Source organism: Saccostrea cucullata, unplaced genomic scaffold, assembly GCF_032062105.1.
Source record: "Saccostrea cucullata isolate Sc308-1 unplaced genomic scaffold, CSIRO_AGI_Scuc_v1 ctg676, whole genome shotgun sequence".
Classification (NCBI taxonomy): Eukaryota; Metazoa; Mollusca; class Bivalvia; order Ostreida; family Ostreidae; genus Saccostrea; species Saccostrea cuccullata.
Genome location: NW_026927100.1, coordinates 114,517 through 258,695, shown reverse-complemented (window position 1 = coordinate 258,695; position 144,179 = coordinate 114,517). Strand labels below are relative to the sequence as shown.

Below are 144,179 nucleotides of genomic sequence, written 5' to 3'. Positions count from 1 at the left end.
AAAGTAGACTAAAATTTGGAAAGCTGTGCTTGGTGAATATTAATTGTCAAAGTAAATTCACAGCTAAAAAAACGCCGATTATTACAAGTGACATTTCTAGGATATTGTATTATCTTTTTGTGCACATATGTCATTCATCAGTTCGGACAACGCGAAAAAAGAAGACGAAAATAGCGGAGATCCTGACTGTCAATCACAGCATCCAATCTAGCATTTATCAATGACATATGTAGTGTATTAGATACATCATGTTACAAAGCTAGCTGTATTATTTTTACCTCCTCGGCTTGGTGTGAAGAACGGGACTTATCGGAGATGATTACCGTGATACGGAGGCGTCATACAGGGAGAAGCGCTTGATCTCTATTTCTCTTGACATTCCACCGAAATTGTTGTGTCAACGTCCATTCTATGACAGATTGTATTATGATGTGTCTATAACAAAACCTTGCTTCTATAATTCATTCAAACGTTTCTTTGTTATTGTGTGTGTCCTGTAAAACGTAGGTTTATAGAACTAGCGGATATTGTATAGATTATAGTGTAATAAACACAGAAAGTGCCTATCAAAATGATGCATCGGAACCCAATTTTTGTGAATTGTGATTAGCTGATCTAAAAAAAAAACGATGAAATGAAGTAAAAGTGTCTTTATGGTATAGAGAAAATACCAGGAACTTGTTAATTCTTTTAGAGGGATTAATCCTGCAATGATCAATACTTTAAACATGATCCAACAGAGCGCCCATTTTTCTTTGGATGCTTCTCTCCAGTGTTCGCCTTATTATTATTTGAATGCCATGATAATCTTTTTAAAACTTAAGAAATAGGGCATTCTAAATTTTCATCTGAAACAACAAAGACCGTGTCATATAATCACAGTATAATCTATGGGATTACACACGTTGACTACAGTTTAATTAATAACAATTTCTTGTCGAAAATTCTGCTGGCAAAACTGATGGTTTTGACAAATTATACGAAGAAAACCCAAACAAGCTTGATAAGGATCGCGTTGTAATTATCTTTGCCCACACTATTGGTAACCGTAAACGTTATAGATAATTAGAGACAAGTCAAGCTACCTCTCTCCGAGATGAACGATGGAGTTAGAGCAATGACAGCTGCAGAAATAGAGAGAAAACGGCGGATAATCCAGCCACCAAGTTTTGTTTTGGTTTGTGTTAGATCGAATGCTTGTTTTATCACGTGTTGACTGCATCCCGACGCTTAGCTTCTCCAATTTTACATCACTTGCTGATCATTTTATACACCGCATTGTAGCCAAATGCATATTCCTTTTGTCAGAATGTTAAAAAATAAGTTTGCAATTTAGTAGTTTCGAAGTATTTTCCAAATTTAAAAAACAATGATAATGTCCAATCAAAGTTGAGAAAAAGTTAGTCTATGTTATATATAACAATTTATTGTACATTGAAGCCACTTATAGCAGATCATATAATCTTTGTAAGTAAATGAGATAATGACAATTATGATATGAATGCGAAATCTACGAATCGTTTTTATGATCAGATGATAGTGGAGGCATGCCGACACCGGTTTTGACTGTCAGTTTTTCAACATTTGCCTCCATTAATCAAGCTGAAAAACTTGAACAAATTTATCGTGCTCATTAATAATGGTATAAATTTTGGACGTGTGAATGTGCACGTTGATTTGTTGTCATTTATAACCACAGTGGACGTGCTCTCTCATTAGCAGGAACTTCCGTGTGAGGTGTCACCAACACAACTCCCGCCGAGCGGTCTGTAGCTGGTATTCCAACCCTGTAAAACACACAAGTCTTCATTTTCCTTCAGGTTACATACATGTACTATAATTTACAATCTTTCCTTGTTCTTTTGGATAACTACCGTATAATAAACAGAATTTTTAGAGATAATTTACGTTGGCATTATTAAAAATTCCTCGGAAAAAAATCTACTTGTATACATGTACGGTATATATCCAAGAAACGATTGAAAGAAGATGAATGAAAGCAATTAAGGCATGCAGAATGCCTATAGCTTCATACATATAAAAATCAATTAATTAAGTATCAAAGTAAAGTTTTATTCATTGAAATTTATGAAATTATGAATAAAACTTTTCGGAGAAAAAATTTCGCGGCTTAAATTTATATTATTTTATTAACAAAATTAAACATCCCGAACTCTATATTAATGAAAATCCGCAGTATCATTTTAGTTTGAGACTAACACGCTAACCACACGTTAACCTGTAAACGCATCACTTGTGGAAGGGTGACATTAAATCATGTGATATGACCCTTTATTAAAAGGACTTAGTATTTTTGGCAAAGAGGTGAATTTTTTATCATAAAAATGTGTGTAACACGGTGGATATTTAATTATTTATTTTTGAATAATCTTCAGGGTCATTCAGTTGAATAGATCTATGAAACAGAGATTCAAAGGTTAGAAACTCGAGATGAATTAAGATAATTTAAGATTTAGCACCAATAAACACTTTAATCTAAAGATTTATCAATACAATGCAAAAAGAAAATGACTGATGATTTATTATACAATGTTCAACCATTAAACATTGTGTTTTTTTTTCTATTCTTTCAAACTGTGCTCACCCATAGATTTCTAGAATTAAGCCTGTCATTATTATTGAGGATTTTCTTTCAGAACCCTATGTACATGTATAGTATGCCGGATATTTAAACATAAATTGTGAAGTTAAAAAATGAATACTTGCACATTTGCATAAAATACATAAACTTCAGGAAATTTCTTTTTCAATTTCTGTCCAGTTTCCAAAATGTCTACAAAATTAATATTGATTAAAAAAAAATCAACCAAAAACAACTACCAATATACATGTAAGTAAACTACTAACCCCTATATTTACATTGTTGGATGTTTGATATTAGAATATTAAGATTACATATGATTTAAAACAAATGATTTATTGTTAATTAAAACACCAAAGAAGTAAATTCTACATTCACACATTTTCTCGAGATAACCTTAAATAATTAGTAAAACAATTAGGAAAATAATAAAAGGATTTAAAAAGAATTTGTTCTTCTACAATATACAATGTACATGTATATATAATGTGCAAGAAGACTATTTTAAGAAAAGTCATGAAATAAATTCAATATTATCAGAAATTATACTTAAAATTTCAATCACTAAATGATATAAACAAGATCTCATAGATTTCTTGTTTTTTGTATTGAATCGAACTTGCAAGGGAATTTTAAAGGAAAATCTTTTAAGCATTTGATTTGATTTTTCAAATAAAATAAATCTTTGATTATACAAAAATATTTATTGAACAACTCAATATATAACAAATAAAAATTATAATTGAAATATATCTATTTGAATAATCAATCTTAAAGAATCTTTGATTGCTTATGGGAAAAATTTAGAAATTTTTGAAAATCTATGAGGAAAAAATCAGATGTGTATGGAAAATTTTTAAAATACCCCTGATGAAAACTAGGTTTGGAACTCTTAGATGATAAACAAATTCGAATTTTTTTATATAATAAATTGTACCTTACTTTGGAAAATTATTTTCTTAGCAAGTTTTTGACTTCCAGAACTTTTTTAAAAATAAATTTCTGAAGCGCTATTGATATACAATTTTTTTTAGTTTGGGTAACACACGCTCATATTCTTAAAATGAAATACCTTTAATTTAAAATAAATACTCGGTATAGAAGATATATAAAGAAAAGATATAAAATAGAAGATATCTAGAAACGAACACAAGGGACTTTTAGCGGAACACGAAGTACATGTACTTATGAATGTCCTTAATAAATGGCTTAGTCTCCCCTCATAACAGTGTATCCCCTTGGAAAATTTTTAAAAATTTTAAAACTTATAAAACCCCAGAAAAGAAGATGTCATATATATATTTGTTGTCTGGAGTCGTTCATATGTATAATTCAACAATCAATTTATACAATATATATTATGAATATACTTAATAAAGAATTATGAATAATTAATACTCGAATTAAAAGGGACATTCATTTTATTGCAAAATATTCTAGGACATAAATTCCTCCTCTCCGATAAACTATATCGTAAGGATTCCGGGAGGGAGGCTTGCTGAATAGTAATTATTCCGAGGAAGAGTGAACATTCCGGAAAAGTCTTGTTATGCGAAGGCTTTCTATACATATATATTTTCCGTCGCTTTGAAAGGTGAATGGTTAGTCAATCCTGACCAAGAAGCTCGAAAAATAACAAGAGATATTGATAACGAATCATTGACTTTGAATCTGTCCTACGTTGGCGCACTTCTAGCTAAACCCTAGCGTCATTGCTAGTCCATAAAGCCAGCAAAAATACTCGAAATTCGAAGTTGCCATTAACTTCAGTTCGAATGTTGTTAAAAAATATATTTACCGTTGACTGGTGGGTCCCCTTTGGATGTAAAATCCATTCCTAATCTGGATAATCCATAATAACTACTTGTTCCCGCTAAAGACTCCATATTTTTAGCAAAGTCATATTTAGATTGTCTTGTGTCATAACTTCCAGGAAACATCAACGACTGGTAGGTGGATCCAAACTTTCCCGTGGCGTCAAACGAAGAATACGGGAGGGATCCGCCAAGGTCCGTGTGGGTGTGGGAGGGGAGCCTGTAGGGCCAGTTATTCTGAAGTGAGTACCAGGAGGACGGGAAGTAGGGATCACGGGAGTAGTCAAAGTTACTTCCTGTCCCGAGCTGCGCTGACGGCGGCTTGTAAGCACTGTTCCAGAATGATGGCGGAAGCCTCCGATGACACATCAGGGGTTTTTCTGAGAAAAAAGAAAAATAATTTAAAAAGGGGATTACATTTACCTGAATCTTTTTAAGTTTATATGGTCTGGTCGAAAAATTAAACAAGTTTTTGTGCTATATGTGCTGCGAATATACCAAATTGTGTTGCGTTTCCTTCAGATGCTTTTTGGGCCCTTTTTTCATTTCTTATATACTGTATACATACTGTAATTGCAAAAATCTTACATTGCAAACCAGTCATGGCTTATAGAGCGATTTTGTTTTTAATAATAATACAAAATATTATGTTCTTTCCATGTTGAAAATGTCAGTTTGTATACACATCGACTCTGCAAAATCCAATCAATTTCTTAAATCAATTGTGTATTAATGTCTCTCACTAAGACAGATCGCAAAAGCATTCGATTGATCATGCTGATAATCAAAGAATCACTATTAAGTGCAGACCTCCTTAATTTTGAAATCGTAGAAAATAAGTAGACCCAGCTGTAAGCCGACCACAGTTTATGTCTCTGCGTCCGTAGAATTCACTGACCTAAAGCGTGCGAACTTGTTGCACAACAAGAAGAAGAAATATATTATCGGAAATTAAGAAATTTAAAAGTGTATACATTATTTCAAAAATCGGAATTGTTTCAGCGATCTAAAACAGGACAGGACAACTTAAGAAAACCGTGGGCTGTCTCCTGTAATTATTTGTTTATTAGAGAGGCGATCTCTCTAAAAAATTAACAAAACTCGAAATCTTTCAGGGGAAAAAAAATCAGAATTTATATGCATTTATTAAAATAAAAAACACTGTAAGCAAAACGACTCTCCAAATGATTCTTATTATACATGTCGGAAAAATAATCGCATGTTGTTAAAAGCTCGCTGAAAGCTCGATCTTCTACATTTCACAAGAATCAGGAAAAAATACTTTTTTTCCATTTTAAAATGAAATTTAAGTTTTGTCCAAGGGGTTTTTATCTTTTACAATTTTCCGCAAGACTGAAAGGAGCAGTAAAAACGTTTTTGGTACATTTGAGAATAAAGATTGTAATCTTACTACATAGGACCTCGGAACATAAAATGAAACGAAACGTCAAAATAGGTAGGATAAATTCGTCTTAATTTTGCTAAATCGAGTGATCTTATATCATTGTCACAAAAATTGGGGTTATTAAATGTTTTTTGATATTAATTGTCATGAAAAGAACTTGCCTGCTTTAGTTTTGACGGAAAATGAGGAGGAGGTGCTGTAATTTCGGTCCAGGTTAAAGCTGCTCGGTTGACTAAGAGCTCGACTAAAGTGTTCGTCCACCACGGTAGACGTGTCCCCAGAGAAGTAACTCAGAAGAACACAGTTAGGGTTCAGGTACTGAGATGACTTGGGTTGAGATTCCGGGTCTATCTCCCCCTCTATGTCCCCGTGTCTATCATTTCCTGTACACGGGGGGAGGGAGCTGTGGGGGTAAGGCCCGCTAGTCTGTAGGTGATGGGGGTCTGTCGATAAGCCGGGTGTTCCAAACTTCTGAAAAATAATCACGCCTATTTAATTTATTCATATTTTTTCAATTCACAGAAATTAACTCTGAATTCTAAAATCTGAAGTAAGAGAAGCACAGGAACTGCGTTCTTAGCAATCATAAACATCTGAACATTTCCTGATTGTTTAGCTTTTCGACCGCAGTTGCAATTCACGTAGTAATTTTCCGTAATATCTGTCACCAAGAAGTGACTTGTATCAGAAATACGTTAATTTTTTTCTCTTGAATATAAATATCCAACTAGCACAAGCCACATAATTCCGTGAAGTCCAAAGATATATCCACTGTATACCAAAGCACCGTAAGAATCTTTCGGTATGTTTGCTTTCCTCGCTTTGGTATGTATACCGGAAATTCCTAAGTGTTTGTTGGATACAAGATAAACACATGTCCGATGTTATTTAAACGAGATCTATTATATTATTATTGTTTTTGAAAAAAGAATTTAACTTTTTTCTTAAATTCATACTCACCGCAAAGTCGGTTGACGGTGTTTTATGAGAGAAATACGGATTATAGAATTGATACATCATATCGCAGGATGTCATAATGCAATGCTCAAAGGTAGATCGTGCGAGATGGCATTCTCAGGCGATTTTTACCATCTTTTTGACATTCCTTGTGTTTTTCTCTGGAGTATTTGGCGGTATTAGAATGGTTTTGCTATCTTTCGTGGTTGCTGAAACACGAGCTGATAGGCCTACGTCACAACCACGCGCCCTGGTCACGCCCCTTCAGGGCTATGAGGGAAGAGTTGAATTCTTCTTCCACCAATCACTTGCGCTCATTTACTTTTACTCGCTGAGAGAATGCGCTGAGAATCAACTTTCTATACCTCATTGTTAGCAGATAAGACCTTAAAGAAAAAGCATTATGTAAAGAAATAATTCTAGCCACTTTATACAATACTCGAGTATGAATAAATACAGAATTAAATGTTAAATGCTCGGTCAATTGTATATTAAAGACACAAAGAAATACATATTTCTTTGAAAGTAAATAATTGTGCAAACCAGTTTTATATATTTCTAGCAAATTAATAAATATAATTAATATCTTACTTAAGTTTTCTTCTTGTAAGGCGCATTATATTCCCAACAGGGCCTTCCTGCGTCAGATGCAGTGAGGCATAAAGCACGGTGTGAGCGATAGACATCTCGCCCCACGGGATCTCGCCGATAATTCTCCTCGTGCCATAACTGACCCTTAATTAACATACCAAATTAACACTTCAACTTCATTATCTGGTCTTGTCTTGATAAATTACCAATTAATGAAATCGATGACTTTCGCTGGAAGTTTGTTACCTCAGAAAGTTACGAGTCTTATAGTGTTTGAAAAGAAATACTTGTATCTAAAGCATGGGGAAAATATTATTGCTACTGCCAACAGCCGTAAATATGAGGGAATATTTTCTAAATATATGTACGAGGGCAGGTCTTCTGAAAAATGAGCAGAAAAAAATGAAATATATATAGTTACATTAAGTTTGTTTGACTTGTTAAATAGTTATCAGAAAGAACATATTATCCAAGATATATATGTAACATAATGCGCGATGGCTTCATCGAAATAATAGGATCCAAATGCATACAACTTATTTTAAAAAAATGATTGAATATTTTTGCTTGCAAGGGTACCGTATAAGAAACCTTTTTTTACCATCAGTTGGTAACTATCTCAACTATGGAAGCACAGTCTATGTAATTTGTATGATCACTATATTTATTAATACTATAATACACTAATATGCACATGTATTTACGTAAAATCTGTCAAGGATACTTAGTAATTGGATATAAATTTCCTGTTTACGTCTAAGCTATCTGACTGACTTTTCAGAAGACAAAAATTCCTGAAATCAAAATATTATTGTTTTTTATTATAAATTATTGAAAATAAGGAATTAAGGGAAATATATTTTATTCCATCAGAAAATGTTTTTGTTTAGGTCTATTTATTTACACATCTGTAATTGTGTATATCATAAAATGTATATAATATTAGTTATCACGGAGAACTAACTTGATTTTTCACGGAATTAAAGCCCCAACCCGATTCCTTTCAAGTATTCTTTCAATGTTTTAATATAGAAAGTAAAACAACGTTTTATCACACTATGAGACATAGGAAACCCACAGCGTCTTCGATTTGAAGAGCTGAAATCATAGGAATTTTTGTAATTTATCAATTGAAACAATTATATTCGCTGCATTCGGGTATTTTATTTCGAGTGAAAATATTTTAAGAAATAAAATATATTTCAGTAAATTGATGAAACTAGAACTTAAAGCAGTAGAATGGATGAAATATTATGAGCCAACAAAATGACAGAAAACGGAATTATTTTCCTCGCAAGATCTGTAATCAGACCAACGACAAAAAAGCTCGTCAGTAAATCTGGGACGCTTATACAAAATGTGCAAAATGACTAGTCACGTCCCACACCGGATCTTGTTCCGATAACTAGGAAACAATACAAGCTTTCGACAGGAGCAAAAACCAGGTCCGCAACTAATATTGCAAATACATGGTGCGAGTGAATTTCATCGACACATGTGTATTTCATTAGAGTTTCTGTGAAGACTGGGCGATATCTTGATGTTATCAGAGCTTTGTTAGATGTTTATCTATTTGGCTACCTGATTAGAATTGTTTTTCAGGTTTACAAAAGAAACGAGACCACACTTGGCTTTCATCTTGGAAAATGAAGAAAAGAGACATTTATTTTGTTATTTCAGATAGCACAGAAATACTGATCTCAAAAACACAAATGTTAAATAGTTTGTAAAATCATCAAGCCACAATGGAATAATTCGTGTTTTATTTTAGCAATGGTAATTATATTTTTCCAGATTGAATAATTAAATATTATGCTATATCAGATCAAAAAATTAATTGCATGAACATTCTATGCTCAGAATAATCAAATTATATTTATATTTTTGATATCCAATGAAACCATTCATTCGCCCCAGAGGAAGCAATGTCGGGAAAATTAATCTACATATATTTAACGAGTAAGAGTAACAAAACTATATATTAAAAATAATCAAATGAATTAATGAAGGGAAACGAAATAGAAGATATTTTTAGGGGTGCAACAGTAAGTTGATTCCGCTGGTAAAACATTTTGATGGGACGAATTTCAAATTAAATTTTAAAAAATAGAATTTCACCCTATGAAAACCAATGTCAGCCTCGGATGCGCCGGTTTTCTCTGGGTGTTTTATTTCAATGTTTCACATGCAATATTTATACAATATAGATCAGATTCAGTAAAGAGATATTGTAATATACAATTATTGGCTTCGATGAGGTCTACCAGTGACTATACGGACCTGGTCAGATATTGGTTGATCGAGGTGGAAGGCCGAGATTAACCAATACCTGACCAGGTCCATGTAGTCACTAGTTCTTTCTTTCTTCATTCTTTAAGCAAAAGGCTCATCAGATTTTATACAACTTACAAACGTGATAAAGAGTACAGAATAAATATTATATACAAAAGTACACAAAGGATATCAATATCAACAGGAGTTACAAATTAGACTTTCGTAGAGCTGTAGCTTTATATAAAAAAAATTCCCAAATTAGACAACTCTTTTACATTTTGACTATTCATTAAACTTACAATTTTAAATACACTTGGTTTGACATAATAATACTTCTTAATGTACCTACTTCTGAGATTTTCATAATATGGACATTTTGATATAAAATGAAATTCATCTTCAATATCATTAGAGGAGCATAGTGTGCAAATTCTTTGAGATCTAAGTGTATTATTATATCTACCAGTTTCATTTTTTAATTGGTGGTTTGATAATCTAATCTTGGTAAGCTAGTAGACCGAATTTAAAAGTCAATTACCGTAAATGATGAGGAATTTTAAAACTCTTTTGTCACCTTAAGCTTTGTTCTTGTCTCCATCAAACATGAGCATGCAAAGAGAGTCATGAGACAGCATTAGTTACTATCATGATATTTCAAAAGTTTATTATAACTACTTAAAAATGGAAAACAATTTTATTTAAAAAAAGAAAAATAACTGCTCAACCATTTACTTTATAAGAATTTTAATTTTCCTTTGTACTGGGCAGTGGCGTCTGTTATGTTTACATTCACAACGACACAGGCTTTGAAACACACAGTTTGATTGGTTTAAAAACCTTTACGCAAATCTATGGTTGGTTAAGAAGGAAAACCCGAATAAACCTCCTGGAACTCCATTTGAGGTGAACGCACTCTGAGGTACAGTCGACCTCTGGGCGCAGTGGTTAGAGCGTCTGCTCTAGAGTCGCCAAGTAAGGAGTTGATCCTTACGTCATGGGTTCGATCCCACCGTTGAACCTGGAGACCGTTCCTTCTGATGAGACCGTATAAACTGAGGTCACGTGTCGTAGTAGATGCTGGCACGAAAAAGACCCTTCGCTGCTCAATGCCCTGAGTTCCGAATGTAGGACATTTCAACTCTCCATCGGCAAGTGGTGGCGTGAAATATGAGTGAAAAAATTCTCGAGAGGGACGTTTAACAACATACAATCAATCAATCAATCAATCAATCTTTCTTTGCTAGAGATTCTGTTTATATCACATTTGTTCTCTCTGTTCGGTCTACATCAGACTGCCTTCCATTTGTCTTTACTATGCCTGCCTTCCACACCTAACATTTGTCTATCCTCTGCTCAGTCTTTATCATTTCCTTTGTACCCTATAGATCCTCTCTTTACAAGGCTAACTGTTTCACGCTATTCAATTTTAAGGTATACATTTGCCCTATTTTCTTCTTAACCAGCCAAATGTCTGTCCATCGGTCTATTTTTATTGGGCATATGTCAGCTACATTACCTGTTAAGTCTTTATCAGACAAACGTCTGACTTTTGTTTTCTTTATCAGACATTTGTCTCTTCTTTGATTTATTTTATATTTGCCTATTTGTCTGCCCTATAGTTAGTTTTTATCAGAAATTTCTCTACCTTCTGATCTGTTCATATAAGGCAGCTATTTGCCTCTGTTTTGTTTTTGAAAGACATATGTCTATTCTCTTTTCAGTATTTCTTGAGACAGACGTTTGTCCTCTGTTTGATCTTTACGAGGGCTATTCATTAAATAGTGAGACTTTGTTAATACAGAAAGAAATAACATAACATTCTTTTTTTTTAAATTTTATTTACATCACTTAAAAATCACTCTCATTGACAAGTGATCTAGGCCTTCTTTATTTTTAACTGAATCCTTACCAAGTTTTTTAAATGTTTTATTCATCGATAAACGACTTTGATAGATGCAGCAGAGTTCATCTATCATGGATATTTGATATATTACCTGATACTCAAAATCTCCTTTCAGGACTTTCCTTCTGTCTTCATGTTAATAGTGTCCAAAGGGTGGGCCCGAACAAGATGCTCTCTTTGAAATAGACTATTATTAAGTGACAAATCAATAGTATGAAAGACAACGACTATTTTAAGTGATGTTCCAATTCAGTTAAGTGTAAAATTTAAAAGAAATACATCTAGTCTCATTATTTAATGAATAGCCCTCGTATCTATCTTTTTTCTGTCTTAATTAAACCTTTTCTTTTTTCTGTTCAGTCCTTTTTGAGTAAGTGTTTTTTTTTCTAAGTCTTTATTAGACGTTTGTGTGTCTTCTGTTCTGATTTTTAATACGTGTCAAATAGACCCGCGACTGTCCTTTTCTTCCAAGTCACTCTGTGTTGTTCCTTACACTAGGTCCAAGCTTGTTATAAATGATGGAATGACATTTTGCCAATATGTTGTGTTTGCTACAGGTCTGTAGGAAGCAATTTAAGTTGGAAAGGAGGATGACAGCCATATATTTTCAGTTGGCGGCACTATCAACTACCAAAAATTCCTTGACAAGGAAAAAAAATGGGGAGGGGTCATCAGGCGTTTTTATTGATGGGGCACGAGCACGTAGTGGCTTTGCTTCATATAGTAAACTATATTACTTTGAAATCACTAATTTACGTGGTGGTTTAATTTTCGTTGTTTTCATGGTTTGCAGAAGCCCACAAATATAAGACCATCACGAAATGTGAAATTACTCACCACTTTTCCAACCACGAAATTAAATATTTATCCCCACATATTTAGATTTTTCTCAATTTTCGAAAAATTTCCCCCACGAAATTTGATTTTACAGTATACTATATATCGGCAAAATTATTGGGGATACCCGGCAAAATAATTACCCCCTCCTCCGGTTCTAACGCCCATGTGTTAGTCTGGCTGTATTGATGTGTCTTCCAGTAGTTCTGTTGGGCTCATACTTAGTAGCGAGTCTTTCCGAGTCTTACTGTAGGCTCTGATACTTGGCATTCCTCATCTGTTGTGATAGAGCCTTGTTGTACATTCTCACACATTTTCTCGGATTTCCAGATTTTTATCTGACAGTTTCTTTTATTGTTCTGGACAGTCACACTGGAGATTAGTCCGTCTAACGTTTCTACGTTAGGTCTTAGAATTATCACTTTATGGGATTTGAACAATGATCCTGGGCAAGGGAGTTATAAGATTAGTCCTTAAATACTATATTGTACTTAATTGATATTTTGAGTCACCACTAATAATAGAAATTTGGATATCTGCACTGACTGCTTTTAACTAAACTGTTTTCCTTTTTGAACTGATTTCATTGACGTTTTTATTTAAAATTCTCTGTAATACTTTAAATTAAAAAAAATGACTAGTTATTCGTAAACAAAAATCTCAACTTCAAATAGAGAAAAAATGTGTGAGTTAAGATTTGCAATAAAAAAGACCTCATTGGATGATCTTCAGTCTTGTCCGCCAGTGTTACTGTATACTGCTGTACGATTGGAATTCTTATCTTAGATTTTGAAATAATTTTCTCTTCGATCGATGACGGTCATATCATGTAATATATAGAAATATAAAATATATCGGGACCCTTTCTTTCTCTCTCTCTCTCTCTCTTCAATATACGTTCATGAATATTATTCAAGACTCCGAACTTTCAAATCAAAAATAAAATTTTGGTGAAAAAAAAATTAAAAACACGACTTTTAAAAACAAAAACAAAAAATGTACAACATATTTTCCTTGAAAAATTGACAGTCAGTAATCAACAGTTTTTATCTCTTTCGTCCTCGCGGACATCAGCGATTGTACTTTCGAAGAATGTGCCAAAGAAATAATCATAAATAATGCATGATGGAATCTTTGAACTAACAAAGGCTTTTCTTTTAAATGTTAGACTTGCACCAATTTACAAATTGTGTCGAGAATAATTACCAATATACTCAAACACTATATAGACAACTTTATTCAACAAATATGCATCAATAAATACATGTAATATAAATAGGCTTCGCTACAATGGGCAAACATTTTACAAAAACAGTAAAGAAACAAGATCCAATTTTCTGTTTGACTGAGAGTTTGAGAGGGTCATAAAAATGTCCGCCACAGCAATTCCAGCTTCGTGTTCGACATGGCAATTTTTAGCAATGATAAAATTACATGATTGGCCACAGTTTTGATTCCTAGAATTCCGACCTTTGGTAGCTGATATGGCGTCTGCGCGTGTATCATCACGGCATGTAACTCATCGTCCCATGTTCGCCATCACCTGTCCTCAGTTTTCTAAGTACTAGACTCCCTATAAACCTAACCTTCGAAAAAACAATATACTGGAGAAGAACCTCTATTGCTAAACAATAAAATATGTTCAAATCATATATCTTTACTTTTATTTTTGCACCGGTTTAAAAAAAATTTTGATATCAAACAAAAAAAAAAAAAAAAAAATCGACATTCAACACATTCAATGGGTGTTCTTCAGATTTCAGGCAAACCTGTGGATTTGCTTATTGTGATTTCAATTTCTTAAAGCGAAAGCTAACGTGAGAAAATAGGCTTGTTAATTAAACCCTGTATGTCTTCCCGGGGGAGGGGATGGTGCGTAATGAGTTACCGGCTCGGTGTCAAGTGCGGGCCCTATATGTTGAGATCAGTTTCCTTGAACTTTTCCACGTCTACATACCCTTTCCTTAATAGCTTACCCACTGGTCTACAAATTTCCGTCATAGGTTTTCGCTGCTTTATTATGCAACATTCTGTGTTGTTTCAGAGTGCATAATGAATTATGGATTGCAACGAGGGGGAGTTTTTATTTAACTTTGCACATCGAGTTAATTTATGTGGATGTTCGGTACCGTCTGAGAAAGCTCGGCATCAAACGTTCTCATCTGGACTCTACTGCAATCGAAATGTCAAAATGTGATTTCTTTAATTATGCATTTAATCTGTTATTGTGTTTCTCACAAATGTTGAAAAATACACTAATTATTAACTGCTTGTGATAGATTAACGAGTTTTATTTTTAACATTCTTCATGACTTTAGTATGCTTAAGGTGACTGAGAAGTCAAAGGAAATAAAACCCAAATTCTTTAAAGTGCAGTGTGGACAACTTACTGGTGTCTCTTCCAGGTTTCCTTTAAACATTAGAAAAGAATTAAACTGCAGCTGCTCCTTTTTTTTTTAATTGACCATTGTTATTGGCAATGAATAATTATGTAAGATATTGTTAATGTACTGAGTACATGTATATAGTCAATGTTAAGCATTTGGTTTCTTGATATATTTATATATGAGTAGTATCCGTGAATTCGATATTGCAACTTCTTGTATTCATTGAAGTCCACTTTTAAAAACGCTACAATGTGTCCAGCTTTTAACCTGTATGCTTTACCGCAAGCGATAAAAATATTTGGGTTTCACTACAAATTCGATTAAAAATACAATATTAATGTTAACAAATCAAAGTTTTATCGATTTTGTAAAATGCATACGTTTATGTTATTTTCCGCAATTTAAATGGATTTTACTTTCAACTTTTTTCTAAATGAATAAATTTATAAGTTTTAATAATCTATTGTTACATGTAAATGAATGCATTTTCAGAATTATACTTATAAGTTGCGAACAAAAAAGGGAAATAACGTCATAATAATACATGTGCCATTTATACATGCATCTTTCTGTATCTGGTCTTCCTAGGTATACATCTTATGTCAAAAATATTTACAATATCATTAACAAAAATCTTTAACAATTTACAATTCTATAGACAAACCTTAAGTTGCCAACGCTGACAAATATAACTAGTGAGGGATTTATCAAAGTCACTAATCTGTTACAAAACCGATCAAACAAAACTATATTTTCCTTTAATTGTATGTTATTGAAAAGATGGACCTTCATCAAAACCACATGACCAAATCTATCAAAATCGGCGCTAATTCGCCAGCCCTCTCCAAACGCTAGTGCGCGGTCAATTTGCTGCTGACACTTCATCAAAGACAACAAAAATTTTGTTTGCTCAGATGTGGCAAGTTAATTAAATATCATTAATTTTTCACTTCTCTAAAATTCTTCTATTATTCTTCTTAGATTATACATTAGAGTGAGATTGACTTAAAGTATTCACATGTATGATCTAGGAATGCATTATCTGAAGCAAGCATCAGATTTAGTCAGAATAATTTCTCTTTCAGTTTTTTTTTTTGTATACTTGTATTGGTGGTAGTGATTGTCGGCTGCACATTGGGATTTTATTCAAGTTAACGAGAGTTTAACCTTCTGTTCCCGTCGACTATATTTAAGCCAGGTAGTTTTCCCGTGTTTTTATTTTGCATGTTTGTCTCAAGGAAATGGACATAGTAAACCTAATTACACTTTAATCACAAGCACAACCACACAAGTCCAGTTTTTTTGTTGCAATATTGTAAAGTAGGTATTTTGTGACGGGGCCTCGCCGCGCTTATACACAACAAACTCAGCAAGAGAGGAAATCACCAAAACCGATGCCTACAAAATAATGGAAATGTCAGCACTAATTATACACACTATCCTATTTTTTTTTACCATCTCCATACATCACTTAAACAACGCTGAGAAGTTTTCAGTTCACATATTGGGCGCATTTGTCTTAAAAATTGACCACAAGTATTTTTAACCCACAGAGGTTCCTGCTTATCATCAGGTGAACGGCTCCCAGTTCACCTCCTCCCGGTTCTCTTGTTTACGTGAGCAGTTTCTTTTGTTTGAATTTCGTTCTGATGGCTGTATAAATTTCAGTAATAAAAACAGTCTATTATAACACAACAATTGTTATTTTCTTCTAACAAACCAATAAAATTTTTAACAATGTATGTACATTTTTCTCTGTCAATTAGTGGTTTTATGATAGAATTGCTGAAAAAACCAAATTATGCTAAGACTTCCTATTTGATCCTGATATACATTTTTTTTATATAGTACGGATACTTCAGAATTTAAATAATGGTTTTCATTGCTTCGCTGGATTCTAGGAACTCCAAAGAACTTAAGTACTAGTCTCAAAACTTTTCAAATATCAATAGCAAGCATACAAAGCCATTTCCACAAAAAATAATACATCTTTATGATTTTAGAACTACCTTGTTCGTAAATGCAACCCATCAGTAGGTGTAAGAAGAAGAGTCGTTATGGTTTATAATCGGCCCTGTGATTGAATCTGATGAGGGATTTTTCAAAAGGTATCTACAATGCATATTTTCCAAAACAGTTTAAATTTCTCCGATACCACTTTTAGTTTTTCGTCAGGAGCCTCTTAAAAATGACATGATATTCCGCAAAAGTCGTGTTTGACGGTATGACGTCGCGTATAAACATAACGACGTCGCGCTCGATATTGGTGTTTCTTCACACATAGCATTGGAACATCCATTTGTATTGTTGTACAGAGATGGTTTTGCTAAAAGATATCAAGTATTATATATCGATGGCAAAGAAAATATATGAATGATGACAATATCATACTGAAAATATATTATAGACTTTTTAATTCGTAAAGATATAGCTAGACATACGGCGATGTCGTCATTTTTATGATGTTCCAGCGTTATTATGTTCCCCAAACGAAGTTGGGGAACATATTCTGTTTCTTATTATTATTATTATTATTATTATTATTATTTTTCTTCTTCCTGGGAAAATTTTGTCCACGAGTGATCTTGTAAACTACACATCCGACTTAGATGAAACCTTTTTAGGGTTAGTAGGCATGTTATGTAGAGTTGCCAAACAAAGGTCATTTTGCGCGCACGTGCTTGCAAGAGCGCGCACGTGCAATAGGTGAAATTACCAATATAATGGATATTGCCGTAACTTTTCTATTTTTTGATGAAATTTTTTGAAACTCATAATGTAAGGATACATTAGTAGTATAAACAAGATAGCATGGTCAAAATAGCAAGATCTCACGCGCATGCACGTGCGCTTCGCTCTGATTGGCTGAAATTAAAGTCTCAATAACTTTCTTGTTTCTTGTCATAATCCTTTGAAATTTTGAACATAGTCCTACATTATGAAGATCTACCGCATGATATATAAGAATTTTCATGAAAGCATGCGCATGTGCGCGTGCTGCAAGCTGATTGGCTGAAACTTTAAATGGCAATATCTTTGTTTTTTGACGAAATTCTTTGAAATTTAAAATATAGTCATGCATTAGGATATCCTACAAAATGATATAGAAAAAAAATCATGAAATCACGGGCATGCACGTGTGCTGCAATCTGATTGGCTGAAACTTTAAATGGCTATTTCTCCTTTGTTTTTTGACAAAATTCTTTGAAATTTAAAATATAGTCATGCATTAGGATATCCTACGAAATGATATAAAAAAAATCATTAAATTACGTGCATGCACGTGTGCTGCAATCTGATTGGCTGAAACTTTAAATGGCTATAACTCCCTTGTTTTTCAACCAAACAGGATGGGATTTAGAACATAGATAGATGTAAGGGACTCCTATATGATCATCATGCACGTGCACGCACGTGCGTGCATTTTAAACGAGTATATTTGAAAATACTCCTGAATGATGATTTTCATTACTTTTGGACTGAATGCTTTAATATATAGTATATTGAAATATATAGTTAGTGGAGACAACATGATATGGTCATAACGCACATGCATTCACAAGCGGATGGGTGCAATGCTAAAATTTGAATTTAATTGGTATCCTTCTGGGAAAGCGTTGTAAAAGTCAAAAATGCACAGAGTTTGTCTTATTTAATTAAGCTTACAGGGAACATGGCACCGAAAGGGAGTTGGGGAGCGTTTGGGGAACATCTGTAACGGTTCCCGTTACAATTAGCACTAGTTTAGAATGTCCGTGCGCTTTATCAAAAAGTTGTTAAAATAATAAATCCTATGCCTATTACCATAAAAATTGGTATATGATAGTATAAATTGTGTCCAAAAAGGATGTCATAAGTAATTTAAATTAGAGTACAAAAATGATATCTCGGCACTGTAAATGTCGAGGACCTACGTCCGTTATCAATTTTTTTTATCATCAACTTTCAAAATTTATGTTTCAAAAAATGTTGATTTTCTAATATGTAAAGTTTTTTCTATATTTCTTTCCTTGTGTGTGTTAACCAAATAACCCAATTTTTTAATTCCTGTACTTTTAAAATACAGTGTAGCGATTTTGAATTTTTTTACGATACATAAGTCTTTGCTAAAGCGTAAATTGCATAAAACGTTTTGAAGAGAATATCTGTGAAGAATTAAACAATGTAATAAAATAACAATTTCACGAAGTTAATTAAGGTAGACAGAGATTCGTAAACAATACCATAAACAATACCAGTAAAGCAAAAACAATCACATCTTCTCAAGTCCCTCCAGAAGGCTCAGACACATGGTTGTATAACACATTAAATACACTTACTTTTTTTAATATTAAATACTCGTAATTAGATTCATATCTTTCAAATATATCCCAGATATAAGATTGGAAAGAATTTGTAATTAACGTATCAAGCAAATTATGGCGATAGAATAATGATTTGTACATACATTGTACGATTTTCGTTAAGTGATATCACTCTCGGAAAATCTACTATGTTCTTATTGTCGTAAAGATAGACCGGAGAAGTTGCCATATACATGTAGTTTAGATATTCAAATTTTATTGTAAATATCTTTGAACAATCAAGAGTCTCCGGAATCATTATTCTTCATTGACGTCGCTGTCGGGGTCGTTTACAACTTCTTGAGAGGCATCGCATCGAGTTTTCCTAGATCTTCACCCCTGTTCTAGGAACATCCTCGTGTCACAAAAATGCAAAAAAAAAAAAAAAATACCCAACCACACTCGTGACATGCGCACACATACCAACTACCCTGCTGCCATTTGTGAGATGAAGAAAACTAACAGCAATTCGGGTGTCAAAATATTCCCGGGAGAATTCAGCACACACCCCCTCCCCCTCCCCGGGGGCCCTGTTTCAACCGCTAATTACCATATAAGCAGAATTTTTGGCGATGATTTAATTTTGGAATTATTAGCTAGGGTGCTGAGATTGCTAAAATTACATCTCGCTAAAAGTAAAATACCAGTTTTTGAGGACGAATCGCTTAATTTGCCTGTCGCTAAAATTTCCACTTATACGGTATATAAGGCCGCTTAATAATACAAATATCATTTAGCATTGCTATGAAACGCTTTTTAAAATTGTCACAAATCACTGCATCAATAGTGAACATGCTAATCCGCTTAATGACATAATTCTTTCATTAATCGGTGATTTACCATTAGCGATTGCTACAGTCCCTTTCCATCTCAAAGCACCCCCTTATATATCAAACTGCGGAGCAGAGGGGCGTTAAGGGATCACTTTACCCGGCGTCTGTCTGTCTGTCACACCCTTTATCTCAAGAACTGTAAGGGGTATGGACTTGATATTTTGCGCATATATATCATGGTACCATAGCTTTAAAATTTGTATTTTACCACGATTATCGATCTAGTGACCCTTGACCTTGAGCTTTGACCTACTTTTCAAAATATATCATAGTGCCGATGTACAGCATATTTTTGACAGTTAAGAGGTAAGACTATGCTATTTAGCATGTACACTGTTTGTCATGATATATTATGAAAATTGCAAGCATTACAATTTACTTGAACTTGACCTTTGACCTAGTTTGCAAAAATATTTCGGGCAGTTTCATTCAATTTATGATGTTGAGAAGAAAGATTTTAATAACTAGGATTTTTACATGTTAATGAGCTCATGATAATGTAATCTGAAACTGTACGAGAATCATCCAACACATAAACTTATATACACACACTACAAAAATACATCAGAATCTGTTTTCCACAATTGATGTTGTAGACGGAAAATATGCAGTAAAGACAGACTCATAAGACTGAAATTTTCTTAATTAGAGGATAAAATGATAAAAGGTGATTTCTAATATTTTCAATTTAATTATTCATTTGAGAGTTTGATTGGGGTTTCAATGAACATTTCTAATTTCGAGTGTAAAAAAAGCGGGGGGGGGGGGGGTGTTAAATGAACAATGGTAAGAGAAATAAAATGTAAAAAAAATCTTTAAGTTATGATTAGAGCAAACTTATCTGGCATAAACACCGCTAATATACCACTCGTTGTTAATATTTTATACAAAATATAGTCGCTTCCTATTTATTAAAATTTTGCATAGATAAAGTTGGAAAACTTTTTTGTGGTAAATTGAATGACTGTAGCAACTTTTCATTCAGTGAAGTTAATGTTTGTTTGTCTCTAGTGCATGTGTTTGTGTGTGTGTGTGTGTGTGGGAAGGGGGGTTGAATAAAGTCTGAGAAGTTTGTATTTTGGACACAAAAGGGGAGGGGCGGACCTTTAGCAACTTCTCTATTCTGTTTGATTGACAGATTCTGTAAGGTGCAGTCAAATAATGTTCATTTCTGTTCTATACTATCCATGCACGGATGCCATTTTTTGTTTTCGGACAAAATGCACGAACTATACTATCAGACTAGTAAGAAGTTGACCACGCTTAGATTTATTTACATCTTTAATGAAGATACAAAGCAGACGATACATTGCGTTCCTTGGAAACTCTGGTTTCTAACATGTTGCATCATGAACTGCTTTTATACAAATGTTGAATTAGGACTCTATCAAGACATAGTGCTCACAGCGGGGTCACCGAGCAACAGGGATGGTTACTTGTCCTAAGGACCTGACCCTATCACTGGTATTTCAGGGGATCAGTGTAGTTCCACTCGTGATTTAATCGGGTGTTGCTAAAACGCAGAACGGAACGGGAAACGGAAAATTTATTTAGAACAAAGAACATACGCAGATTCGATATTAATTAGATATAAAAGCAGTATTTTTGATATAAAAGTCATATCTAATAAAAATTTATCGCAAACTATAACATATTCATGAATCATTCACACCCTCAGAACAGGCACGTGTTCATGCGATGGTCTATAAAAAACATAATAACTAGACTCTAATCCTGAGTTTAAGAAAGCTCTTTCATGAAAAAACATATTTTCTTTATATAGGTAAATGTAGAAGAAAAAAAAGTCTTCTAGAATATACAAATACCTGTAAAGACAAAAATACCTAGTTTTGACATTCAGATTATGCAAGCAGTGGCGAATCCAGAAATCTTGAAGGGTAAGGGTAGTTCGGGGTCGGAAAAGTATGAGAAGTTGCTAAAGGTCCCCCCTACCCTTTTGCGTCCAAAATTTAAACTTCTTTTCCGATGAGCGGAAAAGCAACCTCAAATGTTTTACGAATCATTCAAACCCCCACCCCCCCTTCCCACACACACACACAAACACATGCACCAGAGACAAACAAACATTAACTTCACTGAATGAAAAGTTGCTACATTCAATTTACCACAAAAAAGTTTTCCAACTTTATCTATGCAAAATTTCAATAAATAGGAAGCGACTATATTTTGTATAAAATATTAACAACGAGTGTTACATTAGCGGTGTTTATGGCAGATAAGTTTGCTCTATTCATAACTTGAAGAATTTTTTTACATTTTATTTCTCTTACCATTGTTCATATACCCCCCCCCCCCGCTTTTTTTCGAGACATAACCTTTTTACTATAGAAATTAGAAATATTCATTAAACCCCATCTTTTCACAGATCAGATGCTCATGGACAGGATTACCCCTCCCCCTTTTCAATACTAAATAAAATCCTATTTTTTTCTTTATTTCTAATCTCTGACAACTTAATCTATATGTTTCTATTTGAAAATCACATAATTATATCGATCAGATGCAATTTCTATAAACAGTCGTTTAACGTATATATTTCAAATTCGATTCTAAGTCACTGCTATGTTAGAGATTTTCGTGAAATAAATACTGAACATGACTAAAACTGTTTGAATTTAACAATTGGGGATTAAACATGTATAAGATATATAGTTCCGCGTTTTAGAAACACCCTGATTTAATTCACTAAAATTATTCAAAATTTTTCACTTTTCGGTATCTTAAGGTTGTACTATTCACTGAGAGAGAAAGAAAGAGAGATATACCCGGTAGATTCATTATCAATTTACTTTTGTAATGATTTTTTTTTTCATGTGTAGATGTCCTGTGCAGAGTTAATTTCACGATTTTTTCATTTTAAATATTTGTGACATGATTATAGCATTTCTTTTTCTTATGTGTTTGTATTAATATGTAGGACTTTTATCAGTCCATGTCCTATTAAAATAGATGTAACGAGAAAAAATATGTTGAGGTCGAATAATTAGACAGTCGGTGATGACTATGCCAGGCTACGGCTTAAAAATTATATCATAACACAACATTATATACTGTATACGTACATCATAAAGTACACAAAGTGGATGATTATTTTATTTGTAGGAAAAAATTACAGTATATAAATTTTTTAAGTAAAATTTTAAGATCCTTTATTTTATAAGCGTAATATACAATACGAGCATAAATTGACTCTTATTCATGATGCTAACCTGCTTGAAATACTCATTTTATTGATTCAATGTTGTTTTATGTTTACCTTTAAAAAAGCGGACATAAAGATTACATTTAAGGAATGAATTTAATAGCTACCTATTTTATACGGTATAAACTGGGTTGGGGCAGTTTACGCTTTATAAACCGCGAAGCGGTTTATAAAAAAGCGTAAACTGTTCCAACCCAGTTTATACCGTATAAAATGGGTAGCTATTAAATTCATTGCTTATAATTTAATTTTCATTCATTTGATGCAAGAAAAAAAGGTGATTGTTCTAATAAAATGACTTCAATTTGTACAAAATTTGAATGTAACGTCAAGCGGATTGATACGTTTTTGACGTAAGTCATTGTGACGTAGGCAACCCATTTTATACAATATGAAGTAAATTTTTTATCCAATCAAATACAGCGTTACAATCAGAATTAAATTATATGAAAATAATGTTTGTGTTCAAATCAACGAACAAATAGACAAGGCAAATGAAAATATTAAATTTTTAAAGACATGATGTTGGTCACGAGACTTTTCTTTTAATAAAAACATATACTCCCTACTCATCTTTCCATAGTTAGGGAGTGTATTTCTTTTATTGGAAGAAAAATAAAAACAATGCACACATAACGTCAGGTGCCTGTGTTTTGGAATGTGACGTCACGTCGTACATGAACTCTATCAAGCATTTCCATAACAAAGTCTTATTAGTGAATAATTTTTGTCAGAAACGTGAATAGAGTATTTAAACAAATATAAAATATCTTTTTTTTAGTCTCACTGGGATACATATATGGCATGAAGTGATCAATTCTACTGTATCCCTAGTAGGATTTGCTTTGATATTATTAAAATGCATATTCGTTACGGATTTGCATCATGGCTAACAACTCTAAATATGGTTTTTCAACATGTCAACACGCAAATGCAAAAGATAACGTGACTAGCTTCCATATCATATTCCAACTCTAAAGATGATAATATCATGTTTCTTAAGGTAGTCCGATCCTCAGGTTTATAAAATTAGCACTTTAGTATTCAAAAATACTCATAAAAATTTATCTGAATCCGGAAATTAATGTAAATTTATCCACAGTATTTCTTTAAAGTTAAAGATTGAAGTTAATCATATTATATAGGGAAAACTGTCAAATTTCCAATATCTTGCAGAAAAATCGAATTGGAATATCAGCAATGGATTTTCCAAATGCAAATTGATCAACAAATATATTTTAGTTTAAAAAACGATAGGTATCCAGGCATTCATACATAGTGTGAAAGGCTTTTGCTATCATTGCAAGACACCACAAATCACTTCTTATTTCATATCATGATAATAAGCATTGTTAGCTAAGGCTGGATTCAAGAAAATCTTATTTCTCTAAAACTGTATTATTAAGGTCTTCCGTTTCCAACGGAAGACCTTCTACTGATTCTGTTGGTAAAGATTATTATTCTTTTTTTTTTCTTCTACTTCCTAGACGCCAACTTTGAGGCCTCACATCTCACTCATTTCTCAACGGATTTCGCTCAAATTTTTAGAGATTATAGACGTTTATAAACTCTATCAGAATAATGACAAAAATTTCAAAAAGTCACTTCCGGTTTTGAGTTATTCCCCTTTAAACGAAAAATCATAGGCTTTCGTTTCCGGATAAAGACTCAGAGACCACAAAAGCTGGAGCAGAAATTTTACTTGTTTTAGATAACAGAAGGATTGAAGTTGTGCACATCGGTTTTTGTTTTTCGATTTCTGCATTCAAAATGGCGCTATGTAGGGGTCAAAAATTAGAACGCCTAAAAGAGCGAAAATTTACAGATATTTTCCTTTTTTATCTTGAAAACTAAAAATATTTTGTTAAGACATGTTGAATAAAAGTTGTGCATAATTACAAGCGCTTTCATTTGATATCATTAAAAAGGGGCTGGCCCCTAAAATTAGGGATCTAGGGCCCTTGAAAGTTTTTGTTTAATATCTCAAAAAGTATTGAGAATTTATAATATGTCAATTAAGCAAAGTTGTTCAAAATGTCAAGCTTCATCTAATGAGGTTGTCAAAATACGTCCGGGGACGTCACTTCCGGTCAAACCGGAAGTAGTCAAAAATTGCATATTTTTGTTGTTCTTGACAGGTTTTTGGATATCATATGTCACTGGAAACTTAAATCTTTATTTTCCGTCCGTTGACGGTACTTCCGGTCAAGCCGGAAGTTGCCAAAAATGGCTTGATTTTGCAAAAATGAACATAGATTTGGAGGATTAAACCATTTTTCGACTTCATTACCCTTTTTTTTTTCAAATGAAAGTTACTTCCGGTCAAACAGGACGGAAGACCTACTCGTTGCTTTGCAACGAGCTCGGCTCTAGTTATTTTTTTCCCCTTTATAGGGTACAAATGTCAACCTTTATAAGACCTTTTTTAAGACTTGAATCTTATAAAGATGAATATAAAATAAAAATTGTTGCATGGAAAAATTTCATTTTCAAGCTTAATTTTGAATTTTTTGATGCATTTCAAATTAAATATTAATTTTTAGAGTTATCCTTCCTGGCTGAGGATCGGATATCCTTAATAGGAGAAGCAAAGTTTCCAAAGCGCATGTCAATAATTATGTGTTACAAGTACACGTGTATTAATATAAGCGATGGTAATCATATGTTGTATCGGTAGCCCGGGTGAGAGCAAATTCTGTGAGCAGTAATTCATGGTGATATTTTAATTAATTAACAATGGGACTCTATCCTTCATTTATACTTGTAGCCCTTTTTTCATGGGCTTAAAAGATTTTTGATTACTCAATAGGAATTATGTTCTCTTTGTCATTGCTAAGGACATATTGTGTACTGGTGCCCGGCTCTTCTTCGAGAACTAGTTCTTCTGGATGGCCTTCCATTGTGGGCGCATACACTCTGTCCTCCTTTTTCTTGCTGGCGCCTGGATGGGTCTCAATAAAGGCCTTATTAAAAATACCATGCTCACAATAATCGTCACCTTCATACAAGATGTTGTGTTTTGTTCCGTACTCATGAAACTCATTGTTATATTTTAGAATCTCCTCTTTATCAGAATTAGAGGGTTCCTGTAGACGTAGACTTGGTGTAGGGGATACCTCATACTTAAATATCCGCTTCTTTTCCCGCTGTTTTCTATTTAAATGAAATTAAGAAAGTAATAAGCATGTGTACAAATAGATTTACAAAACAATTTTTTAAATCAGATGAACTAACCTTATGCATACTAAGATGAGTATAATGAAGGCGAGCAGGATAACTGCCACAACAAGGGGAATGATTATTTCCACTGTAAATAAAAGAAAAAAATCTTATATAATCCTCAAATGCCCTGTTTGTATGAATACGCGAACTTTGTATTCATTTTAAGATATTGGTTAAGACATATTTACTAATTTGTTACATTTGTTATACTCAATAAGAGATACTAGTAGTCTCTGTATAGAGAAACAGTCAACATAATCGATATTTTATTTCTCTGTAAAATATGATATCTGATTAATTGATTATATGTTGATTTACTTCTCATTTGAGAACTGAGATGACCGTACACTAACGAGAGACTTTAAATCTTTACTCAGCACTAGGGACAGCCTGGGGTCATTTTCGTGCAAAAGACTCTCGTGACACGGGGCTCGGTTTTTTTTAGGTCTCATCTTAAGGACCTGCAACTTTCATCAAGGTGCCGAGCGTTTGTTGAAGGAACATGTTACTTTTAAAAAAATCGACTTGAACTGTTCGAGGCCTTCCGATCATAGAGCGAGGGTTCCTTTTATAAATATACTTTGTCAATTTATTTTTTAAAAGTTTTCAAATATAAATCGGAGTCAAATTAAAATCGACAAAAAAAGAAAATCAACAATAATCTTCTATATTCAGTGTACATGAATAATGCAGTTATAGCAGTGACGAGATATCTTTTTAAGGGGGTCGACTGTTGTTTTCATTGTTCAATATTTCGCGCATCACAATAAAATTAAGCGTATTTACTGTTTTAAAGCAACTTTTTTTCGCTTAATTGATGAAATTAAACAAAATTGTAAATGTACCTGTATTTTGAGACCGTGCCTTAAAAATACCTGGACGGTGGATTTTCCCCAAACTTGATATGTACACTGAAGTTAATGTTAGTTATATATGGTATAAAAATGAAGAGTTTCGCTATTGTAGTTTTTACACAATAAAACCCCAGTCCCCCCCCTGTAATATCATCAGTTTCTTCTAACTGTTCTGGACTTAAAACAGAGTTGCCCGAGTGGCGCAGTGGTTAAAATTAGAGGGCTTGCTCTTACGGTTCGAATACTACTGTGAAACCGGTTCTTCAAGTGAGACCGTATAAACTGATGTCACGTGTCGCAGTAGATGATGGCACGAAAAAGATCCCTGTCTCCTCAAAGACCTTGTCAGCCTAGGATAGGTATAAAATTTAGCCATCAACTGGCAAGGGGCGGTGTGCTGCAATCACTACTGACATACAACCACTATTGAAATAATTATTTCAGTAGTGGTTGAGAGTGCATTGTTGCGACCACTATTGAAATAACGCCCACTATTGAAATAATTATTTCAGTAGTGGTTGAGAGTGCATTGTTGCAACCACTATTGAAATAACGCCCACTATTGAAATAATTATTTCAGTAGTGGTTGAGAGTGCATTGTTGCAACCACTATTGAAATAACGACCACTATTGAAATAATTATTTCAATAGTGGTTGAGAGTGTATTTCAATAAAACAAAATAGTATTCAACCACTATTGCAATACGACCACTATTGAAATAATTATTTCAATAGTGGTTGAGAGTGCATTTCAATAACAAACATAGTACTCAACTACTATTGAAATACGACCACTATTGAAATAAGTACTATATATAAGTATTTCTTTTTTTTATTTATACAAAATTTTATTCACATAAGTAAATGGGACTGGGCAGCAGGCAAAGCTTATTTTAGCCCTCTCCCTAAAATATAAGTATTTCAATAGTGGTTGAGAGTGCATTTCAATACAAAACATAGGTTGCAACCACTATTGAAATACGATCACTATTGGAATAATTATTTCAATAATGGTTTGGATTTCAATACCAAACATGGGTTGCAACCACTTTTGAAATAATGTTCACTTTTGAAATAAATGTTTCAATAGTGATTAAGTTATAAATTTCAAAAGTGATTGAAATATTGATTTCAACAGTGCTTTAACAATGATTCCAATAGATATTAAAATAATTAACAGTTGCTGACAATGATTTCAATACCAAAACCACATTACAAGCTCTATTAAAGTATCCCAAATATTAAAACAAATATGAGGATGAATAACACATTCGGTTTTTAACACAATAAGCTAATGTACTGAGTTTAAAATATGATACCTAAAGTTGTTTTGTTTTCCCTTTTTGTACAAATTTCAATTAATACACAGACACTTTTTATTATACTGATCTACCTTTAATTCAAACATTTATGCAAATGTTATAAGCTCCTGCTGAATCTGGCAGAATCGGCGGAAACCAACATACAATTGCAATCAATTAATATATGCAAATTTGAAATAATTTGTTATATAAATTTCATTTTTGTCATTGATTTTAAAAGGAAAGGATCATAAATACATGTAGATGTAGAAATAAAAATATCTAGACTACATTGAAACGGAGGAAGAATGCTTTTGTGTACAAACTTTCTGTTGGAAATTTGGATATTTTTAATAAGAAGAATTTAGAATAGAACTAAATTGCCGCTCATATTCATGGGATTACCTACACTACAAATACGGATAGTAAAGCCAATGTCTACTCGTCAAGACACTTAAAAGCAAAATTTCTAGGGAAATTAGTATTAGGTTTATTGAAACGGTGGGTGTTATTTCAATAGTGATTAAAATGTGGTGGTAGAGTGTTTTAAAACGTATTTTCAACTTCTTTTAAAATAATCATTCACAAGTAGTCGTAATTTTTATAGTAAACTCAATAAATGAATTAAAAATTTTGAGAACATAAAGAACCATTAATCCTTGTGTTTTTTAATAGTTAAGTTATTTCAATAAGTCTTGCAATGTGGTTTTAGTATTAATTATCAGCAACTATCAAAATAATTATTCAAATCACTTTTGAAATCATTATTTCAATACTATTGAAAACTTTATTTCAAAAGTGAACATTATTTCAATAGTGGTTACAACCTTTGTTTGGTATTGAAATGCACTCCAAACCACTATTGAAATAATTATTTCAATATTGGTCGTATTTCAATAGTAGTTAATGTGGTTTACAAATTTTACCCCCTTCCACCCCCTAAATCCGCCATACCTATTGTTATTGTAGAGAATACATGTACTACTTTGTTTTGTATAAGGTTTCTATTGTTATTGTTGTAGAAAATATACATGTATGTACTAGTTTTCTTTTGTATAAGGTGTGGGATATTTGTTGGGCGCCACCTTCTGCTGCATTCTGAAATTGTAAAATATGTAATCTCATTTGGCATTTGTAATAAATGCTCTATACACACACACACACACCCTCTTTATTATTCAACATACTGCAGAACAGAGCTGCAAATGTGCTTCAGGTTCATATGAATCGAATTGTTCATCAGTTTTAGTATTTAATTTCAATAGTGGTCGTATTTCAATTGTGGTTGAATACTATGTTTGTTATTGAAATGCACTCTCAACCACTATTGAAATAATTATTTCAATAGTGGTTGCATACTATGTTTGTTATTGAAATGCAGTCTCAACCACTATTAAAATAATTATTTTAATAGTGGTCGTTATTTCAATAGTGGTTGGAACAGTGCATTTCAATAACAAACGTAGGTTGCAACTTGCAACCACTATTGAAATACTATCAAAATTGTTTATTTTATTTTAATAGTGGTTGAGAGTGCATTTCAATAATAAACATAGGTTGCAACTACTATTGAAATACGACCACTATTGAAATAATTATTTCAATAGTAGTTGAGGTGCATTTCAATACCAAACATAGGTTGGAACCACTATTAAAATCATAGTCAGTTTTGTAATAAAGATTTCAATAGTGATCATTATTGAAATTATAGATTTCAAAAGTAATTGAAATATTGATTTCAATAGTGCTTTATACAATGAATTCAAAAGATAATAAAATGATTATTTTAATAGTTGCTGACAATGATTTCAATTTCAAAACCACATTGCAAGCTTTATAGATGTATCCCAACTAATAAAACAAATATAAGGATGAATTACACGTTCTGTTTTCTAACACATTAAACAAATTTATTGAATTTATTGAGTTTAAAATAAGATCATAACTAAAGTTGATTTCTGTTTTCCTTTTTTGTAGAAATTTCAATTAAAACACGGACACTTTTTTTTTTATAACTGACCTACCTATTATTCAAACATGTATGCAAATGTTATAAGCAAGCTCCCACTGAATCTGGTCTAATCGGTGGAAACAAACAATCAATTAACAAGAGGCCCAGGGGCCACATCGCTCACCTGAGCAAATCGCCTAGGAAAAGCACAAATCAGATAAGAACTGAAAAGTTTATGCCTTATGAGAATGCCTTCATATTAATACAGTATATGACTTTGCTATTCTTGATAAAAGAAAAATTTAAAACATTTTCTTCCTATATTATTACTTCGTAATAATTTGAATTTGATTCCCCATTGTTTCCCTCCCTACCCCAAAGGGCCATGATTTGAGCAAATTTAAATATTCAGTACATGAGGATACTTACATGTCAATATGACTAAATAGCTTTTCTGTTCTTGGGATTTTTCCCTTTTACTTTTTCTGTGTAAAACTTTGATCCACCATTGTGGTCCCAACTTACCCTTGGGGGTGATTATTTGAAAAAAAAACTTAATTCTACACAACCTGAAAATGTTTCCATATAAATACTAGTATCACTAATCATGGCTTTGCTATTCTTGAGAAGAATATTTTTTAAAATATATTTTAATGTAAAACTTGGATCCCCTCTATCCCTGGAGGTTATGATTTGAACAAACTAAAATCTACAATACCTGATGATGACTCCATATAAATATCACTAATCATGGCTTTGAAGTACTTGAGAAGAAGATTTTAAAAGATTTCCCTATCTAGTCCTATGTAAAACTTGGATCCCCCACTGTGGTCCCACCCTATCCCTGGAGGTTATAATTTGAACAAATTAGAATCTACACTACCTGAGGATGCTTCCACATGAGTTTCACCTTTCTTGGCCCTGTGGTTCTTGAGAAGGAGATTTTTAAAAATTTTTGCTTTATAATATTCATATGTAACACGTTGATCAGCCATTGTGGACCCACCCTACCACCGGGGGTCATGATTTGAACAAACTTGAATCTGCACTACCTGAGGATGCTTCCATATGAGTTTCATCTTTCCTGGCCCAGTGGTTTTCGAGAAGACTTTTAAAGATTTTCCCTATGTTTCACTATGTTAAACTTTGATACTCCATTGTGGCCCCACCCTACTCTCGGGGGTCATGATTTGAACGAACTTGAATTTTCGCTACTTGAGGATGATTCCACATTAGTTTCATCTTCGCTGGCCCAGTGATTCTGGAGAAGAAGATTTTTTAAAAAAAATTTCCTATGTATTCCTATATTAAACTTTGATCATCCATTGTGGCCCCGCCCTACCCCCCGGGGCCATGATTTGAAAAAAATTAAATCTACACTACCTAAGGATGATTCCACACAAGTACTCTGAGTTTGACAGATGTTTGAGTTTCTGATTGACAACATCTATGTGGTTTTTGGAGACCAGGTCGTCCGACAATCTATAGGAATCCCCATGGGTACCAATTGCGCTCCGCTATTAACAGACCTATTTTTGTCTTAACCGGTATGAAGCAGAATTTGTGCAAAATCCTATGCGTGAAAAGAAGAAAACACTTGCAGTGGCCTTCAACTCGATATTTAGATAAATCGACATCGTACTGTCAATTAACAATGCAAATTTCCATTCCTATGTTGATACGATATATCCTAGGGAGCTTAGATACCAGATACAACAGATTCTGACCCATCTGTTTCATACTCGGATATTTTACTTAAAAAAAAATTAATGGTAATTTAACAACCAAGCTCTATGATAAACGTGATGACTTTAACTTTTCCATCGTCAACTTTCCTTACTTATGCAGCAATATCTATACCTTCATCACCTGCATACGGAGTTTATTTATCTCAGTTGATTCGAAACGCAAGAGCATGCTCTACGTATGAACAATTTCTAAAGCGAAATAATTTTTTTAAAAACAAGTTGATGAAACAAGAATATTAGCAGTCTCGTTTGAAGTCATTTCGTAAGTTCTGGTCGATACAATGACCTTGTCAGCAAATACATTTTATCATTGATTCAAATGCTGGCGTTTTTCATACTACATATAATTGTTAGTCCATTATTTATACACTGAATTGACGACGGATATTCACGTTATTTCCTGATCATGACAAGGAACACGCGGGGTGTGTGACCGGTAGGCAAGGGATGCTCACTCCTCCATGGCACCTGATCCCACCTCTGATGTTTTGGAGGTCCATGTTTGCTCTACTCCTGTTTTGTATTGTTTTATGGACCTTTGATCTTGAATACTGTTCGTTATCTATATATGTTTCATAAACAAACAAAACCGAGTGGTTACTTTGAACCACAAACACTATACATAGAGAGAACAAACAGAGCGCAGGTGGCAAGGCAAGGGTTACGCAACACATGAAAAGTGCCAATAGTTTTATATGACCATGAATACCCTTTGAGAAGAACATACCAAGTTTTCAGAACTCATAAAAAAAATATCTTCTTTTTGTTCCAAATCTCAGCTCTCCTTGAATATTTCAGAAATTTAGGTTATATTGCGCTCAGTCCAGGATTTATATCCAAACCTTTTCGATGACGAAATTGTTTTTTGGTTTTTTAGCTTACATTTTGCAACTAATCGATATTCTCGAGAAATCTACGGAAACTGCTGAAAGATCAAGAAAAATTTTAAACAAGACCAAACCAGAAGTCTCTGTCGAGACTGAAGCTCTACTGATTTTTACTTATAAGAAGAAAAGAGAAAAGTAGCAATTGGGACTTGAAACTTTACAACAGCAATAAATAGAATAATGATCCTTGATTAAGTCTCATTTTGTGGCAAAATATAGCAATAAGACTACAAATGCAGGAGTAGCTTTTTATAAAATATTACAGTATTTTCAATTTTAGTTACCATACATCATTCATCAAAATAAAAAAAAATTAAGACAATTATATATCTCAATGTAGTCTACTTGCAAGCCACATTATAATTATAATCAGACTAAAACTGAATTTGGAGTAGCATTTTTAGAATATTTTACAGAAATTTCTATTTTTAGTAACCACAGCAACAACATTCATCGGAATCAAAAACCGATACACAGAATTAGGTACCTTAGTGTTGTCTACTTGTGTGCCAAGTTGTATCGAAATCAAGTCACTACTATAGGAGGAGTAGCATTTTCTAAGTATTTCACAGAAATTTCTATTTTTAGTAACCGCAGCAACACCGTCCATTGAAATCAAAAACCGATATCTAACTGTTGTCTACTTGTACATGTGTGCCAAATTATATTGATGTCAGACAGACAGACGGACGGACACCAGGCGCATTACTATCGCAAAAGCTCTTCTGTTCTCTGACCAGTAAAGCTAAAAGACATCTGGTATTCTGGGGCGTCTCTTTATGGAGTTCTAAGGGAGACGAGACTGGTTATTTTTGCGATCGTTTTAAGAGGCTGTTTTGGGAAGAGTCGTTTTGAGAGGCTGTTTTAGGTAGAGTCGTTTTGAGAGGCTGTTTTGGGTAGAGTCGTTTCGAGAGGCTGTTTTAGGTAGAGTCGTTTTGAGAGACTGTTTTGGGTAGAGTCATTTCGAGAGGCTGTTTTGGGTAGAGTCGTTTTGAGAGGCTGTTTTGAGTTGAGTCGTTTTGAGAGGCTGTTTCTGGTAGAGTCGTTTTGAGAAGCTGTTTCGGCTAGAGTCGTTTTGAGAGGCTGTTTTAGGTAGAGTCGTTTTGAGAGGCTGTTTTGAGTTGAGTCAACCCTATCAGCAGACGATGGACACTGTGTGAGAGTATGTCAATTGGACAACCTTAAGAAAACCGTTATCGCCAATTTTCCAGTCTCTCGAAGGTTGGTCTAGTATAAACTTAACGATTGTAACGAATTAAGCTTATAACGAAGCAAAATCGTCTGTCCGAGGCACTTTGTATTACTTTCTAAAACGCGTTTACTGTATAGAACAAAGAGAAACAATTCGGAGACTCTAAAAATTATAATACAGAGTAAAATGTCCTTCCTCATAGCATTTCTACAACAGTCGCTCTAAGAAATATATTTTACAAAATATTAATGTATATTCGTGTTTTCTTTTTCTTCAAAATAAACTGTGCATATAAAATTCGTTCCTTGTTCATGCAACTTTTCAAGTCTTGCTAAAGTTCTAGGTGTCGACAAAATTTATTAAAACTGCTTTAATATTCGTATTTTCTATTCTCCAGCCTTTAATTTGTGGGTTTGTTTTTTTTTCTTACTATTTACAATTATTAAGCACATACAAATTATACTGAAATGATTATGATTTTAATAAACATATTTTCAATCCGTAGGAATATAGAATAAGAAAAGGGAGTAACTGTATTATTAAACAGTATAAGACGTTCTCTTTGCTACAGTTTTGGTAAGCTGAGAAACTGATTTCTAATGTTGTTTGACTTGTAGGTTTGTTACAACGCACTTTGAAAAATAACTTCAAAGTGCGTTAAATTTGGGACCGAGCTAATACACATTGAAAAAATTAAATTTCTTTTCAAAGTGTGTTTATATCGAACATATTAACGCAGTTTGAAAAAAATGTAAAGCTTCATCAATATTCTTACAAATAATCGGTATGATAAATAAATGACCCTGGTTGGATAACATTTTTTATAAGGTCACTTCAGGACCTGAGATATTGACGTTTGAAATATACTGTATATATGAGGTTTTGATAAATGTTATAAATTATAGAAAGTTTTCAACGTCATACTAGTTATGTAAATACAGATGATTGCGCCCATGTGAAAAGGGTCCTTATGGCAATTTTTATGCATTTTGAGTTTATCACGGATTCTGATAGAGTAAGGTTAAAAGTTGTCAAATATGAATTTTTATGGTCCTACGTCTACTCTAAGTAGGTTTTTTCTTCATTTTTATCAAATATACTTTAACAGGTTAATAATGACGTCATGTTTTTCAACAACGTCAAACGTTTTCAGAGTGAACGTTAAATGATTTTCTTCTGTAATTTAACTATGGTGATTAATAGATGTATAATATTTGATATTTTTCCATGCACATTATTTTTATCTCATTGTCTCTTTTAATTAATAATAATTATTTAATAGTTTATATATATTATGGATTCATCAGTGGTGTATAGTATTATGAGTGAGTGTTTGTTTTACATTTCACTTTTCTTATGACACCAGGGGGAAACCTGAACAGCGGGCAACATCCATTCATTTTGTTTTTTGAAACAATTATTTTCTCAAACAAAATATTTACTGGTAATCCATGCAAGAGTCATTTGAGAAGCCTGTAGAATTCATTTGAAAATTATTTTGATTTAAACATTGCTCTCGATAGGTCAAGATTTCAGCAAAAAGGATATATCTTTAGTCACAATATATGTGAAAATTAATTTTTTTTAAATTACAACATTACGCTACCTAAATGCTACTGCGAAGTGAAAATTTATTTGATTGTTCTTTCTTTCTAAATTTTATATAAAGACAGAAAAATTGTGAAGTGTGGTACATGTAACATGTAATTACGATACACAATAGACATTAAATAAAAAGGAAATTTGCTTGATTCACTGCATCGATACGGTTGTCTGTCTGCATTGGGTCAATAATGACACTGCTTTTGTGAAAATATAAAGGATACACGAAATATTTTTCAGCCTAGTAGTAAAAATATTTTAATACTAACTAATCAAAAAGTGGAAATTTTACAAACAAATGAATGAGTTATAATCCGCAATCATTTACACAATAGATAAACCCAGTATTAACATTTGTAGGATTATGTGTAAGTTGGTGAAGGGGGGGGGGGGCACCCAGTACCATTAACCCTACAACTTGCAGATTCACTTTTTTTATTTAGGTTTGAAATACTGCTGCCTATTATTCTTCATTTTATATTGGTACCTTTAATTCTGAGCATTACCATTTTCAAAATCGCACAGCGATCATAAACACTATGAGCCTGGAACTGAATTTCTATGAATTCAGTATTGTTAATCATGTATATAATGATACCTTAAAATTAAAAAAAATCTGGTTTTATTTTATGAAATGGATGGTTTTAGAAGCACACCCATAGAATTAAATTAAAGATGCCATTTACGGTTTATATGGATAGCTTTTGTTGGGGGTAGGGGTGGATTAAAGATTAATAACATGTAATTGTTTATGCCTAAATATACAGTCAGTTGAATATGACTGTTTTGTATAATATATTTCCTGACAATTGCCTGTGAACTGGCTGAGTTTTGAAATGTCAGATTTTTGTAGGGATATAAACATCTTGGAAAATCATCATATTATTTATGACCTAATTTAAAAAAAATCCCCTTCAATCTAATGTTGTTTTCTAATTTTATTCTATAAAGTGAGTTTTAAAGAGTATGAATTCCATTCTGGTCCCGTGCCCAGGGACGTAGCAACTGGGGGGGGGGGGCGCAGGGGGGCCTGCCCTTCACTTTTATCCCCAACCTTACTTATACTATAGGAATTGATAACTGAAAGTCTGGTTGCCCCCCCCCCCCCCCCCACTATTACTGATGTACGGAAAATGTAGTATAAAAATTGGTACTGAAAAAAGTTGGCCTCTAAACCCACCCACCCCCCTCCCCACGAAATAGGATTTTCGACTATGTGCAACATTAACCTTTTTTTTGCTTGTCAACTTTTTCAGGGAAGTAAAAAAAAAATTTCTCTGGCTGGCCCCCCAATTTCAAAAACAATGCTACGTGCCTGGTGCCAGAAGCTTGGATATGCTAAGCCTTGTAAAGCCTATACATGTTACGGAAATATATAAGGACACCCCACCCACATCCCCTGCACTGCAGCCAAAATAAAACAAATGCAAGCATATTGTTGCGGTTTTATGTCATGTATTTTCAGCATTGAATTTTATTTTCTGTTAGCATTTACATGTAGAAATAAAACCCGACCCTGAACTTATAAAGATTTTTTTATCAACCAAAACAAATAAATAATTTTTGAGCATATTTAATAATGTTTATACATAATTTGATGGCAGGTTAAACAATACATGTATATTATTCCACACTGATAACAGCAATGAGATTATAAGTTCAGTGATGATTGAGTTTTTAGCATGATAATTGATCTGTTAAGAGACATTCAATGCTGATCGAGCTTTTATGAAAGACAAAGTTCGGCATGGCTTAAAGAATTAATTTGCAGATAATGCTTAAAACATTTGAACTCCGTATGAAAAAAACAACAACACGTAAGTACCAAAGAGTTACATGTATATTAAACTTGGAGATCTTGAAAATAAATAGCTATACATGTATATATAGTTTAGAGAACAAAAATGATATTTTCTTTCATTTATTATTTCATTTGTTTTGAAAACTCATCTTTTTCAATAGAGTTTCACATTTCTCAATATTAGATAAATAGATTCAAAATAAGTATTTTTATCTACCCTGCATCCTCTCTCTCTCTCTCTCTCTCTCTCTCTCTCTCTCTCTCTCTCTCTCAGATTTACTTCACCAGCTCTATTAAAGTTAGAACATTAAGAACTTTTTTTTTTCATTCGGATGTTTTTTGCTTGTTTTAATTTCTCTAAATTGAAGTGTCTTTGTGCAACAAGAATATAAGACAAAACAACATTTTTAAATTTTAATTTATTTAATCTTGATTATAGGGTAGACGCTTTACATGTTTATTATTTTTTAAAAAATGAAATTCGTCATGAAATTATTTCATGCCAAAAAAAAAAAGCTATAGATAAGAGATTTGAAAAAAAATTAAAGTCTGTTCAATTTTGCAGTTTCCTTTTTTTTCTTCTTTGTTTTTTTCTTTTTCTACATCAACCTTATTCCCAAAGTACAAGAATATTTTTTTATTTAAAAATTCATAGTTATGATGACGATTAAAAGTTTTTTTTTATTTGGTCTTAAGATATCTCTTTTATAATCCGGGAGAAAATTCATGCGAACATGTAAAAGTACTGCAATGTGAAGAAGAATGAATGTCCCTGTCTGGTACCCCTGTTACATCGATTGTTGACATCAGAGTTATCTTTCCTATTTTTATTTTTAGAAAATACAAAAATTAATAATCTTGACTATCGTTCTCACACATTCTTGCTAGATTTGTAAAAATCGTGGAAGACGTATGTTTAGTTTCAACAATTGTACAAACAATTTAACAACAGTTTAAGCAGTATGCACCGATGAATCAATGTTTACATGTGATCGACACGATCGCGATGTATAACTAGGCCCCCTATATTTGAGAGTGGTGGAGCGGATCTCAAAGAAGTAGGAAGACAATTTTCCTTTGCAATATTTTTTACGATATACCATGTCTAAGATGTATTCTAAAAATGGTATAAATATGTAAATAAAATTTATCTAGAGTATAAAGGTTCAATATGCTATCAGAAAACACCTTGTCTACAGCTTCTATACATTTAATTACGCATGTAGGAAAACTATTGGTATTATAGAGACGTATTTAATAATGTTTGTTAAGAAACCAGTTCTAAATGTTTTTATTTATATCTATTAAAATCAGTGGATTAGGAGATTCAGATATTGATTAAATTAATTTATAAATGAAAATAAATTCCACATGTTGGAAACAGCGATAAAAACTCTGGATGCGTCAAACGTCAAAACACGTGGTTAAAAAAAAAATCTGCGTCGAAGTTCACCGTCAGTCTGCAACGTCACATCTTTATGACGTTATTTCTCTGTTTTAGCAAGAATGCCATAAGGACCCTTTTGTCATGGGCGCAATCAGATATATACATGTTTTGGGTATAGCATAGGCATAGGATCCAGGCAAAGAGCAAGGGGAGGGGGGGGGGGGGCTAAGCCCCCCCCCCCAGTTTATTTTGGAAAGATATATACATCGTAATTTAATAACTTATAAGCATTGAAAATCCGGCTTACCATTTTTGGGTTAATTACTTCCCTCCCCCGTTTGTTACCGATGCCTATGTATTGGAAAGATAAAGATTTGGACTAAGGGATCTTCTACCCGTCTTCTTCTCTTCTCTAAATGTTTATGTACACCTTTAACGCACTTTGAAAAAAAAAATCAAAGTGCGTTGAGTTAGTCACAAATTTAACGCACTTTGAAATTTTTTTTCAAAGTGCGTTGATTTTGTCCCAATTTTAACGCACTTTGAAAATTTTTTTCAATTTAAACGTGCGTTGACACAATAGGTTGTTGTTGCATATGCTAAGTGTTACTAAATGTTTAACATGCACATTCATGGATAACATACCTGTTTACGGAATACCTACATGTAAGGGCCGAGTTTGTCTCTGTTTTCTTGACAGTCGTGGTCTCTAAATGCTGACCAGTATTCAGACTTGTTGAGGGATTGACATTCTCTAGCGAAGACGACACTTCTCGAGATGTTAAACCATAGGGACTGCTGTGTTGAGTTGGATCAGTTGTAACAACTGTAAGACTATGAGATTCCTTAGTTATTAGAGAGAGTGACGACACGTGCGACTTGGATCCTGGTATACGAGTTGCAGTCCCTATCCCAGTACCGTGTACAGACTCTGTAGAGTGTCCAGTAGAGCCTGAGTACCGGACCGGAGAAACAGGACTAGATGACGTCATGGCTTCTGTAACAATAGCTAATGGCGTGAAAGACGTAACAGTTGATTGGGGTCTTGTTTTTAATCGTGTTGTAAGACTTATAACAGTAGTAGGCGGTGGAGACGAGCTGACAGCAATGTTTGAACAGTTGGCATCTAAAAATCAGAGGAGAAAAGCATTGTTATACATTTGACATCTAAAATCATAGGAGAAAAGCATTGTACATTTGACTATGAACAGACATAAAATACCTCACATGAAAGAGAAAGAAAAAATTAATAACTTGGAATTTCGATTAACGTTTTGAGTGTTGATAACACACAAGCAGACTTGCTTACCTTGTGTATGTTTTTGATCTGTTATATTGAGTGAACAATTATATCCAATTTTCTCCAATGTCCCATTTTTTACTATATTACATCCGGTATCAAATAAACTCTGAATATCAGGTATATGCATCCCGTAGTAGGTTACGTTTTGAATTAAAGTATTGTTAGAAAAACTGCAAACACATTTACTTCCCGTGCCGTTTGAAAACCATATGCTTCCAATTTTTTCACTTCGTAGATGTACACTTCCAACGTAGGTTCCTTATTTTTAAAAATACAAACAAGAATAAATTATAAAATCAAATCTTACAGGTAGCTGATATTTGAAATGATTTCTACTTTAATTTTTTTTATTACATATATTAATATCGTATGAAGCTTAATTAAAGTTTTAACGTATATTAATTTATCTCATTATATTTAAGAGTTTCCCGTAATATTGAGTGTTCTAAAATAACCGGGCAGGAGTCAAAAGTTCCTCGGGTACTTATAATTGAAGTTATGCATATTTTGCCTGTCAATGTGTTTATATACATTAACTACTCCCACGTCAATTCCCATATACCAACACTTAAACTTATATGTATAGAACAGCCCGGTCCTCAGGGGCCCGTTTCATCAAAGGTCGTACGCCCAGTCGTAGCGCTACGCCAGCGTAAATTCAGGACCAGCACGAAGAGTTGCGTTTCATTAAAGAGCGCATCGTTACGCCTGACTAAATTAAGGCCAAAAGTTTACGTCTACTCTGGGTAGGCGTAAGTTCGGACGTAAAGTTAAAATAAAGCAATTTTACTGATTTTGAAATAAGTTAGCGAGTTCTAAAGAAAAAGTACGGTTCTAAGGAGTCTTGAAAATAAAAACAATGCATTATTTAATTATACATACTATGGAAAGGGGGGGGGCTGCTATAACCACTTAGGGACGTAGTTTGGAGTAATAACGTTGTTAATATTGTAATAAATTTCTGATGAGAAGAAAAGATTGCCTTTTTAGAGATTTCTTCGACCACCATTTCTGACGAATTTCATGTCGACAATGCATTAATACCTATTTATTGTTGTATTGTATGTATAAGGTATTGTAAACCGACTATACATGAACTATTATATTTATATCCCCTCTTACAAAGCGAGAGGGTATATAGCAATTGGGATGCTCGTCCGTCCGTCCGTTACGCTTTGGGATACCCATTTTTTTTATCTGCATCTCCTCTCATACTTTTGAATGAAATTTGATGAGACTTTCACAGTATTATTATTATACATATTGTCATTGTGCCTTATTTTACTTTTTGATCCGACACATACTTTGGGGTTCCCATACGAAAACATGGACACTGCCATTAAATTCATATGGGAGGCGGAGTGTATCATTTAGTGAGGTCATTGCTCACAATACCTCTAGGTATATATTCTGTTTCATTCACTAAAAGGAGACCCATTAAAAATGTATATTTTGAAAAAAAATCCCAAATATATATTTTTAAAAAAAATCGGTTTCAAAAGCACAGTGATCCTCTAGCTTGTAATTTTCTACATTTAAGAAAAAAAAAATATAACTCATCTTGAAACCAATTGGTTTTTTTTTCAATTATGTTTGAAGATTCCATTTTCCTTGTCCACATGCGTGGATCTAGAGGGGGTCGGGTCTAAAACATCCCGATTTTGCAGTTTAATGAACATTTAATGTACAGAGTTGGGGCGAAGGTACAAGTTATTAGTTTTCTAGGTATCTGGAACAAGTGCCCAGCAAATCTAAGACGGAAACCTGCGAGGTCGGGGAGGGAGGTCTCAAAGACAAAAAGACATTTTTTAAATGGTGAAAATATTTAATTTATTACTTTTATTATATCGATATAAGACGGAGATTTTTACACAGTTAAGTTCAAGAAATGAATTATTCCTAAACATTTTTTTTTTCTCAGACAAAGATTGATGCAAAGGGCATCTTTATTTTTCATGATTTCGTCTAAATGAGTAAAACTTATATAGTTTTAGATAATTTGAACGCATATAAAACACATATAAGATGAAAATATACATGTTTTTGATTTCCCGCATAACTTCATTTTTTATGAAAAACAAAATAAAGAGTTACAGTAATTTAATTTTAAAGACTGAGAACAAACAAGCAGAGAATTTCTTTACGAATACATGCAAATTTGTAGTCAATTTTTCCGAATCTCTCTCTCTCTCTCTCTCTCTCTCTCTCTCTCTCTCTCTCTCTCTCTCTCTCTGCGTACTTGTAAAACGGTACACTAAATTCAAATTCAAAAAAAAATCTACGACAGCATGCACCTAGAGTCTATTATTTCTAAATTATTTTATGTACATTTGTGCCATTTTAATAAACAATAACAATATTATAATGAATCAATTAAATTGACGAAATTATACATGTTATAATAGACTTAAAGAGGATTCTCTTACATGTACTTTAGTAGTAAACGTGTAAATATTATTTCCTGACTCAAAATGTGTACATATGTAAACTGTTTGCATTTTTATACATTATGTTTGCTTGCAAGTATACATTTCTAAACATTTTTATAAAAAAATTAAGTTTTAAAATCTTATTCTGTATCAAACTTAACTATTAGTATTTATTAGTTGAATCAGTATTTATCGAATCATGAAATTGATTATCAATGGCAAAATCATTAACCTGTATTAATTTAGGGAAGGGGGGGGGGGGTCTGTAATTAAAATTCCAAAATAAACAGTTTAGCTTAATTCTGAAATACATGTACTACGGTCTTTTTCTTCCTTTCAATTTATAAGACTTTTATAATTGAAATGTTGTATTAAAAAACACATCTATAAATCCATGCATTTTTAAATCAGTAATATAGATTCATCAATCTAGAATTTGTGTTATTCTGTGCTTTCAAGTATATGCATACTACAAATATAATACATGTTTGTACGCAGTGGACAATGTTTATGTTTACGCGCCTGCGCAATGCACCGTTGTCAAGGACTTAGTCCTGGGACTAAGCATATCGTTTACGACTGGACTTACGCCGCTTGGTGAAACGCAAGTTACGCCCGACTAAAGTTTGGCGTAAGTCCCGAAAGTACACCTAAGTTAAGGCTTAACTTTACGACTTTTGATGAAACGGGCAACTGGGCTGCAATAATATGCAGTGTAAAAGTTAACGAACAAGGTGACACAACTCGTATTAAAAGCCTTGTATGCAAGGGTAGAATGCGATCAAATGAAAAGAAAATTAAAGATGCACATTCCATACATAGCTTATTAGTAGCAATTTTGTCAGATTGATTGTATATTGTTTAACGTCGAGTCGGCAATTTTTCAGGAATGTTTCGGCGGACTATTAGTTTATATAATCGGTATTTGAAAGTGTTTGTTTTATTTGGCGGTCACCAATGAGCCTATCTTTTGCGAACTCCAATAGTGGGTTGTCATCCTTGACACGGGGCACCATGTTTAATCGGTCGTTAAATGGTGCCCCGTGTCAATGATTTGCGATTTTGTCAGACACAAGAAGAATATTTTTGAGACTGGTATTGGGACTTTCGTCACACATTCCTTACTGCCATTTTAACAGTTTAAACCTGTCATTGGTGGTCCTTATACGTTTTTAGTGTGAGTTCGCGCAAAATCAGAACTTTTGGTCTGATAGAAAACATGCATGTGTGTATACCGGTAGATATGTTCGAAGATCTGACTTCTTCTTGCAGTGATAAGACGGAAGTTTCTCTCTGATTCCATTATAGCTCACCTGATCCGAAGGCTCAAGTGAGCTTTTCTGATAACATTTTGTCCGGCGTCCGTCTGTCTGTCTGTCCGTCTGTAAACCTTTTACCTTTTCGACTTCTTCTCAAGAACCGCTGGGCTAATTCCAACCAAACCTGCCACAATGCATCCTTGAATAAAGGCTATTCAAGTTTTTTTTTAAATGAAGGGCCACGCCCTCATTTAAGGGGAGATAATTGGGAATAATTGAAAATTTGGTGGCATATTTTAAAAATCTTTTTCTCAAGAACCACTGTGCCAGGAAAGATGAAACTTATTGACAAACATCCTCAGGTAGTGTAGATTTAAATTTCTCCATATCATGACTCCTGGGGGTAGGGCGGGGCCACAATGGCCGATCAAAGTTTTACATAGAAATATATAGGAAAATTCTTTAAAAATCTTCTTCTCAAAAATTGCAAAGCCATAATTGATCATATTTATATGGAAGCATTCTCATGTAGTGTAGATTCAAGTTTATTCAAATCATGACCCCTGGGGATAGGGCGGGGCTACAATGACTGATCCAAGTTTTACCTAGAAATATATTGGAAAATTCTTCTAAAATCTTCTTCTAAAGAATAACAAATCCATGACGGATCATGTTTATATGGAAGCATCCTCAGTATAAATTCAAGTTTGTTCAAATCATGACCCCTGGGGGTAGGGCGAGGCAACAATGGCCGACCAACATTTCACAAAGAAATACAGTTGTATATAGGGATATTCTTTAAAAATCTTCTTTTCAAAAATAACAAAACCATAATTGTTCATAATTTTATTCATATGGAAGCATCCTCGGGTAGTGTAGATTCAAGTTTGTTCAAATCATGACCCCCAAGGGCAGGAAGGGACCAAAATGGCCGATCAAAGTTTTACATAGAAATATATTGGAAAATTCTTTTAAAATCTTCTTCTCAAGAATAGTAAAACCATGATTGGTCATGGGACTACTTTTGGATTATTTAAACTTTTCAATAATAAACCAATTTCTACTTTTTCCTAACCCCAATGCTCAGGTGAATGATGTGGCTAATGGGCCTCTTGTTAGCTCACCTGAGCCTAAGGCTCAAGTTAGCTTTTCTGATCAAAATTGTTCGTTGTCTGTTGTTGTCGTCGTCGTCGTTGTAAATTTTTCACATATTTATCTTCTTCTCAAGAACCACTGGGTCAATTTCAACCAAACTTGCCACAAAGTATCCTTAGGTGAAGGGGATTCAAGTTTGTTCAAATGAAGAGCCATGCGCTCTCCCCTGGGGAAATAATTATGAATTAACGAAAAATTAATGTTACCTTTAAAAATCTTCTTCTCAAGAAGCACTGGGCCAGGAAGATGAAACTCATATGAAAGGATTCTCAAGTAGTGTACATGTAGATTCAAGTTTGTTAAAAGCATGACCCTCAGGGGTAGGGTGGGGCCAAGATGGGGGATCAAAGTTTAACATAGAAATACATAGTAAAAGTCTTTAAGAATCATCTTCTCAAGAACACTGGGCCAGGAAAGATAAAACTTATGTGGAAGCATCCTCGGGTAGTGTAAAATTAAGTTTGTTCAAATCATGAACCCCGGGGATAGGGCGGGGCCACAATGGAAGTTCTAAGTTTTACATAGGAATATATGTAGGAACAAAGGTTAAGGTCGATTTCAAGTTCATAGGTCAAGGTGATTTTGGTATATACATGTAGCTAATATCAACATTTTATTCAGGTTACCAGTGACCTTGACTTAAGTTTCAAGGTCAAGGGTCAAAAGATCTGCATGCTTCAGTATGTTACATGTCTTGACATTTAGAAGTTCTTAATTCTGCATGAACATCACAAACTCAAGTATACTTTAATGCATTGTGTGCGGATTCATGTGCATGCACGTCCTTGCATTTACTTTTGATAGTAGAATAATGTAGGCATTCATTATATCTATTCATATTCGAAATTTCACCCTGTATTATTGAGAACGAAGAAAGTTGTAGGCATTTAAAGTTTTAGCCAATCAGATTGCAGCACACGTGCATGTGCGTGTGTTCATGATTATTCTTATATATCATGCTGTAGATCTTCATAATGTATGGCTATGTTAAAAATTTCAAAGGATTTTGTCAGAAAACAAAAAAAGATATTTAGACTTTTAGTTTCAGCCAATCGGAGCGAAGCGCACGTGCATGCGCGTGAGATCTTGCTATTTTGACCATGTCATCATGTCTATATTACTAATATATCCTTACATTATGAGTTTCAAAGCATTTCATCCAAAATTTGAAAAGTTACGGCTTTATCTATTATATTGGTCATTTCACGTGTTACACGTGTGCGCACACGCACGCACGTGCGCGCTAAATGACCTTCGTTCCGCACATCTACATAACATACCTAGTGATCCTAAAAAGGTTTCACCTAGATCGGATGAGTAGTTTACGAGAACACTCGCGGACAAAAAAGTATCGGAGAAAAAAAATTCAGAAAAAGTAAAAACAATATGTTCCCAAACTCCGTTTGGGGAACATAATTATTGACACGCCGAACCCGACGGCAAATACACAATTGCACTACATAGTGATGCTTCCTTATCAGTATAACTTAACTATAGTCTTTCCGTTCTCTAGGAGAGGATTTTTCCTATAGATTCCAATAAAAAAAACTTTGATCGTTTATTGTGGCCCAGTCCTACTCCTCCCCCCCCCCTTTGTCATTACTTGAACAAACTTGATTCTAAGGAAACTTCCATTTAAATATGACCAATCATGGCCTTGACCCAAGGTTAAAAAGAAACATGAAGTACATGTACATGTATCTAGAAACACCTTTTCAGAGTTTATTTCGGTTGGCAGGATAGAAGTTAAAGAGGTGGTGGTTTTTAATGACCTTGACCTTTCATCCTAATGTCACAATCAATCTTAAGTTCTTGGAGTAAGAAACAAGATTCAACTCCAACGTTAAATAGGTTAACAATAAAAATACCCCCCCTCCCCCCGCAACAACGAAACAAATCAAATTAATGGCAACGTAGAGAATCGCTGTTAAACTCAAATAACACCTCGGACCCACATAAAATTTCAGGAAAACTGCAGAAAAGAGCTCGAGGAAAGTGTATTAAAATATTTGATTTGAGTTTCCAAAGTATATAGAAATTATTAATTTATACGGAAAAAATAACAAATCCTGTCGTGTTTAAAATTAAAGTGCAGATGAACAAAGTTGGTATATAAGCCTTTTATAGCCTATTTATTCAGATGTAGTTAATAGCATTTAATTCTACTGATTTGAAATAATATTTTAATGCCAAGCATCCTTTGTTTATTTTACCTTTGAAATTTATTTGAATTTTTTTTTAGAATTACGCAATCCCCAGAAATAGCGATTTTCGGTATATTAAAAATCAATATACAGGTACGCTCCTTCGTAAAATAATCAGATATTTGCATTCATGAAAAAAATATTAATAAGAAGGGGTTAAACATTAGCTGACACGAATGTCTTTTTAAACATCTCTTGTAAACCCCAGAAAGTAGCCCCCTATGCATTGGAAAAAATGAATAGTTCCGGTCAAAAACCTTTATATATTTATTTACAGAGTATATAAAATTTACTAGGCACAGGTACCAGCGTTGTCAAAATGGCCTGATAGGAAATATTTTTAAAAAATTCCGAACAGAAAGGAAAATCCCTTTTCCATGTATGGAACTACTATTGAATAAGTTCATTTTGATTGGTTAGCTATCGGCTTGATACCCTTAGTCGACTTTAACCCTGCCTTGTCGTCGGAATAAAACCAACTTTGAGCCCGAGGTTAAAATAAGTAGAGAAATAAAATGTGAATCGATATATTAAAAAATGACATATGCTTGAAAAATGGTAACTTTATATATGTATTTTTTTTCTTTGATTCGCGGGATAGAAAGATATGTTAATCATTTAACCAACATGCCATAATCATCTTGCATATGTATGTAGATGTACGTGTGCGCGAATGCAAAACGTTAAGGTCAAGATCTAGTAAATGAAAGGTGCCTACAGATTTATCAAACTTGAGAAATAATTTCCTTTATTGATGCTTTACAACTTTAGCTTGGTCAAATAAGGTGTTTCCGGGCATAATTTGTAGGAAAACAAAATGAAAAACTGTATTTTAAACCGTCATTTTCAATGAAAAATTAAGAAAACCAGTCATGAATATGGGAGTTCTTTTCGTATTCGGCAAAGAAAATGTATCCAGATTGCCTACAGTTTCTCAGAAAACGGTAATTAGTATGTTTATGGCCTCTTCTTTAAATCAATATCAAATTTAATATAGGTATCCGGTTTTACTTTTCATATGATTTCAAATTGAATAACATGAAAATACCCTATTTTGTACATAATTCTGCTACTGCCGTAAAGTACGGGAAAAAGAAAGTTGAAATTGATTATGACGTCATAATGGATCTAGCACCAAGAAATTAGTGTCAAGTTATTTACTAGATCTTGACCTTAAACGATATATAGTTGATAGTTGATATCATTGTAACTTTTATATTCTTAAATGAAATCCTTGGATACTTAGCATATTTATAAAAGGTCTAAGAGGAATAAGGCACGAAAAGGGACATGGGGAGCGTTTGGGGAACATCTGTAACGGTCCCCGTTACAATTAGCACTAGTTACATGTATGTTGTTCTAAAATTAAACTCTGAAGCTGACAGACGTGTTCTTGTCTTCTCCCGGGTTTTTTGGAGCCACTTGGTGCCAAACTAGGACCCACACCATTGCCAAAGCACCACAAAGGTGTCAGAAGTGTTTATTGATATCATATATTTTGTGTATCCTTTTATTGTTTGGAGAAAAGGCTGTTTCTCCGTGCTGAGCCAGACCACGTGCTTGCGTTACAGAGAAGTGTGAACCCGTTCTCTGTCGGATACGCGTGCATCGTACTGAGTGAGGCCAATCTGATTTATAAGTTGTTATTAAATATCAGAATTGTGTGAATCCGCATTCTGTTTATTCTTCACAGTCACTGGTTTAAAATAAAAAAAAATCTTAAAATAAATACATAAATAAAATTGCTATAACAGTATTCTTTATAAGTCATGAACTTCAGTTATTGGTTTTGTGTCATAAATGAATTATCTCCAATTTGATGAGTTCAAAAAACATAATAAATGTTTTGGAAAAAAAATCCACTTAAGGTGCTGTCAACTTCCTGTGAAAAGCTACCAGTACTCATTTCAGACAGCCTTGGAGATACATTGCGAAGAAACAGAAATTCTTCAGGAATTCCACTGCAGTTTCTTACGCACCCAGGGGCAACAACTGCAAGTGCTATCGACATGGCAATTCCGGAACTTGAAAAATTATTCCAGGAAACCAGACCACTTGTTGTTTATGTACTATTGGGAGTGTGTGGCATTACACAGAAAGTTGGACAATACAGGCATAAACACATAGAGCTGAGTTACAATAAAGTAGGTTCAGCAACTGCTCACCGATTAGAACAATTTCAAAGACTCATAAAGTTTGTAACTTCGAAACAAGGGTCATTAAAGTTCATGACCATTCCCGTATACTCAGCTAAGGCATACAACTCCCATCTTTGTCATAGACATCCTGAATCTTTCCAAAGTGCTGATAATCATATCAAAGAGGAGGTAACGCTACTCAATCGCAGTTTTTGTGAATTGAATGACACTTTAGGCAGAAATACTCTCCAGTTTCACTTGGATATTGTGAAGGTCAGGGGTAAGGGTAGACAATCAATTAATTTCCATCTCCTGAAGGACGGTATACATCCAGATCATTTATTATCAAGGAAGTGGATACGACGACTAGAATTAGACATCGTCAAAGAGTGTTGGAGTGCCCCTACACCTGACGTGTTAACAGTTTCAGTGGACCCACAGGAGTTGCTCAACTTGTAAAGATGTCAAAAAACGAGGCTAGTCAGGAGGAAACAACAGCACAGAAGACTGGTATCATGGGAGAACTGCAGGAAGACCATTAGCAATTTTGAGACAAGCCGTTACCCAGCTTCTGTAGGACAAGTAAGGCAAGAATATTTGCCTCGACAAAAATTACCAACATTTGATGGTAGTGGAGAATGGGAAGGATTCTTAGTTCCTTTCCACAGAGCAGCTCTACGTTATGGATGGTCAGCAGAAGAGAAACTGGACCGTTTCATTGAGTGCTTAAGAGGCCAGGCATCCAAATTTTTATGTAGCCTACCGTCTTCAGTTCAGAACGATTATGCTAGATTACTCAAGCACATGGAAGATCGCTTTAATAGAAAAGACCCTCCAACCACTGCAAGAAAGCGATTGGAGGAAATCAGGCAAAAATCAGAGTCAGATGACGAATTTGCTGAACAAGTCAGACGCTTGGTTTCCAGAGCATTCCCGTCAGTGAGCATTGAACTTCAAGAGGAAATTGCAGCCGAATCCTTTTTAAAAGGATATAAAAATCCCAGGATAGGATACGAGGCCCTGAATAAAATGCCTAAAACTATTACAGCAGCACTGGATATTGTTATACAACTTCAGCACAATTACAGGGCTTAGGCCGTGAAGATTCCCAGCAGCGTCGCTATTCTAGAAGAGTATCCTGGTATGACGACTCACAGACAGACAAGAAGAAGGGGATTCTGGTGAACAAGTTAGAGCCTTGTCAACTGCTGCATCTGGAGAGAAAACATTGAAGGAAGAGATCATGGAACTAAAAAAGTTAATAGAGAGAAAAATAGCAATGACCAAATCATCACAAAGATCACCATCTCCTCAAAGAGGTTGTTATAAGTGTGGTGATACAAATCATTTTCAGAGAAATTGCCCCAGATCACCATCACGCTTACCAAATAGAAAAGCCGATGTATCAGTTGAGAATGATGATGAAAAAAAGATGCTCAAAATTGGAAAAGAGGAAGGGGGATCATCAATCAGAGTCCAAGTTGAAATTAACAGTCATAAAACAAAAGCAGTTATTGATACTGGTGCAGAAATTACAGTTCAATCTCAAGACTTTGTTAAAAAAGTAGATTTGAATTATTCTTGCTCTGACAAGGTCACTCTTCGTAATGCAGAAACTGGCAATAAGATGATAGCAGTAAATAATGTCTGTGTACGCATTAACTTGGGCAAGTCAACAACCAATTGGAAAGTGTGCATTGCTCCCATCCGCGATGATGTTCTAATTGGAATGGATTTATTGATGGCTGTTGATGCTGTAGTCTTAGCAAGACAGGGGGATTTATTAGTGAAAGGGGAACTTGTCCTAGGATATACTAATACTTCAGATCAAGTACATATTGCAAGAGTAAGTGTCAGTACAGCAACCACACTTGCCCCTATGAGTGAAACAATAGTCACAGGTTGTTTGGACAAACCGGACAACCAGCTGGTTGGTGTGCTGGATCCTGCATCTATGAAGAACGGAGTTCACACAGGATCTGTGCTTGTAAACATGACCGAAAACATCCCTGTACGCATCCTTAACCAAACACCTAATGAGGTCAGACTAACCGCAGGCACACACTTGGGGAAGTTAGTTGAAGCCGAGACAGAAACTGATAAGAGCCCCATAAGAGGCACCAGACCAAAAATACTTAAACCAAGTACCAAATCACTTAGCAGGGCTTGTTGAAAAGTCCATAAAGGGACGTACAGAATCGGAGTCTCGTGAAATAACAAGTTTACTGATTGAATTTCAAGACGTATTTGCTAATGATGCCAATGATGTGGGATGCTTTTCTTCAATATCTCATCATATCGCAACTGGCAATGCAGCACCTGTTCGTCAGTCAGTTCGACGAACACCATTAGGATTCCAGAACGAAGAAAAGCAACACCTACAAGGTCTTCTTAACAGTGGAATTGTGGTCCCATCCAGATCTGACTGAGCTTCTCCTGTTGTGTTGGTAAGAAAAAAAGATGGTGGCATCATATGGTGTATTGACTATCGGAAGTTGAATGACGTAGCCCGGAAGGACTCTTACCCATTGCCAAACATTGAAGAATGTCTGGATACCCTGGCAGGAGCTACTATTTTCTCGACTATAGATCTACAGCAGGGGTATCCACCAAATTGAAGTGGATCCAGAAGAACGTAGAAAGACGGCATTCATCACACGCTATAGGCTTTTCGAGTATACTCGCATGCCGTTTGGGTTGTGTGGAGCCCCAGGTACGTTCCAAAGGGCTATGGAATTTGTGCTGAAAGGACTTCAATGGGACATGGTTCTGATATACTTATATGACGTCATTGTGGAGTAGAAGAGCATATAACCCACCTAAGAGAAGTACTGGAAAGATTCAGGGAATGTAATTTGAAGCTAAAGCCATCAAAGTGCTGTTTCTTTCAGGAAAGTGTTATTTTTCTTGGACACCGAATCAGCAAAAATGGAGTGGAGGCTAACCCGGAGCTTACCGGCGTAGTCCAGGAAGGGCCAAGACCTGAATCTGTCAAGGATGTCCAGTCCTATCTCAGCTTGACAAACTACTATCGTCGGTTTGTTGATAAATATGCAGAGATTGCAGAACCACTCTACCAGATAAATAAGAAAGGAAAGACTTTTGATTGGGGATGTCATCAGCAAGAAGCATTTACCACACTGAAAGACAAGCTGGTATCCCCACCCATACTGGCTTACCCTATGACTAATGGTACTTTTGTCTTAGACACAGATGCTTCTAACTATTGCATAGGAGCTGTTTTTTCACAGCATCAAGATGGCAACGAGAAGGTAATAAGTTATGCAAGCAAACGTCCGGGTCCTTCGCATATTAAGTATTGTGTTACCAGGAAGGAACTGCTTGCTATTGTTACTTTCACCCAGAAGTTTAGACATTATCTGCTTGGAAGGCAGTTCATTGTTCGAACTGATCATGGCTCCCTTACCTGGCTTTACCGATTCAAAACTCCACAGGGGCAGCTCGCACGTTGGCTTGAGCATTTAAGTCAATTTGACATCATCTTCCAGAAAGAGATATTGGAGATCGCTCATTGCTCCCCATTGTCTGGCCACCCAGGTATCAAACGTACCATACAGAGAAAAAGCTTTTACTGGTAAAGCATGACAGATTATGTTACCACCTATGTGAGATCATGCGAAAAAATGTGCAGTGAGTAAAAAAGCACACAAAACCAACCGATCTGCGTTACAAGAGTACTCTGGGAGTTCCCCATTAGACAGGGTACAATTAGACATCTTGGGTCCCTTTCCAATATCTAAAAAAGGAAACAAGTATATTCTTGTATTAGTAGATCAGTTCACCAAATGGACTGAGTGTTACCCCCTCCCTGACCAAACCGCCGAGTCCATTGCTGAGATACTTGTAAAGGAGTTTATCGCACAGTTTGGCGTACCTCTCGAAATACACACAGATCAAGGTCGAAATTTTGACAACGAATTGATGAAAAACTGGCTTCACTGATGGGATGGGCAAAGACGAGAACAACTCCGTATCATCCGTCCTCCAACGGACTGGTAGAACGGTTTAATAGAACCCTGTTGCAAATGATGCGGTGTTTTGTTAGCCAAAACCAAGATGATTGGGACACCCATCTCCCACTTCTTGCTGGGGCCTACCGCAGTACGCCGCACACCAGCACAGGACTAACGCCTAACCGCCTAATGCTTGGTCATGACGTTCACCTTCCACAGGAAGTCATCTTCGGGCTACATCCATCTGAGCAGCATTCTGAAGCAGATTATGTCGAACAACTGAGGATATCTATGAAGAAGTGCGAGGATCTTGCTCGTCAGAACTTGAAGAAAGCAGTCAAAAGTCAGAAAAGATTGCATGATTTAAGGCTGTATGAGAGAACATATAATATTGGTGACCTCGTCTACATCAAGGATGACGCTAAAAAGAAAGGGAAGAGCCCAAAACTTCAGCCTCTCTGGAAAGGACCAGCTGTTGTTTCAAAAAAGTTGGGACCAGTTTTGTATAATGTGATAACGAAAAAAGTTGATCGTGTGAAGCCATGTCAAGTTGAAACACTGCCAAGATGGATTGCCAAGGTTCATCGCCAGTTAAAATATTGTAACGACTTTGACGAACTTTCTAAGGAATGTGCAGATGGAGTTGAGGATAGGCGAGGAAACGATGAAGTTTGGACAACAGAATTAAGCCTACAGAATGAAGAGAAAGCCTCCGAATGTGCAGATGGAGTTGAGGATAGGCGAGGAAACGATGATGTTTGGACAACAGAATCAAGCCTACAGAACGAAGGGAAAGCCTCCAAGAAGGATGATGCAGTAGTACCTGTCACAAAGAAACCAATGGACCAAGGGGAATTCACTAGGTGTGGGAGAGCGGTGAGGTGCCCACAGAGATTTGACAGTTAAATTAAACATTTTGCTTTGTACATGTACTATTTGTTTTATGTGTTTGTTGAAAATGTAACATTTTTTTTCTTGGGAGGGGAGTAGTGTGGTGCAATTGTGTATTTGCCGTCGGGTTCGGCGTGAAAATAATTACATGTATGTTGTTCTAAAATTAAACTCTGAAGCTGACGGACGTGTTCTTGTCTTCTCCCGGGTTTTTTGGAGCCACGTGGTGCCAAACTAGGACCCACACCATTGCCAAAGCACCACAATTAGATTGTGTAGATTTACATTTGTTCAAATCATGATTCCAGGGGTAGGGAGGGGCCATAATGGAGATGGATTTTTTTTCAAAGGAATATGGAATATACAGGGAAAAATCTGTTCAAGAACAGTAAAGCCATTGCTATTGATATGAAAGAATTCTCAAATAATTTAAAATTCAAGCTCTACTTTTCAATACTTAACAGTTTACTGATTTGTGCCTTTTTCTAGTTAATATGCTCAGGTGAGCGATGTTGCCTATGAGCCTCTTGTTATTATCGTTCTTCCTCTTTAAGTATAAGAAGTGCGCTAATATACTGATAACCGAGTCTCAAGTTATTTTCTTTTGTAATATTTTAAAAATAGAAAACTGGCTTATACAATGCATATTTTGTCATAAGCATCTCTAAGGTACATGTAATTGCTAGCGCTCTTGGGCGCTAGCAACTACGTGTACTACGTTAGTCCATTTGACTGGAATACGCATGCTCGACTTCACGGTCGGGCATTCTGGGAATACTTCACGGTCTAGCTGTCTGTGAAAACGACCATAGATATACTGTATGATAACAATGCCGTTGCGTCATTAAATAACACTGGCCTTTACTGTTTGATTCTGAAGATTGTTCATTTACTGTGTAACTTACACCTTAAAGTAAACTACACAAGAAAGACTTAGGTCATATAATGCTAAGATTCTATACATCTAGCTTACGAATAATACCCCCTTCCTGGATAACGTCTTTTCAAAATTGTTGGCAAGACACAATAAGCGATTGATACAATGCAGTTCCACACTAATATAATTTTAATTCTGTAAAATACACTTCACAAAAAATTATAACTCTAACCATCAGACTTCAGACTCATTAAACATTAAAGAATTCAGCAAAATAAATTAGCTGAACACGAACCTTCCTTTCTGAATTTAAAAATTGCTACGGCGCTAGCTCACCTATCTTTTTGAGAAGATAAACTTGTTAGAACTATTGTGATGATCACAGATATTAGGAACTCTTTCGTAAAGAGAAGTTGATTTTAGTCATTAGTCAATAAAAATCAAGTAATTCAAGCAAATTAGAAAGGTATAAAAGCGCTGTCTTCTCAGACCTGAGCTCTAGCACATTTAGTCAGAAGGACAGTCGTAGAGAGGTCAAGGTGCTGACGAAAACTTAGATTAAGGTGGGACAGGGGTTTGACAGAACAAGTCTTTCTATCTCTATCTTACATTTAAGTTAAACTTTTGATAATTAAATTAAAGTATAAACTTGGTTAATAAATAGGTAATCCAGCATTGAGCCGCACTTGAAATGGTGAAAAAGCTAAATTGAGATTTTGAGTTTTACCCCGTCCAATATTCTATTTTTGTTGTATATATTTTTCTCTGCTGGGTTCTCAGAAGGTACATCTGAGCTTTCCCGTGAATCACTTTTTGAGCAAGTAGCTCAGTCTAAATTGAGAAATGATATTTTTGTACATATTTTTAATCATTGTTGTAACATCCGCTCTGTTACATTATCTGACTTTATGAAAAAAAATCACATTCAGATTTCTTTTTTCAGACAAATCTCGATAAACTACGACGATGATGTCTAACCAATGTCTTTCACGATAAAACTGGCACTGTGGCAACGCACTTTAAAAACATTACGCAGTTTGAAAAAAATTTCAAAGTGCGTTAAAATTAGGACAAAATCAACGCATTTGAAAAAAAAATTTTCAAAGTGCGTTCAATTTGGGACACACTCAACGCTCTTTGAAAATTTTTTTCAAAGTGCGTTAAGAGTGTACATCAACATTTTTTACCAAGGGGAAATTTAACGCACTTTAAAAAAATATGTATAATACAAAAATTCTAGACTAAGATTTTAGTAATGGAGAGAATTATTTTGTAATAATTATATCTTTCGAAAAAACTTTTTAATTTACATGTATTGAGTTAACTTCATTGAGACAAAAGAGAAGACGAGTAGAAGGTCTCTCAGCCCAACTCTTTTTTTTTACAAAGCCGACGGTAGCAAATTGAACGTGGACAACCCCCCCCTAAAGGTAAGCTCAAATTTTCAATGTCTATATTATGTATATCTTTGTAAAAAAAATTGTGTGTTTACTAAGCCCCCCTCCCGGTACCGATGCCTATACTACACCCAGATATATGTATTTGCATAACTATTGTGACGTTGAAAACTTTCAGTAAATAAATGCATGCAAACTGGAAAAAGAATAAGCACAATAAAACATTTAGGAGAGAAAAAATTTTCAAAGTATGGAAAAATCAAAATCGCTCATTTTCACATCCTGAAGTGACCTTTACACCGAAAAGTTATCCAACAGTTTCAATTATTTATCATACCTAAGATTTGTAAGAATATACATTTTTTTTTCAAAGTGCGTTAAGATGGTCGATATTAACGCACTTTGAAAAGAAATTTTATTTTTTCGAAGCGCGTTAATTTGGTCCCAAATATAACGCACTTTGAAATTTTTTTTTCAAAGTGCGTAATTTTTTAAAGTGCGTTGTAACATGGCACAAACAAATTGCAGCTCACAGGATGTACTTTTCTGGTGTCTCTGCATTTTTTTTTTGCCCAGTCCCATGTGCACTACGATCTTGTAGGGAAAAAAATAATTTCACATTCCATCTGAACATTATACTGTCGTGAAAAGTTTGTCTTTCTAGATATCAAAACAACATCCTTCATATACATGTACGTAGTAAATTTGTTTTTATTATGATTTCTTTTTTCACGACGCCCTCGTTTTCATCTTCTTGGCAGGGACTATTGTACAGGTTTCAGCTCATTATAAGGACCGTGCTTACTTTGAATGAAAACTTCTTCCGAAGTCTGTTAAAAATATATTATGCTGTTTTCGGAAATTAAAAGATATTAAATACGTACAGGTAGACAGTGAAAAAATCCAGTGTTTCTACATTTATTATGATAAACCGGGAGTTGCATAACTTTTTAGACGACCCACGAATAATCCTGGGGTGCGTTCAGCAGCGTACATGTAGCTGCTACGTGTTGCTACTATCTTGAACGAAGCCCTGGTGAAACTTGGTCCGAGTGCAATCACGCATACTTGTCATTTGTTTATTTACAGAATTGGGCCTACGGATGTCAGACGTACCCGTGCCTACCTTTTGCAGGATACCGTTTCAAGGGAATTATCTAATTTGAGTAATATATCCAAAAGTAAATATTGCCTGCTTTATCTAACATGTCCTTTCCATTAATATAAAAACAACAACATTATAAAGAGCCGACGCCCAGTCACACAGTCATTTATGTTAAAACAACCATTCATTTGCCTATTTATTTACACAACATTATTATACCTTCTTCGTATCTATACACATACGCACAAAAGTAAATAAATTAAAAAAAATTAAAACAAACATTTTTAAAAATCTCACGCCCAATACCAATTATATCTTTAAAAGCTCATAAATAAATTGAAAAAATGAAAATAAAAAAAAGTAAAATAGGTAAATAATTTATAAATGTATGTCTTTCAGTAGCTTTACAATGTAGCGAACAGACGGACTAATTTACTCTCATATCAGTTGTGGAAGATAGTGTACTACTCGTTTTAAGGATATTCCTTGGAAAATTTGTCTTATTGGTGAGCTTAAATAATTATCTAACAGTTAAACATCTGTTCTCTTAACTTGAATATTTTTTCAATGTTGCATTATTGATAATGCTTTTCCCAAATCATTGACCAATTTTGTGCCAAAATGTGCGTGACATGCAATACTTTAAGGCATGTGTATAAATTTATGTACTCCGTTTTTAATATTATTGATATTTCTTTTAAAAAAAACATTTTATAAATTCCTTTATAAGTGTAGAATGTATTTTTCTGTATAATTGGTTCACATGTACATATATATGAGAACCATTGTTTCAATTGTTTTATTATTAGCCTTTTGTGAATTAAAAAAGAATACTTTACCTGGAAGAAATCCATCTTTGTTTCCGTCTACTTTATAACACTCGTGAGAATTACTCAGTACTGTACACACTGAAAACACAGGATATGGAAACATAACTTCTTCAATATTATTTCAAATCATTCTTTAGATGTGAGGAATCCAGTATTCACTTACCATATATAGATGAAAAGGAAATCAGAAGGCAGATGAAGAAATGTATGCCAGCCATTGTTATTCCTATCACTGATAACAGAGAATCATTTCAGTGCAACAGAAAGCTTTTCCTACCTGGTGGAATGTTTGGTTCGCCATGTTTGGATACCAAACCTCGCCGATCAATCCGGGGGCCCGGCTCTGCTGATAAACCTCACTTGTCAAACGGAAACAAATCTCTTCAGACTCATTCTCTCCGTGAATATTTCTTTATCGGACTGAAACTATAGCATCTTATAAACAGGAAAAAAATCTCCCTCTTTGTCTTGATTTGGAGAGATAGGAGTAAATCTTCTGAGTCAAGCAATTTAATACTTAAAATTAAAACAATACATGTCTTGATGTTTGTTTTATATCTTACACTAAATGTGCAATCGGAGATTTCGGATATATTTTCTGAATTCCATGAATTACACGAAATTCTATTGTGTACTCTGCACATTAATACATAAAAAAATGAATTAAATGTACATGCGTTAACTATAAACATTTACATAACATGTATGTTCTGTTATCAGTTTGGATATTTTCTGATTTATTGACGGTAGTGTTAATATTAGGAACCATATTTTTTTTATGTACAACAATTATAATGTTTACTTTTCCGATAAAAAATGTGAGTATAATTCACGAGCTTGTCTTACATTATATCATAGTATACCGTAGTACATAAAGTTATTATATACTAGGGGGTCAAAAATTCAAGCGGGTTTGGTGCCTGTGTGATAACTAAGTACACTCCAAGCCCAAGCTTCCTGGTTGGATGACTATGTCATTATCAGTGATAAATTACAATTATGGACTCGAAGTCAAGGAACGAAACGCCAAAAGCACTGAATAGCTTTACATGTACATGTAGGTGCTAAAGAGTCAATTAAATCAAAATACATGTACTAGCCATGAGTTAATAACGACTATAAAATATAAAGATAACGAATGCTTATACTAATAACCCAGATAAAAAGTATAAGCTGAGCAAACACAGACTTCTAAAAAGCAACAGAGGTTGAATTATTTGCCATGGAGGATAACGCGTCCCTTTTCGACCCACCAAACCCACCGTGCGCTCCTCGATCGAGACAATGGAAAAATTCTACCCTTATTCAGTGTGGCATAATAAGCTAACAATTTGTAGGAAAAATGTCAAAATCAGCATCCAACTTAACGATACATTGTATTTGATTACAATGTCTTCGTATAGACCAGTGAAGCTTTCAAAATGTTTACTTAAAATTGCACAATTGATATACTTATATCATCAACTTATAATTCCCTTAACGGTGAAACCGGAGGGGACTATAGGTTTCCTCTGAGTCTGTCAGTCCGTCTGTCTAGCTGTCCTTCCATCTGTGTGTCAGTCTGTCCCACTCGGTTTTCCGCACTTTTTGGTTTTTGGTATGTGAGTGTATCTTGAAGGGTTACAGATCAAGTTTGAATTTCGTTCCGCTTCATTGGTTTTTGACGGAATTATGGCATTTTTAATTTTCATAATTGGGATTGCGATTGGGTTCGTTATGCACTAAATTAATGTTCCAAACGAGATTGTATCCTAAAAAGAAAAGGGGAACCCGTTAGGGGACATGTATTGCTTATGCAATGCAGAATACTTGTTCTTCAAACTATTGCTTGTTTTTCGAAATTGTCCATACGTAAAGCATTCTCTTGCGTATCGAATCAACAGAGAGACATATACATATAAATTCTGCTTCAGTAAGTCTGCCTTTAACACGGCCATGGGAAATTTATCAGATTGTTGGTAGACTTGATCTTTGAAAACCTTATAGATATTGTCAATCAGAAACTTTGGCATGTTGATTAACAGCGAAATTATTTTGCAGATGACAAGTGAAAAGTTATATATAAGTTATTTACGAATTCCATCTATTCCTTATTGAAACTAGAGGTACTGTGAGCAATAAGCTCACTAAATGAAACCCCCCGCCTCCCATATGAATATAATGACAGTGTCCATGTTTTGCTCTGGAAAATCCAAAATATTTGTCATATCAAAAAGTAAAATAGGAGGTGCACAATGGCAATATGTAATACAAATTCTGTGAAAGTTACATTAAATTTCCTTCAGTGGTATGAGAGGAGTTGCAGATAAGAGATGGGTACCACAAAGCGTAACAGACGGACGGACGTACAGATAGACGGACGGAAGGACATACCGATTACTATATACCCTCCCGCTTTTCAAGCGGGGGTATAAAAATGCTGTCATAGATAGCAATAGTTTTGAATTTTCGAGGAGAGCGATTGTACGAGGGTCATTCAAAAAGTTCGTAGACTTTTGCCCTAATTTTTATACCCCCCGCTTGAAAAGCTGGAGGTTATATAGTAATCGGTATGTCCGTCCGTCTGTTACACTTAGGGGTACCCATCTCTTATCCGCAACTCCTCTCATACCACTGAATGAACTTTGATGAAACTTTCACAGAATCTTTATTACATATTGCCATTGCGCACCTCCTATTTTAAACCCCTGTCACACCGGGGCTGCGTCCTCACGGCGACTGCACGGCGTCCTCAAAAAATGCAAAACGCCGAGGTGATCGCAGTAGAGTCTCCTACAGCGCCGTGCCAACGCGGCGAGATCTCCACTGAACGCCGTAGGGTCGCGTAGGGTCTCCAAGAACGCCAGGGGACGGCGATCACTTTGGGCATGCACAAAGTACGCGCCGTGTGATCGCCGTCTGATAAGAACGCGGTAGAAACGTGGTATGATCGCCGTAGCAGCGCGGTGAGATCTCCAACAACGTAGTGGGAGCTCCGTATGAACGCCGTGAAGACGCACATGATCGCGGCACGAACGCAGTGATAGTAGACTGCGCTTCCACGGAGACCTCACGGAGATGTCACTGCGTTTCTATCCCGTTTTTACGGCGCTTCTAATGAGATTTATCGTCTTGTGATTTTTTCGACTGCGATTACAGCACGACAGCACGGAGTTGTCACCGCGATCATTGCGCTCCCATGGCGTTTCTACAGCGTCCGTTGGCGATCACAATGCGCTTTCACGGAGTTGTTAATGCGTTGTCAGCCAGCTCACAAAACAAGAGCGATGGGATCATATTTGATCAGCAATAATTCCAACGTATTTGTTGCACTAGGAGCATTTAAGTGAAGAAAAAAAAATGGAAGAGAAAACTAGTAAACTAATTGTTCAGAGAACAATGAGACGTCTTTCCACCTTTTTAAGTGTTTCCGTGTCCTTTGGGTTGGAAAAAAAAAAAAAAAAAAAAATCCAAAAAAATTAAATTTTGACTGGCGAAATGAAAGCACATGGATTTAAACAAAAATAGACACGCGTGTGTTTGTATTTATTTGTTTGTGATGGAACATAGAGAAGAATAATGAATAGTTCTGAAAACACGATTGGTGTATAATGGAAATGCCGATTTGCTATTTAAAAAAATCATTTGAGTTTGTTTATACTTTGAGTAGATTTGAGTTAATCATACAGAGCTTATTATACCTTCGAACTTCCGTGTCGGCACTATGTTTACTATTTATGAAAATATAGGCGCGTTCGTTTTGACAGATATGGTGAACTTATAGGTAAAATTAAATAATCATCTCTATTTGGATTGTATTATTAGTTATCAGCATAAATTAAACTTGAAACATGCATTTCATGAAGAAAACTGTGTCACTGAGAGCGTGGAAATTTATTTGAGAGGAAAATTCGGTTTTTTTTTTTTTTTTTTTTTTTTTTTTTTTTTGGTTTTGGATTTATGCAATTGATATTAAATCTAAAAAAATTGAAATAAATTTACATTCAAAGGTCAAGGGTCATGATAATTTAACAACAACCCCCCCCCCCCAAAAAAAAAGTTTATAAGCAATTTGGATACTTTCCCAATAACTTTGACCTTTGACCTTGACCTTATCCTCATGGTCAAAGGTCGCATTGTCCACATGTCTTTACGACTTGTCGTTAAGAAGTTTTCAGTTCTTCGTAAACATGAGAAACTGTCAGTGTCAAAAACTACTTAAAATGGTTTACGAAAACTCGCACTAATAGAATGAGAAGTGTACTAAATTAGTCGCAGACATTGTTGAAGGTTTTGTACCTCTACGGTTTACGGTTTCGGAGGAGTAGCGATAACAAGGGTTTACACTGAAAGGGGCACTAACTTTTATAGGGTTCAGTCTTTGGGGACAAGCATGGAATCTCTGAAATGGGTTTAAGAGTACATACTAAAAATACAAAGATGTTTAGAATTTGGTTAAGAACAAAAGAGCTATAAAAAATGCTTAATTTTACATATTTTGAATGACCTTGACCTTTGACCTAGATTTTAAGGTCAAAGGTCAATTTCTTTTGCAGTTGGTCCCATGACTCTACGCCTTGTCGTTTTAGAAAAGTTCTTAAAAATTGCAAACATTCAGGGGCAATAATTCATTATAGGAGTTAACGAATCCTTTCGCAATGTTTGATTGGAGAGTCCACTAAATCAGTCGTAAACATTAATAAAGGTTTGTGGTTTCAGGAGTAGCGATAACAAGGGTTTACACTGAAAGGGGCACTTTTCAGAGGATTCAATTTTAGGGGACAAGCATGGAATCTCTGAAATGGTTTTAAGAGTACATACTAAAGATGCAAAGATGTTTAGAATTTGGTTAAGAACAAAAGAGCTATAAAAAATGCTAAATTTTACATATTTTGAATGACCTTGACCTTTGACCTTCACCTAGATTTTAAGGTCAAAGGTAAAATCTTTTGCAGTTGGTCCCATGTCTCTACGCCTTGTCGTTTTAGAAAAGTTCTTGATATTCGTAAACATTGCAAACATTCAAATAATTCATTATAGGAGTTAACGAATCCTTTCGCAATGTTTGATTGGAGAGTCTACTAAATCAGTCGTAAACACTAGTAAAGGTCTGGAATCTCTGCGGTTTATGGTTTCGGAGAAGTAGCGATAACAAACATTTCTTGCGAAAGGGGCAATAACTTCGAAAGGGGTGGCACATTTACGCAGGGTGAACTGCAATAATCTTCTACGGAGTACATTCTTATGGACTATAAATCTTTTCGATAAATCTTCAAACAAAAAAACATGCGGCGGAAAAATAATAAAAAAAAAAAGAATAATAAACAGAAGAATATCAATAGGTCTTTCCACAGAAAGGTGGAAAGACAAGAGCCAGAACTTGTACTGTTGTTTCACTTAAATTTTGTAATAAACTTTTCGGTGTGTTTATTTATTTTTTTTTACATTCATAATAAAATTAAAGAAAATCTAACAACACAACTGAGCTTGAAAAAAGGAGTTTAATCATAAAACTATTAATAATATACTAAATTATTTAAATATAGAACATTTTTAATTATTAAGAATATTTCTTGGCATGATTAGAAGTCTTTTCATCGTGTAACTTCAATCTTTAAACAAAAATGTTTTACATTTTGAATACATATCAGTGAATATAGAACGCATAACGTATTGTAAACGCAGCCAGCGCAGTGAGAACGCCGTGAACACGAGCTGAAAACTCAAAAACTCCGCGGGAGCGCAGTCAATCGCCGAGAGATCTCCGTGGGAACGCAGTAGAACGCCGTGAGATCGCCGTAGAATCGCGTCCGTCGCCGTAGGGACGCCGTGACATCTTCATATTGTGAAAATTTTACAGAAATTTGTACAATTTTCCACGATACCACGGCGATTTTAAAAATTTGATAACGCCGTGATGACGTTTGAAAGCGGCTTGGTGTGACAGGGCCTTTACTTTTCGATCTGACACATACGAGGGCTGTTCAATAAATAATGTCCTAGGTGCTCAGAAACAAGCAAACGACGCTTTTCAATGATTTAGTCTTCATGATTTTACTCATAAATCTCTTTCAATTAAAACAATATCCGTAACATTTTTTATCCAATTTCTGATTGTTTTTAGAACTCATTTTTGGGTATGACCCTTAGTATACTGGAAAATGGCAGATACCTATGATTTCAAAAGGTGTTTTTTCAAATTTGGAAATAGAAACAAGTTAAAAGATCAAAGATCTGGCGAATATTGTTAATGTGAAAAAACATTAACCTTCTATTTTCAAAATCCCTTTACTTTACAGGGCGTGCGGGTTTGGACGCTGTCATGAAGAAATTTAATATAGTGGATTCCTGATTCTGATTACCTCCAATAAAGCTTTTGAATTTTTTGCAAAAAATTGCTTTCTATAGAAATAAAACCGTCTCCCCGAGGTTTGAACAACAATACCACTAATATTCAAGAAAATTGCATATAAATCCGTCTTTGTGCATATCTGCAACTTTCGCTGTTTTTATCAACGAGGGTTGTCCCGTTAAATCGTGGACAAGTTGTTAGTTTGAAAAATAATCATTCGTTCTGAAAGTTTCACTACTTTTTAGTACATATATTATAAATATGCATAGCAAATTTCAATTACATATATGCATAAATAAACAAATTGTGATATTTTATGTTATGTACTGTAGCGCCCTACGGCGCACGGATGATAACGTCGACGTGTCTAAAAAAGCGTCACGCTTCATATTTGCTAAAATAAAGTTGGATAAGCCCCACTTAAATTTAGAAATTTTATTGATTTACATACGTGAGTATTTATTACCAGTTTAGCCAATGTGGCACACTCATGTTAATCTGAAAAAACAAGTTACGGACAGTATTCTTACCATCAGTCAACTAAATCAGAATCCCATATCGACGGTCGACAGTGACAGCGTTTTTACTATTACAATGGCAGTCTGTCCGCATGTTTTGTACTATCTGGGGACTCAATCAAGAAGACTTCGCTAAGAAAACGTCAATTTTATTTATATACTAAAATCTGGTGATATTTTTCATATTTTCGTTCTTCCGTATTAATTTAAAGTCTTTTAAAGTGTCATTAAAACATCCTAATCTACCTGAACTGCTCTCCGGTGCGCCGTAACGTCATGAAACGTCGCCATTTTTCTTCTATTGTGTATACAACTTTTCCATTTCGAATGCTCGGGAAACTTTCTAGACTCCTCCAGAAATAAAACCGCCAAAATTTAACCAATTGCCTTGAAATTTTCAAAAAGACGATATTGATTAAGGAATCAATTAATTATTTTCATCCTAATCTTATGTATTGAAAACTTTTATTACGAAAATACTTGTATATTCTCTAATACAACCTTGTTATTTTTACCGTGCTTTGTGCACTTGCATAAAATCTTTATTTTTGTATATATATTATCAAAAACATTATGATACACTTAAATATGATGACTAAACATTTACTGAAAATTTCTTTCGCCCATGTTTGTTATCAAGTACATCTTAAGGTAAATTTTGTTTTGAGGGTTTTAAGCAATAGATTCATGTTCCGTTATCTGTTTGAATATCAAACAGATGTGGATAACTACAATTACTGATATTTTAAAGTAATTGTTAAGACATTCGTACACGCTGCCGCTTTCACTCAAGTTTCAAAATATAGAATGACCTTTGAGTACTAAGCTTTTTTGCCGTCAAACGTTTCTTAAAAACAGAGTAAACTACTCCCGATATGATGTCTACCAAATTTGTTATGTGTCTTAAAGTCAATCATGCATCATCAAATATTATTTGTTGAAATTTGGCAAACAGTACATAAGTTGTTATAAATTTTGTTGGCAAGGACGGTACCCATTTTTGATGCCCATTATATAATTTTTTATAATTGAAATCCACCTGCTCATTTGTCTATAAAACAGGAATTGGTTGCTGTAAATGTCACAAATTTCAGTGAATATTTCTTTGGGATTTTTAACAAGTTTTACAGCAGCTTTAATGAATGCTTTTATTTTCACTCTAGTTAACTGACACTTTACCATTGATTTATAATGCAGTGTCTCGAATAGCCCTTGTTTCCCAGCTTCTCACGATGAAACTATGTGATGAAAAGTGGTCACATAAACTGTTATAAATTCATTAAAGATTCAATAATGAGAGAAAGTCAAGTTTAATGTCATATGATATCTGTATTGTATGTCATACAGTCCAGGACATTATTTATTGAACAGCCCTCGTATTTCGGGTTTCCCACAACAAAACATGGACACTCCCATTATATTCATATGGGAGGTGGGGGTATCATTTAGTGAGCTTATTGCTCACAGTACCTCTAGTTTTATTTAATGTCATATTATATCCAAATTTGGTACACATATTTTAACAACAAATTGGAATAACTTGAGTAAAAATATTGGAATACATCTTCATATTTATAAAAGTTATCGAAGATTTAGAACAGCAAAAATGGGGTCACGGAGCAATGTCAAAATTAAGTAATTTAATAATTTTCACTCTATAGTATTTAAAGCCATACCTCTAATAAATGGAGCTGAAACTAAATTTAAATTACATGTTAAATTTAGTCTTGCTATATTACTTACGATGCAATCAGGTAATGTAATATATCACTCCGTTTAAAAGATATCAGTTTCTAAACACATATGGACATGATTAAAAACATGACGTTTGAGGACGTCACGGAGCAGCGAGTAGCAATAAAATTTTGCTTTGCATTCGGGAAACATCTTCAACAAACTTAAAACATTCTGAATAAACCAGAAAATGTAAGAAAAATAGAGTTACTGTGATCAATGAGCTCACTAAATGATACTCCCCGCCTCCCATATGAATATACAGTAAAACACGGTTATAGCGAACTCCTGGGGACCTGTTAATTTAATTCGCTATATCCGTAATTCGTTATATCCGTAAAACAAATTCGTATAACCATATATAGCGAATTCGCAATATGCATGTTTTCCTTCAAGTGTTACTATCAAATATGTTAGGGAAGCAAATATTACAAAACATACCTTCGATAACTAAGGTTTTATTATGAAATGAATTTTATATACAAATGCTGAGAGAAAATAAAGGCAGTCAATTATTCAAATTTTGAAATCTTTGAAAGTTCGTTATAAAAGATGTAAAATTCATTATATTTAACCTCAACGGGACTCAAAATCAGTTCGCTATATCCGTATATTCGTTATATCAGAATTCGTTATAACCGTAAAATTTTACGAAGATTTGTTAAGAATTTTGCCGGGGACCAAGAAACACTTCGTTATATCCGTGTTCGTACTAAACGTGTTTTACTGTAATAGGAGTGTCCATCTTTTGTTGTGGGAAACCCAAAATATGTGTCGGATCGAAAAATAAAATAGGAGGTGCACAATGACAATATGTAATAAAGATTCTGTGGAAGTTTCATTAAATTTCATTCAGTGGTATAGGAGGAGTTGCGGATAAGAGATGGGTACCCCAAAGCGTAACAGACAGACAGACGGACGGACATATAGACGGACGGACATAACGATTACTATATACCCTCCCGCTTTTCAAGCGGGGATATAATAAGTCGTGTATTTGTATAAATATGGAAAATACAATTTTTGAGTGGTAGCGAGTTTGAATCGGACGATGGATGGTCTGCAAAGAAACAGGTTTTAGTTAAAAATCTTGTCAAAAGAGTTAGGAACGTAATTAAACGTGATATGCGTTTCACTGTTGCGGAACTAATTGAGTTACATGTACGCAGTGTTACAACGCGAAATGTAATAACGCAAAATGTAATAACACGATTTTTGATATCTTTGACCTTGACCTTGGAGTTTGGCCTACATATTTAAAAACAGAGCTTGATTATAACATTTGAATAGTTAGGGCTAGGGCTTTCATACTTCACATATTTTATCCATGTCACAAGACATTTCATTGGATACCAAGAACTTTGACCCTTTGACCTTGGAGTTTGACCTACTTTTAGAAAACATTGGCCATAACTTTTGAACAAATAGGACTACGGTTTTCATACTTCACATTATTATAATCCTTGTGACAAGCCCTTTTTTAAAAAAGAAATCAACAACTTTGACCCTTTGACCTTGAGTTTGACCTACCTTTCAAAAACTTATCCTTGCCATAACTTTTGAACAGGTGGTGCTAAGGCTTTCATATTTCACAACTGAATATTTCTGTGAGAAGACCTTAATTCGGGTACCAACATGATATTTAATTTTCATTTAAGAAAAGTTTAATCTTCGCTTTGTTGCCATACGGTGGCATCAGTGTATTACAAATACATATTGTTTTCCCTTTGTTTCTTGTTATAAAATACATTGTATATGGAGTCAAGTCCATTCAAAACAATACGAAACAGGAGCACAGCAACAGTAAAATATCAAAGGTGCAAATTAATCATGAAAAGTGCAATATAACACAGGTTCAAAGAGATATTAGCCTGTTTTCAACAGGTCAGGTGACGGTCCATAGTGAGTAGTTCATAAGATTAATTTCAGCATATTCAAAATATGTGTACATGACGGTAATAGCTTTGTCTTTTAATGAATGAAAGTCAGGAGCTTAAAGGAGTCTTTAAGACATTAGTTATTCGTTTTGCACTCGACTTCATACATGTAGGACTGCACCTGACTGAGTGTATTTGAAATAATCAAGTTTTGACTTCAAAAAATTCTATTTTCTCAAAGGATTAAAGGCAAAATGGTGAGTAATCGTTGTTTTTTTTTATACCCCCGTAAACGAAGGTTCGGGGGTATATGGTTTTTGCCCTCTCCGTCTGTCTGTTTGTCCGAAAAACTTTAACATTGCCCATAATTTTTGACTGGGTGGGACTATGGCTTTTATATTTCAAAGGTGTATTCCTTGTGATAGGACCTTTCTTTGGGCACCACCAAATTTGACCTCTTGACCTTTTGACCTTTGAATTTGACAAAATTTCCAAACTTACTTTGTCCGTACCTTTTGAACGGCTGGTGCTACAACTTTCATACTTCACATATGTATTCTTTATGACAAGGCCTATTTTCAGAAACCAACAACCCTGGAGGTTTACCTACTTTAAAAACTTTAACCTTGGACAAACCTTTTGAATGGTAAGGTCTAGGACTTTCTTACTTCACATGTACCGGGGTATGTGTACATAATTTGGTGTATTCAAAATTTAGCGCAATCAATGGATATGGAGTTGTTGGCGTAATCATGAATTAGCGTTACACATGTTCATGTCGTATATTCTATTTATAAATGTATTCTTAGTGGTATTCATGAATTAGCGCACCATCGTCTGAGCCAAAACCGCTAAAATATTAAGCCCGCAATTTTAAGTATACATACAGAAGGTATTCTTTGTGACATGACCTCTCTTCAGAAACCAACAACCTTGACACCCTTGACCTTGGAGATTAACCTACATGTACATTTAAAAACCTTAACCTTGTCCAAAACTTTTAAATGGTAAGGGCTAGGGCTTTCATACTATCACATATTTATAATCCTTGCAACAAGACCTTTTTTTTTATTCCAACAACTTTGACTTTGACCTTGTAGTTTGACCTACTTTTTAAAAACTTTAACCTTGGCAATAACTTTTGAAGGGTTTAGGGTTAGGGCTTTTATATTTGATCCCGGTGTTTGACTTACCTTTTAAAAATGTTAAACTTGGTCATAACTTTTAAACAGGTGGTGCTAGGGTTTAATATTTCATTTACGTTTGTATTTTATGTGATAAGCCCTTACTTTTGGTATCAACATACTTGAATTGCATTTGAGAAAATTTAACCTTCCCTTTCATGCAAAAAGGGGGCATCAGTGTTTTCACAAACACATTTTTTATTTGCAATACCACATTGGACATATACCGTTCTAAGTGAAGTCAACATTCAGTTAGTTGGACTTTGCCTAAATTTCCGTTTTCACGATAAACAACCACAACAATCAATTAATTTTTTTCATACTTTACTTTTTTATGTCTGAAGAACATAATGATATTGTGTAAAGATGGAATGACAGCGTTGACCGCAAACGTCTCTATAAAACAACAATGACGGAACAATAGATTTATTTTTTGTCAGGCAATGCAAAACTTTGATCGTCCACTGGGCCCACCCTACCCCGTGGGGTCATGATTTGTAAAAAATCTTGCCCTTATTAAATGAATGATAAAGAACAATAATGTCTTTAAAAGCAAGAAAAAGACTCGTATATGTCAAAGAAGTGTCTTATTTTATCAAGGAACATGTATTGGCTGCAGGCGCGGATCCAGAAATTTTTTCCAGAGGGGGTCCACCTCAGTCAAAAAAACATCCAATCCCTGAAATTTCTTGACAAGCAAAAAATAAATAAAAAAAAAAACCTATTTCGTGGGGGGGGGGGGGGGGGGGGGGGGGGGGGGGGGGTAGTTGTGACTTCTATTGCCTCAAATCTTTCCACTTTTCATACCCATTTCACACATATTCGCGTTTACCAGGGGGGGGGGGGGGTCGGCGTCCTCCAGGGGGGGTCCATGGTAACTTTTTTCTTGTTTTAGTATATACATTTTTTTCCCTGGTATATTTCAGGGGGGGTCCTGACCCCCCCGACCCCCCCTCTAGATCCGCGCATGGGCTGTACTGGAAGACAGATGTGACCCCCCCCCCCTTAAATCGTTTTCGGAGAAAGTAAAGCCTAGCAGTTAAGTTGTTGTTATAGATTCCTTTAATATCTTCAATAATGCTTTTTTATATTATACTACGTAGGCCTACCTAGTAATGTAGGTGTAACTTTCCATTGATCAACAACGAATCTACAAGTAGCCTAGCTTGCCTATGACGTCTTGTACTGCCATCATACAAAGAGTTAATTTTCACGATTCCATGGTCCTTACAACTTTCAGTCAGAAGTTCGTTTAGTGTAAAGCTCCGGTAATTGTCACATAAGGTTTTCAAAAACACAGATAGCAAAAATTATAAATTTTGAACTCGATCGATCTTCTTTCTTTCGAGGCATGTCAACATCAACGGTGCTACGTCATCAAGTTATACGTCATCAATTTGAAGTTGCAATCATTCATGTAGTTTCGCCGGGGAAGTCTCAAAGTTTTGTTAAAAGTCGTATGAGATAAATAGAACAATAACTGTGTGATTTGATATTGGCTTTATCAAACTCCTTTGAAATGGTGTATATTCGCTCGGAAAGCCTCGCCAATATACACAATTTCAACTCGTTGGATAAAGCCAATATCAAATCACACAATATAGATATCTTCTATGTATCACACAAGGCTTGCACGTAAGCATATTTTCCTAAATATTTCTACGTGACAAATCTGTGTGATTTACACACCAATAATTCACACAAAACTTAAAAACATTCCTTAAATAATCTTAAAATGGTTCAGGAACCTGCAGTTCAAGTGAAATCCTTGATCTCATAAGGGTATAGAAATCTGATCTCAATTGACTGATAGTGCAAAACATTTCAACTTAATTTATTTTTAGAATATCTTAATTGACTGAAATTGCAAAACATTTTAACTTAATTTATTTTTACAATGTAATTCGTAACATTTATCTACGTTGTTTTGATGAAGATTATTAAAGGCTTCCTGTTGTTCCATTTCTGGTTACATCGTTCTACAGAGTGACTGGTTACATCGTTCTACAGAGTGACAACTTATCACGCACAGGAGTTAGCATCTGTAGCGGGAAGTCTTATAGAAAACTGACAAAATTCTGCGAATTCTTCCCAGCTACATCCTTTGGAATAGCAACACTCGTTCAAAACATTCTTTTTACTTCGCATGTCCATTACTGGAGATAAAAACTTCATTGAAGCAGATTTTTCTATAAAAACGCCATTGTCTTCAGAGAATTCTATTAAAAAAAATTTAATTATCTACATATTTCCTAAGATTAAAAAAAACAAGATTTTAGATTTTTGAGATAAAACAAAGGAAGTACTGACCCCCGTTAATGTGTTTCCGTTTAGCTGCACGCTCCCAGTCTGCAGAGCGTTTCCGGATTCTGTAAATGTCCATCCGACAGGCCAAGTCTACATGTTGATCCAGTTCATAATGACAGACGCGATGACAGTCTGTGTGCCAGAGAGATCGCCACTCGTTCTCTGTCCTGTTAGAATTCAAATCCTCATTAACCCACATTTCAGTATTGCATGCTCGTATAACACGTTTATAGGAAAAAAGGTGTTAAGACATGTATTAAGATTATGGATTTCTTTTCCCAACCTGAATCTGTTTCACTTTGATTATTTCATAACAACCCGTTTTAATATTTCATGTAAATATTTTTCAGACAACATACCGACTTTGTCTAGAGAAAAATATAAAATATAAAAAATTCTCGGACACAGTTAATGATCGGGATTTTTATTTAATAAATTTAATTTGCAATTTTAAAATAAAGTACTGTATCATGGCAACATCATTCATCAAAATAAATTAAAACAAGATGTGTTTGTGAAACACATGTGCGGCAACAAATTTAAAAAACATATTTTTAGCATAAAGGTCACAGTGAAGGTCACAAGGTCATTGATCTTGGTGTCATTTGAAAAATCTTGATTAGTGAAGTATGCATACCAAATATGAAGTTTCTATCTGTCATGGTTCAAAAGTTATGGTGAAGGTTCAAAAAAGCTATTTTTAGCATATAGGACACAGTCAAGATCACAAGGTCAATGACCTTGGTATCATATGAAAGGGCTTAATTAGTGGAGTGCGCATGCTAAATATTAAGTCTCTATCTTTCTTCGTTCAAAAGTTATGGCGAAGGTTAAAGTTTGCAGACAAAAAAGCTATATTTAGCGTATAGGCCACAGTCAAGGTCACAAGGTCATTGACCATGCTGTCTTTTAAAAAAGCTTAATAAGTGTTGTATGTATACCAAATATGAAGTCTCTATCTTTTATGGTTCAAAAATTATGGCAAAGGTTAAAGTTTGCAAAAAACCCCTCTATTTTTAGCATATAGGTCACAGTCAAGGTCACAAGGTCATTAACCTTGATGTCATTTGAAAGAGTTACATTAGTGGAGTAGGCATGCCAAATATGAAGTCTCTATCATTTATGGTTCAAAAGTTATAGCGAAGGTTAAAGTTTGCAGACAACAGACAAACAGACAGATAGGACAAAAACAATATACGCCTCGGATCTTTTGATCCGGGCGCATAAGAAAAACAATTAAGACAATTATGTATCTCAATGTAGTCTACGTGAATGCCACATTATATTAAAATCATACTAAAACTGTGTAGAGTAGCATTTTGAGAGGATTTTACAAAAAAAAAATTATTTTTAGTAACCACAGCAACAATGTTCATCCAGATCAAAAACCGATACATGTATATAGAATAATGTATCTTAGTGTAGTCTACTTGTGTGCCAAGTTATATTGAAATTAGACCAAAACTGTAGGAGGAGTAGCATTTTGAATGTATTTCACAGAAAATTCTATTTTTAGCAACCATAGCAATACTGTTCATCGAAATTAAAAACACATGCACTAATTTATGTATCTTTATGAAGTCTATTTGTGTGCCAAATTATATTGAAATCAGATCAAAACTGTAGGAGGATTGTTTACAGACAGACAGACGGACGGACAACGGACACCTTACCATCGCATAAGGTCTTCTGGTCACTGACCAGTAGAGCTAAAAAAAGACACTGCCATTATATTCATATGGGAGGCAGGTGCTCATTGCTTACAGTGCACGTACCGCTAGTATTTATATATATTATTAGGATATGCGATATTTCAGTTGAATAAGGAATTTATTTTACGATAAAGGGGGAGGGGGCTGGGTTTTTTTCTTATACAGTGTACTATTATTACAAAATATTTGAAGGTGATCAATGCAAAGTGGGATGTTTGCCATTTCATTGTAGGAGAAAACGTATTATTAGATTCATTTAACCTTGAATATCTGCAAATAAATAATTTTTATTTCAGTGGAGTTTCAATACAGTATAAATCGGGCTTTAACTCTTTACAACTTACTGAACTGTGTTGCAATATACACATGATATTCACGTCATAGAAATATGACTTTACGTTTTGCCCGCAAGCACTTTATAGCGCATTGTATGGAACGCCATCACTGCCTTATAGCATACAACTATGCATTTATTATGTCAATTTATCATAACGTGGTGTGAACATATCTTTACGTTATGTCAATTTCTTATGAGATGATGTAAAAATATCTTAACATCATGCCAATGCTGCATTACATGAAGTAAATACATCCTTTCATTATGTCAGCACTTCATAACTTGAAGTAAAAAATTCATTATGTGAAGTGATAATGTGTTTACATTGTGTTAAAACTTTATTACGTGAAATGAATGTTTCTTTACATCATTTCATTTCTTTAATATGTGAGGTCAAAATTGCATTACGTCAAGTAAATTGCGTTTTATAATTAAACTTATCATAAAATGAAGTCAAAAATCCATTCCTTTTTTGAGAGTGTATATTTCTATTATATCAAAGCATTATTACGTGATATGGATTTATCTTTATTTTACGGCGAAAGCATCATGATGTGAGGTGAACACATCTTACCTTTATGTCAGTGCTTTATTACGTGGTGTAAAAAGTGTATTACATAATGTGAACATATCTTTATATTATAACAACACTTTATTACATTATGTCAAAACTCAATACCGTGATGTGGATATATTATAACGTTATGCCAACTTTTTCTTATGTGATCTAAAAATATCTTTATATTGTGTTAACTCTTTATCATGTTGATTCCAAAAGTGCATTACCTGATGTAAAAATACATTATCTCAAAGCTGTATATCTAATATACAATGAATGTTGAAGACCGTGCTTTAATGACTGTTAAGAGGGGGTGGGGGTCCTGATTGATTAGGAAGAATGACAGGCACAAAATATCAGCCCCCCCCCTCTCTTTCCCAGACATAACTTTACTATAGAAAATGTAATGTTCATTGAAAGCGCAGCCCCTACCCCCACTTTTTGTTGAAGTATAATCCACTGAGGGCAATGTAGCATATCTGAAAAAAAAAATTTAGGACTGATCGAAGTTGGACCCCCCTCCCCGAAAAAGGATTTTCGGGCTTGGATAATGTTTTTGGGCTTGTCAAGTTTTTTGGGCAAATTAATATTTTTTTTCTGGTTGACCTCCCCTTTCAAAAAAGATGTTACGTCACCGGAATTAGAAAATTTTTCAACGATTCTAAGGCCAGAATTCTATTACAAAAATCTACCAGTCCCTCATCTAAATCAATTGAATATGCCTTAGTAAGCATGCATGGGCAGGCACATATCAGTGGCGGATATGGGAATCTTGAACAAGGAAGGGGGACGGTATATGGTTGGAGACCAAGGAGGAAAGCAGAGAAGCTCTCAGGCTTTATAGTTTTATAGAAAAAAAAGTTTTCAACTTAATTCAACTAAACTTAATGTGAAACTAATGCAATTGTCCTACAAAGGAAAACCAATAAATTTATTAATTTTATGTACATGTATATTTTGGTCACTAAAGATGGTAGGGCGGGATCCCCCCCCCCCCCCCAACCCAACCTAACCCACCAGTGCACGTGTGTTATACGATGTGTTTACATTTTTAAAAAAGGATAGTTAAAGACTGATAAAAATCTTATGACAATGTTCTTAGTAAGATCAGAAGTTTAAGACTTTTATCCCCCCCCCCCCCAAAAAAAAGAAAGAAAGAAATAAAAGAAAAAGAAAAAAAATTGCTGCACGACTCATAATATTTGATTTATTTAATAATCAAAGTAAAGTAAACGTCATTGAATTTCGACGTGACTTTAATTTACAGTCGCAGTGTTAAGGCTTTGCACGTTTCAAGATTGTCAATCATTTGTCGCTTAAAATTTTAATTAAAGATGCCATTCCAAAATCGCTGAGAATTTCTTCTACGACAGTTTTCTCTCCCGCCAATTTTAGTGCTTGCGGAAGGCGGAAAATACGTTATGCTCATATAAAGGCCGAGGATACCCGTGTTCGCATAACGTAATAGTGAATCGACATAATGTAGAAGAGTGCGCACAGTATGACATGAGCTTTTCACATCAGTTAGTAAAAACTAAGATGGATTTTCATATCATGGAATGGGGGGTTGGCTTAACATATAAGACATATATTCATATCACGTTATAAAATATTGACGTAGTGTATTTACTATTTTCGCATCACATAAATGTACTACCAACTTCAATATAAAGAGCGTCTGTATTATGTATGAATACATCTACCTAATGTTATCAATGTTGATATTATATATATAATATATTTACATCATGTAAATTGGTGTGAAATAATGGTACGGTTTTGGTACATAAAAAACTGACATAATGTAATGGAAGGTTGACACGATGCAATAGTATTGCGAGTTAATATCATAAAGAATTGACATAATGTAATGAAAGGTTGACACAGTGTAATTGTTGTTTAATTAAATGTCATGAACAGTAAACATAACGAAATGCAAGTTGACAAAATATAATTGTAGTATGTGTAAATGTCATAAGGTGTTGACATAATGTAAAGGAAAGTTGACAAGATGCAAAGGTAGTGTGGGTTAATGTCATAAAGAGTTGACATAATGAATTGGAAGGTTGACATAATATAATGGAAGGTTGACATAATGCAATAGTATTGTGGGTTAATGTCATAAAGAGTTGACATAATGTAATGGAAGGTTGACACAATGCAATAGTATTGTGGGTTAATGTCATAAAGAGTTGACATAATGTAATGGAAGGTTGAGACAATGCAATAGTATTGTGGGTTAATGTCATAAAGAGTTGACATAATGTAATGGAAGGTTGACATAATGCAATAGTATTGTGGGTTAATGTCATAAAGAGTTGACATAATGTAATGGATGGTTGACACAATGCAATAGTATTGTGAGTTAATGTCATAAAGAGTTGACATAATGTAATGAAAGGTTGACACAATGCAATAGTATTGTGGGTTAATGTGATAAAGAGTTGACATAATGTAATGGAAGGTTGACACAATGCAATAGTATTGTGAGTTAATGTCATAAAGAGTTGACATAATGTAATGGAAGGTTGACACAATGCAATTATTGTGTTCTGCTATAAGGCAGTGACGGCGTTCCATACATTGCAAGTTTCTCTAAAGCTTACCGTAAATAATATTATAACGTAATATCTTATTAAGATTTTAACTTTTCTTACTTTACGAGATTTTAGCAAGTAAAAAATAGATGGGAAGTGGCATTAAATTGAAAATTAAATGTATTTGTAATTGCGGGGAGACGGTATATGCGTGATATTGCGTCAGAAATAGGAAATGGTATATGCGTTAAAACGCACGACTGAGGGGAAGGGAGTTAATTATCCATAAACAGTAAATATCTAATTTTGTTTTAGGAATCGTTTTGGTAATTTTCAATAACCTTAGATACAAATGCTTGTTTAGTACAAACATATATATATATATATATATATATATATATATATATATATATATATATATATATATATATATATATATATATATATATATATATATATATATATGAATATCCAGCAGAGTCTAGGAATTCAATGGAAACGAGCTTTCCAAAGTCTACCAGATACATTGTATTTTCTAAGTTAGGAATTCACTACTAATAATTTCAAATATCATTAGCCAAGCAGGGGTGTTAATTTCTGTTTTGTGACAGATAAGATTACGCTTTTAATTTATTAAAAAAGAAGAATGACTTCGAGGACCCATTACATTTATATCCCATTTCCTATCTTTTAAGATAACATTTCAGAAATTTTTCTCGTTGTCAGATCAATCCATATCAGTTTCAAAAAACCTAAATGTAAATTCTTATTACTCACTTGTGCTGAGGTCTTACTTTGGGCAAGATACTACGTATATTTGAAACCGAAATCTAGAGGGATTTCTTTCTGAAGAATACACTTCCAAGAATAACCTCCAACTCAGGATCTAAAAGAATAACTCTTAAAATATTCTAAATACACTCAAACATAAAATACTAGCTATTAAAAATATGGAGATGACAAATGCTAATAGAACTCAAAAATACAAGTTGGGGGCTCATGCAGCAAACATCACGAATCTGTAAGAACATCAGAGGCGAGATAACAGGCCATGGAGGAGTAAACATCCCATGTTGACTAGTTATAAGCGCCTTGTGTCATGACCGGACAAACGGAAAAACACATTACTGGTCAGTGTGAAATCATGGTCTAACAATTTGTAAATAATAAAACGTCAGTCAAAATTCGACTTAACGACGGATTGCATTTACTGACAAGGTCATTGATTAGATTGATTGACTGTATGTTGTTTAACGTCCCTCTCGAGACTTTTTCACTCATATGGAGACACCGCCACTTGCCGATGGAGAGCTACAAATTTTGTCCTATACTCGGCACTTGGGCCCATTGAGCAGGGATGGATCTTTTTCGTGCCAGCACCTACTGCGACACGGGACGTCGGTTTATACGGTCTCATCCGAAGGACTGTCCCACAGTGGGATCGAAACCGCTAATTAAGGATCAAATCGTTTCTTCGCGACCCTAGAGCAGACGCTCTAACCACAGCACCACGCGGGCGACTAATGATGATGAAGGGAAGGCACGATCACAATCGTCCTCATACTTTTGTGCCTTTCCTTGATGATGATGAAGGGAAGGCAGTGTTCAAGGCACAAAAGCATGAGGAGGATTGTGATACGCAACAATAACGATGTTGCGATTATAAATAGTCTTTTGAGAATGAACACTTCACTATTTTAATACTTGAGTCTCTTTTAATCTACATGAATTATTTATGCGTTTTCTGTTTCTCATTCTGTTTCTTGTGATAATGTTAAAGCATGCGTATAATTTAGTAAAGATTTTTCAAATAAAGAATTTCCAACAAAAAAAATTTAAGAAATCTTGTTATCTAACGCCCCGACAAAAATACATGTACAAAAAAGGAGATTGTAGCACAGGCACTTGTTTCGTATACTTGACACCCCATACTTATTACATGTACCTAACTCAATTTTCTGGAACCCCCGCTTCAAGCTCGTATTTTGTTAAAATACCAATCATTAACCTACTTTAAAATGACATGTTCATTTTGAGAGAGGTTTTATTTGCCAATTAAATCGGTTCTGAATCAGACGGTGCCTGAATGAAAAAGGTACTTGTGGTAAAAATAAGTAGGGGTGTCCCGTATAAGAAACAAGTGCCTGTGGATAGTATTCAGATTTTTTTTTCGAAGGAGATGGGTTGGGTGGGCGATTCAATTGTACATTGTATTTGACAAAGTGTTGATCCTCTTGAAACTGGACACAAAGGCATTTAAGTAATTGATTCCTGTAACAAACCTTTGCAGAAACAATGCGTTGTAATCCTGGTAGTGATGAGAAGCCACTTGTACATGTGTAAATATCCAGAGTAGCGTCCATATACATAATGAAACCACGACCATCACTTTCTGAAAATGTAATGTGGAGATATCTACAACAGAAGAAGCAGATACAAGACAAGTCATAAACCGTCGATACTTTTCTAATGAATAGATCTGTAACTAATTTGCAGTCAGCATCCATGTGTTTTAAACTTTTTTGTATCATACGTGTTAAAAAGAACAACAAATAAGACATCTTTATCCTCTTTTATCACTTTTTCATATATGATGAACGAAGGCGCAATAACATGATTGGGATGATGAATGATAGATGCCAGAACAGATTGTACATGCTTCGGACAGTTTTTACCACCACGTTTTTGAGTGTTTAAATCTTTCACGACATAGATATAGTCCTTCTAACCTGCAGTGTAGAGTAAAACTGTTGTACAGAATACAAGGTATCTAGTACTTACTTGTTAAGGTCTAATTTCTACAGGAATCTGAATTCTGATAAAAAGCAAAATGATTAAACATGCAAAATATAGCCCAGCAGATTGATATTTGATGAGGTTTAAATGTGACGATAAATGTGATTGAGGTGGGATTGAATTGATATCTAATACACCTTTCATCATTTGTCTCTCACTTCGTGATATTTTTCAAAATCTAATTTTCAAAACCATTGCTTTGATGGCTATGATTATGAAAAACACACCTCAAACATTTTTCCTTTATTATCGTAACGTGATCAAATTATTTTTTTTACATATGTTTGACTTTGAAATCCACATAAAAGCACTGAAATGTTACCCCTCCCACTTTTCCCCTGAAAAGGAATTAGACCTGTCTGCTTTAAAGTAACTGCATTTTAAAAATACTTACATATACTATTTGTTCCGTAAATCTGTACTGAGTAAGTATTAAAACATTATGTAGTACAAAATGTACTTATTTCTTATTTTCAGTGGGTACGTATATGCCTTGATTGAAAGAAAGGATCATTTATACAAAATTTAAAGCCTACGTGGGAAAGAATGTAGTTCTTAAACATAGTAAATATTCTAATTTCTTTCCCACTTAACAAGATTTGACCAAAAAATCAACGTCCGAAACATATCATTAGCGTACGTGTTGAAATTTCATTAGGATTATCCTTACAGATTCCACTTTAACCTGTTTTTTTCAAAGAGGGCAATCAGGTGAAAAGAGATGGGCGAACTTAACGTAATTATAAAACTCATACTCAAATTGTGAATTTAGTATTTAGAGTCAAGTTCTCATTATTGATATTTATAAAATCATGACAAACAAAAAATTCTGAGGAAAATTTTCGTTAAAATTTAATCTTTTTTTATAAGAAAATAATGTGGTATCCATTGGATTCGAACCCTAGCAATAAAAATCCTGAGTAGAATTCTCTACCGAGACTTCCACGCTAACCACTAAACACTACACTAGTCCTGATGAAAAGTGGTATTTAAACCATTGACTTACTGAAAAGATACGAAAGTTATTTCATAAAATTATATTTTTCAGATATACCCACTTTGCTCCATAATTTTGGAAACCAAAATATGTATACTTTATTTGTATGCAAACTTTGGGTCAAGTGTAGTATACGGTATTGTAGTTCCTGCAGATTCTCACTCTTAACAGACTGAGTAAGTAAATAGGCATAGTCTACGAAAGCCCAGAAGGCTCATTCGAGATTCAAGGTTCGAAATACGAGATTCGAAATTCAAGTTTCGCGATTCAAGATCCAGATTAACCAATCAAAAGCTCCCAAAAGGCTCACTCGAGATTCAAGGTTCGAAATACGAGATTCGAATTTCGAGATTCAAGATCCAGATTAACCAATCAGAAGCGGGTTCAACATTTGATTACTCCCCTTTATTATGATTTTACTATCAAGAAATCGTTTAATATATAAATAACAAATAAGTCATTTAATAAAAATTACAATGCAAGAAAGAGTGTTATTTATATAAGAAGGAAATTTAAATAATCATTGGTTTTTTGATCAGCAAGATATACTTCAATTTATATTATTGCTTCTTAAATATTAAATAGAATACATATATCAGGAATATATATATATTTGTATTGTCTACTTTGTTTACGGGGTTGATAACATATAAATAAAGTTATGAATACGTGGCAAGTGTCTAAAGGTTAACAATAACCCCACCCCTACCCACCCCGCCTGCCCATTTTTTTCCCAACACACTGAAAGGCTTGAAACTTGAAAGACGACGTAGTATTGATAAAGAAAAATCGCATTCGTTTTCCTGATAGAGGAAATACATAAAAATTAAGTGTTTAATTACTTATTTTCATCTAAGGCTTTGATTTCTTGAACTAATTAAAAATTATATCTACAATACAGCTTAGCGATATGAATTAATAAATGAGGCATTTATTTTATCTTATATCAAATAGTAGATGAGTCTAAATTAGATGCAGAACTATATAGCGTTATGGTGTTATATTTTAGTCTCTGGCCATAGCTTTATGACCAAAGACTAAAATATATAAAACCTTATATAACGCTACAGTTCGATTCAGCAGTCAAGTCTCACTGCACAAATGTACCCTTTATATATACCCTTAAATCATTGTGCAGTGTAGGTACGATTCATAATATTTCATGTCTAATTATAATTAAATGCAACATTCTCCATCAGCAATGATCTGATGAATTAAAATTAGTTGACCTACTTATTCAGCAAGTCAACGATAAGACCATATAATATTCCATATAATGCATATATACGTATTTACTATTTTGTTAAATTAGAAAAATAAGATTATATATGTATTTTTCAAAATGTAATCCAAATTTTATGTTTATTTCGTTTTAATACATAAAACATTTTTTCTTGCATTATCATTTTAGCAAATGATCCATTTGTTATAAATATATTGAACGATTTCGTGATAGTAAAAACGAAACAAAGGGAAGTAATCAAAAGTTGAACCCGCTCTGATTGGTTAGTTTGGATCTTGAATTTCGAAACTCGAATTTCGAATCTCGAATCTTGAATCTCGTATTTCGAAACTTGAATCTCGAATGAGCCTTCTGGGCTTTCGTACATAGTCCCTAAATTATGATTATTTTCTTTTACATATTTAAGGAATCACTTTCTAGTTAGGAGACTATGCCAGGGCATCAACAATAGTGGGAGACATGGGATAATTTGCATAACGGGCTTCGCCCGTTATGCTAAAATAATCCCATGTTTCCCACTATTATTTATGTCCCTGGCATAGTCTCCGAACTAGACAGTGATTCCTTATATTTCCATTTTTACTCGAAATAACTATCTAAAAATAAATCGAAATACCGTCTAATATAGGTAGATTTGAAATGCATTCCATGTTATTTTCCATTGCCCCGCTCCATGACGTCAAATTTTACTATAAAAAAATAGTCCCATACAAACACGAAACAAATAAATGATTATTTAGTTACTGTAGTCAAATATCAACATTTATGAAATAAACAACAAAGGAATTTTATATTATGATCAAAGCAATCTTGTTAACTTTAATTATATATGTGACCTAGATTTAGGTTGTCGGAGGCACGAACACGTGTATAGGCCCTATAGGAGTATACTTAGGCTTAACTTTCAAAAAAATGGAGTGAAGACCCACTCAATCATAACGTAAAATTGTGTTATAGATTGAAAAAATGACTCATTTTGCCCTCTTTCGTGTGTGTAAAATATTTCATAGGCAAATAACTTCAATCTTCATGAGATTTGTGTAAGTTGTAGAGATTTTACGTAATGTATACTTAATGTTAGATGAAATATTGAGAAAATTTTGATATAATTGAGATTTATTTTTTCACCTTCATGTTTGTTGCGCTACAAGCTTATCTCTCGTTATGTTCACCAATCTCCTCTTTTGTTAACTTTGGCATCTTCCACATTTTTCATGCTTAATATGATTTTCATTAATTCAAAGCACAAAAAGTGTTCCTGAAAGTACGTAAGTTCCGCTTACAATAATGGTCAAATTAACTATCATGAAACTGACCATAAAACGTAACTGTCCCTGCTTTATTATGAATGAGGTGTTAGTGAAACACTGATGCCCCCGTATTGCAGCTTATAATTATGGCGAGGGTTGAAATCTCTCAATTGAGTTCACAGAATAACGAAATGATACTGACAGACCCGCCCAGTATAAAATGGCGGCATCCTTTCGAGTCTACAAGGGGCAGAGACCCAAAGAGTTCATTCGGTGCCCCTCGGATAATCCTCAAGGATTTTAAACATATGTCATATGTACAGTCTTCAGATTCCGAGTTTTGGTATAAAACTAATAGTTAATCCAACAAGAGGCCCATGGGTCTAATCGCTCACCTGAGCACAGGTGCTGGAAACAAGAGACCCATGGGCCACATCGCTCACCTGAACACATGGGCTAGTTAAAAAACACAAATCAGCTTCGTATTGAAAAGCTGACTTGTTGGGGGAGGGGGATTTGAATTGTGTATTACTTGAGAATGTCACTGTATCAATAAAGCATACAATATGTACAAGGCAAGTATAATTTTGCCATACTTGAAAAGAAGATTTTTTTAAAAGAATTTCCCTACATATTACTCGATCTCCCATTGTGACCACACTCTAACCCTGGGAGTCATGATTTGAACAAACTTGAATCTATACTACCAGAGGATGCTTCCACATGAATTTCTTTAGTTTTGGAGAAGAAAATTTTTAAAAGATTTTCCCTACATATTCTTATGAAAAATTTTGATCAACTATGTCCCCGCCCTACCCCTGGGGGGTCATGATTTGAATAAATTGAATAAAACACTACCTGAGGATGCTTCCACACGAGTTTCATCTTTCCTGGTCCAATGGTTCCTGAGAAGATTTTTCCTATATATTCCTATGTAAAACTTTGATCAGCCATTGTGGCCCCGCCCTATCCCCGGGGAATTTGAACAAACTTGAATCTACATTACCTGAGGATGCTTCCACATGACTTTCATCTTTCCTGGCCCAATGGTTCTGGAGAAGATTGATTGATTGATTGTATACTGTTTAACGTCCCTCTCCAGAATATTTCACTGATATGGAGACGTCACCATTGCCGGTGAAGGGCTGCAAATTTAGGCCTATGCTCGGCACTCAGGGCCTTTGAGCAGGGAGGGATCTTTATCGTGCCACACCTGCTGTGACACGGGGCCTAGGTTTATACGGTCTCATCCGAAGGACCGCCCCATTTAGTCGCCTTTTACGACAAGCAAGGGGGTACTGAGGACCTATTCTAACGCGGATCCCCACGGGGCTTGAAGATTTTTTAAAGGTTTTTTCTATATATTCCTATGTAAAACTTTGATCGGTCATTGTGGCCCCGTCCTACCCCCGGGGGTCATGATTTGAACAAATCAAAGGAAATTAAAGTTTAATATACAGACGGAGGGTTGGGGTGGGTCTCGTCCACTTGTTCAAAAGTGTATAATAATCGAAATCAATCGTTGCGTGAAAACTTAATCAAGCAAAAAAAAAAAAAAAAAAAGAATGAAATATCTAGAAAAGAAATAAAAAAACAAGAGGCCCACGGGCCTTATAGGTCACCTGAGTATCATGTAACAACTTTCCAACAATTGAATTTTGTTCGTGTTTTAAACCAGAGGCAATGAAATTCAGAATTTTAAAAGGGGCACCATTGCTTATCATAATTATAAACTTAGCATGCTTACTCTATTTACTTAATACCCAGAGGTAGAACAGAGTAACCAAGAGAAAATAGACTTCAACTTCAAACCAGTTTTGCACCCCACCCCAAAGGAACCACTGACCCTGGGGCCACATATTTCAAAATTATTTGAAATTTTCGTACAAATGAAGAGGAAAATAATATCCCGTTGAATCAATCCTCCTCCTTTCCGGAGCATAAAGTATTTTTGATTAAGCAATGATTTCTAGTGTTAGTGATATTTGTTTTGAGTTGCTAATTCAAAAGTTTGTTTTTTTTTTGAAAAAATATTCAATTTTAAGCAATCAGAAAAAATGTTCAAGTACTAGTTAATTTCAACTATATATTCTGGCTGCAGGCATATACACAGCTTTTGCGTCTTTCAGATCACATGTATATGAAATATTGAAAAAAATACTTCAATTTATGGCCATTTTCAAAGGAATTCGAAAATCGCCAATTTTCCCGGGATAACTGACCTGACCAATCAGATAAAAGGTATGACGTAGAGAAAGCGTCACCAATAGTTGCGTGGCGGAAGGTTAGACTACTGTACAGTAGATCAACACATTCATACGATTGTTATGGTTAAAAGATGTGCATTCGGACTTTGCAACAGTGACAGTCGGTATCCGGCCCGGAATGAGGGGGTGATATTTTACCCATTCCCTAAACCTAAAACAAATATTGACAAATGTCGACGGTGGATCAAGGCGTGTAATCGTCCCCACAAACAACTCAACGTCGACAGCATAACAAAAAACACTTATGTCTTCTCCAAGGTATGTTCAATTATGTTGTTAATATTGATCGTAGCATACAAATTTACGCTCTTATAAATGATTTTGCGTATTTAAACAGAAGTTACGCATAGGCCAATATGTTAATTGTTAGCAAAATCGGCCAGAATTTCCTTTGCTGTTTTTGAACATCGTCTGTCATGTCCCCAATTATTTTAAAATATATCGCACATGCCGGGGCTACTGCCTGAATAAAATGTGTTTTATAGTGTATTAAAGAGGTTAACATGCATTTCACATCATAACCCTCGAGAAGTGAAAATTTTGCATACGATTTCACTTAAGTAATTTTGTCAGTACCTATATACATATTTGGTAGATCCCTGTTTATACGTATATCTTTGAACTCCTAAAGAATAATTTAGAATATGTGTTTATCTGAAAAATTGTTTGTTAACATGGTTAAGAGTCATGCTATATTTGATTGCAGCACTTTATGAATGGCTGTGGTCCTACACCAACATATCCTGACCCCATTCCTCTGACTTCCAGCACATCCAAGCCATCTAGACCCCCACCAAGGAACAGGGGAATCTTCAACAAACAGTCAAGGTAAAATTAAATCATTAGTATATATTATTTCCATGCAAATTTTATACAGAAAAAAAAAATATTAAAATAAAAAAAAAAACAGCTTTTTTTTTAATTGTAACTTTTATATTTCACTTGTAGTTTATTGCCTCCTGGTCTTTTATAGAGCAGCAATGCCTATAGTTTTGTGTTGATATATGTGAAACATTTTGTTGGTAGATCAAATTTGCAGTGACCTTTGTTCTGTAATTTCAGTGAATCAGAAAATCATGAAGACCCTGATAATCAATGTGAAGAATCTTCTCAGCATGTTACTGCCACTGGTGTGTCAACTTGCTCTCAAACTGAGGAAAAATGTAAGTGCATGATGCCATTTTGATTTATGAACAATACCCAACATAGATGCAGACAACAGTTTGTTCAATTAAATCATGAAAATGACAGAAGTATATTTCAGTTAAATTTGAGACAAGTTCTTTCATAAAATGAACATTAGGATAATTATATTCTTTCGACATGTAATTCTTTTCGAGTAAATACAATGAAATCACAAAAAGAAACACCGGTGACCAGAAGTTGTCCTTGAACTTGGAAATAGAAGGCGTGAGATTTTTTCAAAGTAATTTTTCCATCAGTTTCAAGTAAACAAAAATTGGGAAGGGAAAGAGATTCTTGAATGGTCAAGTCTCGAGCAGAGTAGGGGCACTTAATTTCAACAATTCCACTTACACCTCCATCACAGACAATTCCATCTGGAGTTGCCCCTAGAAATGGCAATTCTGGATTAATGCACAGACCGCAGTCATGTACATGCAATCCCTGTCTTTTAACATACATTTCTCTGGCTTTCTTTTCATTGGAAATTCCGTATGACGTGGAAGTAGACTTAAATGCTTTTGGTTCTAAAATACTTTTGACATACTTCAAAGAAATAGTTTTCCTGTGTAAAATTTCGTAAAATTTGGATGCCGTTAGTCGTGTTTTTCTCTCTAAATGCCATCTCTGTGAATTATATTGTTCTTGTGTTTACTCTTGAATTTCATGAGCTTTGTTCAAGTCTATTGCTAGAGATTCTGATAAATGTTTATATTTATATGGTAGTAAAACTGGACAGATATAGGGCAATTTTAGATCTCCACATTTTGTATCCACTGCCTTTTGTACTTGTGGTTCATAGAAGGATGCCTGTAAAAAAAAATTAAATGAAAATGCTGCATTGCATTATGAAAAACTAATACATGTAAATACATTTTATTTGCAATTTATTCCAGGGGTTGAACCTATGGATGTTTTACTACTGGCTGCTGAAAACAAGAACATTTTGGAGGAAAATAGAAGCTTAAATGGTAAACTTCAGACTGTATATGGAGCATATGATCAACTTCATAAGAAGACTTACACACAAAAAAAAATGTAAAATTGCAAGCTGAACTTTCACAGGAATTTAATGTTGATGTCATCATTGGTGATGCAAAACAATTCAAATATTACACAGGTTTAACACCTGATCAGTTTCTTGGAGTATATATTTTTTTGATACCAAATGATCAAGTTATACCAATAATACAGTTTCCATCAAACAGATCAAAAGAAGTAATAGCATTGAATTTGAAAAGTCAATTATTTTTAACAATTATGAAATTGAGACATGATTTTCATTATTCTGACTTGGCTTTTCGATTTAAAATTAGTAAACAGACAACAAGTGTTATTTTTACGCACTGGATCAATTACATGTTTTTGAGATTTGGAGAGCTTTCCATCTGGCCTCACAGAAATGTCATCAAAGAAAATATGCCACCCAAATTTAAAGAAGAATTTCCGACAACTTTTGGTATTCTTGACTGCACAGAAATAAAAATCAACAAACCATCATCTCTTAAGGCCCAATCACAAACCTACAGTGACTATAAAAGCTGCAATACTATGAAAGGTTTAGTAGTGTGTGATCCAAGGGGTTCAGTTACATTTGCTTCCATGTTACTTAGTGGCGGTATATCTGACAAGGATATTTTTGTTCGATCGAAGTTTGAAGACATGCTCAAAGACTTGTTGGATGAGGGTTACCTACTCCAAGGAGATGGACTCATGGCAGATAAAGGATTTAACATTGAAGAGGAAGTAAAGAAATGTGGGCTGCAATTAAACATACCACCCTTTGCAACCATTGGAAAACAAATGACCAAGAGTGATGCTTTACTAACCAAGAAAATAGCTAAACATAGAGTTCACGTTGAAAGAGCTATTGAGAGAATCAAACGTTTTAAAATTTTATCTGGAAAATTCAAACTCTCTTTATTTACTTTGATTAACCAAATATAGTATGTCTGTGCTATGCTTTCAAATTTTTTTTCTTCCTTGCATTAAAAACAAAACCTAATTAAGTCAAAGCTTTTAATTTTTTTAAAAATAAATATTAACCAGTTAACCTGCATTTCATACATGTAATGGGGTATTTTCTTGACTAAACGCATTACCCTCAGTATGTAGTGTATATATTATATATTTTATTCATGTTTACCGGTACATGTATATGCATACATGCAATATTGTTTTTATTTGATGAAATTTAATTACATGATGTACCGGTATATCACATATGATAAAGTATTAAAATATTGACTTAATTATAGTACTAAAATATTTGTTCTGCCTGAGAAATAGAGAGAGAGAGAGAGAGAGAGAGAGGGGTAGAGAGAAATAATCTAAATTATAGTACAAAACTTACATGTGTGCTTCGACCACTTCCTATTCCAACTTCACCCAAATGGGTCATTTTCCTCTTCATGGGATTTGACACCAAGTAACTGATTGGCAATCCTTTTAAGGCTTTTAAATGGTCAACATCTTCCCCATTCACATAAATCTTCCTAAAAATACAATGTACCCTGGTAATGAATTTTAATCAAGCAACTTTAAAAATTAGATTATAAATACATACATGTAGAAATTACAAATTTTAATTGTTGCTAATACTAATAGTAATGTTATTTAATTTATAAGGTTTTAATGATATTTTTGGTTACCTGCATTCTGTCAAAACATTTTCTACAGGTTTCTGTTTTCTATCAGGGTGGGGTTTAATAATGCAAATTTGGGGAGCAGCAGAATTTTCAATCTTGCTTCCTCTTGGCACAGACTAGTACATGTTAGATTATCAGGGACTGCTTTAAAACCCATCGGAATTCAATGCTGAAGAGCCATCAACAAGCCAATAATGTGAGAACATGACCCACTGGCTCTGAAAAAAAAACGAGTGTCGGGTTTCATTTTACGATTTTCACAGCAAAGATATCGGAATATTCATTGTAAATCATAAGCATCAAATTCTAAAACAAAACATACCCAGCTATGCATGAACAATGCGCCAAATCCAAGGATCCTGGCGATACGTCTAGATTAATAGAATGCGGAGAGTCATTTTTCCGTTGGGAGCGGTGACATTTTGCGGAAATTCGGACTTCATTCTCCTTGTCGCTTTTATACAATTTCACCCTCTCGAAATAATTCTCACAATAATACTTAAAGCCTTGCTGCCTTGCTTTCATGGAAATTTCTCCCTCTATATAATTTTCGGATATGTCATGAGGTAAGTCGGATAAAACTGCAAAAACGTGTTGATCTAAACTCTTTGCAGCCATGTTTATAAAGAGATGTTTGTCTAACCTCAGCATCCGTGACGTAGGTTGGGAAAAGGGGCGGGGCTTACAGAAAGCGCGGCGATTCGCGAATTTACAGGATATAAGGAAAATGACGTATTGTATGACGTCATAATGCATCGACTAAAGGGAAAATTACGTCATGGTTAATAGATACTTGGTCACCAACACTTCAAGTGATATATACTGCATTTGCAACCTAAACAGAGCGGTTTGGATTTTTCAGAAATTCTCAGGGCCAAATAAGGCACAAAGTGGCTCTTGCTCTTTATGCATTTTTTATATCATGAAAATTGTGAGGGTCACAGAGGGTGAAAAGAAAACATTAGCTCCAACTACATGTACCTGTACACGGTCGCAGAGTCCAAAAGCGAAATGTATAAGGAACCAAAGAAGGGTTTGATCACAGGGGCATCATATCTCCTGTTCTCTACTTCACATATAAAAATGCATGCATGTGAAGTGGAGAACAGAGTGGATAAGATGCCCCTGTGGTTCGATTTAGGAGTTCGTGTAGACTATTGACAGAGTATAAATCATAAGTTAATTTATAATATATAATAAGAGTTATCTTTCTTTTTACGCAAGTAAACTGCGTGAACCTGTTGCAAATAGGTTACTCCTGATCCGAACTCGCGATATCATTTTCAGTTTTAGGGCACAACTAAGCAAAATACCCCTCCCCCGGTTCTTTAGTCCATAAGATGTAACTTCTCTATTATTTAGCACATACATCATGTACATATGATGCTATTTACAGCTTCATGTAATTTTTTTTATGCATGTGAAACATTATTTGTAAGATTTTTTTCCAAAAGAAATGTAAACTTACTTTACAGTTACAACTTCATTATGCCCCTATAAACGAAGTTTCATGGGTATATAGTTGTTGTCGTGTCCGTCCGTCTGTCTGTCTAGCTGTCTCTCTGTCTGTTTGTTTGTCTGTTTGTCCGCAAAAACTTTAACCTTGCCGATAATTTTTGATTTAGTGGACCTGTGACTTTCATATTTCACATGTATATTCCTTGTGACAAGACCTTTGGGTATCACCAAATTTGATCTTTTAACCTTGGAGTTTGACCCACTTTTACAAAAAAAATTCTTAACTTTTACTCTGGCCATATCTTTTGAACAGTAAATACCAGGACTTATATACTTCAACTATGTATTTTTTTGTAAAGACCTTTCATTGAATACCAACAACTTTGACCTTGGGACCTTGATCTTGGAGATCTCCGTACGTATGAAAAACTTTAACCTTGGCCATATTTTTGAACGGTAAAGGGTTGGGCTTTCATACTTCACATATGTAGTCCTTGTGAAAAGACGCTTCATTGGATACCAAAGAATTTGACACCTTGACCTTGGAGTTTGACAGCCTTGACCATAATTTTTGAAGGATTATGTCTAGGGTTTTAATACTTCACATATTTAATCCTTGTGACAAGAGCTTTCATCTGGTATCAATAACATTGACCCTTTGTCCTTGACCTTTAAGTTTGACCCATTTTTACACAAAAAATCCAAACATTTACTTTGACCTTAATTTTAAAACGGTATATACAAGGAATTTCATATTTCAAATATTAATTTATCAATTCTTTATGGCAAGACCTTTCATTTTAAATGAACACTTTTGACCTTTTGATCTTGAACTTTGAGATTTCCGTACTGACGAAAGAAAAAATTTTAACCTGGGCCATAACTTTTAAACGGAGGGTGCTAGGACTTTCATACTTCACAAATTTAATTCTTGTGACAAGGCCTTTCATTGGATATCAAAACATTTGACCCTTTGACTTTGACCTTAGTATTTGACCTACAATGTACTTTTTACAAACTTTAACCTTGGCCATAACTTTTGAACAGGTGGTGCTGGGGTTTTATATTTCACTTTTGATTTTCTTGTGAAAAAGCCTTGCTTTAGATATCAACATATTTGATCTGCATTTGAGAAAGCTAAACCTTATGTTGCCATACGGGGGCATCAGTGTTTTACAAACACATCTTGTTCTTTTATTAATTCTTTTGAAAAGACCTTTCATTGGATATCAAGAACTTTGACCTTGGAGTTTGAATTACTTTTTAAAAACTTTATCCTTGTCCATAACTTTTGAACGGTAATGGCTACGGCTTTCACACTTAACATATGTAATCCTTGTGAGAATTTCTTTCATTGGATACCAACAACTTTGACCCCTTGAGTTTGACCTACTTTTAAAAAACAAACCTTTACTATAACTTAAGAAGGGCTAGGAGTTTTATACTTTACATATTTAATTCTTTTGACAAGACCGTTCATTAAATATCAAGAATTTTGACCCTGGAGTTTGACCTACTTTTTGAAAATTTTAACCTTGGCCATAACATTTTAACAGTAATGGCTAGGGCTTTCATTCATACTTCACTTTTGTAATATTTGTGACAAGACCTTTCTTAAGAAACCGACAACTTTGACCCTTTTACCTTGGAGTTTGACCTAACTTTCAAAAAAATTATCCTTGTCCATAACGTTTCAACAGGTGGTGCTTGGGCTTTCATATTTTACAATCATATTTCTTGTGAGAAGACCCTACTATGGGTACCAACATATTTAATTTGCATTTAAGAAAAAGTTTAATCTTCGCTATGTTGTCATACGGGGGCATCAGTGTTTCACAAACACATCTTGTTCCTTATAACTTTTGATTGAGAAGAGATAGGGATTTCATATTTGACATGTGCATTACCTGTGACAAGATATTTCCGAAAATGCCATGATTTTTAACCCCTTGGCCTTGACCATTGACCTTATTTTATAAAATTCAACTTAGGTGATAATTTCTGATTGACATATGATAGGGCGTTCATATTTAACAAAATATATCATAAAAATGACACCTCACCCACTAAGACACCGAAAGCGGGGGACCACAATTCTTTGAATTTGCTTGTTAGTGCTGCAATACATTTTACTTTCTTTACTTTATTTCAAACTTTATGAAGTATTACTGGGTTCCCTTTATAACAAGAAGATTTTATCTTTTTTAACGTCCCTCTAGAATACACTGCCACTACCTCGGAGTGTGAAGACACTACCTGAGTGTGAAGTTCTGCCCCGATGCGAAATGATGCTTCGCTAAGCATTGCTATTTTTTAAATGTGAATCTTCTTTTGTAGTCTTGTTTTTAAGCCAATGTACTTCTATAAATAATCCTGATGAATTGCTATAAATTACTTTAAGTTCTTTCACGTTAATGATGAAGATATTTTTCCATGTGTTAGCTAGGCTTATATAAATCTATTAATTGAGCATTAATTCATCTTTTTCAGTCGTGATTTTCTTTTCAAAAGTTTCATCAGACATAATTTGATCCTATACACAGCCATGCTTTACGATAATCTAACAATAAAATAAAAATAATTTAACAGTGAACATTTTAAATTCATTAACAGCGAAAACCACAGTAGAGCGATTTTAGATGAATAGAAAACATGACAAGCGCATCGAAAGGTTTAATTTTGATTGTTTTCATAAACGACAAAGCGAGGTACATTTGAACACAAAGTAACCAACATGAACTATTGATTTCCTAAACTTCATAAACGGTAAGCTGTTTTTTTTTTTTTTTTTTTTTTTTTTTTTTTTTTGTTTTTTTTTTTTGTACATATTTTTCTGCGAAGTCTATTTTAAGTGATGTGCATTCGCACAAGCAAATTTCTCATTTTTTGTTTCTTTATTAAGTAGAAATTTTCAATTTACCAAACAAAAAGTAAACACTGGAAATTGAACACTTCTCAATCACAACGCTGGGTGTTATATGAACAGATGAAGATCATGGGCAGTGGGGCTAGTACCACCACGTAAGTTTGTGTGTGTGTGTGTGGTAAGTGAATGGGTATGTATGCGTGAGAGAGATATAGAGAGACGCGGTATTTATTGAAATAACGGTGATTACATGTTTAGTACCACATTAGCTCTACATCTTTTTAATAGAGAGAGGAGTTCACCCGCTGTTCAAGATGACGTAAGTATAAACACGTGCCTGACATTTCTGATTTTAGTAGAACTCTAGATCTGATTAACTCAAGAAGGTTTCAACACTTTTCATCCCATTTCTTTATTGAAATATTTCTTAATATAGCGTATCCGGTATGTGTCTGTCTGTAATTTGTCTATAGATTTTTGTGAAATGAAACATATGGAGATATATGAAACAAGTGACAAAAATAGCGAGACTAAGAATGGAAAAGATATAGATTTAGAAAATGTTGAGAGAGGCTTGTAATGATGAAGGACAGTCTTTATATCCATCCAGCAAGAAGACAATTAGTAAAAATGAAATGTATGTTTGGGGTAAATTTCAGAGAAACATCTCCAGAGCGTTAAGTCTTCGCCATTTTCATGGGGTCATCAAGACCACTTTGGCAGAACTTCATAGGCTCTACCTGAACGTAAGTCGCTTACATTTTATGCAACATTTCATGAATTAAATATATTTTTTTTCATTCAATCTACTCTGATCTTTTTGGAAATGGAATCAGCCAACAGGCAAAGTGTCTGATGTTCTGAATGACCTCACACATCCCGAATCCTACGAACTTGAACTTCTCATCAGTGGATGCAGTACTTCTGAAGCAAAGAGCATTTCTTCTCAACTAGAGTATGCTGTTGAAAACATCATATATGAAGTAACCGGGATAATGGTGACTCTCTCTCTCTCTCTCCCATTAATTACAACATGTACCTTCCAAGTAAAACATAAATTTTTGATTATCTAAACAACTTTGAACAAGGTTTTTTTTTCACACGGCAACACGATATTTGCTCACCAAAGCTCAGAGGTGAGCTCTTCTGATCACCAATTGTCCATCATCCGTCCGTCTGTCTGTTGGTCCGTCTGTCTGTAAACTTTCGACATTTTCAACTTCTTCTCAAGAACCACTAAGGTTAATTTTAACCAAACTTGGTACTAAGAATGCTTACTTTAAGGGGGGAGTTAAAATGAAGGCCATGTCCCTCCTACAAGGGGAGATACTAGTAATCAAGAAATAACAAAAATACGGTGGGTTCATTAACAAATCTTTGCAAGAACCACTGGGCCACAAAAGCTTAAACTTATGTGCAAGCATCATTCGGTAGTGTAGATTCCTAATTTTTCAAATCATGACCCCCAGAGTGTAGGGCGGAGCCACAATAAGAAATCGAGGTTTTACGTAGAAATTTATAAAATTCTTTTGAAATCTTCTCGAGAACACTTATATGGCAGCATCCTTGAGTAGGGTAGATTCTAAATTGGTCAAAACATGACCCCTAGGGATAAGGCGGGACCACAGTAAAGGAATTCAAGTTTTACGAGAAAGGAAAACTCATTAAAAATCTTCTCTAAAAACACTGGGCCAGAAAGGCTGAATTTTATTTGGAAGCATCCTTGGGTAGTGATTGATTGATTGTATTCTGTTTAACGTCCCCCTCGTGAATTTTTCACTCATATGGAGACGCCACCTTTTGTCGGTGGAGAGCTGCAAATTTTGTTTAATACTCGGCACTCAGGACCTTTGAGCAGGGAGGGGTCTTTTTCGTGCCAGCACCTACTGTGACATAGGACCTCGGTTTATACTGTCTCATCCGAAGGACCGGCCTCCACGTCCTACAGTCGGATTCGAACCCGCGACATAAAGGTCGACTCCTTATTTCGTGACTCTAGAGCAGACGCTCTAACCACTGCGCCATGCAGGCGACCCTTGGGTAGTGTACATTCTAAATTGCTCGTATCATGACCCCGGGATAGGCGAGGGTCACAATAGGTGATCCAAGTTTTACATTGAAATATAAAGGAAAACTCTTTAAAAATCTTCTTCTCAAGAACCACTGGGCTAGAAAAACTTAAATTTATATGGAAGCACCTTTTGCCATTGTAGATTCTAAATTGGTCAAATTACGATCACCGGGGGTAGGCCGGGGACACATGAGGTATTACAAAGGGGGAATCTGGTAAAGATGAATTTACTCAGGTGAGCACTGTGGCCCATGAACATCTTGTTTATTTTTCATTTGCGTTGTATTTTTTATTGGAAGCCTCCAAAAGGTTTGTTGGGCACAAGCTACAAATCGTCAGGGATATACGAACTGATAAGGGAGGGCAACACGTTCCCTGATGGGTATTTTTTGCAGTGCGAACTGGTGAGTAGGAAAAATGATAGCGTTTCAATTTCTTAAAATATCATAAGAACGTTACATTATAGCCTAATATAATGTACATATACAATTAAGGACTGTTTAGGAGGGAGACATCACCATTTATCAGCTCTGAGTAGGGTTGTCACCAGAGGGCGCTTGTGCCTGATACTGTTTAGAAGGGAGACATCACCAGTTATCAGGTCTGAGTAAGGTTGTCACCCGTGGCCGCTTGCGGCCGAGGTTGAAACCAGACTCAGACCTGATAATTGGTGATGTCTCCCTTCTCAACAGTCCACAATAGTTTTACTATCCTGAGGAATCTAAATTATCAATTAAATAGAGAAGAAAATAATTATCAAACTTCTTGTGTTCTCCTTCTCTGCTCTGAGTCCATACTTTCAAAATATGTCAACAGAAAACTTTGACGTCGTCTTTGGAATTTATTGTTTACCGATCCCGCATATACATGTATTTAGCAATAGATGTACATGCATAATTATAAATAAGAGTTTCCTTGCTTAAACCCTTGTATTTTCATTTAAAGGGCGACAACACAGCTGTAACCCTGCATGCTCGCTTCTCTATTTCATTTTCATCTGAAGGGTGACAACAGTTGTCACCCTGCGCGTGAGGGAGACATCACGAATTGTCACACCTCAGGTGTCATGCTCTAAACCAATCAGATTGACTGTATAATTATGAAGGCGCCCTCGGGTGAAAATCCTACTCAGACCTGATAATTGGTGATGTCTCCCTTCTAGACAGTCCATAAAGCCCGTTTCACGCTGTCACGATTTTTGGCTACGACAAAGTACAAGTTAAAAAATCGCAGTAATTCGGCGATCATCTTCGAGATAGTCGTAGTATATCTTCTTAACTCGTGTTTCATCGCAGCAAATCGCCAAACGCGGCGATTGTTTTGAGCATGTTCAAAACAATCGTGGCCACAGTACGGTTTTTAGCCAGGCTTATTGCTCAAAGAGCAATTGCCAGCTTATGTGATCCTGTTCAAGGCAGGATGTTAACCCAATAGTCGCCATTTTAAAGTTACGTGCAAAAATATAGTTCTTACTCTCAACCGCTTTTGAGATAATACAAACGCTAAATAAAACAACAAAAATAAAACGAAGTTTTATCTTTATAAAATAAACATTTGTTGTAATGACTTTGAAAACTTCATAAGTCAAAGAACATAGTTCATTAGCGTAAGGATTTTGATAATCAGTGTTACCGTAGTTCTCTACACATACGAGGTAAAGTAGGAGAGGGAACCAGACTGGCCTGTTTGTTTACATTCAGCTGCGGTACCAGATTAATTCTGATTCTGACAAAATCGGACCGTGGTATTAGGATTGAAAAACTCACTGTCAGTGTCTTATCATTCATATTGATAGTTTTAAAATAATTTTTTCATCAGAATATAAACGTGATTCATGTAAGAAATCCATTCTACTCTGTAAATGAGCCCGGCTCTCTGTATTCTGAGTACTTTGATTAATTATCCGTAAGTGATCGTACAGCAATCGCAATACACTCGTACACATAATCGTTGTAAATCTTCAACGTTCGTGGGACATTCAAAGAAATTCGTAGAACTTCCGACTCTGCGAGTTTCCTACGATTTATTGCGAGTGTCCCACGAGTTTTTGCGAGTGTTTCTCGACTCAGAAGGAATGTCGTACGATTTCATGTGAATATACATGCATATGATACGAATACAGGCGATTGACGGCGAGTGCAATGCAATTACCGTGCGAGTGAACTGCGAAAAAGTACGATGGTACGCGTAGACCATAAAAGAAGTTATCTTGATTTTCCTGTCAAAAATCAAAATGCCGCCAAGAAGAAAGGGGAAGAAAATGCAAAAAGAAACTGAAAAGACATGTAATTCTGAAATTGAAGAACATGGTGACTTGACTCCAGTTCCAGAAGAACCACATCCACAAGAATCAGAAACGTTACAAAAAAGCGGCGACAGAACCTCAATTTCTGTGAGGAACAAGAGGCAGACCTTGTGGAATGGCTTAAGAACCACCCTATATTTTACAATAAAGAATCAAAAGAATACAAAGATACACAGAAAAAGCAGCGCCTTTGGCAGGAGAGGGCTCAAGAAATGGATGTTCTAGGCATGAATTTTATATTAAATAATCCATTCTGAGAAAATTGTTACACTCTTAACACAATTTTTTTTGTTAATTTACATTACACTTTTGCATGTATTCTTTTAAGTGGAAGATTTACAAATCTGGTATAAAAGCATGCGCAGAATATATAGAAAAATTGTCTCAACGAACGAAATCAGGTGACGGCCGTAAGGAACTTACTGAAAGAGACAAATGGGTCAAATAGTCATTTTCTTTTCTATCCGTATGAAACGCCATCACTGCCTTATAGCAGAACACTACTATTGCATTGTGTCAACCTTCCATTACATTATGTCAACTCTTTATGACATTAACCCACACTACTATTGCATTGTGTCAACCTTCCATTACATTATGTCAATTCTTTATGACATTAACCCACACTACTATTGCATTGTGTCAACCTTCCATTACATTATGTCAACTCTTTATGACATTAACCCACACTACTATTGCATTGTGTCAACCTTCCATTACATTATGTCAACTCTTTATGACATTAACCCACACTACTATTGCATTGTGTTAACTTTCCTTTACATTATGTCAACTCTTCATGACATTTACACATACTACAATTTTATTTCGTCAACTTGCATTTCGTTATGTTTACTTTTCATGACAATCTTAGTTTTTATTAACTGATGTGAAAAGCTCATACCATACTGTGCGCACTCTTCTACATTATGTCGATTCACTATTACGTTATGCGAACACGGGCATCCTCGGCCTTTATATGAGCATAACGTATTTTCCGCGTTCCGCAAGAACTAAAAAATGGCGGGAGAGAAAACTGTCGTAGAAGAGATTCTCAGCGATTTCGGAATGACATCTTTAAATGAAAACTTTAAGCGACAAATGATTGACAGTTTGAAACATGCAAAGCCTTTACACTGCGACTGTGAATTAAAGTCACGTCGAAATTCAATGGTGTTTACTTGTATCTGATAATTAAATAAATCAAATATTATGAGTCGTGCAGCAATCATTTTTTTTTCTTTTTATTTTGAACTTTTTTTTTTTTTTTTTTTTTTTTTTTTTTATAAAAGTCTTAAACTTTGTAGGACATTGCATTAGTTTCACATTAAGTTTAGCTGAATTAAGTTGAAAACTTTTTTGTATAAAACTATAAAGCCTGAGAGCTTCTCCGCTTTCCGTCCTGGTCTCCAGCCATATACCGCCCCCCCTTCCTTGTTCAAGATTCCCATATCTGCCACTGAAATGTGCCCATGCATGCTTACTAAGGCATATTCAATTGATTTAGATGAGCGACTGGTAGTTTTTGTAATAGAATTCTGGCCCTGGAATGATTAAAAAAAAATACTAACTCCAGTGACGTAGCATCTTTTTTTGAAAGAGGAGGTCAGCCAGAAAAAAAATCATTTACACAAAAAACTTGACAAGCCAAGAAAAAAAAGTCCAAGCCCGAAAATCCTATTTCGGGGAGAGGGGTCCAACTTCAATCAGTCCCATTTTTTCCCAGATATATTACATTACCCTTAGTGGACTATACTTCAACAAGAAGTGGGGGGGGGGCTGTACAGTTTCAATGAACATTACATTTTCTATAGTAAAGTTATGTCTGGGAAAAGAGGGGGTGTGTGTGATATTATGTGCCTGTAATTTATCCTAATCAATCAGGAACCCCCCCCCCCTTCTTACCAGTCATTAACACACGGTCGTCAACATTCATTATATACTAGATATACAGCTTTGAGATAATGTAAATGTATTTTAACATCAGGTAATGAACTTTTGGAATCAACATGATAAAGAGTTAACACAATATAAAGATATTTTTAACTCACATAAGAAAGAGTTGACATAACGTAATTATATATCCACATCACGGAATGGAGTTTTGACATAATGTAATAAAGTATTGATATAATATAAAGATATGTAAAGATAGAGCTAGGACGTTTGAATTTACATTTTGATGTCATTAAAAATATGTTGTTATACTGGCATAGATTAGAGAATCTAGATGGTGAATTTCCCTTGCTTAGTGAGGCTTTTAACTGCTCTAAAACACTACACCAAAATGGTTTTACTTCATGGTATTCTTGTGTTAACTTCTTACTTAACCATATTGATATTAAAATTAGTGATTTCCTAGGTATGTCAACCCCACAATTTAAAACCAATTTGAAAAGAATATTACTGAATTTCTATAAATTAAAATGGGAAAAAGACAGGAATTTACATAAAGATGGCAAATTGTCTACCTTTACCAGCATAAAGACTAAATTTTGTTTTGAACCTTATCTAGATATTCTTACAAACAATCAACATAGATCAGTTTTAACAAAGTTAAGAATATCGGCTCACAGGCTTAAAATTGAAATTGGACGTTACCAAAAAATACCTAGAGAGGAACGAATTTGTTCACTTTGTCATCACAACGAGATTCAGGATGAAATTCATTTTCTCCTTGTATGTCCTCATCTTAATGTACAAAGACTTGAACTCATAAATATTTGTAAAATTAAATGTAAAAATTTTCAATCTCTATCTTATGATAATCAATTTTATTGGCTCATGACTAATGAAGACCCAGACATCCTTAGATCACTTGCTGCATTCCTTAGTAATTTACCTTAATTGAAGATATTGTGATAAGCATAAAAAATTATATACCTCTTTCCCAGTTTCTTGCCCTTAACTATATATATATATATATATATATATATATATATATATATATATATATATATATATATATATATATATATATATATATATATATATATATAATATATATATGTATAAATTATATATATTTGTATGTAACTTACAATACAATACATGTATGTATATTCAGTATATCTCTTATATACTTTTTTTGTTTTTTTTAACAATTGCTCTTTATTTGTAATATCATCATCATGTTTGTTCTATCATTTGGATCCTCCTCCTTCTATTTGTAAATCTTTTTGCTCCTCCGGGGGCCCAAATTGGATTAATAAAATCTTGTATCTTGTATCTTGTATCTTATGTTCACATTATGTTATACACTTTTTACACCACGTAATAAAGCACTGACATAAAGTTAAGATGTGTTCACCTCACATCATGATGCCCTCGCCGTAAAATAAAGATAAATCCATATCACGTAGTAATGCTTTGATATAATAGAAATATACACTCTCAAAAAGGAATGGGCTTTTGACTTCATGTAATGATAAGTTTAATTATAAAACACAATTTACTTGACGTAATGCAATTTTGACCTCACATATTAAAGAAATGAAATGATGTAAAGAAACATTCATTTCAGGTAATAAAGTTTTAACACAATGTAAACACATTATCACTTCACATAATGAATTTTTTACTTCAAGTTATGAAGTGCTGACATAATGAAAGGATGTATTTACTTTATGTAATGCAGCATTGACATCATGTTGAGATATATTTACATCATCTCATAAAAAATGGACATAACGTAAAGATATGTTCACATCACGTAATTATAAACTGATATAATAAATGCATAGTTGTATGCTATAAGGCAGTGATGGCGTTCCATATATCCGGCCATAGTTTGTGTAATCAGTAGAGAAGCTGTAAGTGTACGTATCATTACAAAATGTAGACAAAATTGTGCCTTGACAGCTCAAATAGACCTGACACACTTAGGCGGTCGATAGTGAAGTGGAAATCGAAAATGAGGAAGGCGATCAAGGAAATCAACCGTGTAGCTCTTCCACTGTCACTAAAGATCCGAGCTCTACAAACTTGCCAAGCATGAAGGCACGAACTGCAAAAAAGAAAACAAAATCAGAGATTCGGACATGTTAGCTCAACTTAATGAGAGGATAACGCAGTCAAAAACACTGCAGAACAGAATTGACGAGCTTGTCAAGTCAGCAGATAATCCCCGCACAGCTTGGACAAATTATATGGGAACCATGCTTCCTTATATTCATGACGACTTGTGGGAACAATATCTTCGTCATTCTTTCGACAGTCCCCTATGGTATTATTTGGAGTCGAACAGAATACGACGAGAAAGAGCACAAGCCTCAAATCCGAGAGGTATATCATCATTTCAGCAACAGCAAAGAGCAAGTAAAGAACAACGACAAAGTTGTGGCGGTTTTCACCAATTAACTGGGACACACCACAGCCTCGTTATAACAAACAACAACAGGTTCAGTCAACTCCAAGATCGTCCTCAAACTCCTTCCACATTAGTTCATTTCTAAACAACCTTCAGTCAGAAATACGTTGTGTTAAATCTAGCCTTCATGTCGAAAATTAATAATATATATTATAACACTCAGAATTGTGAAGGTTCCTTTTCTTAAGAAACAAATCAAACTTTTTTTTTAGATTTGCTCATTTGTAATTGCTCCTTATTCACTGAATGGATCATTCTAAGTCATGATTGGTGTTTTTATGTTATTTTTATTTTCTTTACAAAGTACATTGTACTGTAATGATTATCATTAAAGTTACTTATCCTGATCTACATGTAAATGTTCATGTGATTTAGTTGTTCATCGTCAGTAAATGTTATTACGAGTGTTTGTATTTCAAGTTTGTTTTATTTCTAGTTTTTTTTCAGAGAATGAGTATTAACATTGTCCGATGCTTCACGTTTATCTATACACGATAAATTGAAAACAATATCCTGATTCATTTACAATAGAGTACATTTACAATAAAACGGTTGTCAGCAGAATCATCAGAACACGCATACAAATCTTGAAATCATAGTATCATATCATGTCATTCTGCAAGGGAACCGCCCCAACGGGTAAATTGTAGTAGTGCTTTAGGTACAGCCTCTGGGTACAGCCTCTGTCTTTGCTGCTATAGTTGCTCGATTGCATCCACCAACGCCATTCAAATCTGTAAGGTTTGCACAATCTCTCCAAGCTCCCGGAACCACGTGATGATTTAGATCCTCCTGATAAAGATTTTCGTTTTGGAGACTTGGAAATCTCATTCGCATCAAATTATGAAGACAGCAATATGCTAATACAATAGATGAAATAGTGTCTGGTTCTTGGCGCATTGGAGCTAAGAGGCATTGTCGTCTGTTGGCAAGTATCCCAAATGCATTTTCTACAACGCGCATTTCTCTGCTGAGTCTATACTTGAATATACACTCCTCATTGGTCAAAGTCCTTCTTGAAAGGTTTCATAAGCCATGTCCTGAGAGGGAAGACGTCATGACCCACGATGAAATACGGGATGTTTCTGTTATCATTTGGTAGAGGGGCACCTTCCGGAAATCCAATATTTTGATTTTCGATGACATCTTTTAATTCTGAGTTGTTAAACACAGTAGCATCTATGCAGATCCATTTGCACCTACGTCAACCCAAATGAATTTATAATCAGCATCAACAAGCCCCATTAGGATGAGAGAGTGGAACCCTTTGTAGTTGTAATAAAGTGAACCTCCGTTTCGGGGTCATTTCATAGCAATATGCTTCCCATCCAAAGCACCAAGGACATGGTCCAGGTTCCATCTATTTCTGAACTGCTCAGCTATCTGTTGCCACTCATCTGTAGTTGTTGGAAATGCAATTACTTCATCAGCATATTTCGCTATTATACTTTCACAAACTTCACGAACCAGCAAGGAAATTGTATTATGTGGAACTCGAAATCCGTACATCAGACTTGTGTATGACTCTCCAGTTGCTAAATACCGAAGTTAATCCAGGTTCCAAAGCCTTTCTGAACCATGTGTCTTGTTTTTGTAATTTGGGACACAATCTGTCTACAAGCTGTCTAAACATATCTGGCTCTACTCTGAGGAAGTTTTTGAATGACAATACATCTCCGTTTCAGGTTCTTTCATGAAGCGATCAAAATATCCATACTGAGTACGTCTGGTGATCCATGGTCTTATTCAGTATCTTCTTTGCCTGTGTGGACTCCTGTTGTGTAATAAATGGGCAGTTGCGTTTTCTGCAATATTCTGTTCAAGTTCCCCCAAATATTGCAGTAGATGAAGCCTCCCTAAGGTAGCTACTGCCATAATTATACAACTTTGAAATTATGCTTAAGAATTTCTCTCTCTCTCTCGATCTCGATATGTGATCGTCTTTGTTCGTACATAACTCGCCAAAACTTCTGTTATCGTATAAGTCTCGTAAATTGTTGAGCGGACATCGTTGTCGTATCGTGACACACTGAAAAAAATCACCCTCTGTCAAAAAAATGCTAGGCTAGCGTGGCGATTGTCGGCGATTTATGGTTTTTGTAAGTCGTGTGGAATCGAAGCAAAAATCGTGACAGTGTGACACGGACTTAATTGTACATGTATATAGTAATTAAACTAAAGCCATGTATGATATGCACTCAATTTTACATATAGAAAAGTGGCTATCAGGAGCAGCAGGGTTATTTCATTGGAATACTTAGTCGATCTAATTATATATAAACGGTATCCAAAATATCCAGCTAACTTGTATATTAATATTGAAAAGAAAAAGTTCCTTTTAAAAATAGCAATGGGTTTACACAATGCAGGATATACGATATGTTAAATAGTTGCGTCAAAGTACAGTGTAAATTACTATCATAATATTTGTGCTATAAGGTTTACTGCAAGATAAAATATACTTATGTAAACTTAATAAATTAATCGTCTTTCTATATTTTAATGGTTTTTAGCGGGGCTTCACTGCTCGAGAAATTGTAGGTGGCTTCAGTTTTAATTTGCACAATGTTCAACCAGATGTCCCGAAATGAAGTAAAATATTCAACGTTTTGAGATACATGTCTTTTGAATAATACAAATATTTAACGAAAAGCCGTAATTGCTATAAAATAATTATAGCAAATAAATGATTGAAAACCCAAGATGTTATAACGACATCTATAAATATATTTTTCGATGCCAAAAATGGCAACTTTTCCCTAAAGAATATTTTGTTTCTGTTTTTTCTAAAGAAGTTTGATTAAGTTTAATACGAACCATCAAATAATTTTTAAATTATGTTATACATTTGGAATTATCTAATAATTTAAAAACTGCGATAAATATACATTTAAAATTGTGTTCTTTCAATAAATGGCAATTTTTTTTTTTTTGATTTCTTGCAAAAACTGTTCAAATTTTAAAAAAATAAATCAAATTTCCCGATTTAAATATAACATATTCCCGCTTCAATTTTTTTCAATAGGTTGTGTCATTTTAATTACAAAAAAAAAAGAAAAAAAAAAGAAAAGAAAAGAAAATGTTAATCTGGAATGTAATAAAAGCGAAAAAAGAATGAGAAAGAAATCATTCCGAGTTAGGGTTACATTCATTATTGACAGGAAATCCTGGATTTGTTGCAAATAAGCAAAATGTATATTTTTATACCCCCCGCTTGAAAAGCGGGAGGGTATATAGTAATCGTTAATTCCGTCCGTCTGTACGTCCGTCCGTCCGTCCGCCTGTCCGTCCGTCTGTTACGCTTTGGGGTACCCATCTCTTATCCGCAACTCCTCTCATACCACTGAATGAAATTTAATGAAACTTTCACAGAATCTTTATTATATATTGCCATTGTGCACCTCCTATTTTACTTTTTGATCTGACATATATTTTGGATTTTCCAGAGCAAAACATGGACACTGCCATTTTATTCATATGGGAGGCGGGGGGTATCATTTAGTGAGCTCATTGCTCACAGTTCCTCTAGTTTCTCATAATGGAACATTCCCAGCCAAAGTCCCAATTAAACGTTGGTATTATGAGAATCTTTTTAAGTGACTATTTAAGCAACTTTAGTCCTCTACCTCGTTGATTGGTAGGAAAGACTACACTTCGATGACAACATGAGGACTGTTAACGTAGGGGATGGAGAGGCGTTCATGTTACTTATAGGAATGTTCATCACTAGAGGCTTAATAACCACGGTAAGCACGGGGACCACGGTAAGACATTTTTTTTCATTTGTTTAAGCACCAATTGTCAGACTGAATAAATTTCTCGGTGATACGTGGATTTAGGGAAGCTGAAACAGAATCACAATCAGATTTGGTAGATATGATACTTTTCACTCGGGTAATGCTTTTGGCATAACGTAAGGTTCTGAGCTATCCATCGTTCTTTCCTTAAGGCTAACATTTTCGTTCATTGGCCGTCTTCCTGAATGCAGATTAGTTGAAAATAAAAAAAAAACCTGTACATGACAACGGGTCACTAGGTATAAACACGATACTTGACAAACCGCCGTGCAATCAAATTGCAGAAAGCGGAGCTAATAACACTTCTCCATTTCGTCTTCATGTATTAATTTTATAGCCAAATTCCAAGAAATCTAGCTTTCTACAGCCCCTAATATAGACAAGTCACGCACCTGCCAAAAAGCTAGAGTGTTCCAAGGAACGCACGTGTCGCCTGCTTTTAGCTTCTTTAAATATGATACTAAATCTAAGAGTGGCCAGCTATTTATATGCTAACAGCATATACAGTATTTCATGCAAAAAAGAAAAAGAAATCTAGCATGATGAATGCATCAAAAACAAATAGGCCTTGTATAAAACTGCAATAAAGTCTGTCAATCAAAGAAAATATTATTTCCAACCCTCAAATGAATAATTAAGTTGAAATTATTATAAATAATAATTATTTATTATTTTACATATTGTATTTTAATACGTGTTTCAAAGTCTTTACACCAATTGTCACTCCACACAATCTGTTGTGGGATCCCGATCCCGATGAATTTTCATAGTAATTATTTAAAGATCAGTTTGTTTGGTAACTACATATCATACAATTTCAAAGAACAGTATTATGAGCTCATAAATATGTATAAATGTGAATTATCAACACCAAGCAACTCACATTTAATAAGTCTAAAGTTAAAATTAAACTGTTCGGGGTATTCTTTTTAAAATATAGGTCAAAGGTCAAGATGAAATGAAATGAACGTTGGTATTTGTCATGTTTTAGGACAATCAATGCACATGCTAAAAAGCATAGAATTATCTTTTAAATGTCAAAAATGTATTGGCACTTTAAATTATTTAGTAAAGTAGGACAAGGTCAAGGGTCACGAGATTGGTAACCATGGCAATTTAAATATCTCTGTGGTAACCGAATTATCATACAGTTTCAAAGAACAGTATTACATTTATGAGCTCCTAAATATGTATAAATAATAATTATCAATACCACGCCACTCAAAATCCATGTCTTAAATTAAACTCTCAGGGGTATTCTTAGTGAAGTAGGTCGATGGTCAAGGTGAAATGGATTGCAACTCTGTATTTTTCATGTTTTATGACAATCAGTGCACATGCTAAAAAGCCTAGAATTATCTTTTGAATGTCAAAGTATGTTGAATATTGGCACTTCTAATTAATTAGTAAAGTGGGTCACAGGACAAGGTCAGGGGTCACGAGGTCGGTAACAATGGCAAGTTACAAGTGCTATAGTGCCAAGCAATAAATTTGCAAAATATTAAGTCCATATCTCTTGCAGTTCTTGAGATACAAGATGTGACTGACAGACAGAGGGACGAACAGACAGACGCCGGGTAAAGTGATCCCTTAGTGCCGCTCTGCTCCTCAGGCGACACACAAAGAACATTTAATCGTTTATGTTAACCTGTCATTTTAACATGGACATACATAATAATATTATATAGTTCGGGGACTGAAGGTGTAAAGTTTCCATTTGAATAAATAGTACAAACTTAAAATATATTTATAACTGTACGTATTTCGTGATTCTATGCTACATTTGATTTAACTCCGCTTATCAACAAATCGGCTTTGAAAAGATTGTCCAATAGGCGAGGACATTACTTAACGCCGATCGGAATAAAGCTAGAGCGAAAAGAAGCAGTTTACTGAGAAATATTTATCTAGAATTATTAAATAATCAATTCTCATATTTTTCTGTAATGGGATTACGAGAATGTCTTCCTTTCAGCTTCTCCTAAAGCCGGTGGAGTATCGCCTGCTGTCCTTAGAGAGGTACACAGGACTGGCAGAGAGCAACCTCCGGGTCCTAGCCACAACTCTTCTGTACATCGTCAGACAAGTATCAGTCATTCGGGGAAAAAGAAGCATGGCAAGTTTATCGTCTTATAAATCTCGGAGACTGTTCTTAATTTGTTTAACCATTTAGTTAAGGTCTCACACAAGGAAATAATTTCACTATATGTTACTATACAGCTTTAATTAAATTAATTAATTAACTAGACTCTCAGCAGATAATTCATGAAATAGAAAATAAAGATTAATGCTTAGACGAAAATTTGAGATCAGAAAAAATACCCCTTATGCGGCTTTACCTACCCCGAAATACACGTGGGTTTCAGATGTTGACAAACAGCCTACGCACCATCCAGGAAGTTGCATCACGCGCACCTAAAAAAGAGTTCCCTTTAATTCAGTGGCACAATTCTGCTAAAGATATGATATCCCTAGTACATGAGTCCAAAATTAAAATTGTAAAAATAACAACAAACAACTATATGTAAGTAAAAATACAAGTATTCATGTGCCTGACTGTATGCTATATGACCTATTGCTATCTGTTATTGTCCGTCGTCGTGCGGTGTGCGTCGTTCGTCAACATTTTTAGCTTCTTCTCTGCAACCACTCAACCAATTTCCACCAAATTTGGCATAAAGCATCTATGGGTAAAGGCAAACAAAAATTTTGATTTTCATGGTCCCTGCCCCCCCCCGGGGGCCTGAGGGGTGGGGCCAAAACCACTAAAATTAATGCAATCTTTAAAAATCTTGTTCTTTACTCCTGGACATCAAGCAGTCAAACTGTTAGCATGAATGTAATGACCCATGAGTCCTCTACCAAAATTGTGAAATTCATGGCCCCAGGGTCAGGGATTCTAGTGCTAGGGCGGGGCTCTATGGAACATATAGTGAAAATGCATTATTTCTTAAAAAATCTTCTCTGCTCCTGGGTATAAAGTAAACTAACTAAGAACATAGTTATAATGTGCAAGAATGCCTCTTACAAAATTGTGAATTTTATGGCCCCAGGGTCAGGGGTTCTGGTGTTAGGGTGGGGCTCTATTGATTATATAGTGAAGATGCATTATTTCTTTAAAAATCTTCTTCTTTGCTCGTGGGTATTAAAAAAACTAACTAAGTATATAGTTATAATGAGCAAGAATGCCTCTTACAAAATTATGAATTTTATGGCCCCAGGGTCAGGGGTTCTGGTGATAGGGTGGGGCTCTATTAATTATATAGAGAAAATGCAGAAATTCTTTGAAAATCTTCTTTTCTGCACCTGGGTATCAAACAAACAAGCTAAATATATAGTTATGATGAGCAAGAATGCCTCTTCCAAAATTGGGAATTTTATGGCCCCAGGGTCAAAGATTCTGGTTTTAGGGCGGGGCTCTATTGATCATATAGTGAAAATACATTAATTCTTTGAAAATCTTCTTCTCTGCCCCTGGGTATCAAACAAACTAAGTAAGTACAAAGTTATGATGAGCAAGAATGCCTCTTCCAAAATTGTGAATGCTATGGACCCAGGGTCATGTGTTCTGGTGTTAGGGTGGGGCTCTATTGTTACATAGTGAAAATACATTAAATCTTTGAATTTTTTTTTCTCCGCTCCTGGGTATTAAGCGTTGAACTACCTATATTGCTATGATGAGCGAGGGCCATTTTTCCTTGTGATTTTTAAGGCCCCTGGGTCAGGGGTACCATGGAAGGGGGGGGGGGGGGTCGGAGGAGGTGGTGGTATCTCTACTTACTTAAAACGAATTAATTTAAATTTGCTCCTTGGTATTAATCAAAAATTTTTGATATCAAGAAAGGGTGCCTTTTACAATTAAAATTGTGAAATGTGTGGACCAAGGGTCAGGGGTTATTTGTGTGGTAGTGGCATTACTGATTATTGCTAAATATTACTGATTAGTCAAAATGCTTTTTTTTGTTCCCCTTCTCTGTCTATGGGTATTAAGTAACTATGGAACGCCATCACTGCCTTATAGCATACAACTCTGCATTTATTATGTCAATTTATCATTACGTGATGTGAACATATCTTTACGTTATTGTCCATTTTTTATGAGATGATGTAAATATATCTTAACATCATGTCAATGCTGCATTACATGAAGTAAATACATCCTTTCATTATGTCAGCACTTCATGACTTGAAGTAAAAAATTCATTATATGAAGTGATAATGTGTTTACATTGTGTTAAAACTTTCTTGCTTGAAAAAATTTTTTCTTTACATCATTTCATTTCTTTAATATGTGAGATCAAAACTGCATTACGTCAAGTAAATTGTGTTTTATAATTAAACTTATCATTACACGAAGTCAAAAGCCCATTCCTTTTTGAGAGTGTATATTTCTATTATATCAAAGCATTATTACGTGATATGGATTTATCTTTCTTTTATGGCGAGGGCATCATGATATGAGGTGAACACATCTTACCTTTATGTCAGTGCTTTATTATGTGGTGTAAAAAGTGTATAACATAATGTGAACATATCTTTATATTATATCAATACTTTATTACATTATGTCAAAACTCCATTCCGTGATGTGGATATATAATTACGTTATGTCAACTCTTTCTTACGTGATTTTAAAATATATTGTGTTAACTCTTTATCATGTTGATTCCAAAAGTTCATTACCTGATGTTAAAAAAATTTTACATTATCTAAAAGCTGTATATCTAGTATATAATGAATGTTGACGACCGTGATTTAATGACTGGTAAGAAGGGGGGCTGGGTCCTGATTGAGTAGGACAAATTACAGGCACATAATATCAACCCCCCCCCTCTTTTCCCAGACATAGCTTTACTATAGAAAATGTAATGTTCATTGAAACTGTATAATCCACTAAGGGTATTGTAATATATCTAGAGAAAAATAGGACTGATCGAAGTTGGACCCCTCTCTCCGAAATAGGATTTTCGGGCTTGGACTTTTTTTTCTTGGCTTGTCAAGTTTTTTCGGGTAAATGATTTTTTTTCTGGCTGACCTCCTCTTTCAAAAAAGATGCTACGTACGTCACTGGAGTTAGTAATTTTTTTTAATCATTCCAGGGCCAGAATTCTTTTACAAAAATCTACCAGTCGCTCATCTAAATCAATTGAATATGCCTTAGTAAGCATGCATGGGCATATATCAGTGGCAGATATGGGAATCTTGAAACAAGGGGGGGGGGGGGGTATATGGTTGGAGACCAAGGGCGGAAAGCGGAGAATCTCTCAGGCTTTATAGTTTTGTAGAAAAAAGTTTTCAACTTAATTCAGCTTAGCTTATTGTGAAACTAATGCAATGTCCTTCAAAGTTTAAGACTTTTATTAAAAAAAAAGAATCAAAATGATTGCTGCGCGACTCATAATATTTGATTTATTTAATTACATTGTATGAGATTAAAGTAAACACCACTGAATTTCGACGTGACTTTAATTCACAGTCGCAGTGTTAAGGCTTTCCACGTCAATCATTTGTCGCTTAAAGTTTTCATTTAAAGATGTCATTCCCAAATCGCCGAGAATCTCTTCTACGACAGTTTTTTTCTCCCGCCATTTTTAGTGCTTGCGGAACGCGGAAAATACGTTATGCTCATATAAAGGCCGAGGATACCCGTGTTCGCATAACGTAATAGTGAATCGACATAATGTAGAAGAGTGCACACAGTATGGCTTGAGCTTTTCACGTCAGTTAATAAAAACTAAGATCTCATGAAAAGTAAACATAACGAAATGCAAGTTGACGAAATATAATTGTAGTGTGTGTAAATGTCATAAAGAGTTGACATAATGTAAAGGAAAGTTAACACGATGCAATAATAGTGTGGGTTAATGTCATAAAGAGTTGACATAATGTAATGGAAGGTTGACACAATGCAATAGTAGTTTGGGTGTCATAAAGAGTTGACATAATGTAATGGAAGGTTGACACAATGCAATAGTAGTGTGGGTTAATGTCATAAAGAGTTGACATAATGTAATGGAAGGTTGACACAATGCAATAGTAGTGTGGGTTAATGTCATAAAGAGTTGACATGATGTAATGGAAGGTTGACACAATGCAAAAGTAGTGTTCTGCTATAAGGCAGTGATGGCGTTCCATAAGTAACCAAAGTAAGCATGCTAGGTGTATAGTTATGATAAGCAATGGTGCCTCTTTCAAAATTTTGAATGCCGTGACATCTAGTTTAAAACATTTACATCCACCAACCTCCACCCAAAGTTACCGATTTTTAAATCTTAAACGACAGATTTGACTAGTTTATGATGGGGTTCCAACGGGAGAAAGGGAACCTTTGAAAAACAGGTGTGAGTGACAGAAAAATATTGGAAAATTTTGTCATTGTTATCCCTCCAACGATTATATATATATATATATATATATATATATATATACCATCAGGAAAGTCATACTCGTACATTATGATTTCCGTTTATTTTAACAATTCAGTGTTCAGTTTTAAATTTTCTACGCAGCCTATTCCTCTGGAACTACAACGATTCTTGTTTTCTGACGAGGAGATGCGGCCTGTATATGGAAGACTAACAAAAACGATAAACTATGGAGAGGTATGTCAGGAAATCAAAATGTAACATAACGCTAACATAAAAATCTCACGTTTTCTTTTATTTTAAATGTTTTTTTTTTTTATATTTGTAGAGATATCTGAAAGACTGGGGAATCGAATATATAAAACGATTGCGGATTTCTCAGCAATACGAAGTACAGTATCGATAGATCGGATTGCCCATGGCAATACTTTTAGAAAATATTCTTTTCAATTGCTCCAAGTGCATAATTCTATCGAAATATTTAAACTATTGGTTATTATTTTTAATTGTATGGCATTATTTGTATATTAACGCACTGAGGAAGTTCAACAAAAATTCAATAAAATAAAATATTTACATTTTGCATTATATCTTTCTAAGATGAACCTTTTGAAGAGAGAATAAGTTCAATTCTTTGTGAACTTTATTTGGGGGTCAGAGGTCATAGGGTGAACGAATCGCTTGGCGAGGTGATATCTTGTTTACATAGCTTATATATTTCTGTCTGTTTTCAGAACTACCAAGTTAAAAGCGATGAAAAAGGTAAAATAACTGACACGTATAGATATTTTCATTCAAAAGATGTTCAATAGATCTTCATTTGGTGTGAAGAATGTTTTAAATACCGCAATTACAGCCGAAAATCGGACTTACCTTTTTAACCCGAAATTCTTTTGCAGTTATGTTAACTAAAACAGGGGATACCACGCTTTAAATATATATTAAAAACTCATGAAATAGTAAGATTATTCTCAGTGGGGATCATTGTTATTGCATTATAAACACAGAATTCCTGATCTGGGCTGCTGAACATCACTGTAAATATACAAATGTTGGAGCGACACGAACTTTCAAACCAAACAACTTCTAGGCCCCTTAGGTCATTGCGCGTCACAACATTGCAAAACGGCGGTCCGTTTGTGTAATAAATGCAGTTTTACTCGGAATTTATTCGTCTTAAAGCGGCACAGTGAGTCAAAATCATATCTTAATTTTAAGATTCTGTAGCATACAGAGAAAGACTTACGCAAATTATGAGTATATAGCGAAGATATGACAATTCAACTGCAAGAATTGACTGCACAATATAAGTGCCGGAAAAACAAAGGTTGTATTAACCGTTTCGTTGTTTCGTATATGTCAAGGTCACGCTACTCTTATTTTTAGCTCAAACTTGTAAACAAAATTCAACTGGAGCATGCAAAGGTGAGAAATATGTTCTTACAACTTTTTAAAAAGATTACATCAATTTTTTTGGTCTACTTATATTCATTCGTGGATACCTGAGACCATGGTAACTATGGAAACTTATTAAACACTTTTCTGCGCACGCGTATGATAGGGAGGAAGAAGTACCAGGGTATTTTGCAATATTTTCATTCTGGGGCAGACAGAAATTATTTTTACTTTTATTTTTTTTCCATAAAAATTTAATTTTTAGGTTCTGAAACCTGTAATTTTCTGAAATCTAATACTTTAAGGAATTGAACAAAATTTACAGAGGTCATGCGAAAATTCTACATTTGTCAATTTTCCCCTTTGTGCGTCACTGTGCCACTTTAAATGTAAATATAAGTAATAAACAACAATGTTAAAAAGTTCTCTGGGAATGAACATTTAGTTGGTACGGGATAAAATCTACTGAGTTACTAAGAAAAAAAATATTCCTATGTAAAACTTTCATCGTCCATTGTGGCCCCACCCCTAGGGATCATGATTTGAACAAACTCGAATCAACAATACCCGAGGATGCTTCCATATAAATAAATGACTTTATTGTTCTTCAGAAGATTTGACCTTCCATTGTGGATAACTCATTAAACTAGAATCTACACTACCTGAGGATGCTTCTATATAAATATGACTAATCATGGCTAAATCGTTCTTGAGAAGATTCTTAAGGATTTTCCCTATACAATCCTATGTAAAACTTTGTCCATAGTGGCCCCACCCTTACCCCCGAGGTCATTATTTATACAATTTTAAATCTACACTACAAGAGAATGCTTCCACATAAGTTTCATCTTTCCTGACCAAGTGATTCTTGAGAAGATTTTTAAACCATGCAATCAAATTTTCACTATTTCTTCATAATCTCCCCTTGAAAGAGGGCGTGACCCTTTATTTGCACAACCTTGAATCCCTTTACGTAAGGATAATTTATGGCAAGTTTGATGGAAATTGGCCTAGTGGTTCTGAAGAAGTCGAAAATGTGAAAAGTTTACAGACGGACGGACAGAGCGAAGACAAACGGACAGCTAGACAGACAGACGAATGACGGAGAAAATGTGATCAGAAAAGAAACCTTGAGCTTTCAGCTCAGGCGAGCTTAAATGTAATCAAAATTAAAATATGATTATGGCAGCAATGCAGCATGTATTCAATATTTCTATCACATTTCCATCAAAACCCTTTTCCTAGGCAAAATATATCTTTCATGTGTTTTATTTTTAAATAATCTATGAAAGGGAGAGAGTGACTTGTGTAAATTATGTGTACCCACGTTCAGGAGTTGCTTGAGCGAAGGCCTCGCACCGTCGCGGAGTAAGAAACCGAAGAGAAGAATCGCAATGCAAATTGCCAAGACAAGTCCTAAAATTGTATGACAATACTTATGAGGTTTATTAGTGGCTATTTGCTGTAATATACAGGGTTGATTAGTACATTTTTGTGGAAAGTCTCTAAAAATAATATCTGAAATAATGTACCCCTCTACAGTTTCTTTGTAGCATAGAGCTACAATTAAAGAGGACCTCGGCAATGGTAAAAAAATTCTTAAGGTCACCTAAGCCCAAGTGAGCTTCACTGATCACATTTTGTTCGCCTCATCATGGTTCCCTTTGGTTCCTAGTGCAACAAATGGCCTCGGCAACAGTCCGTCGGTAACTCTTCACATTTTCGAAATCTCCAGATTCATTGGATGGCGGATCAATTTTAACCAAGCTTGTCACAAAGCTTCCCTAGATAAGGGGATATGATTTTATCAAAGAAAGAGCCACCCTCATTTTCAAAGGGGGATAATTAGGGAAAAAAGTATTTTTAAAAATGGTGGCATCTACTTAAACTCTTCCTCTTAAAAACTACTGAGGCACGTAGCAACACACCTTTTACTATTAAAAATATTTATTGATAGGCTGGTTGCCCCCCCCCCCCCCCCCCACTTTTATTTGCTACAGTGAAGTGAAATGATGTAATGTAGTATTGTATGATAAAAATGGGTACTGAAAAAGGTTGGTATTGAAAACGTTTACAACTACCCCAACGAGTTTGTGCAACCCTCCCCCTCTTTTTTGCTTGTCAACTTTTTTTTCAGTTAAGGTTAAAAAAATTCTCTGGCTGCCCCCTTTCAAAAATGATGCTACGTCACTGCTACTGATTTAAAAAAGAAATGTTAAAATCGTCTTTAAAAAGTGAAGATACAAATTGAAGTAAATCCTGACTTATCATCCGTGAACTGAAGGATCATAGTTTCACACAGGAATGTATAAGAAAAAAATATTTCAAATATTTTTCTTACAAGAGCAAAGCCATGTTTAGTCCTATTGATATGGAAGCATCCTCAGGTAGTGTAGATTGAGGTTTGTTCAAATCATGACCCCTGGCGGTTAGGTTGGCCACAATGGAGATCAAAGTTTTACAGAGGAATATCGATTGATTGATTGTTACATGTATTTACCGTCTCGTTTGAGAATTTTTAACTCAGATAGAGACCTAATACCGTTAAAAAGCTGCAAATTTATACCTTTACTCGACACTCAGCTCATTGATGATGAGCTGTGAGGAATTTTTATCGTGCCTTTTCTGTGTTCAAAACCTTTCATACAGAACAGGAAGTTCATACCGCCAAAATATGGCTGAAATATTGACGACTCGGCGTAAACACCAATAATCAATCAAATTTTTTCTGTGTTCAAAGCTTGTTCCTTGTGGAAGGGCGGGGTAAAAGTAAATTAAGAATATCGGTCGTCAATGAAACGTTTTATCTCTTTTTAGTTCACCTGAGTCACTTAGGTGGCCTATTGCTATCTGTTTTCGTCCGTCGTCGTGCACCGGTAGTCGTCTGTAAACTTTTGAACATTTTTTAGCTTCATCTCTGCAACTACTGAACCAAGTTCAATTAAATTTGGTGTAAAGCATCTAAGGGTAAAGGGGACAACGGTGTGTAAATCTGTGGGGTGGGGCCAAAACCACTAAAATTAATACAATTTTTAAAATCTTCTTTACTCCTGGACATCAAGCAATCAAACTTTTTGCATGATTGTAATATACTAACTGGTAAGCATTGAGTTGGCCTTTCTACCAAAATTGTGAAATGCATAGCCCTAGGGTCAAGTGCAAGGGCGGGGCTATTTAGATCATAAAGTGTTCCCCTACTCTGCCTCTGGGTATTAAGTAATCAAACTTAAAGTATGCTACGTGTATAGTTAAATTGAGCAATGGTGCCTCTCTCAAAATTTTATGGCCTAAGGTTTAAAAACACGAAGCAAATTCATTTGTTGGAAATTGTTGCATGATACCTATGTGACCTATAGGGCCCGTGGACCTCTTGTTTCCTTATTTTAACTGATTTTCTTTATTAAAAAGAATCCCTTGAACTTCAAAAACCCTGTTTCTGACCATTTTAGACTCCAGTTTGATTACATCGCCATCGGGTACATTTCAACGTGCATTTAAAACGCTCCTTAATGGATTTAACCATAATCCAAACATTAAAACACCGATTCACAAACTGATCCTAATTTTTATTTTGTGACACGATAGCGGTGTTTTTCTTTGAAGTTTACTGTTCTGTATTAGCAATACAGAACGGGACTGTGGTGGGCGGAGCTACTTTCCGTTCTGTATTAGCCCTGTATACAGTATTGTATTTGCCAACTATTCTGTATCTAAAATACAGCACGGTCTAAAAATAAATCTGATTCAATTTAGCAAAAGCACGTACAAATAGTAAATGCCGATGTTTTCCTATTATAAATTTTGGGGAAATAGCCGGTATTTTCCTGAGAATATAAAATGTCAAAATTTCTCAATCACTTTTTAAAAACATTCCACACAGAATCTACAAGTAATTTCGATCCAAACTAAAGGAAAATTCGCAATAACGGAAAACATCCTCTGTACGTAATTTAGATCCAAACAAAACGGAAAATTCACGGAAAACATCCACTCTCCCCGTGCAAAATCATTCAGGTCCATTTTTCCGCGTTTTTAATTTTTTAAAATCCTTCTCGCTGACGACAGCCACACGTCTCTTTCACTTCGTTTTTAATGTCGCAATTCAATTTGAAAATAAAAATCCGTGACATCAAAGTCCATCGAAAAATTTTCTATAAATCCTGTTTTCGTAAATCCAGTTAAACCGGAATTTTAATACCCCTGAAATATATTATGATAAATCTCTATCTACAATAGATCACAACAATGACGGTTAAATCCTCCAATTTAACCATTAAAACTGACTATCACTCGATTACGTCTACCCCGTTAAACTGTCAAAACTAATCTGACCGAATTTTACGTTTTCCGTGGAAATATATATACTGCGGATGCGTACTCCCCGTCGGGGCCTCATCTACAGAACTCTAGCGGAAGTTTGGATGCTGCAAAGTTATAAAGTGGGCGGAGCAATTTTTGATTGATCGTGTCACAAATCATTTAGAGAACTCGACAGGTTCTGTATCGTAGATACAAATTTGGGGGTGGAGACTCGTGCTACGCACTCGTCCACCCCCAAATTTGTATCTACGATACAGAACCCGTCTCGTTCTCTAAATAATACTTATGAAACTACCGGTATGTTCAATGCATAACATTTTTAATTTGTATTAGCTCTGTCTTCAATTTAAATTTAATACTTCGCAGCTTTAAATACGACAATCAACGTTTAATTTTCCTTCTTTTAAAAAGAGTCTTCAACTAAACTACAGTGAAACTAAATAAATTTAAGGTCATTCATTGTGAACAGCTCCTTTCAGTTTCTGCCTAACTTTGATACAGCTATTGGCTAAGGTTTCATGGACCGTCAGTGACGTGCCCTCCGGAAGTGTATCATACTTTTTGTCCTCATTTATGGACACTGCAGATATACGATACACTCTTCTATTGTACAAGCTGTTGTCATCTGACAATGGTAGAGTTTGTTTCAGATGTTGACACATCATTGTATACACATTATGTTCTCTTGGTGTTGCAATATCATGCATGTAACTTTGTTCACGAGTAACGTCTTTTTCCTGACGAAGAGTTAACTTTATCATCTCTTTACTACTTGAATCATTTTGTTTAGGAATGTTGACTAGGAGTTTTCTGTTGGTATTGTTGTTGTTATCCAGGTAGTCTGTTTGGATAACAAGTGAGGGATGGTAGCTAACACTACGGTTACACGTTTGGTCTGACCTGCTGGAAAGGAGAGAAGCAATTTCGTGTCCTTTTTCATCCTGTTCTGGATAAGAAATGTCGCCAGATATTGTTTCATCATCTTCTGATTCAAGATGTCGAACACTGTCTTCGTAGTCATGGACACTAGGAAGCCTGATCGTTGTGTTCTTTAGTTCGTCACCTTCCTCAGAATGTTCAGCTCTTACCAAGCGAACCTTTTCTCTATATTGTGTTAAAGCTTTGCGATGCATAAAACTAGACGCTCTGGAAACTTTTCTTTGCTCCAACTTCCACGTACCCGTTTCTTCCCTAGCACTAATTTTGTTGCCTTCTAGCTTATTTTCACTAAATTGATATGCCGGCACCTGTTCTCTAATCATGGGGGAACGGTAAGTAATATGGCCTTGAAAGTCATCACTAGCTTTTCTTTTAATTTGTTTTTCACTAGATTTTTCCTTATCTGAAATGTAAATTGGTCTTGGTTCTTCAACCTGATTGTTTGGAGTTGTAGTTTGTCCCATTCCATTTGGGGCTAAGGCTAAAAATCTGTGAAGTTTGAATTCTTTTACACTTCTGCGTGAATGCCTCCCTCTGTCCTTAACAGATCTGGAGGATTGGTTCATTTTGGAGTTATTTCGCTTTCCTTTAGCGTCCATAATAGGGACGCTTTGGGTAGACAGAACAGATCTTGATCCGAAGGAATCCCTACTGTAAGACGAGCTTCGACTATCAATCCTGGATTCTGACTCGGATTTTCCATCCTCTTTAGGAAGCTCTGTACTAGGACGAACAGAGTCAGGATTGATCCGCTGGCGTGCTATCATTGTATCGGTTTTTGGTCGCACACCAATTGTACTTAACTTTGGGGGATCAGGGTTTATAGATAATTTTCCAGGTTGCTTTTTAGACACTATTTTTATTTCACTTTTATTTTGAAGAAATTGGATGACCTGTTTCATGTTCAGTTTATCAGGATCATGGTCATTTATTGGGGTGGTACTTCGGGGAAGCTGATTCACATTCAGCTTATATTTCTTTTTCCTTTGAGCCTGTTCACGTGCATAATTTTCTTTATGCTTCTGTAACTCAAGTTCTCCTGGAGTTAGATTTAAATTTCGCATAATTCCATTTGTGCCGTAAAAGAACTTTCTCTCTGATAAAACAGATTTCGCGGCTTTATTATTCATTGCTAGGAACTGAGACTGATCCATCTGATTTTCAGTTTGAGATTCTGTGTGGAAATCCAAAGTTTGAGAATTTAAATCCTGAATCGAGCATTTTTTTTCAACACAGTCAGTAGAAGATACATTCAAGTAGTTGTCGTGGTTAAGAATTTTCCCTCTGTAATATGATTTGATGAACTCTCTGGGAGGTCGTCCGGAGAATGGCACATTTAATACGTCTTCATTTGCTGGTTTATCTGGACCTGTGGTAGTGAACGAATTTGTGCGGGTGACAGCTAAGACTGGATAATGTCGCTTCTCTCTACTTTCTGAATACGTAATGGAGGAGGAAGGTCTTGACTTTAAATAACTTCTGTTGTCGTGCAAAAACGGTGCGATTTGAACAACTGTAGGTCTCCAATTGGAATTATCAGAAGTCAACACAGCTGCACTCATTCTCCTATCCTTGTTGACGAAGCGTCAACCGAACTGTTGACTGAACTGTTAGTGATTAGACGCATTTTAAAGGATTAATCGGGTAGGTGATTTATTCAAACTTTCGTCGATCACTTTTTCTGAAGGCATTCAGTGATACATGTATGTGTATCGTGGATTACAGTTACGTTAATTGCTGTTTCCAAAACTTGAGGAAATGCCAGGCTCCTTAATCTGCAAGAAATAAATACAGTTAGTGTAATCAGTATGGTTTTTTTTAAATTGTCAGATATACTTAACATGTTTCTGAGATACCTCTTTATTTATTGTTGTTGTTGTTGGAAAAATATTTAATAGGAAATTGTTGTCAGTATACATGTAGGATACATCATTTAAACATGTCATCTAAAAATTAAGAATGATTTTTTAATATAGTTCAACAGGAAATAGTAAAATGTATATTGACGTGCGACGGATGAAAACTTTTTTTATTTTGTGCATATTGTAAATATAGTTCAACATTGAACCTTTCTTAACAGATTTCTTTTCTTTGGGTTGTGTAGAATTTAAATAACTTTGAGATATTTGATATGACTTTACCTACACCGGTAATCAACATTAAAATGATAGTATTATTTGAATAGAAAACCGACCCAATGACGGAGTGAAATATTCCATTTAATATAAACATTCGGTCCCGGATCATTAGGAGTGAAAACGTCTCGCTATTAAAAGACACAAGAAATTTTTCTCTTTATAAAATTTTCTCCCCCACAGCTTTCACACGGAACACCTTCCATTAAAAGACATTTTTGTCAACGAGTAATTGAAGGCTATCGTCCATGCACTGTGAATACGCTTTTTTGTAGAAGGTCATGTGAAAAGTTGTGCATTATCAATGATAGTCTAATATAATATCTTTTTTAGATCAAAAGATATCTCTAATCTCACTTTTATGAACGGTAATATGAAAATTTAATCCCAACGTTTTGAGACATCAGAGTGAATCGAAGTTGGACATATCATCGATATCGGCCCATCCTTTGCTTCGTTCACAGGCCTTTGGATCGCGTTAAAAAACATTGTAGGTTAATTTTTTTTTTCAACACCTCATTTTTTTTCTAAGCGATCTAAAGGCCTGTGGCTTCGTTCTATGTTTATTTTAAATTATTTATAACATATAATCAAGATTTGAAATACATGTGCCATGTCGAAAGTAGAGTAGCAAGTTCTTGTTTTTTCAGATCTAATGACTTATAATTAGGACAGGGAATTCAATTTTACCTCTACTGGTCAAAGACCAGAAGAACTTTTGCGAAAGTAAGGTGTCCGTCCGTCTGTCTGCAATTTTTTTTTCACTATGTTACTCCTTCTGCAGTTTTGGTCTGATTTGGATAAAACTTTGCACTATAATGCATACCCTATTGCATCGGTTTTTTATTTCACTAGTGCTGCCATAGTCACTAAAAATTTCTGTGAAATTCCTATAAAACGCTACTCCTTCTATAGGTTTGGTTTGATTTTAATATTACTAAGCAAACAAGTAGACTAGACTAAGATAAAATTCCTTTCAATATCAATTTTTTAAAGCTTACAATACTATATTTCCTTCATGTTACTTTACTTTAGTATAAAGTGGGGGGGGGGGGGCAACCAGTCTTTCAATGAACATTTTCAATAGTAAAAGTATTGCTGGCAAAAAAGTGCCCCCCCCCCTCCTGTTGCTACGTGCCTGGACGTTGACATGATTACTAAAGATAGAAAATTTCTGTGATATTCCTTTAAACGCTACTCCTACAGTTTTGGTCTGATTTCAATATAACTTGGCACACAAGTAGACTACACTAAGATACATAAATTTATGCATCGGTTTTTGATTTGATAGAACGATGTTGCCATGGTAACTAAAAAATGAAAATTATTTAATTATTTTGCCGCCCTGTGGAAAGCTTAAAATTTAGTCCCATTCCGGCACGTACGGCCACTGAATAGTGAGAGTATTTTTCGTGCCAGTGCCTACTGCGACGCAGGATTTTGCTTTGTAAAACATTATTCCTGCTATAGTTTTGTTCTGATTTCAATCTAATTATATAATTTGACATACATGTACAAGTAGACGACATTAAGATGCATAATTATATACATTGTATATGTATTGCTGCCTGTTGCAAGTTTCAAATCTAGGTATTTTTTGTTATGTGTACATAGCTGCAGATCTGTAGCTCTCCGAAAAAAAATATATTGATAGACCGGAGAGCTACAGTGCCACCCATTGAAAAAACTGTATATTTATTGCGCACAAAAAAGTGCGCTCAATTCTTAATTAATTCTTCCAAATTCTTACCTCAATTGCAAATAAGGAAAGATTTCAAAAAAAATTCTTTATCTTCTATCAAGTACTCTCGTAGTTGACATCCGAACGAAGCATATTGGACCGAATTATCTTTGAAACCAAAATGGCAGTATAAATAAGCGAAATGTTTGATGATTATAAAATCAGGGTCAGGAGGACTATTAACAACAATTATGAGGAATTTTTGGCTGTGGAAACAGCGAAAGAATATGTTAGGAACACACGATTAGTAATATTTTGAGATTACATTTTAAAAACATGGAGAAATAAATCGAGAACTGAGCGCACTTTTTTGTGCGCAATAAATATACAGTTTTTGCAATGGGTGGCACTGTAGCTCTCCGGTCTATCAATATATTTTTTCCAGAGAGCTACAGATCTGCAGCTAATGTGTACAGACCAGTAGAGTTACAGTCTCTTGAGAGACTTTTGGTTGTTAATAATAGGTTGATACAACAGAAATGTCACAACTGCTATAAAATCTCTTTATCGTAACTTTACTTCCAAATACATCTATGTATTTCTGAAACTTTTCAAGATGTATGCAATACTTTATGAAATATTAAAATAAACACAAACTCATGTTGAATCAGATTAAATTACATTGTCGTCGGAAGCAAATTTGAAAAGGGGGGGCTAATTCAAAGAGAAAAAAATTCAAACCTGAAAAACACCTGTCAATGCAAAAGAAAAATGGAAAAAATGATCATTGGCCAAACCTGAAATCCTATTTTTTGTGGGAGGGGGTAGGTTCGAACATATCTCAGTACCAATTTTTTCCCCAAACATAAGTCTATCACTAAAGTCTTACTCTTCTTTTACTACACTACAATGTACCTGAGGTTACCCCCCTCGGTTCCGAATTATGAATTAAGCAAAAGAAATTATTTTATCACAAGTCTCACAATTCTAATTTTGTATGTTGTATAACGTCATTTTCGCTCGTGAACATGGAGACGCCACCACTTGCCGCCCTGTGGAAAGCTTAAAATTTAGTCCCATTCCGGCACGTACGGCCACTGAATAGTGAGATTATTTTTCGTGCCAGTGCCTACTGCGACGCAGGATTTTGCTTTGTAAATCGAAAAAAAAATCAAAATTTTAATTTGCATCATTACTCAAAACTTCTCTAACCACGAAATCAAATCCCCACATATCAATAATACTTTCTCAAACCTCAAACATAAAGAAATTCAGTTGTGAAAACAAAATGAAACCTCACCCCCTTTACAAAGTAGGATTTTCGGGTTCGGAAATTTATTTTCCTTTTTTGCAAAACTTTCAGATAATCCATACAAATATTTTTTCCAGGTTGATCAACCTGCCACTTTAAAAGACCATACTCCAACTTAAGCTTATATCCTATTGATCCACATGTATTTAACTACATCCATATGTAAAACATACGTTAAAATAATAAATCATCTCTTCACCCCCCCCCCTTTTAGGAAAAATTTTTAGATCCGCGCCTGTGTATATAATTTTCTATTCAACACACTTTTTTTCATTCCAGCATCGATTTTTTTTTCTCTTGATACATTGCCGAAGTATACAGTTGGGAAAAAAAGAAAAAAGTTATTTCTTTTCTTTTTCTAGCAAAGAAAAAAAAAGTGAAATCAAACTTGGTTCTAGAAATATCAAATGGATTAAGTCAGCTTTTGGAAAAAGGAAATATTTCATTTGTAATCTTTTTGCTTCTGACGAATTAACGTACACTCTTTTCAATGAGAAAAAGTCAATACAATTTATATAAAGTAAAGTCATAAATAGAGATAACACGGATTTGACTTCCTTTTTCGTGCTTTATTCTTCAAATTCTATATCTTAAACCATATAATCACACACACTCATGACTCAGATACACATTCAATATCTATTTATACGTTTTAACAAGAAGGTTTGCATTTTTATTTTATTTATCATATTATATAATTAAACTTTCAAACATATATATATATATATATATATATATATATATATATATATATATATATATATATATATATATATATATATATATATATATATATATATAAATATATATATATATATATATATATATATATATATATATGATTTATCTGGTCTCGATAAGTATAACGTATAACCTGCAAACATTTCTTTCATTTATTTGACAATGTATGTTTAATGATATTTCATTCAATGAGAAAAATTTAATCTTTGATCTGCCAATACAGTGATTAAAACCTTTTTAAGGGTCAATCAACAAAACAACGTTGTGTAAAATCTCTCTTTGAACAGCAAACTCTAGATAGAAGCAGTCGCCATAGCCACTGTCAACATGGGAGTGGTATTTATCAATCGGTACACCAAGTCATAAAGTCAGTCTGACAGCCGAGTGCTTAAAATGCGACATAATCAACTAGGTCCATAAAGTCGACCATGTAGTACAATATTTATATACCCTGAATAAAACTAGTCAAACCTCTGTCAAATAGGCCTCCATCCCACGAGCTGTGGTTCCATACACACTTCTGAATTCGACTAATGCAGTAAAATATAAAGCTTGCTAGGGAAGCTTGTTGTAATGTGTTAAAAGTCCTTTTGGTGTAACCATAGAATGTGTCAAAGAGCAGTGGTAAAAAATGATGGGTACCCTCCCCAACATCATGTGAAACATCCCAAGTTCTAATAGCATATTATTTCCCCCTAAAAACATTTATAAGGGTTAAGAGAAGAAGGTGGAAGAGGGTGGTGGTGGTGGTTAGTTTTGATGCATTTACTATGATCTTGTGTTCCTTTTTAACGCCTTGTATACTAAACGCCTAGATAGGTCTAAAAAATCAGATGTTAATACAATGACTTTTATTGAAGCCCTGAGTTTTTCCCAACGACTGTTTGATACCTTTGATATATAGAAACAGATTATAGATTTTAAACTGTTTTAGGCTGTCACGTTGTGTGGGAAATTTTAACTGGGATGTAACAGTATCTCTCTATATTTCTGTCTTAGATCAAAGTTGACAAAATGTCGTCTTGTATCAGTTCCTAGCGATGTAAGATAAAAATCACGTCACATTGACTGATTGATTTATTATGTAATTTTTTAAGCTAAAATTATCATAACATCATCAGACATATAACCTCCCATAAATAGTCGCCGATCTTCTGATGGCAATATTCAAATAAATTGTTTTTTGTGGAGATTAATTTCTATGTGCAGCGAAAATTATCAGAAAAAGTGTCTCGTTTAGAATTAATTTAAATCCCTATTTGATTTAATTTTTCTTACAATTCTGTTAAGTGGTTACGGATCAGTGAAAAAAGGCAGGATTGTCAAATAAAACAAAACTGTATAAGGGAAAAGAAAGCAAATATATTAGCAATTAGCATTTATACAGAAATTTCTTACCTCACAATTTTGAAAAACCTGACCCATCATCGCCGTAGGTTGCCTTCAAAAGAGTCATTTATTCCAAAGTGTCAATAGCATACGGCACCAGAACTGAAGTATCCCAAAGTTTACTTATCACTTAAAACATTTAAATCGCTTATTGAACATTCCTGTTTTTCTCCCATTCCTTAAAGTTAAGCAATGACCTGTGATCTTACAAACCTCCAATCTCGTCTACCGCCATTTCGTTTATCTTTTCCGATTTTTCGATTTCAAAACAGACGTGATTTGTTAATGCTTCTAAAATTAGCCAAACAGTAATCCAGTTTAAAGGTATTACAGGGAAATGGATTACCGACTGCATATTGTACAAAAACTGCATTTAAATTACTCATTGTGAACTTTCAAGAGACACGCTTTTAAACGAGAGTTATTTTGGATTGGCTTATTAACGCTTAGGGGTTTCGTTTAAAAGAAAAAAAAAACATTTTAACGAAGTACAGCACTATTTTTAAGCTGTGAACTTAACCAGGATCGCTACTGATCGATACATTTAAGGGGAGAATCACACAGGAATAATGCTTTTGTCATGTTTTTTTTTTTTTTTTTTTTTTTTTTTGGTTAGAAGTCAATTTGAACGTTTGACACAAGCGGGGATCTACAGCTGTGAGGGATTTTTTTTAAAAATCCCCCTTCCTGGAAAAAAAGACCTTCATCCGCGTATGTAAAATAAAAACCATGTTAATTTCTATTCTCTAAACAGATGACTGCTGCTGTCATTTTTTTTTATAGAAAAGTCACCATACAATATATATTTATTACGGCAGACTTTAAGAAAGATGCAGAAAAAGTGTACATTGTCCACTCATGATCACTATTTTCTATTTATTGTTTATATTTAATTATTGATCGTCAATTATGAAACCGGCCACTTATTAAATGCTACTCTCTCTCTCCCTGTCTGAAAGAGAACAATAAAGATTTAATGGAATATAATTCTATTCAATTTATTCTGTGTAAAACAACAAAGAAAATACAAAACAACATCAAACGGCCTCAACTGTATAAACTGATAAATGATAAATGATATACTGTTGCCAAAAAGCAAGGAAAATAGTATGATTAAGGAAGCTCTAAACACCAAAATAAACTGCTTTTGAACTTGGAGAAAAATAAAATCATATCAAAATGTGCATATTGACACTTTTTCATTCATTTATAACATACACTGTAGGGTACCTGCCTTATTTCCACAGGGAAAATGTTCAAAGACAATGGACTATCACTGCTGTTTACTTATATTGGGAAAATTAGTGCAAATAATAAATTCAATTACTTATTCTTGGTCTTATATAATGCTAAAATTGTTTTAATTTATTACAAATCGTGTTATTAACTGTAAATAACAATTTTTAATTTCACTTTTTACGGACATGCAAATCACTCTTTCTGCATAAAACTACCCTATAAGTAGAGCTATTTAGTGTGCAGTGTTAAGAGCTTCCTTAAAATCAACAAAATAACTGGTCTAGTATTGATATTGTCCCCCATTTAACACTTTATTACGATTAAATTATTGACAAATTATTTATTTTTTAAACCCATAGTATTACCTCTCTCATTGGCCTCGTTTGGGCATTTGAAGAATTTTAAAAAATGTACTTAGCTAATTTTGTATCATTTTTAGCTCACCTGAGCTGAAAGCTCAAGTGAGCTTTCCCGATCACCCGTAGTCCGTCGTCCGTCCGTCCGTCCGTCCGTCTGTCCGTCTGTCTATCCGTCCGTCTGTAAACTTTTAACATTTTCAACTTCTCAAGAACCACTGGACCAATTTTAATCAAACCTGGTACAAAGCATCCTTGGGTAAATGGAAATTTAAATTGTTAAAATAAAGAACCAAGTCCCATTCCAAGGGGAGATAATCAAGAAAATATCAAATTTAAATAGGGTGTGGTCATTAAAAAAATCTTCTTCTCAAGAACCACTGGGTCGGGAAAGCTGAAACTTATGTGGAAGCATCCTAAGAAAGTGTAGATTATAAATTGTTCAAACCATGATCCCCGGTGGTAGGGTGGGGTCACAATAGGGAATCCAATTTTTATATAGAAATATACAGGGGAAAAAATTCAAAATCTTCTCAAGAACCACTGGGTCGGGAAAGCTGAAACTTACCTGGAAGCATCTTGGGGAAGTGTAGATTCTAAATTGTTCAAATCCTGATCCCCGGGGGTAGGGCGGGGCCACAATAAGGAATCCAAGTTTTACATAGAAATATATAGGAAAAATCTTTGAAAATCTTCTTCTCAAGAACCACTTGGCCAGAAAAGCTAAAACTTATGTGGAAGCATACTGGGGTAGTGTAGATTCTAGATTGTTCTAATCATGGGCCTCTTGCTTACTCGAGCAATAGTTCTCTCAACATGTACTCTATGAGTTGCAACCTTTTCTGTAATATTAACATCCGATATTTTCATCTGGCCAGATGCAGGACAGAATGGTGGTATATTTAACTTAAGGGGGCCGACTCTAGTTTTCATTGCGCAATATTTCGCGCATCATAGTAAAACGAAGCGTATTTACTGTTTTAAAGCAACTTTTTTCACTTGATTAATAAAATTAAACAAAATTAAGCAATTAAAGTTTTTAAAATGTAATAACAATTATATATAACTGAATTTTGAACCGATTTTGCAACTGATAGGTAGGTTGACGTCGTTATAGTGCGTTTTTGACGCGTTATGATAAACTGAAGGTCTTAAAGAAAGGGATAATAAAGATGATATTAAATAAAAAGTAATAAACATACGCTCTTGAAATTTACTACATAGGAATTTGATAATCTCTTCATCATATTTTATTATTTTTGTATAAATCCTATGCATACGTTATATTTTGTAGCACTCTATAATAACAGGAAAATTCGTTAATTTTTGGCCTTTTGAGATGCCCCCCTCTGGTAACAAGACTGTAGAATTTTGTGTTTCTTACACATAATGTACAAGATAGTATTACTCGTCAAACATTATTATAGTTTTCACAAAAACGCTATTGTAGTATTTGTATAATTTGCTTTAAAGTGCTAAAAATTGGCACTTTCCTACATAATCCTATAGTAAATGTACCTGTATTTTAAGATGATCCCTTAGAAATACCTGGACGGTAGATTTCCCCCAAAGTTTGCATGTACACTAAAGTTAATGTCAGTTAAATATGATATAAAAATGAAGAGTTTCGCTATTGTAGTTTTCACGCAATAAAACCATAGTCGGCCCCTTAAGCCCTATCTTTTCTAGATCATTTTCAATACGAAAACCCTTATCAGCCATAACTCCATCATCTTTGTGTATTTTACCTGCTTTCATCATTTCCTCTAAAACTTTCAAAAATCCACTCTGATGAGTAATGTCATTGTCAGAAAATGACCCTGAAAATAACATTGAAGCAAATATTATAGAACCCTTGGGATCAACACCAACTAATCCTTTAAGAGTTGTACTGGACTTATAGTCTGAGTAAAACTGACTTTTTTAGCTCACCTGAGCCGAAGGCTCAAGTGAGCTTCTCTGATCACATTTTGTCCGTCGTCCGTCCGTCTGTCTGTCCGTCCGTCTGTAAACTTTTCACATTTTCGACTTCTTCTCAAGAACCACTGAGCCAATTTTGACCAAACTTGGTACAAAGCATCCTTGGGTGAAGGGAAATTTAAATTGTCAAAATGAAGGGCCAAGTCCCCTCACAAGGGGAGATAATCAAGGAATGGCAAAAATAGGGTGGGGTCATTAAAAAATCTTCTTCTCAAGAACCACTGAGCCAGAAAAGCTGAAACTTATGTGGAAGCATCCTGAGGTAGTGTAAATTCTAAATTGTTCAAATCATGACCCCCAGGGGTAGGGTTGGGCCACAATGGGGGATCAAAATTTTACATAGAAATATATAGGAAAAATCTTTAAAAATCTTCTTCTCAAGAACCACTGGGCCAGAAAAGCTGAAACTTATGTGGAAGCATCCTTGGGTAGTGTAGATTCTAAATTGTTCAAATCATGACCCCCGGGGGTAAGGCGGGGCCACAATGGGGGATCAAAGTTTTACATAGAAATGTATAGGAAAAATCTTTAAAAATCTTCTCTTCAAGAACCACTGGGCCAGAAAAGCTGAAACTTATGTAGAAGCATTCTGGGGTAGTGTAGATTCTAAATTGTTCAAATCATGACCCCCGGGGGTAGGGCGGGGCCACAATGGGAAATCAAATTTTACTTAGAAATATAAAGGAAAAATCATAGCTGAAACTTATGTGGAGGCATCCTTGGTTAGTGTAGGTTTTAAATTATTCAAATCATGATCCCGAGGTTTGGGGGGGGGGGGCACAATAAGATCACAAAGTTTTTCATAGAATTATATAGGAAAAATCTTTAAAAAATCTTCTCCTCAAGACCCACTGGGCCAGAAAAGCTGAAACTTATGTGGAAGCTTCCTGGGATAGTGTAGATTTCAAACTGTTCAAATCATGACCCCTGGGGGTAGGGTGGGGTCACAATATGCGGGGGAAATCTAGGAAAGAACAGCATGGGCAAGACTTCTCAGGTGAGCGATGTGGCCCATGGGCCTCTTGTTTGTTCAAGAACTAGGTCTTTGAATTTTTATTTCAGTACCATCAATAATGACAAGGGTATTTGGAAATTCCTCTGTATAATTATTTCCTTGGCATTTTTTCTATAATCACAGTTCTGTCTGGCCAAATTGGTACTGACCCAAAGCGATAAAACATAGTTTATCCAATTATTAAAAACAAGAGGCCCATGGGCCATATCGCTCACCTGAGTAACTTGGGTCAGATGCAGTTCTTTACAAGATTCCCCCTCTTGCTATACCTATCATGCCCCACTACCCCCTTCCCTTTTAGGATTTTAAAACTTTAGAATCTACACTACCCCAGGATGCTTCCACATAAGTTTCAGCTTTCCTGGCCCAGTTGTTCTTGAAAGAAGATTTTTAAAGATTTGTTCTATATATTTCTATGTAAAACTTGGATTCCCTATTGTGGCCCTGTCCTACCCCCGGGGGTCATGATTTTAACAATTTAATATCTATAATACCCAAGGATGCTTCCACATAAGTTTCAGCTTTCCTGGCCTAGTGGTTCTTGAGAAGAAGATTTTTAAAAATTTGTTCTATATATTTCTATGTAAAACTTGGATTCCCTATTGTGGCCCCGCCCTACCCCCGGGGGTCATGATTTTAACAATTTTATATCTACACTACCCAAAGATGCTTCCATATAAGTTTCAGCTTTCCTGGCCCAGTGGTTCTTGAGAAGAAGATTTTTAAAGATTTGTTCTATATATTTCTATGTAAAACTTGGATTTCCTATTGTGGCCCCGCCCTACCCCCGGGGTTCCTGGATTTAACAATTTTATATCTACACTACCCCAGGATGCTTCCATAAAAGTTTCAGCTTTCCTGACCCAGTAGTTCTTGAGAAGAAGATTTTTAAAGATTTGTTCTATATATATTCTATGTAAAACTTGGATTCCCTATTGTGGCCCCGCCCTACCCCCGGGGGTCATGATTTTAACAATTTAATATCTACACTACCTAAGGTTGCTTCCACATAAGTTTCAGCTTTCCTGGCCCAGTGGTTCTTGAGAAGAAGATTTTTAAAGATTTGTTCTATATATTTCTATGTAAAACTTGGATTTCCTATTGTGGCCCCGCCCTACCCCCCGGGGGTCATGATTTTAACAATTTAATATTTATAATACCCAAGGATGCTTCCACATAAGTTTCAGCTTTCCTGGCCCAGTGGTTCTTGAGAAGAAGATTTTTTTAGTGACCCACCCTATTTTTGTCTTTTCTTCATTATCTCCCCTTGTAAGGGGACTTGGTCCTTCATTTTAACAATTTAAACTCCCCTTAACCTTAGGATGCTTTGTACCAAGTTCGGTTAAAATTGGCCCATTGGTTCTTGAGAAGAAGTCGAAAATGTGAAAAGTTTACAGACGGACAGACGGACAGACGGACAAAATGTGATCAGAAAAGCTCACTTGAGCCTTCGGCTCAGGTGAGCTAATAACACTACAGTCTCGAGGAGAAATTCCAAATAGCCGAAACAAATGTTTGAAATCAAAATTTTGTCGTAACTTGATTAAAACAAATAACAATTGATCCTTCATACTGAGATTTCTTAACCCCTTCCCTACCGCATCGGTCAATATGACCGATAGCGCGTTAAAACACGACATCGCGATAACAGGACCTCCGTATCTTTTTAATAATAGCATTAATGTATATAATCTATATATCATCTTTTAGGAAATTTTCTCTACTTTCAGACCTTGTAAAAACTTCGAGCCTTATTAATCGGTAATGACTAGATTTTACGTTTTGAAGACATTCATGACTTTTTGAAAATGTGTAAAATATAGTTGCCACCCGGCACCACGTGTGCCGACGGAAGAGCAATTGAAAAGCTCTCATCATTATGAATCAGTGCATGAAGTTTGAAAAAAATATATCTTGGATGATTTTTTTAAAACTGAACTAAACACTAATATATGAAAAATGTGGTCAAGATCAACGGAAAGGTCAAGGTATAATAAGTTAATGCAGTTGCATAGCTCTCATCAGTATGTATCAACATGTGAGCCATATCTCAGAAACTACAGATGATATCATCACCGTTTTCTCGTAGAAGTGGTATCTGACCCCTATTACCCCACCCTCAAAATTTCAGACCCCAGGGTAGGGGACTTCAATGTCCACGAGCCCGATGTTTATTCGTATAGTATTATATAGTAGGGCTAAAAACTGGAGGGCCATTTCTCAAAAACTGGAGAAGTTACCATCACCATTTTTTCATAGAAGTGGTATCTGACCCCTAGTACCCCACCCTCAGAATTTCAGACCCTAGGGTAGGGGACTTCTATGTCCCCGAGCCCGATGTTTATTCGTATAGTATTATATAGTAGGGTTAAAAACTGGAGGGCCATATCTCGGAAACTAGAGATGGTACCATCACCATTTTTTCATAGAAGTAGTATCTGACCCCTAGTACCCCACCCTCAGAATTTCAGACCCCAGGGTAGGGGACTTCGATGTCCCCGAGCCCGATGTTTATTCGTATAGTATTATATAGTAGGGCTAAAAACTGGAGGGCCATATCTCGGAAACTAGAGATGGTACCATCACCATTTTTTCATAGAAGTAGTATCTGACACCTAATACCCCACCCTCAGAATTTCAGACCCCAGGGTAGGGGACTTCGATGTCCCCGAGCCCGATGTTTATTCGTATAGTATTATATAGTAGGGTTAAAAACTGGAGGGCCATATCTCGGAAACTAGAGATGGTACCATCACCATTTTTTCATAGAAGTGGTATCTGACCCTTAGTACCCCACCCTCAGAATTTCAGACCCTAGGGTAGGGGACTTCGATGTCCTCGAGCCCGATGTTTATTCGTATAGTATTATATAGAAGGGCTAAAAACTGGAGGGCCATATCTCGGAAACTAGAGATGATAACCATATTTTCATAGAAGTGGAATCTGACCCCTAGTACTCCACCCTCAAAATTTCAGACCACACAGCTAAAGTTAAAATTGAATTGCGAATAGCGAACTGCGAACTACGTTCTAAAATCTGAACACCGCCATCCCAAACGATTACTGAAATTGCTCCCAAAGGCCTGATTATACCAAACTTCCCCCTAGTGTTGATATGAAATTAACAGAATATTTAAAATCATGAATGTAGTCTTTCTATGCACCAAAAAAGTGCAGCTATCTTAAAAAATTATGTAAAAAATTGTTGCTTAATTATATTGCCTTCTCCTGTTAGTTATGTCTCTGTCCCGATCGACTGACTAAAATGACCCGAGTCAAGACTTTTGTTGCATTTAAAAGATAAACGTTTTCTCTCGCTGTTTTAACCGTGAGAATCCCTACGCAAGCCGTAGATTGTACAGATCATGCATGTTTTAACCACTGTATCAACGTAAATATGAAAACTGTCAGATAGTTTCGAAGTGTTTGAGAAAACTAGACATATATGATAGCCGGACAAATGACCAAGATAAAGCTTAACTATTGCCATCTTCCGTGGGATATTTGTTTTTTGTAATTACATCTTATATATACCAAAAAAAAAAAAGACGTGACCCACATCTCCTCTGACTCCGAGGCGGTGAAAATCTACTCCCCCATACTTTTTAGCGACTCCCCCGCGTTACCCGTTGTATACGGTGAATTACATGTAATGTACGTGGTGCAGATAACAACCAATTACAGAGTTTGCACTCGATTCACTAGAAATGGTAATTTTGATTGCAGAACTATAATCATTTGGAAGATTTAATGATTATATATACATGTACATATGTAAATATAAAATTAAGTGAGGAAATATGTAGATCTACACTATAGCTATGTCATATTTTTTTTATCTTACAACTTGTGTGAAGATAAATCATATAATACGTACACCTGAGATCTTTGATACTATGCTGCCCCCGTATTTACCACAAAAACTCGGCAGCTAGTTTACGGTCTTTATTTCAGCATAAGTTCGCTGTAAGCACTACAATAAACAAGAAACACTAATAAGTTCTTACATTCGCCCATACACTAACACACACATACTCAGTAATTGATTTAAGTCACGAGATACAGAGTTATGAACTAGTGAAAATACCAAACAAAGGCTGAGGAAATTCGAACATACAATGAATACAGGCTTTAAAACAGTCAACTTTGCGAAAATATCACATATCAATATGCCTAACTTTAACAAACAATAAAGTAACATGATTATACAGTTACAACGAGGTGCTTGTCCAACTTTCTCAGCGATAATGTAATTATGTTCACACTTACATGGTAGAAAAAAAACAAGCATGCATTCTTTGCGCCTTTTTCACACAACGAACAATAACTCTCACACAGGATGTAGGAGTACAAAATTAGATAACTCGTTCCACTACACTCCTCGCCAGATATTGTAAAATATTTCCATTCGTTCCACTACAGATACATTCCCTGAAGATGATGATGTTGAAAAACTTCATTTAGACAATAACAATCCTTTTAATTTGAAAATGACAAAACATTTTAAGTCATACTGATAAAGAAAAAAAATATAAATTCTGATATTGTAAAAAGACTTCAACTTTCATAGGACACATCTGCCATATTAAACTCATTCAATCACACAGGCCATAACGTTTTTATTCTTCAACTCTTTTTATTTTCATCAAGGAGAATGCATTATCATGTTACACTCAGTCAATCGCATTGATGTGTTCTCTCGAATGGCCATAACTTTTTTACTTTTCAATAAAATTTGGCAAGTTTGGTGTTATTTTTCTTGTAAAAGCATGAACCTTCTAAATCTTAAATGATAAATTGTAAAAGGGCTGAAATTTTCACAGAGAGAATCCATCATCATGTAGTACTCAGTCAATCGTACTGGTGTGTTCACTTAAATGACCATAACTTTCTTACTTTTCAATAAAATTTGGCAAGATTGGTGTTATTTTTCTTGTAAAAGCATGAACTTTTTAAATCTAAAATGATAAATTGTAAGAGGACTGAAATTTTCACAGAGAGAATCCATTATCATGTTATACTCATGCAGTCAATCTTACTGGTGTGTTCACTTAAATGACCATAACTTTTTTACTTTTCAATGAAATTTGACAGGTTTGGTGTTATTTTTCTTCTTAAAGCTTGAACTTTCTAAATCTAAAATGATAAATTGTAAAAGGACTTCAACTTTCATAGGGGGAATCCATCATCATGTAATAGCATTATACTCAGTCAATCGTACTGGTGTGTTCACTTAAATGGCCATAACTTTTTTTATTTTTCAATAAAATTTGGCAAGTTTGGTGTTATTTTTCTTGTAAAAGCATGAACTTTCTAAATCTAGAATGATAAGTTGTAAAAGGACTGAAATTTTCACAGAGAGAAACCATTATCATGTTAAACTCAGCCAATCGTACTGGTGTGTACTCTTAAATGACAATAACTTTTTTACTTTTCAATAAAATTTGACAAGTTTGATGTTATTTTTCTTGTTTTCATAGAGAGAATCCATTATCATGTTATACTCATTGAATCACAGGTGCGTGAAAGTCAGTCAATATATTGGGTCTCAATAGCTCAGTGGGTTAGAGCACTGGCACTGTACCAGAGGCCCTGGTTCAAGTCCCGGTTGAGACTTGACTTTTACGCCACCTGTGACATTTTTAAAGATTTAAATAAGTTATTTAAAAAAGGAGGAACTTTAATGAACTGCCTTATACAATCATTTTTACTGTTAAAAATAGATATATTAGGCTTTACATATAACCAGGTACTTGCATGTATATTGTATGAATTTATTGGACCCCTTGATCAGTGAAACATGAGGGGACTATAGGTTTCCTCCTTGTCCTGTCGCCTTCGTGGTGCAGTGGTTATAGCGTCTGCTCTAGAGTCGCGACATAAGGAATTAATCCTTACACCAGAAGCCTGTTCAGCACAGCGAACGTTCGCGAGCGCTCGCCAAAATTCCTTATTAGACCTCAGTTTAAAAGGTCATATCTGAAGGACCGGTCTCCACGTCCCACAGTGGGATTGGAACCAGAGGCATGTTCAGCAGAGCGAACATTTGCGAGCGCTCACCAAAATTACTATTGGAGGTATCCAGTAATTTGGTGAGCGCTCGCAAATGTTCGCTCTGCTGAACAGGCCTCTGGTTCCAATCCCACTGTGGGACGTGGAGACCGGTCCTTCAGATGAGACCTTTTAAACTGAGGTCTAATAAGGAATTTTGGCGAGCGCTCGCGAACGTTCGCTGTGCTGGGGGGGACGAAACTCCCTCAGTGAATCCACAAAGTCGGGAAGAATCCACTTGTTACCGATCAACGATCAAGATCTCTACTACGCTTATCAATTGTTGTAAGAAATATACGTTCTGTAAATACATTGTTGCAACAGAGATGCAAGAAGTTAGAACTCGGATAAGAAGAAGCTGGTGCCTGGTCTTTTTGCAATCTGGCGAAATGATTAACCTACGTACAATTAAATCAATTTAGTCTCATTTATATTAATTTCATTGAGATATTGGTTTACTATGCTTGAATTAGTCCATAATCACCCCCACGCAAATTGAAGCGTGTGAGTATTGGTTTTATCAACAGAATAGAATGTGATATAACAGGCAAACAGTCTAGTACAATATTTAGCTACGTAGCTTAAGTTACCTTCATAGCTTTATTTTCCTACATGGGGTAGCTTTATTTAGCTACCAAATCAAACTTTTTTCTTAAATTAACATTTTTCCTAGGATGTGCACAAAGGTGCACATCTGATGCTGTGATAATTTTCAACATTAAACTCATCTGATCTAAAACAATTCATGAAAAAATTACTCTTGATGATGTTTTTTCTGCACAATTGCACTCAAAGTTTTGAAAGTTTTGGGTATACAATAGTTTATTTGGGACCAAACAGTTATTTCTTGAATGCAATAACAAAAAAGACCAGTTCTGGTTAACATGATAATGGATTGGAACTATTCAACACAATCTTAAGTGATCATACTTATACTTGTCCACGCCTCACCATACACAAAGGGGTGGACAGTTACTCGAACAATAGAAATACATCTTTTACTTAAAAATATCCAAATACATCAATGTATACTTTATCTCTGTTTTAGATTGCTTTTTTAAACATACCTTAGTAGTAGTAGCCATTTAATTGCTAATTTTTGTCTTTATTAAATAAAAAGCGAATTTGTGAAAATTTGAAGTGAAAAAGTTAAATAAAGATACCTGAGATAGGTAAATAGAGCTACTGTAGGTAATTCTAGCTAAATCTAGTGACTGCACTGAACCTCGTAATGAAAAAAAAACCACTTCTATTTTTGAGTATCATCATGTGTTGGGCATGAACAAATGTTAAGAATGCTTAAAATTATGCGATGTTATGACAAATACACATCAGATTTCAGGTTGGATGAAAAATCCCCCCATTCTCCCATGGGATTTTAAGTTTTGAGAGAGGTTTATAAGAGATTGAGATGATGAGATGAGAATAAAAAATCCCACCAAACTTCAGGAAAATTTTTAAATTATGTCTTTTCGAAAGGGTACCTAAAAGTCCGGACTTTGTCGTGTCATGACTTAAATGTCGCACTGTTTATGGTAAAAACTTCAGAACTTTGATTCACTATGGTAAAAACTTTGGAACTTTGATGTACTACAGTAAAAACTTTGGATCTTTGATTCAATAATATTAAACCCCTGGAATTATGTTTTTGCTTCCCATTCTGTACATTTTATGAAATTTCAAGATTCAGATTCATTAAAGCTTTAGAGAACTTTTTAAAAACCTGACCCGTCCCCTCAAAGAATAATGTACAAGAAATGAATTTTAATAAAAAAATTTTCTCTTGCACCGATAAATAAGTAATATTTATTTCAATCTATTTAATTTTGATATTGTGCAGATGAAACGTAAATCTTATCAATGGAGAAGAAAAATATCCTATGAAATAAAATTTGCTTCATTTAGATTCAAAATATACGAGGGCTGTTCAATACTGTATATAGGGAAATTTCGCCCCGTTTTACTTTCGCCCCTTTCGCCCTACCCTCTTTTGGCCGAATTTAAAACGGGGCGAATTCAACGACTACAGTATCATTTCTTAAACAAAACTATAAGTGGGCGAATTTAAAACGGGGAAAAATTGTTTTTAAAGTGTGAAGGGGTGAAAATAACCCTGTATACAGTAAATAATGTCATTAGCTCGATGACATTCAACATAGAAATCATATGACATTAAGCTTGACATTCTCTCATTATTGAATCTTTAATGAATTGATAACAGTTTATGTGACCTCTTTTCATCACATAAGTTTATTGTGGGAAACTGGAAAACAAGGGCTATTCGAAACACTGCATTATAACAAATGGTCAAGAATCAGTAAACTAGAGTAAAATTAAATGCTTCATTAAAGATGCTGTAAAAACTTTTTGATATTCCAAAAATATATTAACTAAAATATGTGAAATTTACAGCAACCAATGTCTGTTTTATACACACATGAACAGGTGGATTTCAATGAGTAACAAGAGGCCCATGGGCCACATCGCTCACCTGAGCACTAAGGGTAGGAAAAAGTAGAAAATGGCTTTTTATTGTAAAGTTTAAATCCAAAAGTAGTCCCATGACCAATCATGGATTTGCTATTTTTTAGAAAATGATTTTTAAAGAATTTTCCTATATATATCTTTAAAAACTTTGGTCGGCCATTTTGGCCCCGCCCTACCCCGAGGGGTCATGATTTGAACAAATTTGAATCTACACTACTTGAGCATGCTTCCATATATATATGATGAATTATGGCTTCGTCATTCTTGAAAAGAAGATTTTTAAAGAATTTTCCTATATATTTCTATGTAAAACTTTGTTCGGCCATTTTGGCCCCGCCCTACCCCCGGGGGTCATGATTTGAACAAACTTGAAACTACACTACCTGAGCATGCTTCCACATATATATGATGAATTATGGCTTTTTCATTCTTGAGAAGAAGATTTTTAAAGAATTTTCCTATATATTTCAATGTAAAACTTTGGTCGGCCATTTTGGCCCCGCCCTACCCCCGGGGATCATGATTTGAACAAACTTGAATCTACACTACCTGAGCATGCTTCCATATAAATATGATGAATTATGGCTTTGTCATTCTTGAGAAGAAGATTTTTAAAATAATTTAAGTATATATTTCAATGTAAAACTTTGTTCGGCCATTTTGGCCCCGCCCTACCCCCGGGGGTCATGATTTGAACAAACTTGAAACTACACTACCTGAGCATGCTTCCACATATATATGATGAATTATGGCTTTGTCATTCTTGAGAAGAAGATTTTTAACGAATTTTCCTATATATTTCAATGTAAAACTTTGGTCGGCCATTTTGGCCCCGCCCTACCCCCGGGGATCATGATTTGGACAAACTTGAATTTACACTACCTGAGCATGCTTCCATATAAATATGAATGAATTATGGCTTTGTCATTCTTGAGAAGAAGATTTTTAAAGAATTTTCCTATATATTTCTATGTAAAACTTTGGTCGGCCATTTTGGCCCCGCCCTACCCCCGGGGGTAATGATTTGAACAAACTTGAATCTACACTACCTGAACATGCTTGCATATAAATGATGAATTATGGCTTTGTCATTCTTGAGAAAAAGATTTTTAAAGAATTTTCCTATATATTTCGATGTAAAACTTTGGTCGGCCATTTTGGCCCCGCCTTACCCCTGGGGGTCGTGATTTGAACAAACTTGAAACTACACTACCTGAGCATGCTTCCATATAAATATGATGAATTATGGCTTTGTCATTCTTGAGAAGAAGATTTTTAAAGAATTTTCCTATATATTTCTATGTAAAACTTTGGTCGGCCATTTTGGCCCCGCCCTACCCCCGGGGGTAATGATTTGAACAAACTTGAATCTACACTACCTGAGGATGTTTCCCCATAAGTTTCATATTTCCTGGCACAGTGGTTCTTGAGAAGAAGATTTTTAAAATATGCCACCAAATTTTCATTAATTCCCAATTATCTCCGCTTGAATGAGGGCGTGGCCCTTCATTTGAACAAACTTGAATCCCCTTCACCCAAGGATACTTTGTGGCAAGTTTGGTTGAAATTGGCTCAGCAGTTCTTGAGAAGAAGTTGAAAATGTGAAAAGTTTACAGACAGACGGACAGACAGACAGACGGACGCCGGACAAAATGTGATCAGAAAAGCTCACTTGAGCTTTCAGCTCAGGTGAGCTAAAAAGAATATTTTATTCAAATCATAGAAAAGCATTTTATGTTTCTTTCCGAGCACCGATGACATTTTTTATTGAACAGCCATCGTGTGCTTCATCAACTTCAGACAACATGTTTTTTTACCGTTAAATGTATGTTTTGCATTTGAATTAATTATTTTGTATATTTAAATTAAGATGAACAATAAAAATCCAGCCCAACCAACCAAAAACTAAACTCCTTAAATCAATTTTTAAAAAATTAAATTAAAATACATAAAAGTTGTTAAAGTAATTTTTTAAAAAATTCAAAACTTTGATTAACTCCAGTAAAAGCTTTGAAACTTTGATTTACTATAGTGAAAACTTTGGAACTTTGATTTACTACGGTTTTAACTTTGGAACTTTGATTTACTCTAGTGAAAACTTTGGAACTTTGATTTACTATAGTGAAAACTTTGGAACTTTGGTTTACTATTATAGTGAAAACTTTGGAACTTTGATTTACTGTAGTGAAAACTTTGGAACTTTGATTTACTATAGTAAACTATAGTTAACTATAGTTTACTATTATAGTATTTTTTGTTAGGGCTTTTATGGAACGCCGTCACTGCCTTATAGCAGAACACTACAATTGCATTGTGTCAACTTTCCATTACATTATGTCAACTCTTTATGACATTAACACACACTACTATTGCGTTATGTCAACTTCTCATTACATTATGTCAACTCTTTATGACATTTACAAACGCTACTATTGCGTTATGTCAACCTCCCATTACATTACGTCAACTCTTTATGACATTTATACACACTACTATTGCGTTATGTCAACTTTCTATTACATTTTGTCAACTCTTTATGACATTAACACACACTACTATTGCGTTATGTCAACTTTCCATTACATTATGTTAAGTCTTTATTGCATTAACTCGCACTTCAATTACATTGCGCCGATCTTCCATTGCATTATATCAGCTCTTTATGACATTAAGTCAAAACAATTTTACGTGGTGTAAAGATGTTATTATATAGTTTAAACTCATTATTACATTATGTGCACTCTCTACTATTTGGTCTAAGTAGTTCATTATATGATGTGAATTTATCTTTAATTCAATATCAAGTTGCTATAACACGATGTCAGAATTTCATACATGATGTGAAAAAAATTGTCACATGTGGCCAATTCTTTACTATATTGTGTCATCAATATGCTACATGACGCCGGGAATCTATTACATGATGTCAATTTTCCCTTACTTTTTGACAAATCATTATTATGTTATGCCATTGTATCTTTACATTGTGTCTAAAATGCTTAGCCTCATGTCAGTATATCTTAGAATATTTCAACTCTTTATTATGTGACGTAAGGTTTACGTTATGCCTAAAAGTTCGTTTTGTGTTTTCAATATTACATGCACATATGTTAAACATGCAAATAATTTAAATCAAATGTATCAAATATTAAACTATACACAAGACTTAATTAATTCTTAATTACATATCAGGTTAAATTAAAAATAGGATCATGTTCCCATGGAATCTTTATTGACGATTTGAAAAGTCCGAAACTTCTGATCTAACTACAAAACACTGTCCTAAGCTTTTTATAAGTCTTTAACCCTCCTTTTTTAAAAAAAAAAAAGTGTAAATACATATCGTATTTCATACGTGCACTGGTGGGTCGGTGGGGAAAGGGAGGATCCCACCCTCCCATCTTTAGTGACCAAAATATGCATGAAATTAATCAATTGATTTTACTTTATAGGACATTGCATTAGTTTTACATTATAACTGAAATAAGTTGAAACGTTTTATAAAAAAAATCTAAAGCCTGAGAGCTTTCGGGCTTTAACCCCCTGGTCCCCAACTTAAACACCATCCCCCTATAGCTACTCTTTTCAAGAACCAAAGATCGCAATTGATATGAGCCCGTGTTAACTAAGGCATGGTCAATTGATTTAAGTGAAAACGTAGATTTTTGTAACAGAATTCTGGTCCTGGAATGGTTGAAAAATTACTAATTCCAGTGGACGTTGCATCGTTTTTAAAAGCTGGGAGAGGTTTGT

The 144,179-nt window shown here is 34.7% G+C and overlaps 6 protein-coding genes and 1 long non-coding RNA gene across 7 annotated transcripts; 2 read left to right on the top strand and 5 right to left on the bottom strand.

Moving 5' to 3' along the window:
• Positions 1-1,404: 1,404 nt before the first annotated feature.
• Positions 1,405-6,980, bottom strand: LOC134273441 (transcription cofactor vestigial-like protein 2). Its single transcript, XM_062755632.1, has 4 exons — positions 6,782-6,980; positions 5,983-6,292; positions 4,401-4,796; positions 1,405-1,787 (listed from the first exon to the last, which is right to left on the bottom strand). Exons 1-4 carry the CDS (start codon positions 6,854-6,856, stop codon positions 1,741-1,743), a joined length of 828 nt encoding a protein of 275 aa, XP_062611616.1. The 5' UTR covers positions 6,857-6,980; the 3' UTR covers positions 1,405-1,740.
• Positions 6,981-25,967: 18,987 nt separating this feature from the next.
• Positions 25,968-61,677, bottom strand: LOC134273435 (uncharacterized). The gene is made up of 7 exons (XM_062755628.1): positions 61,557-61,677; positions 58,954-59,031; positions 58,686-58,754; positions 40,424-40,675; positions 39,779-40,240; positions 26,404-26,476; positions 25,968-26,322 (listed from the first exon to the last, which is right to left on the bottom strand). Exons 1-7 carry the CDS (start codon positions 61,675-61,677, stop codon positions 25,968-25,970), a joined length of 1,410 nt encoding a protein of 469 aa, XP_062611612.1.
• Positions 61,678-72,250: 10,573 nt separating this feature from the next.
• Positions 72,251-80,721, bottom strand: LOC134273434 (probable insulin-like peptide 7). The gene is made up of 3 exons (XM_062755627.1): positions 80,055-80,721; positions 72,631-72,794; positions 72,251-72,539 (listed from the first exon to the last, which is right to left on the bottom strand). Exons 1-3 carry the CDS (start codon positions 80,219-80,221, stop codon positions 72,343-72,345), a joined length of 528 nt encoding a protein of 175 aa, XP_062611611.1. The 5' UTR covers positions 80,222-80,721; the 3' UTR covers positions 72,251-72,342.
• A 5,632-nt stretch (positions 80,722-86,353) lies between these two features.
• Positions 86,354-89,647, top strand: LOC134273438 (uncharacterized). Its single transcript, XM_062755631.1, has 4 exons — positions 86,354-87,153; positions 87,388-87,488; positions 88,404-88,478; positions 88,878-89,647. The coding sequence occupies exons 1-4, from the start codon at positions 87,038-87,040 to the stop codon at positions 88,988-88,990; spliced, it is 405 nt and encodes a 134-aa protein (XP_062611615.1). The 5' UTR covers positions 86,354-87,037; the 3' UTR covers positions 88,991-89,647.
• On the bottom strand, positions 87,641-90,272 carry LOC134273440 (uncharacterized). Its single transcript, XR_009993397.1, has 3 exons — positions 90,159-90,272; positions 89,861-90,002; positions 87,641-88,317 (listed from the first exon to the last, which is right to left on the bottom strand). It is a non-coding gene; the product is annotated as an uncharacterized LOC134273440 (long non-coding RNA).
• Positions 90,273-94,550: 4,278 nt separating this feature from the next.
• Positions 94,551-113,923, top strand: LOC134273433 (uncharacterized). The gene is made up of 9 exons (XM_062755626.1): positions 94,551-94,634; positions 94,768-94,798; positions 95,139-95,225; positions 95,316-95,477; positions 96,850-96,954; positions 106,866-106,970; positions 108,997-109,137; positions 113,531-113,623; positions 113,715-113,923. The coding sequence occupies exons 1-9, from the start codon at positions 94,600-94,602 to the stop codon at positions 113,790-113,792; spliced, it is 837 nt and encodes a 278-aa protein (XP_062611610.1). The 5' UTR covers positions 94,551-94,599; the 3' UTR covers positions 113,793-113,923.
• Positions 113,924-119,390: 5,467 nt separating this feature from the next.
• On the bottom strand, positions 119,391-127,587 carry LOC134273437 (uncharacterized). Its single transcript, XM_062755630.1, has 2 exons — positions 127,308-127,587; positions 119,391-121,815 (listed from the first exon to the last, which is right to left on the bottom strand). The coding sequence occupies exon 2, from the start codon at positions 121,600-121,602 to the stop codon at positions 119,554-119,556; it is 2,049 nt and encodes a 682-aa protein (XP_062611614.1). The 5' UTR covers positions 121,603-121,815; positions 127,308-127,587; the 3' UTR covers positions 119,391-119,553.
• Between the last annotated feature and the right edge of the window lie 16,592 nt (positions 127,588-144,179).

Coding starts and splice junctions, on each gene's coding strand:
- LOC134273438 (XM_062755631.1), top strand. CDS start 87,038: ATGAATGGCTGTGGTCCTACACCAACATATCCTGACCCCATTCCTCTG. Junction 87,154..87,387: donor ATCTTCAACAAACAGTCAAG/GTAAAATTAAAT, acceptor CTGTAATTTCAG/TGAATCAGAAAATCATGAAG. Junction 88,479..88,877: donor GGAAAATAGAAGCTTAAATG/GTAAACTTCAGA, acceptor CATGTTTTTGAG/ATTTGGAGAGCTTTCCATCT.
- LOC134273433 (XM_062755626.1), top strand. CDS start 94,600: ATGAAGATCATGGGCAGTGGGGCTAGTACCACCAC. Junction 94,635..94,767: donor AGTGGGGCTAGTACCACCAC/GTAAGTTTGTGT, acceptor TCTTTTTAATAG/AGAGAGGAGTTCACCCGCTG. Junction 95,478..96,849: donor ATGAAGTAACCGGGATAATG/GTGACTCTCTCT, acceptor TTTTATTGGAAG/CCTCCAAAAGGTTTGTTGGG.
- LOC134273441 (XM_062755632.1), bottom strand. CDS start 6,856: ATGACATCCTGCGATATGATGTATCAATTCTATAATCCGTATTTCTCT. Junction 6,293..6,781: donor CACCGTCAACCGACTTTGCG/GTGAGTATGAAT, acceptor ATTATTTTTCAG/AAGTTTGGAACACCCGGCTT. Junction 4,797..5,982: donor TTCCGTCAAAACTAAAGCAG/GCAAGTTCTTTT, acceptor CTTTTTTCTCAG/AAAAACCCCTGATGTGTCAT.
- LOC134273437 (XM_062755630.1), bottom strand. CDS start 121,602: ATGAGTGCAGCTGTGTTGACTTCTGATAATTCCAATTGGAGACCTACA.
- LOC134273434 (XM_062755627.1), bottom strand. CDS start 80,221: ATGACTTGTCTTGTATCTGCTTCTTCTGTTGTAGATATCTCCACATTA. Junction 72,795..80,054: donor AACGCATTGTTTCTGCAAAG/GTTTGTTACAGG, acceptor GAATTCTAACAG/GACAGAGAACGAGTGGCGAT. Junction 72,540..72,630: donor ACGGAAACACATTAACGGGG/GTCAGTACTTCC, acceptor TTTTTTTAATAG/AATTCTCTGAAGACAATGGC.
- LOC134273435 (XM_062755628.1), bottom strand. CDS start 61,677: ATGTGCGTCTTCACGGCGTTCATACGGAGCTCCCACTACGTTGTTGGA. Junction 40,676..58,685: donor CAAAGATGGATTTCTTCCAG/GTAAAGTATTCT, acceptor TTTAAAAATAAG/GAACCTACGTTGGAAGTGTA. Junction 40,241..40,423: donor AGATCAAAAACATACACAAG/GTAAGCAAGTCT, acceptor TCTGATTTTTAG/ATGCCAACTGTTCAAACATT.